Source organism: Equus asinus, chromosome 8 (genome assembly GCF_041296235.1).
Source record: "Equus asinus isolate D_3611 breed Donkey chromosome 8, EquAss-T2T_v2, whole genome shotgun sequence".
NCBI classification, from domain to species: domain Eukaryota; kingdom Metazoa; phylum Chordata; class Mammalia; order Perissodactyla; family Equidae; genus Equus; species Equus asinus.
Window position 1 is genome coordinate 11,966,321 of NC_091797.1, and position 144,179 is coordinate 12,110,499.

At 37.7% G+C, this 144,179-nt stretch overlaps 1 protein-coding gene across 3 annotated transcripts; it reads right to left on the bottom strand.

The window, feature by feature from the left end:
• Positions 1-20,770: 20,770 nt before the first annotated feature.
• FAM83B (family with sequence similarity 83 member B) lies at positions 20,771-98,603 on the bottom strand. 3 transcript variants are annotated; one of them, XM_070514700.1, is made up of 6 exons: positions 98,502-98,556; positions 98,103-98,176; positions 81,633-82,144; positions 30,683-30,847; positions 29,750-29,874; positions 20,771-23,254 (listed from the first exon to the last, which is right to left on the bottom strand). In XM_070514700.1, the coding sequence occupies exons 3-6, from the start codon at positions 82,074-82,076 to the stop codon at positions 20,953-20,955; spliced, it is 3,036 nt and encodes a 1,011-aa protein (XP_070370801.1). In that variant the 5' UTR covers positions 82,077-82,144; positions 98,103-98,176; positions 98,502-98,556; the 3' UTR covers positions 20,771-20,952. The 3 variants fall into 3 exon arrangements, with proteins under 3 accessions (XP_070370801.1, XP_014707244.2, XP_070370800.1); XM_014851758.3 differs by lacking the exon at positions 98,103-98,176 and having other exon boundaries at positions 98,502-98,603; XM_070514699.1 differs by lacking the exons at positions 98,103-98,176; positions 98,502-98,556 and adding an exon at positions 97,192-98,090.
• Positions 98,604-144,179: the final 45,576 nt, after the last annotated feature.

Sequence of the window (144,179 nt, forward strand, 5' to 3'; positions counted from 1 at the left end):
GGGCTTCACAGGTTCGGATCCTGGGCGTGGACATGGCACTGCTCATTAGGCCATGCTGAGGCGGCATCTCACATGCCACAACTAGAAGGACTCACAACTAAAATACACAACTATGTACTGGGGAGATTTGGGGAGAAAAAGCAGAAAAAAAAAAAAAGATTAGCAACGGTGTAAGCTCAGGTGCCAATCTTTAAAAAAAAAAAGAAAACTCTGGGTAAGAAGAAAGGACACATATATTAGAAAATTATAAAGGGTAAAGTAGCTTGCTAAAAATTAAAGATGGACTTCCTATTTCCATTTCTATTTGTGAGGAGCTTGGATGCTGCCACTACATCCTAACAACAAGTAAAAAGCTATACACATTGAAAAATCGATAACTCTCTTGAATCCATAAGAGAGGGGAAGACACTGGGAAAATCACTGCCCCAAAGTTTGCAGGAACACACAGGTGCGTACAGGAAATCACAGCTTACCCAAGCAGAGACTCATGAGCAGAAATTGCTGTGGGAACTGATGCCGATTAGGAAGACCTGAACTGAAACTGAAGAAGTGTGGGATTCTCAGTGTGAACTACTCTGAGAGTTAAAAACTCAAGGAGAACCCAGTCATGGGGGGCGCCCACAGTATTGGAAGATTTACCTGGGGGAGCTCAGCCAGATTCCCACAAGGAGAGTGGAAAGGAACCATTTTGAAACACTCTAGAGCACTCTGTTCTTCTTAACAAGGCCTGCCCTCAGGGGAAACTAGTTAACCAGAGCCCAACCTGCTGGGATGCTACAGAGCCTGAAAACCTTGGAGAAGGGAAATATCAAATCCAGCCCACTCTAGCCATCCTGTTCCACCTTAGAGGCGAGGAAAAATGGAGAACCACGAGTGAAGTTCATAGTCCAGAGGCATAGGCTCACTAAAAGACTGAGACCTATCATAGAACTAAGAACACTTTCTCTCCCCGACACCTCAACACACATTACTAAAGGCCTATTTACAGCAGTTCTTTCTACCCAGTCATCAGGTCCCCTATCAAACAAAATTAAAACCTATACCAAAAGGCAAAAAAATATATAGTTTGAAAAGATTGAGCAAGCATCATAACCAGACATGGCAGGGAAGTTGAAATTATCAGACTGAGCATTTAAAATAACTATGGCTAATATGCTAAGAGCTCTAATGGATAAAGTAAACAGCATGCAAGAATAAATGGGTGATATAAACAAGGAGATGGAAATCCTAAAAAAGAAACAAAAAGAAATGTTATAGATAAAAAACACTGTGACAGAAGTGAAGGATGCCTTTGATGGGCTTATTAGGATACTGGACACAGCTGAGGAAGGAATCTCTGAGCTAGAGGGTCTACCAATAAAATCTTAGAGAACTGAAAAGCAAGGAAAATAAAGAATGTAAAAAATAGAACAGAATATCCAAGGACTGTGGAACAACTACAAAATGTGCAACATAGCCATAATGGGAATACCCAAAAGATAAGAATGAGAGAAAGGAACAGAAGAAATATTTGAAACAATAATTACTGAAAATTCTCCCAAATTAATGTCAGAAACCAAACCATAGATCCAGGAAGCTCTTAAAAACTCCAAGCAGGATAAATGCCAATAAAACTACACTTCAGCATATCATTTTCAAATTAGAGAAAATGAAAGATAGAGAAAAATCCTGGGAAAAGACAGAAGGAAAAAAAATCCTTGTCTACGGAGAAACGAAGATAAGAATTATATCCAATTTCTCCTGAGAAACCATGCAAGCAAGAAGAGAGTGGAATGAAATATTTAAAATGGTGAGAGAAAAAAACCCATGGACCTAGAATTCTGTACCCTGTGAAATATCCTTTAAAAGTGAAGGAGAAATAAAGACTTTCTCAGACAAACAAAACTTGAAGGAATTTGTTGGCAGTAGGCCTGCCCCCGCCTTGCAAGAAATGTTAAAAGAAGTACTTTAGAGAGGAAGAAGATAATACAGGTTAGAAACTTGAATCTATGTAGAGAAAGGAAGAACATCAAAGAAGGAATAAGTTAAATATACAATAAAAACGTTTATTTTTCTCATTCTTAATTGGCCTAACAGATAACAGTTTGCTTAAAATAATAGGAACAATCTACTCAATTACATATGCATATATATGTTTATTTATAAGTGAAATGAGTGACAGCAATGATACAAAGAACAGGAGGCATTAGAATTACTTTGTTATTATAAGGTATCCACACTACACATGAAGCAGTGCAGTGTTATTTGAAAATGGACTTGGACTAGTTTTAAAAGTATTTTGCAAACTCTACAGCAACTAGGAGAAAAAGTAAAAAGAGAAGTATAACTGATGTGCTAAGAAATGAGGGAAAATGGAATCATGTAAAATGCTAAGTTAAAATGACAAAAGTGAGAAAAAGAGTGGAAGACAAAAATAGGAACAATGAATAAGGGCAACAAACAGAAAACAATTACAAATATGGTAGATATTAATCCAACTATATCAATAAGTACTTTTGAATGTAAATGCTCTAAATCCACCCATTAAATATAGAGATTATCAGAGTGGATCAAGAAACATGACCCAAATATCTGTTATCTACAAGAAATTCTCTTTTAATATAAATACACATATAGATTAGAAGTAAATGCATGGAGAAAAATATACCATGCTAACACTTATCAAAAGAAAGCAGGAGTAGCTATATTAATTTTAGGTAGAACAGACTTTAATGTACAAAAAGTTATCAGGGCGTTCCATAATGATAAACAGATCAGTTCTCCAAAAAGACAATAATTCTTAATATGTATGTGACTAATCATAGAGCATCAGACTACATGAGACAAAAACTGATATAACTTCAAGGAGAAATGAATGAATTCACTATCATAGTTGGAGACTTCAATACCCCATCTCAGAAAAAGACAGATCCAGCAGGCAGAAAATGGGTAAGGGCAAAGATGAACTCAACAACAGCATCATTCAACTCGATATTATTGACACCTGTAGACTACTTCATCCAACAACAGCAGAATACACATTTTTCTCAAGCTTACACGGAACATTCATCAAGAGAGACCACATTCTATGCCATAAAACAGACCTTAAACATTTTAAAAGAACAGAAATTATGCAATGTCTGCTCTCAGACCACAGTGGAACTAAACTAGACATCATTAACAGAAAGATAACTGGAAATTCCCCAATTTCTTCAAGATTAAACAACACGCTTCTGAATAAAACATAGATCAGAGAAGAAATCTCAAGAGAAATTTTAAAATATTTTGAACTGAATGAAAATGTACATATAACTTTTCAAAATTTGTGGGATGCAGCAAAAGCAGTGCTTAGAGGGAAATTTATAGCATTGAGTGCATATATTAGAAAAGAAGAAAGATCACAAAATCAATCTTTGAAGTTTCCACTTCAAGAAACTAGAAAAAGAAGAAGAAATTAAATCCAAAGTAAGCAGAAGACAAGAAATAATAAGAATTAGAGCAGAAATCAATGAAATTGAAAACAGTAAATCAATACAGAAAATTCACAAAACCGAAAGCTGGATCTTTGAAAAGATCAATAAAATTGATAAGCAAATTAAAACAACTAGATATCACTACACACCCGTTAGAATGGCTGAAATCCAGAGCACTGACAAGACCAAATGCACATGAAGCCGTAGGGCAACAGGAACTCTCATATTTTGCTGGTGAGAAGGCAAAATGGTACAGTCACTTTGGAAGACAGTTTGTCATTTTCTTAAAAAACTAAACATACTCCTTTCACACAATCCAGCCTTTACACTCCTTGGTATTTACCCAAAGGAATTAAAAACTTATGTCCATACAAGAACTTGCACATGAATATTTACAGCAGCTTTATTCATAATTGTCAAAACTTGAAGATGCCCTTTAGGAGGTGAATGGATAAATAAAGTGTGGTGTATCTAGACAGTGGGATATTCTTTAGTGCTAAAAAGAAATGAGCTACCAAGACATGAAAAGACATGGAGGAATCTTAAATGCATATTATTAAATGAAAGAAGCCAATCTGAAAATGCTACATGCTGTGTGATTCCAACTATACAGCCTCCTGGGTAAGGCAAAACTATGGAGGCTATGTAGAAAAATCAGTGGTTGCAGGGGTGAGGGTGAGTGAGTAGAGATGAACAGACAAAGCACACAGGCTATTTAGGACAGTGAATACTCAGCACGATATTATAGTGATTGATATATATCATCAAGATTTTGTGCAAACTCCTAGAGTGTACAATACCAAGGGTGAACCCTAAGGTAAACTATGGACTTTGGGTGAATCTGATGTGTCAACGTAGGTTCATCCTCGGTAATGTTGATAATGGGGGGAGAATAAGCATGTGTCAGGATGGGGGGTATATGAGAAATCTCTACATTTCTCTCAATTTTATTATAAACCTAAAGCTGAAGAATAAATTCTTTAAGTAAGAAAAATTAAAGCAAATAAGATACTCTTAAACTGTCTTTTTACTTTTAGCATCCTTGAGCCATTTTCTGGACAAACTTTGTTTCAAAATTAAGCTATTTACCGATAGCAGGCAAAGCATATGAATCTTCATCTACTTACATTTCCTCCCCTCTCTGAGTCCTCTTTGTATTTTGTCTGCATCCCTCTTGTTACACTTTTGGTTTTTTATTATTGCTGCTTATTTACTTGAGTCATTCTGCCTGGTTCCATATACTGTAAACTCTTTGAAGGCAGGTACTAAATCTTAAAAAGGTATTTTCATTTCCTGCTATAGGGGATAAATGAAAAATCATTGACTTAAATTGAATGAAACATTTATATTGGAAATGCACATTATACGGAAAGATGTGCACTTTTGTTTAACAGACACAGGGAAACTATTATGTGCCACACAGTTTCTTGTGTTAAACTAATGAAACCTCGTCCACTTTTAATGTCTGATTTGCTTTGATATTTTGCAAAGATAAAAATTAGATAAATATCAAGTGGAGAGGAAAATTTAATTTTTTAGGAGAAAGTAGACAAGGAGAAGTACTTAAGAAAAACTTCAGAGAGAAGTAAGAAGGTTAGGTCTGAGGGGCCGGCCTGGTGGCACAGCGGTTACATCTGCATGTTCGCTTTGGTGGCCAAGGGTTTGCCAGTTTGGATCCTGTGTGCGGACATGGCACTGCTTGACAAGCCGTGTTGTGGTAGGCATCCCACATATAAGGTGGAGGAAGATGGGCACGGATGTCAGCTCAGGGCCAGTCTTCCTCAGAAAAAAGAGGAGTGGCAGCAGTTAGTTTAGGGTTAATCTTCCCCAAGGAAAAAAAAAAAAGAAAGATTAGGCCTGAAAAGAACTTGCAATTCCCAAGGCAAGGAAGGTACAAGATATAATATTGGGAACATTGGAGAGCATGCCCAGTCTGAATAAATTTTTCAGCATCATCTTTCTTCCAGGAACGATCACAGAGTTCAAGCCTCTTCCTCTCTTTTTTCCCTGTCTTTAATACTTATTAAACATTTAGTATATGCAGGACACTGTTCTAGGAACCATAATATTTTGTATTCTAAGTGACTCAAATTAATTTTGCCGAAGTAGATAGATAAATATGATCCTTTATTCTAATTTATGATAATAAATCTGGTCTGAACAGACTTCATGATTAAGACACTAATGGGCATGCAGTGTGTTTTGAATCACAGTCATTTAATCCAATGAAAGATGAGTCAGTTCTAACACATAATATTTTTTCTTTTATAAGCTTTGAAAGCTAATTGTCTCTGCAAATTCTGATTCTACCACTTACTGGCTTCTTGTCCTTTGAGCCCATTAAGAAAGTTCTGTAAGCTTCAGTTTCTTCATTGGGTAAATGGGGATGATCGTAGAACTCAGCCAATGAAATTTCTGTAAGGATCAATTGAAATAATGCATTTAAAACACCCCGCATATTATAAGGACTCAATAAATGCTATTAATACTATTATAATTAGTGTTGATCTATTGTGCAGCTGTCCCTATTATGGATGTCTTGATCTCTGGGGCAGACACTTTTGAATGGATAATCAAGCTGATAAAGTTTGAACTTATTAACTGGACTTCAATAAGCTAATATTTGTCCACTCAGGATGCTTGATACAAAGGGAAGTCTCCCGGGCCCATGAGTCCTTGGTATACCTAACAAAGCACAGAATCACCAATCTTCATGATCTTTCCACTTTTATTTTAATTTTTTACGTGGCTCTACATAGTAAAATCTATTCAAGTGTATCTTATAATTCATTAGTTATTTAAATTTAATCCAAAGAGAATATGTAAACCAATGGTATGTTTTTAAAATCTAGTTCTAGTGTGTTGTCTTATAATGGTGTCAACACAATTATTCAATATCCCTTTGCTATGATTATATGACCTTGATTCAAGAAGTGAGGGGCAGGCTAGTTTAATTGGCTAAAATAGTTAATTCTACTATTGTTTTTGAAAACAAGATTTTTGTGAGGAGTACCTTGTTGATTTCTACCCGAATTCATTAAAATTATCATCGATGTTAGGAGTTTCTAAAAAAATTCAGAATTCACATTTGCTGTCCAGGCTATTTAATGCTACTTTTCTTTCTGTAAGATAGTTGATAAACAGGACTGCAGCCACAGAGCTCTGGAGCAACAGGAAAGGGAGCTCCTTTGTCACTGAATATAGCAAAACATTTAGGGAAAAAAAGAGATTCCATTCTCAAATGGCAAATTAAATTATACTTTTATGATCTATAAATTACATGGAGGATATAATTTCCAATCCAATTTCAAATATAATTTATTAAAAATAATATACATTAGCACAAATACAAATAACATTTGTCCCAATAAGGTAAACTAGTGTCGATACGATCCTTTTCCATTTCTGATATACACATCTCTTACAGGTGAGTGAACAAATCTACAAAGTTAGATTAGGTGGATAAATTAATTAACTTTGCACAAGCTGAAGAGGAAACCTTTTTAGTGGGAAACTATTCTAAGTTTGATGATGGAGGAAAGCATGATTTCTCTCTAATATAACGTCATTTATGAAATATTGGTCCTAGGAAGTGTATGTTTGTGTGTGAGTATGTGAAAGTTTTATAGGAGATGGTGAAGGAGGAAAGTTATTCATAAAGAAACAAGTTTTCATATTTTATTTTGGTACAATATATTATAGTTACCACTGTGATTTCAACAATAAATTCTGGTAGTGTAAACTTTCCTGAAATAATTAAGGCTTAAGAATTTTCTTAGAAGCACTAAGAAATATAACATTCAGTGGTTCTCAAATTATGATCCCTAGGTTAGCAGCATGAGCATCATCTGGGGACTTAGAAATGTAAATTTTTAGGTTCCACTCCAGACCTACTAGCTCAGAAAATCTAGGGGTAAGATCCAGAAATCTGTGTTTTCAGGAGCTCTCTAAGACATTTAGATGCATGCTAAAGTTTGAGGACCTCTGGTCTCAAGAAATTCCTCACAAAAAGGAGAAATTTGACATATGTGCCGAGAAATCTGGGAGCAAACACATGAAATCATTAATTTAAGAAGAATGTTTGTCATTGATGCCTTTCCCAGATACTTTCAGGTTCTGTCCAGTTATTTTACTCCTTTGACTAAATTAGAGAACAAGTTATGCAGTGCCATACCTGCTCCCCTTTCTCTCTTTAACAAGCTCAAGTTCAACCACATTTTGGTCTTCAAGATGGATCTCGATCACAGTCAGGATATTCAAGTAACTCCAGATTAAGAATTTAGTGTTCAGGGGCCAGCCCCATGGCCAAGTGGTTACATTTGCAAGCTCCACTTTAGCAGCCTGGGGTTCACTGGTTCAGATCCTGGGCCCAGACCTAGCACCATTCATCAAGCCATGCTGAGGTGGTGTCCCATATAGCAGAACTAGAAGAACCTACAGCCAGGATACACAACTATGTACTGGGGTCTTTGGGGAGAAAAAAAAAAAAGGAAGATTGGCAACAGATGTTAGCCCAGGTCCAATCTTCCTAAAAGAAAAAAAAAAAATTTGGTGTTCGTTGTCATGACACTCATTGCCAGTCTGGCTCACCATATTGGCTAGTTCTACTTTGTCTAGTTATCAAATCAAGTCCTTATTTCTAGAAAAAAAGAAAGCAGTCATGCTCCTCTCCTAATATTTCTACCTCACCACAGAGGCTAGAATGTCCACTCAAGCACGTGCTTCTGACGAGCCTCCTTATTGGCTACTTTGCAAGAGTGGATTGATGAGTAAGAAGATTAGTCAGAGACTAAATCGTTGAATAGGCTACTTTTCACCACCATGAAAAAATACTGGGTGTGCTTGTATGAGGATGAAACATGATGAGGCAGGAAAGGTGGGTGGAGTGGGATAGAGTGCTGTAGGAAGCATCCAACAGCCTCCCAGATCTAAGCTTTAGCTCTACTCCTTAGCCAAGTCCGGAATGTGGGGAGGAACAGCTGCCCGCATATCAAGTTCTTCCTTATCAGAAAACCCCAGAAGGCAAAAAGAGGGAAGCATACAATTCAAACACTAAAAACTCACTCCCCTAAATCATAATTTCTTAGATCTAATCACTGTATCCCTGTTTCGTTCTCTGAATCCAGATTTCTGCCTGGATACCTGCCAAAGATCTCCAATCTTGGAGGAACTTACTTGCTTTAATACAGCCAGAAGTTTACTTGAATGTATCCCGGAAACCTTGTCAGCAGCGGGTCTCTTTGGCCAGCATAACTCTCTATGCTAACCACTTTCAGATAAACTAGCATTTTACCTATTTCACTTACCAATCTTTGGGGGTTTCATCTTACTCCCTGTTGGTACTTCCAAATGTTGAATTCTGTTACCGACTATCTCTTGTTTTACTTCCAATTGTCTAAGTTCTCCCTTCCTCTCATCATTCCAGCTGGAGTAGCTACACTCTTACATGTCTCATTAGAAGGGATTTGAGTTCTAGCTCTGGGTCTTAGATCTTTTTTCACAATTCTGCTACAGTCACTTGGTCCATGTCTGGCCACATTTTAAAATATAATAACTTTACCTGGCAAATAATATCAGGACAGAAGAGATCCTCTGTGAAAATGCTTTGCCTCAGAGTTTGTGTTTCCATCAAGAAAGACCATCTGGACAAAGAGAAATTCAATAGATGACACACGTAGAGAGTTCAAAGCATCTTTGGTTGTTACATTTAGCCTAAGGCAGTTTTATGCTCACTACCATCTTGAGAAATCTTGGTATTATACACATTAATATCCTCATCATAATTGTAGAAGTATTTAAGAAACACAGCCAGCATCTTGGATTTAAATCTAGGAGTTTCCAAGGAAAGATCTGAGGAAAAGTCTCATTGACTATTTAAAACATACAATAAATAGCAAAGTAAACATATTTTCAGCAGGGGAGATGTTTATATTGTGGTTCTAGTGAAAAAAAAATAAGGCTAAAAACATCGCCATTTGCTCTTCTCTTCTCTCTCTCTTTATTTCTTTTCTCTTCTCTTTCCATCTCTCCCTGGACAGTCTTACCCAGTGAATTATCCACTTTAATTATTCACTTCAATGCAGATTACTTCCACATCTATCTCATTCTTCTCCCCGGAGCTCCAGATACACGCCATTAATGGCCACCTACAGCTGAGTGTCTCACAGGCATCTGAAACATAATTCAACTGTGAATTACTCATCATTGTTCCCCCTTCAGACAAACACCAACACCAAGCCTACTCTGCCTCCCATATGCCTTATCTCGGCTAAGAAGACTCTGCAGGCTTCCAAGCTAAAAACCTCAGAATTATCTGCAACTGATCCCTTTCCTTCAATAAAAATCATATATTTGCTTATCAGTTCTTTATTCTAATTTCAAAATATTTATCAATTTCGTTCCCTCTTATTCATCTCCCAATGCATTGCATTGGTTCATCATCCATTAAAAATTTCATGGATTACTGCATGCTTCCTAGTTGGACTCCACGTATCCAAGTTTCTTCCCAATCCATTTTCAGTATCACTTCCTGAAATGTTTTTCTACAAAAAAAATTTTTTAAAGGTTATTCCATACTTAAGAGCTTACTTCGAATATTTCTCATTGCTTCCAAGATAAAGTCTAAACTTTAGCTTGGCACATAGGATTCCTTATAATTTGGTTCTCAAACTTGTTTGACATTTACTGCTCTTTCTTTGTAGCCCAGTAAACACTAAGATGAAACCATGCAAACATCTTCATTGTTTGAGAAAAATAGCATACCTTTTATCCTTTTCTTTCTTTGAATACGCTTTTCCTCTGCCTAGAGTGTATCCTCTACTTTGTCTTACTGGCATCTCCACTGTGGCTTCTCACAGGGGATGTTAATTGCTTATTTGTGACTCTCTGCTCACAAATTGTGCTCCTGGAGGGAAGGGATTATGAATAATCATAGATATCTAGCAAATAACAGACATTTAATTTCAGTGAATGAATACGTAAGTGAATCCAAGGTAACACACATAGTAATTAGAATTAAGTATTTTAGTGGTGTTAGGATAAGGTTGATAAATCAGTGAGTAGTAAATTGCCCGAGAGATACACATTTGATGAAGGGCAAAAAATTTGAAGAGAGACGATTTTCTCTTCTCTTTTACTTGCAGAATGAAGGAAAAGTCTACATTTAAAGCAGCTCAGAGAATGTTACCTTACATCACTGTCAAAGACTAATTCAGAAATGATGTCATAAATTTCCCACATCTGATATTGAGTCAATCTGTCATGTGTAATGCCAGGGACATTTCTTCTTCTAAGTGAAATGTAGATGGTGACCATGAATGACACAAAGGAACACATTTTTGGATATTTGATGATTTTAAGGAATAACTGATAAAATCATAGTTACTTTAGAGAAGAAAGCTTAGATTTTAGTGATATGTAATGACAACACAGATGTGACATGAGATTGCTTCAAAATGATATGAAACAGTTGAATGTGGATGAGGCAGCTTTATCCATGAGTTGATAGATGTTTAGGACAGGTGATGGATAATGTGCATTCATGAAAACGTCTGTCTATTTTTGTATATGTTTGAAATTCTCTCAATAAATTAAAAAAAAATTCCCATCATGACCAACGCCTGTGACACGACAATTGTGAACAAAGTCATATCAAAACTTGTTCTTGTAATTTTGAGGCACTCTGATATTTCCCATTCTATTCTCTCCTTTTCTATATTATGTATAAAAACCCCATAATGATGAACCACTAAATTTATTTGTTTTTGCTAACGGGTAATGGCAAACGTTGTTTTATACAATGAAATAATTCTTCAAGCGTTAGTCTTCCTCTGCCCCATGCTCACTCTAAGAGTTATCTATTTTCCATCTTAAATATTAATTTCCTCCTAAGGCTCCCAGACTTTTAAACATCTCGTCTCCCTCATGTTACTCTAATTTTGCCACATGGATCTTGTCATGAAGTCTGCTGTAGAAAAAATTTCTAGGATTGGTCTAAATAGACGAAGATTAAGGCAGGCCATGGACAAGCTAAGGCACCCTAGGAAGGACAATACACATCATAAAATAGTTTCCTTGATCTATATATTTGAACAGAAACATTACTTTGAGTAAACCAATGGTGTTTCAGGTGATTAAATTCTATCTTTACTCAAACTTGACCTTAGTATAAAAAGAGAGTCGAGAACATACACTCTTCCTTGTGTTCCACTCTGTGTAAACCTCTGCACCCTCTCATTTTACTGGTCTTTCTAGCATTACGTTCTGATTGTTCTGTAGCTTTGCAACCACAAAAAACATCCAGTTTCATAGGCTCTCCAGGCATCCAAAGTCATTCCTTAGCTGATATTTGTGTAGCCTGTTTTTCTGATTTTTAAAAAAATTTGAATGTCACTCTGTGTTTTTAAATACTTTTCCATTTACCAAGGTTATTTTCAATCTTATTTTTTATGGCACAAGCTAGACCTCCTGGCATGGTGCCATCTACAAAAAATAAATACTTTTCATACTGCAGCATTCAGCTTAGTGATAAAGGTGAATACAATGCAGTCCCATCGAACTACCTTTTTTACTGTCACCTCCAATGTAGTGACACTTGATTTCAAGCCTCAAACCTATTTTAACTGACTGATAAATGTATTAAGTAAGGAACAACTGAGTATCACTAACTTCTTAATATTAACAAGCCATATAGACATCTAAAAAGTGACAAACATAACAGCTTTTTGGATGATTTAATATTCATCTATAGTACTATATTTAAGAACCAAACGGCTTGATAAAGATGAATATATAAACTTATACATTGTGTTATAGTCTCTAGTCTTCTCATAATTGTTCACATTTACATAATTTCCACAAATGTATCTTATAATCCTCGAGGCCTGTACTCCGTAAAGTGAAAGACAGTGTTTGATGTATGCTGGGTAATTTAATATTATATATATTGAATTAAAATCCCACCATCCCACCCCATCCTATCTCTTTAATTTATTAATCTGACATAGGGAGATACAAAGACAAATACTTTCCAGGCGTAGAAAAGAAAATAATTTGTTAAGTACTTGGAAAAATGGACCTATAAAGAGTTTTTGTTGTTGAGTGTTTTGTTTTGTTTTGTTTTGTTTTGTTTTTGGTGAGAAAGATTGGCCCTGAGCTGCCATCTGTGCCAATCTTCCTCTATTTTGTATGTGGGATGCTGCCACAGCATGGCTTTATGAGTGGTATGTAGGCCCACACCCAGGATCTGAATCTGCAAAAGCCGGGACACTGAAGTGGAGCATGCAAATTTAACCACTATGCCATCGGGCCAGCCCCAAGAGTTTTTGAGGACTATATATTTAGTAATATTATTAAAAAAAAAGAAAAAAACTTGCATGAATTTGAAAGGTCAATATAGAGCCTGATATAGAAAAGTTTGTAACTGATCTAAAGTCTTTAATTTAGCGTGTATAAGAATCAAGCCTGGTCACGACACTTTAAACACACATTTTGCCATTAACCAAACTGAGTGTGATGCTGTTGTGGTAGATGGTCTGTCAGAGTCCCAAACATTGTTAAGGATAAAGATAACTCAAAACTGACTTCCTAGGTTCATTAAACATTAAGAAATCTTACAATCTCTTAAACCATTGTATTTAGGATTCCAAGGAGTAAATGGGATTCTGTCATCTTGACTGTTGGAACAGTTAATCCATGTATGTCATAGGGAGGCTGCACTGGAACACGTCCTGTCAAGGCGCCACCAGGAGCAGTACCTGTGGCCTGCTGTTGGCTTGCTCCACTTCCAAATCAGTCTATTCTAGCCAATCTGTGACCTCTGGTTTGATATTTCTTGGAACTCACGCAAAAATATTTTAAGCTAGATGAGATGTAAACATATATTTTACCCTCATATACTTAAAGTTTTAATTCTCAGCATGTGGAAATCAACCTCTTGGTCAAACTTTGAGCTCACTAGAGAGAATTCCTAAGAATTTAAAAGTTGTTACTGCCTTTAGCCAAGTGAAAAACATAAAGTAATGCTGATGGGATGATAATCCTTCTGTGCTAATGGTTCCCTGGTGCCTTTCTTTCAAGGGGACCCCCTTACAAGATAGCTGTCTTCAATATTCACATACTCCTATGAAGTACAAAATACCATCACTTTCATTTAGTATGAAGTAAATCAAGCACAAAGAAGTCCAGTGTCAGAAAGTGGCTTGTCAGAAGATAGAAGTAACATCCACTTTCCATTTGCTCTCTGCTCTTCCTTCTACTTTTATCTAGTAACAGAATTTTCTTCTGTCTTTAAAAGAGCAATATCATATTCTGCTTGGGAAAGAAAAATAAGAAATCAAACTTCAAGGATTTTAGAGTCCCCATTTATGAAAACATTTAATTCTTAGATTTATGGTAGACCCTCATTAACTAGAATACTTATTTTAATTGAATGAATATCTGACTTATTTAGCCTTAGAAGTTAACCAAAATAAGATTTTGGTATTTTGAAAACAACCAAACAAGCAAGGGAAAATTCTTTGCATAAAACACAGTAATATTTGTGTAAGACACAAATACAAACAAGAGGACATTCTTTCTAAAAATGTAGTCTGTTAAATCTAATTGAATCTGCCTAATGATTGAAACACATTAAGACTATTAAAGATCTTTATTCCTGTAGCTAGGAGAAATAATTGGAGACAAAATGTGTTAATACCAGGATATGCTCTGAAAGTTGTTTTCTCAAATACATCCCTGATTAAAAGTTCCCATTTTTGTTTTATTTTGAGGGTTGCTGTTTTTTACCCCCATTTACCTCTTTCTAATGAAAGTGAAATAATGGAGACCATTCCATCAAATTCATTTGTGAGTTTTGTCATAAACGTTGTATTTTGCTGTAGACATGTTATGGATATAACCTGTATTTCCTAGTTTGGTAGGAGGAAGGGGACAGTAAATTCCCATCTAGAGCTGTTCTGGTGGAATTTCAGCACCCCCTAATTTCCTACCATAAATGTTCTTGGAGTCCCTAGAGGGATTTGCTCTCTTGGCATCTATTGCTTCCAGCCTGGGCCACTGTGGCAATACTGCCCATTACTGCCCACACCAAAAGTGGTAGATGGGCTTAATTGTTGCTCTTGCCCAACAAAGAGCCTGAAGTTGTTTATAAACCTTTCAACATTAGCAGAGGCTGCTGTTGAAATGGGAGGCCATGTGCTGATGGCCATGGTGAGGGTGCCCCCGGGGTAGCCCCTCCACCTGACTCTCTCCAGGCACCATCTGTGGAGATCTTAGAGGAGCCATCCTTCCATTGCTGTCTCACATATTCGACCTGTTGGTTGACATCTAAACGACTAATACACAGTCACCACTTCTTCCCTTGTGTACCAATTGCCTTTGAAGTGAATTTGAACAACTCTACTCCCTTTTCCTTTAGGATGAATTCTTCATCAGGGGTTTTCTTTCCTTTAAAAAAAAAATAACCTTAGAAGACCATCCCTGCTGGATCTCTAAAGATGCACAAATCGTAGGGTGAACGTGGCTAGATTTAAACTAGGACTCCTGCTGCATTAACCCATGCACACTTTTTAATACACACAGCTATTCAGATAGTTATAAAATGCACATTTTAATTTATGGCTATTAATGGAATATATATTTACTTAACTACAGTTAAGGAAATGACTGGATTCACAGATAGAATATTTATCAGGCATCTCTTATCTGTGCCCCTTGCTAGGCAGTAGGAGTAAATCAAGGCACAGGCTTGGACAAATAGCCTTCAAGTAGCATCTTTTTTTTTTTTTTTGGTGAGGAAGATTGGTGCTGAGCTAACATCTGTTGCCAACCTTCCTCTTTTTGCTGAAGGAAGATTGCCACTAACATCTGTGTCAATCTTTCTTCCTCTATTTTGTATGTGGGACACTGCCATAGCATGGCTTGATGAGCAGTGTGTAGGTCCACACCTAGAGTCCGAACCCTTGAACTCTGGGCTGCTGAAGCAGGGCGTGTGAACTCAATCACTAAGCCACTGGGCCAGCCCCAGCATACACATTTTTGCTGTTAGTTTGGACTATTCATAAAACACTCATGAAAACTTGCTGCAGCTTCTAATTATCCAGACATTCTTTCTTATATCAAAAGTCTATTATAACCTACATACTTGGAACAAAGTAGGTTCCCAGCATGAGTGTTAAATAAATAAATGAGCCAGATTGTTGAAACAGATTGTTATGGGAGAAATGTCCAATTTGACATGTTATCCTTTTCTTTGTTAACTTGAGTTTTCTCCTATATTTATCTTGCTTCTGTTTTTCATGCTTTCAGCTCAGGTCATTCAACCTCACATGATTCTCTTCCCCAGGCAGGAAACACACTAACTCTTTTTCATGCCCTTCCATCTCTATCCAGTCCAACGACCTCAGGATGGTCTTTGACTCCTTAAATCAGCTGAGCCTATCCATAAGTTTTCTTTAGGATGGCCACAAAAGTAAAACCTTATGTTTCCCTTACTACTCCATTGAACTAGGCTTTCAGTAAACATTGCCATTTATGGTAAATGGAAAAAAAATCAACAGTTTGTTTTTACTTACTTGCTTAAAATTATCCTTACCTACTTAAAAATCATCTTTGCCTGAAAAAGGACTCTATTTAATTCCCAATATACAGTATTTCAACTGCATCTTAATCTGTGATATAAGGGACATGTTTTTTCTAAGGAAAGTGCATTTTGAGTTTCAGATAACTTTCAGACTCTAGGTTATTTAATGTCCCTAACTGATCTAATGCAAATGCACCTTTAGAATATTTTACTCAGACTAAAAGTAATACAATAAAGTCAGCTACCAATTTTCTTAATGAAATAGATTCTCTATTTTTCAAAGTCGCAAGTTATTTAAAATAACTACTATATTCCAGTAGAAATGGAAACAAAGAGAATGTGTATATGATTTTGTTGTTTAAAGGAGGAGTATTGTCACTGGATATCAAATATGGATATATTATTGTATGAAATATAATTGCTAATCAAAATAAAATTGTTTAAGATATGATTTCAAAATCACAGAGAAATATTTCAAAATGTGTAAAAATCTAAATTCATGACATAGCAACTCAGTGAAAGCATGAGCTTAAATGGAGAAATCCAGGGAATGAAGATAAAACATAAAAACTTTACAATATATTGATGTTTGTAAAAAATTAATATTTATTTATTAAATCTAAAAACAAGTCAATTTGGAAGAATATTTCTTTGCTAACATTGTATATATATATAAAAAAAGACTCTTTGGCTTATAATTTCATCCTTTTTGTCTTAAATATTCTAGAACCGACCTGAATATTATGATAAACTTTTGTTTAAACAGCATCACACAGAGTTAACATGAAACAACAATTCTACTTTATATCCCTTAGCCATAGGCACATTAAGAATCAACAGATATTCATAAAGATCAAGATCAGTGAAACAATAGTTGAATAACAAGATAATCTTGAGTAAAGTTGAATGCAGCCAGAGTTCAACCTTCTTCCTTGCTTATCTAGATCACATTTGATGCCATCTGGATTAAACAGGATATTTCTTCCACAAGTGTAGACTGCCGACATATACCAATACCTCAATACACCACATCAGAGTTGTGGCTAATCCCTATCATGATAGAAGGATATCAGTGTGGTTAGCACACAGGCACTTGAACTATTCTGAAGCTATCTGTAAAGAACTACTTTGAATTCGTACCTAGTTTCTTGAGTTTCTGCCTACAAACTAATGTGTTACAAAGAGAGGAAAAGTTGCCCTACCAAACTTTAATATGAAAGCACATTTAAGTGACATTATCTTTCCACCAATATTAATATGGGGAGAAAAAGTAAGAAAGTACATCGCTTGAAATGATTACGTCCATGAAGTTTGGGTGGGTCTATTTAAAACTTAAAATCTGAGTAAACTACTTGAAGTATTATGTGCTTGCTCAGTCTTAATCCTGAGGAGTTTCCCAGCCACAGAAACTTTGGAAAATTACTACGTATAGATTCTGACATATAGATATTTCTGGATGAAAAAAATTGAAGGCCAATAATCAAAGAAAAAAGGCAGAGGGAAATTAATCTGCTGTGCGCATCTTTGTCATCCATCACAGGTGGATGAAAGAAAGCATCCTGCACCTCCCAATTCCATTAGGGAAGGACGGACTCAGGAACTATTTAAAAGCTATTTATGTTTCCAAAAATGATGGAAGTTGCTGTACAAAAAGGCAAAAGGCTTTTGCTTGTAATTAAACAAGATTCAAATTCTAGTCTCTATGTAATTTCAGCTTTAGAGTTACATTGCTCTGAATTTCAGGACTTTCCATTTCAGAGCTGCCTAATGACACTTAGCCCATCTGCCCCTTAGCTCTGAAAGACACTCCATCGAACGCTAAGAAAGAGTGGGTAACAGTAACGTCAATCTGGTTTGGTTAACTGTGGGTTCTGCCTTTGGTAAGTGGGTGAAGGACTATGGTCCAGTTACAGAGGTGAATTTTTCTAAGAGCAAAATGACAAATCTCTTTCACTCACTGGATCCCAATTCTAATGCTTTTTAATAATCTGATAGTAATCTATGAAGATCACACAATTTCCAGATGACTCTAAAAATTAACCCACTAACAATTAGAAAATTTTTTCTTATTGCAACTGAATTGCTTACCTAAGGAAATACACATCCCAAAAGTTAATTCAATTTTCTTGTACATATACTTGGCTACCTTTCCTAAGAAGAATGACTGTTCCCTCTCAGTTTTATTTTTATGCTATTACTTTATTAGGAGTGTGCAAAATGTCCAGTCTATCACACTTAGCTTTCAGAAACAACAAAATCCATGTTGTGGCACTTGGGAATATCCTGTTATAGTAGGAGTTTCAAAACCTACCTTTATGAATGATGTGAAACTGAGTATTATATTCTGGATTTGTGTTTATAAAATGCTATTGCTGTACAGTTACTGGTATATTTCTGCAATTTGTAAAGAGAGAGTAAAAGACAGCGACAACTACTTTCAAAGAAGGTTCCTCAAGCATAGTGGAGTAGACGCCAGCAAGGCATGGTGTGGTATAGTATTAAAAACACAGGCTTTTGTGTTCAAACCCCAGTTCTACCAGTTCAGAACTGTGTAACTCTTGGAAAGTCATGTAACTTCTCCAAGGCTTAGTTTTCTCATTTGCAAGATGGAGGGACTTACTTCACAGGGTTATTGTGAGTATTTAATGAGACAACGTATTTAACATTGAGCTCCAGCCCCTGCCTAGCTTCCTAACCTAATGAACTCCTTTCTCTAGCACAGAAGCAGGTTACAACTCACTTATGGTGCCATTCCCTTTCTTTCATTGTTACAGGTCAACTGGAAGGAGATCATAATGCCTGCCTAGCAATTAAAAGTGGCCTGCTGGGTTACATTCAGAAATTAATCTCGATTTAATTCCCTAATCTCACTTACTATGATGATTTTAAGCCCTGTGTGTCCTTGTTGTCTGGTGGAATTCAATTAAACCTTTCTCAGTTGATTGCTGTTGAGTCAGGAAAAATGAATGTTCTCTTATTTAATTCTTAACAGTTTGAATGAGGCAGGTACTGAACACACCTGGGAGGTAATGTGATGTGACAGAATATGACAGACACTTTAGTACCATTAATTATTAGTCATGTGACTTGGGGCATTACCTCTCTAGACTCAATTATCACCTCAATCATCATTGATAAATAATGAGGACAATGGTACCCACAAAACATCACTGGGGGGGCTTTAGGTTCTAGCTCGAGACCTGGTCTATAGTAAGTGCTCAATAAATGTGTGGTTTTCTTTTCCCTACTGTCGTGTTTTCTCCTGTCATGTTTCTTATCATGGTTTTTAAATACTATAGAAAATTATTTTAATAACATAGACATTTTAATGCCATCAGTTTAATTATTTAATGGCATAAATATTAATATTTGACGAATCTTGAACTTCTAAAACATACTGCCCCCTATAGCAATTTGGAAACTGTTCAATAATATATTTAAAGTGTTGTAGAAACACTTCACACTTCTCAAATGAAGCATTGTTTCTTGAAGTCTGTTCTTTGCGGATGAAGCAAAGCCAACTTAAAGTCTCTGTAAGGGATATGGAGCTTTAATTTCATTACTTTAAGAAAGGCAAGGGTATCTTATGATCTGAATACCATCATCAAATTAAGATATAGAAAGACTGTTTTTTTTGAGGAAGATTAGCTCTGAGCTAACTACTGCCAGTCCTCCTCTTTTTTGCTGAGGAAGCCTGGCCCTGAGCTAACATCCACGCCCATCTTCCTCTACTTTATAAGTGGGACGCCTACCACAGCATGGTGTGCCAAGTGGTGCCATGTCTGCACCCGGGATCCAGACAGGCAAACCCTGGGACGCCGAGAAGCAGAACGTGTGAACTTAACCACTGCGCCACCTGGTCGGTCCCTAGAAAGATTTTAAAACTTTCAACCAGGCCCCACGGTCGTGGAAGGACTAGGCCAAGTATGACTTCTCATTTTCATCGTGGTACCGTTATGCAAACACCACGCAGTCACACTGTATTTGGCACAATGTAAAAAAGAGCACAGACTTTTGCAAGCAAAACACCTAAGTATTGCCATCCTAATTGAAGATAAAAACTGATGCAGAAGTTTACACTTCTGAAACCTTTTTTATATTAGAAAAAGTAGAGAAAGAATTCAGGTTTTCCAAATTCCTGCTGGCTTGCAATAAATTTGAAGGAAGAAATGGTGATAAAAGTTCAGCAGCTGACGGGGGAATGGAGTCCAGGCTCCCTTGGTCCAGAGAGGAAAGAGGCACATCTTGGATGGTTTGCAAAGGGTTAGGAAAATAAATTCCTATGCTGTACTTGTACTACATGTGGCTGATACTTCGCAAACACCTGAGACAAAGCAGAAAATGTGCCGAGCTATAGTTTAAATGGTATGGTGGCTGCCAAAACGGCTGTATATGCCCCACAAGAAAATTAATAACACACAAGTTACCCAGTAGAATTTAAAGGTAATCAAAAATCAAAAAGGCTTTGTTCTATTTTCTCATAATTTGAAGCTCTGAAAACCCCAGAAAGACATATTATAAAGGGTCACTGAGAGTATTATGATGTTTTTTAAAAGGAAAGACTTTGAAATGAATGGTTAAAATTCATACACGATCTCTCCACTGAAATTTATACTTAAGATTTAAGAAGATCTTCAGTCTGAAGAAAACAATTTAATTACTTTTTTTTACCACTACCATTTAATAATCATGTGTCTATAGAGACATCCCATCTATGGTGTAATTAAGCACAACTAACTTTATCACACAGAACAATAACTTTACTGTACATTATACATTGGTAAACATACACGTTATACCCCAAATTCTGCCCCTATCGAAATCTATTGGCATGTTACAAAAACTGTCCCCAATGTCCTTTGACAATATTTATAGCCACATTCATTTTATATTTTAATATGTATTTGCAATTACAGTATTTCATTTATTCTTGTGTATGAAGTTTCCGAACTTCTGCATAAATCCTCGAAACTTGTTTTCATTTGGTTGGTATGAGTGATAAACGCCAGTGTTGTAATTAAGTATTGGGCTGGACCTGCCATAACTATTACCTATAGCTGTGGATTTTATTTCTGGGCGGTGTATACCGGCGTTGGGCATGTTGCTTGTTGGCTGAATAGAGCTTTCAATCTTACAGAATGGCTCAAAACGACTATAAACGCGCCGGTCCATTGAATGAGTTCTTAGAAGCTCGTTGGGCTTTAGCCTTGGAGAAGCAGCTGGTTTTCTCTCAGGAGCAACAACTGCATTCATCTCCTTCGAATCACGGTACTGGATCTGTTCGGTGTTAAATCTTGGGGCAGAGGCATCGCCCGCCCTTTCCAAGAACTTGCGCTCAGCTGGACCTGGAGAAGGTATGACTTTGTTACTTTCATCGGATGGGGAGTTTATGCCCTGAGATGAGCTAACTGTTACATCTTCCTTACTCTTGTGGATGCTGCCTGGAGAGTTTGATGAGGAAGAACGCTTTCTTCTAGGAGATGACTCAAGTTTGGATTCTGATTTTTTTGGTTTTTGATTCTCTTCAGCCTCAGAAACTAAGGTGTCAGAACTGCTACACATTCTGTAAAAGGCAGGCGCTTTATTTTTGGATAGATTTTCTTTCTTCTCTGGGGTAAGGCTAAGTAACGACCTTAACTTCTGAGAGCCCTTTTTCAAAAAACTTGGGGAGCCCTTAACTTCCTTCTTTGAAGTGAGTTCCTTGTTAGCTTCCTCCTTATTCACATCATGCAAAGCAGCAATGGAAATGGACTTGGAAGCAGTTCCGCTCGCAGCGTCTCTCTTGATAACCTCCCTCTCCTCTTCTGTGCCACGGGTCACACTGTGCATGCTTCTACAACTTTTCAGCAAATCCTCTTTGGGCTTTTCGGGTTGTCTCACTCGATTCCTGGTAAGTGTACTGTATACATACTGCTTACTATTTCCATGATCTAAATTGGCTTTTGAGTGGTCAAAGAATGGGAAACTTCGCCTTTTAAGCAGATTCTCATTTTGTTGATTCTTGAGATTTTCGGTCTGCTTATTTACACACAAGGTCGTATATAAATAGTTGTTTGACTCCATATGGCCATTTGCAGTTTGGTTTAGGACTGGTGAGTGGTCTTCAGGAAGCTGCAAGGTGTGCATTTTTGGTGCCTCTGAGGGCGAGGGGGCCTTGGGGATTGATTCCAGCAAGGGTTTGTCTGTCAAATGCTGTACACTTGCAGGGGTGTCTGGGACCTCTTTAGGTGTGTCGCTTCCCTGAGAACCAATGATAGTTGAATTTGAGGAGCCAGTTGTACAACTGTTAACTTCCTGCTGCTCAGGTAACGTGGGTTTAAACACAAAAGAGGAACGAAGCCGAGAGTGAGTATAAAGGGCATTGGCTTTCAAATTCTCGGAACCATCGTAGCCCTCAAACCGGTCACCTAGAGTCGATCCATTTGACTCAGGTGCAGCTTCTGAATGATCATTTAAGTAAGATTCAATTCTCCAGTTACGCAGGAATGACTTGGTGGTGTGTTCAAGGGTTGGCATTCGTTGTTGCAAAAAGCGGACATGATTATCTGTCCCGTTAAAAGACCTCCGCACATTTGAATTCCTTTCTGCAAGATTTGTTGTTTTCCTCTGGGCAAGCCGGTCAGCAAAGCTCTGGGCAGGTGGGTTATGGTGGTTTGCATAGTCCCCGCGGGATGAGGACGTCACGCTGAGACTATCTGAAGGCCTTTTCCAGCTACTGGGAGGGTGAATGTTTCGATTCAGAGCCCTGTTAAGCAGCAGGTAGGGTGCCGTTTCCGGCTGTTCCCCAGCATAACTATGCCGCTTCCAATTTTCATTCATCTGACTGGGTTGATACTGACGGATGGTATTGGGGCCGTTAAAGTTTGGAAGAAAATGAGGTTTGTACACATGATTTCTTACGTTATATTTGTCATGTTCATTTCGGGTATATATCCCTCTGTTTTTGAAGTAACTAGAATCTAGTTTATGGATTTTGTCTTGTCTACCGAAAAGGTTTCTTTGGCTGGAAATGGAGGCTAATGAAGAAACCGAACGCTGGTAAGTGCCATTCTCCCAGAGTGCTTTGCCATGCTTCACCCTTGCCGATTCTTCCTGAGCGAATGAACTGGGGACACAGGATCTGGCATAGAGAGTTCTAAATTCTTCATCAAAGGACTCAACAAGTTGTCCTGTGATTATCTGAACCATGCTGAGGTGAGCTTTTTCAAATGACCACATGTAGCTAAAAAAAAAAAAAAAAAAAAAAATCAAAATTGGAAAATTTTAATTTTGCTAGTAAAAGGTTAATGACAATATATAGCTTTACTAAGAAAAATGTCATTTAGTGTCCACAAAACAGTATTTTGTGTGTTTCCCTTGGCTACCATAATTTAGAACATCTTCAATGATTAAGTGCTTGCATACATATGTCTCCCCACTCCCATATTCCTATTTTAAATAACAAAGCAACTCAAGTCTTGGCTTTGAATCCACCCAAAATTTCTTAGACTACTTTCCAGAAGTCCAAAGAAAAGCCTGCTGTGCATTTTGCATCTCTGCCTACAAGACTTTATGGAATAAAAAATGATATTATATTTCATATATAACACCCTAGCAGGGTGCAGGCAGCCAGTATTGGACGAAAAGTTGAGAGACCTGGCTTCTGCTGAGCTATCTATCCATATGAGCTTGGGCCTCAGTTTCCTCATGTCTAAAACGAGGACATGGACAGCATAATCTCTACAATTCCTTAGAGTTCTAACATGTTATAAGGCAAGATAGGTCTGTGCTAATTCATGTATTTTATCTCTGTGGCTTACTCAGTCAGTGCAACTTAGGACGCCAGCAGTTATAAACAGAGACAGGATTTGTAGGCACAGCCTCAGTCACTAAAGGGCACACTTCACTACACTCAGTGTACGCAGTAAACTTAGTCCTCACAAACCATGCCGGTCAGAATGCCAATTAAGATCTTTAAATATAGAACACAATTTCTAGGAAATTAAAGTTTTTAACTATTTTATTGTATTTGTGGAACTTCTAATATCTTTCCTCGAGTTTCCAGGTGGCAGTTATCTTGAAATTTCGCATAAAATTTAAATCTGATTTTTAAAAATTTAGATAATGTAACATAAAGAATCACTGGGCTGAAAAAGGAATTGCTACTATGCTATGTTTCAAATAATGTAGATGATATAATGGAGGTCAACACACAAAAAAAGGAGACAGAGATTCTCCACAATGAAGGAGCTTACTGTTTATACAGGGGAGGCAATAACAAAGGCAAATGAAAATATTAAAAGAATATGCAGAGTAATAATTTAAAATACATAAAATATCATAAACGGCAGTGTACAACTTAAGAATCTTGCTGTCGTGAAATGGTTAATTTTATTTCCTATGCTTACTGAATGTTTGGTATGAGAAGAATATTTACTAGGTGCACTTTACGTACAAACGTGTGCGCCACCAGCTGAGTCAAAAGAAATAGTACAAAAGTGAATCATTAAAGGAATTTTCCATCCAACTGAAGATATAAATACAAAATTTGCTAGATACAGCGAGTAAAGGAATGGTTAGTCAGCTATCAAATATGAGAAAATCCTTGGAGACAGAGAAAGTTTAGCAGCATTTTGACAGAGAATAGATACCCAGAAGTCCAGACACGAAAGGTGTGGGAGGACAATTTGTGTGGAAGCAGAAACATGTGGGAAAAGGAAGGAAGCAATAATGGCCATGTTTTGGTTGAACACAGAAAACAAATTCTATTTAGCTGAAATAAAGAAGCTATATGAGAGATTGATAAACTAGTGGGGAAAATCTTGAAAGCAAAGCAGAGAGTTTGATTGTGTCAGATTTGTTTCCAAATTTGTGTAAATTATAATAAAAAGAGATGTTTGAGGAATTTTTTTCTAGTAGCTATTTGTAGTATAGACTTGAAAGATGAGGGACTGAATTTACTCTGATGAGTCAAGTAGTTGGAATAAGGTGATAAGAGCCCAAACAAGAGTAGAAATTGGAATAATGAGTAAAAATGTTGAGCCAGTAACAAGAAGAAAGAATCAGAATATCTTCACGTCATCAAGGATGTGCACAGGATATTAAATAAAAATCACCTCCAACTATTGAGCTTAGAAAACTGAGAAGATAATGGTATTGGTGAATACGTTGCAATTGGAAAGGGTTCCTTGCCTCAGTAAATCATAAAATAACATTGTAATATAATTTTAGGTAATAGGAAGACATTCAATTGGATTTATTCAATTTAGAGATGATTCTTCGGAAATACTGAACAGCCCGGATGGAAGAGCTATTTATACTGACATTTAGGGATCTTCCTGTAAAACTGCCAGGACCCCAGCCAACCACTCTGCTGTAAACCCAACTGTTGATACGCATTCCCCACACAACTTCCAATAAGCTTTAGAGTCCCTCATTCTTAAATATTAACACACAGTAAAAGACTGGCAGACGTTTGGAGAAAGTTTAGAAGACAGCTTATAAAGCTTAAAAGCTTAGAAGTAAAACAGAGACCACAACAAACAGGGAAAGGGCACGTGGAGGAAACAGAGAAAATGCACAAATAAGAATACGTATTAAAAACACACACACACAAACTGTAGTTAATATTGTCAAAGAAATAAAGAAAGAAAATAATGCACTTATAAAACATGAACAGGATGCTATGAAAATGGTGCAAGTAGCAGATGCTCAAAATACTTGATAGAAAAATTTAAAAAGAAAGTTATAATAGAAAGTTTGGAAGATATAATTGAGAAAATACCCCAGGCAGCAGAATGCCCCCTACACCTGGATGGAATGGGAGAAAAAAATCCAATGGGAGCAGAAATCTAGTTAATAATTCCAGAGAGAAAGACAATAGAGAAAGTTGCACAGGAGAAGAAAATATCAAAGAATAAATAAGAAATCTTCCCAGAATTGAAAGATATGAATATTTGGATTGCCCAGACCAACAAATGAAAAAAGGCCTAGATCTAGAAACATTTAATAAATTCGAGCATAGCAGGGAATAAAAGAGAAACCCTAGAAGCTTCCAGAAAGAAAAAAAAGTTACATGAAAAGAATAGGCATAACAATTGTTTGAGACTTCTCCACAGCAATTTTGATTGCAGGCAATGCCTTCCAAATTTATAGGAAAAATGATTCAGCTTAGAATTCTATCCTCAGTTAAACCATAAATCATCTAAAATTATGGATTTTTGGACTCAAAAAAATCCCATGCTGATGGAAAGTGTTCTTGAGCAAACTTGGGAGAAAATAATGATTTCAAACAAAAAATGAGAAAAAATATAGGATTAAAAGTGGGAAATTGTGTCTCAAAATACTCAGTACTATGGGAAATACCAGGACCCCAGCTGTGCTCCACATTAAAGACCTGCTAGTCCAGACTGGACATCACAGATCGTTGGTAGTAACAGAGCCTTTGGAAAAGTTACTCATGTGCTAAGAAAGCTGCAGAGTCAACAGGAAAAAAATTAGCAATAAATAAATAGAAAACAAAGACAATGAATAAAAACAAAACGAAATGGTAATAATTAACTTTGTACGAAAAAGGAAACATGTCATAACCCACTCCATGGCTCAAGAAAGATCCATTCTGACACAATTTCAGTAATGTAAACCCACACTTCTCATTTAACCAAAAAGTTGTGGTAACACTGTATTTGGTGAATGGGGACCAGGAGGGAAAGTGGATTTGGGTGGGTAGGAATTGTAACTCCTCTATTATCATAATATAAAGTCAAGAGAGCACACCTAAAAGTGATAAATTGAGAAATAGCAGTATAAACACCTCATTTAAGAGAATGGAATAAGTATTAAAAAAACCAGCTAAAGGAATTAAATAATTGCATCTGAAGGTCAGGAACCAAGAGTAGATAGAGATGGAGAACAAAAGTTATTGTTTTGCATTGCATCTCTCAATAATATTTGATTTTTAAGAATATGTGCATATATTTACTTGGATAAAAAATAAAATTAACTTACTACTCCCACACTGTCACACATTAGTCATGAAGTTGGCAATGTGGTTATAAATTCACATATTAAAAAGTGACTCAACAACTGTGAGCTCCTGGCTGGGGGTTAGAAAGTGAAGCTTATGCAGTGAAGGGTAGCAACAATACACTGGTTGTAACATGGATCTCTCTCTAAATGTGATGATCTTCAGTTCTGATCAAAGATGGTACCTTGGAGCCAACAACTTCAGTGAAACTTGGCTTTTGAAAGTAACCTTTATAGAGATGATAAGATTTCAAAAAATAAAAGCTTACAGAATCCTCTGTCAGTCAATTTGTGGACAATAGTAAATACCTTCCAGATTTCCATATGACAATTTCAAATGAGGGTATCCAATTCAAAATTGGATTTGTACACTCTGATATAAAGTATATAAGTGTTTTATTTCATCAATGTTAGTATCATGATATGGCAAAACACGTGTTGTGTTTTCCTGATACAACGGTCATCATGATGAATGATCTGTCACACAATATGTGACTATGTTGGCTACAGACACCAGGCCTCTTTAGAAATGCTGGGAATTTAGAATATGAAGACATTTTACGGCAAAGAATTTTGGATTAAAGAAAAAGGCATTTTCAATTTGCCTATGAGGAAAACAACGCAAAACTAGAATATGAGAGGCAAAGGCTGTTTTTAACCAAAAAGAAGTAAATTTTTTCAGCCAGGTTCTACGAAGACTAGTTCATAACTTTTCCATCAGATCCTGTCAGAATATTAACAATAGGAGAGGTCCATGATAATTAGTCAGAAAAAATAAAAGTGACACGAGCTGACACCCATTAATTTTTTAAAGTAGTATACTTAGAATTAACATGAAATAATAGAGAATGGAGTTGTTAGATAAGAGTTTTGATGAATTTTTATAATGTGTGGTCCTAGGCATTCCATATTCACTTCCACAAATAGTAACTTAAATTCTGCCTCTGGCTTACGATATAGACAAAAGGTAAAAAGTTTGTGTTGCTGTTGTGTGTTTTTCCCAGCATCAGTTCTAAAGTAACTCAGCTACAGTCATCTCAACTCATAGCATCTATTAATACTTAGTGGTAGCAAAACAAAATTGAGGTGAATTTGTTGTTGAAGATAATCTTAAAAGTCAAGTTAACCAATAAAAATAGAAAGCATTCATTATGATGAGACTAATAAACACAATTTATAAGCCAAGTGAATGCCCAATTTTAATTAAAATTGCAATTAAAAACCCTCTAAAACCAAGTGGGTCTGAACAAACACATACACATATAATGAGTCTTTAAAAGGACTCATCAATTTCAAGCACTGGTTGTAATTTCTGCTCTTAACAAGTTTCCCTTTAGAATTCCAAACAGCATTTCAAAAAAGGGTTCCTGAGCTTAAAGAGAAAGTTAGCAAATAATAACAGTTAAAACAGGCCGAAAATAATAGATACCATTAGAAGCCTTGGACCCATTATCTCATTTAATTATTATAACAACCCTATGAGGGAGGTTCTACTATTATCCTCATTTTACAGAGGAGCAAACTGAAGTACAACCAAGCTAAGCAACCTGCCCACATGCTGCCTCCTTCCTGTGGACTTTACATTCTTAAGAGAAGAGGGCAAGGTTTCCCCTCACACAGTCCTGCTTACATCCACAGCTCTCCTGGCTTCTTGCCTTGTCTTTAGCAACGAGTCTACTCTGGCCTGGTGACCTAGCAGTTCACATGCATTTGTTGCTGTTTTTATCTACCTGCTGATACCACCTCATTGTGTATCCCATTCAGGACTGGTGCTGGGATTTATAAGGGGGTTATAAGGGCAGCATCTGTACACTGGAGCCAGCCCTGGATGGCATCTGGCCCTTAGCTAGGGTTTTAGACAGGTCATTTAACCTTCTGGAACTTCAGTTTTATCACTTATAAAATGTAGATGAAAACAACTGCCTTGCAGATAAGCTGAAGGACTGGGGATGAAATATCTAAGAGCCAAGCTAGAACAGAGGAGATAATTCCACCAGCAGCAGCCTCAAAAGATGCCAGAGAGGAGAACCTTGTCTAGTGTCTACCATGGCCTTTTTTTTTTTTTTGGTGAGGAAGATGAACATTTGTTGCCAATCTCCCCCTTTTTGCTTGACGAAGGTTGTCTCTGAGCCAACATCTGTGCCTATCTCCCTCTATTTTGTATGTGGTACACTGTCACAGCATGGCTTGACAAGCAGTGTGTAGATCCACACCCAGGATCCGAATCCGTGAACACTGAGCCACCAGGCCACCAAAGCGGAGCGTGTGAAATTAACCACTAAGCCGCCAGGCCAGCCCTTACCATGGCATTTTTAACAGCCAGATTCTTAAATGCTTTTTGTTAGTACTATAGTGACCACGCGATAATTACAGGTTCTTAGTAACACTAAGATAAGAACAATCCATTTGACAGGTTCTTCAAGGTGATAAACAGCTTCTATTTTTATGAATAATTGTTATTAAGTCCATACTACTTACTGTTTTCATAAGGAGCAAAAATATTTTTAGTATAATGGAGCTGCAGGGAACCTGAGATAGTAGTCAACCCCCCCATTTTGGGGATGAAGAACCTGAAGCCCATGGAAATTATGTGACTTGACTTGTGTCTTAATGTTCTTCAGAGACACAGCCTCTAAACAGATCACACTGAAATTTGAAACTAATAAATTCTATAAATGATTGATAACACTGGAGGTAAACACAATCATCTTACCTGTAAGAACCGTACATAACTTTCTGACAATCAATTAACAAAAATTTCTGTTCCAATTTTCCATGAAATTTTGCTCCTGTTTTTGAAAGATAGTCTTGGCCTTTTACTGTCCGCACTCGAATATTCTAGAATTTTAAATATAAATATAAAATAAAAATTATGGCTAGAAAGGGGATATTTTGAAAAGTAAAATATATGACCATATAAAACTTTAATACCTAAAAAGCATACTTGAAATAATTTTTAAGAACACATAACAAAAAAAATAGTGAAAAGCAAATTTTGAAACGTCACCCAAAAAAGAAATACTCAAGGGAAATAGTCACTTACAATGTATTTTAACGTAAGTTAAATAGGAGATACTACTTCTCATTTACACAGAATGGTTTCGTAAATCACTTAGGGTCCTACTTCAAGAGATCCTCTTAGAGTATAGTGGCATGATGCCAAAATGACATACTTGGTCATCCACTCTCGTTGTAAAAAGTCAAATGTAACTGAAAACACTATGCCAAACATTTGTGATAGGCAACATCTGCTGAACGAAAGACTCATTCAAGTCAGTAGTTTTAAGGTTGTGCTTGCCAAACTGAAACATTACCTATCATGGGCAGCAAAGTTAACTTAGAAACATATGTGCCCACCATCAAGAAAAGCACAATAAAAACCATCATGAAGATGCGTGTTTTCAGTCACATTCTGGAAAGCATAAGGGGACCTTTCTGTGATCAGTCATTACGCCACCCTAAATATATATATTTTTTCTGTTTTACCTTTGGAGTAATACAGCTTAACATGCCTTAAATTCAACTGAGATAAAAAAGGTACATGGAAACTAAAAATTAGGATATACAACCACACACCGAAGCTTTTAAAAAAAATACAGTAAATACTTAAAAAAAAACACATGGAAAAACCACATGGAATTCTTACCCTGAGACGTTGAACTTGACAGCCCTGTTTCTCAGTCATACTTAGGAAATGATTAAAGTTGAATTCATCGAGCAGGATGTATACAGATATCCCTCGAGTTGATGCCTCCACTATTTCTTTGAAAATGTCCACATCTGTAAATATATCCATCACTAAAGCAATAACCTGTTAAAGATAAGAATATAAAACAACTTTAGATCCCCAATAGGGAAAGATCTAGAAATTGCTTGCTTTCAGTAAAAACTGGATAAAATAGGGGGCTGGCCCCATGGCCGAGTGGTTAAGTTCGCGTGCTCTGCTGCAGGCGGCCCAGTGTTTCGTTGGTTCGAATCCTGGGCGCGGACATGGCAGTGCTCATCAAACCACATGCCACAACTAGAAGGACCCACGACGAAGAATATACAACTATGTACCGGGGGGCTTTGAGGAGAAAAAGGCAAAAATAAAATCTTAAAAAAAAAAAAGAAATGGTATAAGAAGCTTGAAGACCAGAGAATTAAATACATGTGCCTAAAATTAGCTTAGCAGACAGAATAAGCAAAAGAACAAAAATGGACAAAAAAGGTGATATGATTAAGAAGGTACATGAAGAGAGAAAGAGCCTAAACAGGCCTCTAAAACCAAGAGAGTCCAAGTTAACCATTGGAAAGAGAACCATTATTGACTCTGAGAAGCAATGCAAGTGAGATAATGCTGAACCAAGGGGCAAACCATTCAAATGACCACCTACCATGTGCCAGACGAGAGCAAAATCTCTGCCCTTTGTGAAATTTACATTCTAGTGTGGGAAGAAACTAAAAGCGATAAATATAAGAAATCGATAAATCATGTGATAACCTACAGAATGATAAGTTTACTGCGTAAAAATAGGGCAGGGTAAGGGGGATCATGGATCACTGGAAATTGAGAAGGAGGGGTTTAGGGTTTTCAGGGTAGGTCTCTTTGAGACAGTGTCCTTTGAACAAAGACATAAAAGGAATTCGGGAAGTCATCAACACAGACATCTTGAGGAATTGCGTCTCAGGAGGAAGGAACCAGCGGTGCACAGGCTCTATGTGAGAAGCATGCCTGGCACATTCAAGAAACAGCAAGGGGGTAGTAGAAATGAAATGAGAAAGGGAAAGGGTAATCGTAATGCCTTGAAGGTCTTATAAAGCCTTCAGCACTTTTTCCTGAATAAGATTGTAAGCTATTAGAGGCTTTTAAGTTGAGGTAAAAATATGATCTGATTTATGTTGAAAAAGTATCATTCTGGAGACTTTGTTAAGAATAGACTTTAAGAGTAGCAGCCCGGGTGGAAACAGGGGGGCCAGTGAGAATTATTGGAGCAATTCAAGTGGGAGGTGACAGTGGCTAGGACCAGATGGTCGTGGTCCTAGTCACCATCAGTGATGAAGAGAAATGGTCAGATACCGGATATTTTTGAGCCACAAGGATTTCTGGATGGATTGAATGTGAGATATAAGAGAAAAGGGGAAAAAGAGGATGACAAATTTTTAGTCTCACCAAGCCGAAGGACCAAGTTGTCATCAACTGAGATAGGGAAGAATACAGCTACACTAAATTCTAGGTAGAAGATTAAAAAGGCAAGCTAAGTTTGAGGGGCCTAGATATCCAAGTGGAATGCTGAGTAGAGAAGTCTAGGCCAGAGATGTTGACCGACTGTCAGTGGTGTAAAGATGACAATTAAATCCAAGCCACCAAGGGATACTGAATAAATAGAAAAGAAGACCAATGACTGAGCCCTCAGACAAAAGGAGGTGCCAGCAGAGGAGAGTGAGGAAACGAAGAGAAGGTGGCATACTGGAAGCCAAGTTAAGACAATGTATCAAGAAGGAGGGTGTGCTCAAGAGTGTCAAATCCTACTGCTAGACCAAGTAACATACGGATTAAGAATTCACTGAATTTAGTAACATACAGGTTAATGATGACTTCCACAAGTGTAGTTTCAGTGGAGTGTAAGAACAAGTGCCTTATTGGAAGGGGTTTAAGCGGAATGGGAGGACAGGAACTGGAAATAGCAAGTATATGCAACTCTTTGAGTAATTTGCCTACAATAAGAAGCAGAGAAATGGAGAGGTAGCTGTGGGTAAAGCTGGACCAAGAGAAGTTGTATTTTTTGTTTTGTTTTAAGGTAAAAGAAATAACAGCATGTCTATATGCTAATAAAATGAAAATTAATGATGCCAAGTGATGGTGGGAGGTGGGGTGGGGAAGGAGAGAATTTCTGAAGCAACGTCTTCCCGTAGGCAATAAGAGATAGGATCTAGTACAAAGGTAAATTAGAGCACAGAGAATAAAGACTAGTAAAAGATTATCTATAATGTCAAGCCAGAAGGCCAAGGATAAGAGTTCAGATGCTGGTGAAAGTGTGGATGTGGCAGTGGTGCTAGGCAAGTTCTCTTCGGAATGCTTCACTTTTATCAGTGAACTGGGAAGCAAGGTCTTCAACTGAGAAGACACTGGATTATGGAAGATATGTTAGAGGTATGAGGGAAGGGGTATTAAGCAGTCATCTAGGATGGCAGGAAAAGGAACAGGCTACAGAAATACGGTATGACGGTAGGGAGCATTAAGGACTCACCAGTCATAAAATTAAAATGAATCAATGTGGTTGTGAGTTATTCTCCAACTTTGTTCATCTGCAGGGGTGTAGGCACGGGGCAGGCAGAGTTTGATTTAACCACGGATGCAGTTCTGGCTGCGAGACTATAATAAAGTGAGAGAAGGAAGTAGAATTGAGGGTGCACGTAATTTGGAGTGGCTAAAATGACTGACCACAGGGTTGAAACTAGAGAAAGAGAAGGAGGATGTCATGAATGTGAGAGGCAGTGAACTGGGAGTGGGGCTATGAACTTGAGGTCTTTCTGGGGTCAATGGACAGTTAGATATTAAGGAACTGTTAATTTTTTATGTTGATAGTAATTATTATAAAAAGATATGTCTTATCTTCTAAATATACATATTAATAAAGCTACAGATGAAATGACATGTTGCCTTGGATTTACTTTAGAGATAAAACAAAACTGTCAATGAAGTGATAATTGTTGAAGCTGGTTGATGGTACATGAGGGTTCTATATACTATTCTCCCTACTTTTGGAAACTTCCATAGCACAAAGTTAAAAAAAAAAAACATGAAATAAAGGAATATTGGATATTAGCAGGTAGCAGAGGAAGTAAGCCAGAAATATGGGTAGAAGTGGTATTCAGGTGGGGATACGTGTATTAGGGTAAACAGGATCTGCAGTTATAGGCTGTGATACTATCGAAGACATGACTGGAAATCAATGGCTGAGGTATATGCGGACAAGATCATGGAAGGAGAGAAGGTCAAGCAACGGGCCTTTAGAAGGATCTCTTACATCTGTATTGAAACTACCAGGAACTGAGACAGGAGTAGTGTTGAAAAGAGTGATGGAGACCAAGGGACAAAAATTGTCACGAAATGAGAGGGAATGGAATGACCTGGGAATAGACACATGGCAACAACAGCCAGGAAAACGAATGGCTACACTGCAAATATGTTAGACGATGAAGAAAGGCATGGATTATATATAAATACATAAACTCATTTTTATTTACTCTTAATAAGATGTTAAAACAAAACACTAGACTATGTTGACATTATACAAGTTGATGACATTCTTTAAACTACCTGTGAAACATATTTCCGATTTTCTCTAGAAGAACAATTTCAATCATTCTAGTGGCCTTGCAAGATCCTTTCCTTGTTTATAAAGGGTATGAGGTGCCAGAAGAAAAGAGAAGCCAGAGATAACAATCTCACCCATGTGTTGTGCCCATTCTTTATAAAATCAAGGACGTGAAAAAGCTTCAAATCACACCCGCAATTATTAATTAATGCATTTAGTATGAGTGGTGTGATGATGTATGGACATTGAGATAAAGAAAAGAAAATGTCCATATTATAAACTTATTGGACAAAAATACTTTTAAAAATGGATGTCTGGAGCAGTCTGGCACTAATTTTTTTTTTTAACTAGAAAGGAATTTTGAAAATAAAGAAATATTATTATACAACATAGTATTCTTTAAAAAATTAATCAGTATATCTAAAGAATTTATTGTGAACTTGCCAGGCAGTCTCATGTAACAAATTACTTGAGACTTTGGAAATGAACAAAAACACATTACCAGGATAAACAAAGGTTTTCGTTTGCAAAAAGTAATTGAAGTTACTCAGCCAGTGGATGGTTCTAGCACACCAAAGGTAGAACAGATGACAGTCTCTCTTGCACGACAGATAATACACTGGCTCAGGATCCAGGAGACTGGATTACACATCTTTGACAAGCTTAACTGATATCAACTGAGTCAGGCAGCCTATCGGGACTCCTGGTTCCCTGAACTCTCACTAGACATGTTGAAAAATTATATAAAATCCACAGAAAATTTCAGCTGTGCCAAGAAAGGCAAAATAAAATGTAGCCCTTTTTTCATGGTGGGTTACATTCCTGGGAAGGAAAAATAGTTAGAAATGTGGTAGGCCAAATCTGATCTAAAGGTATTACATTCCCAGTTAGCTAACTAAATCACACTGTGCTGTAGAAACGACCACAATGACCATATATAATGAAAGAAAAATCATATACCTGATTAGTGTAAGGCTTTTTAAAAGGTACATCAACTGATTTTATGTCAGTACAGAAAGCAGTTACATTAACTGGTATTCATTAAACTACCACGATGTTCTATACTACTTAAATTCTTCTCTGCTTTTTCATTAATTCCTGTTTTATTCTTGCTTTATAAATTGAAAAAGTAAACAAGTAAATGCATTCATCAGCAACATGAGACTTAGAAAATTTTTATGAAGGTGTTCCAGGTCATTTTTAAGATTTGAGTGAAACTTTGCATCTTTTAGTAGTTTCAGAGAACCCGACTCAGGATGTTGGTTTTCACTCATCCTTCTCACAGCAGTAAATTTTCCTGAAGTGACCCAGACACTGAAGGTCACACTGAATTAAAATATAGATACTGACAATGAATTTACGATAAGTTCATATTCATAACACAATTCAAGGTCATTCAGGATAGTATATAATCAGTTGTTATGTAACACACTGTAATAATAATTCAGAGAAAAAAATTGCTCTATATGTATATGGTTGTTAGCGGTGGATACATAGTACAATGAAAGAGACTAATGGAGCTTCACGCATAAATCTTAAATAATGAATAAAGATTACTTTTAACCATGCAAGCTGGAAGATTAGCATTACAAAGACATAGAAGCAAAGATTAGAATGAAGATGACAGTAATATTTTAATAAATGTTTACTGAATTAACCTAAAGTTGAACACAAAGACCATTATACTTATGAATATGGAATAAATTTAGTTAGGACTTATACAGATTATAAAGATTATAAAGGATCTTGAAAATCTGATGTTTGAATTTGATCTAGAGAGCAATATAAATCCTGAAAAAGAAAATATCTGGTCAAGATAGTGCCTTGGGAAAATGTGTGTGATAGCAATATTCATATTGAAAATATCTAAATTCTATTGTCATATTGACTGAAGATTATGAAACCCCCTTTATTATTTTTATTGTAATGTTCTTATTTATAAATGCACTGAAATACCAGAAAAAATAAAGTGAGGTAGAAACTAGTGATAAGAAAGATAAAAAGTATAGAACTGAAAATTGATGATAGATTTGACAGAAAATGTTGATTACAATGTTGAGCATGAATATTTGCATTTCCTTAGAAATATCCTTCACAATCTTCAGAATTTTAATTTTGAATCACATATTGTTTTTCCCATTGTAATCCATTAGGATAGAAAACATTAGCCATATGATTTTATATGACCTAGATACTTAATGAAATGTGAGTATGCCTTGGGTTAATGTTCTGTAGCCACAGAACGGTCATAACCCTCAAAATTGAAAAATTAGGTATTATAGCTTTTATGCTTCAAAATACTAAGCACCATTTGAAAGGATTCGGACTTCCTTGGCAATCGTGTGCATAGGTACAGGAGGATTTATTTTTTCCAAGAGAAGAAAAGCTATTCAAATTAAAAAAACAAAAGGATCAATGGAGCTCTACAATAATTGTCTTTATAATAAAATTTGACACAACTAGAAAACTTTAAGAATTGAGTAATAAAAATCAAGGGAAGTGATCACTTAGGGGATATGTATTTCTGAATCTGTAATGCCTGGCAAAAGCAATGTGCTAAATGGATATCAGAAAAAAGAGAGGCTGATATTAATGTGTTTTTATTATATCCTTCTGCAGCCTATGTAACAGAGCGCATTTTGTGTGAAATTTTATATGTAATATATTACAAGTGCACTATAATATTGTTTAGTAAATTACAGCTTTCCATTCTGAATACCTCAATTTTGGCCAGTATTTAAGTATCTTTACTAATAGTTCTATCAATATATCAACTGGTTTGGTCTGCCAGAAATTAAGTGATCTTGGAGAAGTCACTGAATGATTCTGAGTCTCAGTGACCTCTATTACACATTAAGTAAACCAGAGAAGATCTTGCATGTACCAAGTTCTAAAATTCTATGTTTCAATAACTATTCATTCACTCCTAATTATCCAACAACTGAATTCAAATGTATATTGTACTTAGCTTATAAAAATCACACCAAGCATGACTCTGGGAAAGTGAAAAAAATTTGAGTATTGTAATAAAAGTCACTAAGAGATGTAAAGGGGAATGTTTGGGTTCTGTTATGGCCACAATATAAATCTGTAGAACTAACAGGTATGTTTGACAACTCAGAGGAGAAATCGTACAAATTATTTCCCACATTTTTTGCATCGTATCCTATGATTGAAAGTGCCTATCCATCACTGTTATGGACTGAATGTTTGTGTCCTTCCAAAATTCATACGTTGAAACCCTAACACCCAACATGATGATGGTCTTTGGAGGCGGCGCCTTTGGGAGGTGATTAGGTCATGAGGGTGGAGCCTTCAGGAATAGGATTAGTGTCTCTATAAAAGAGACCCCAGAGATCACTCTTGCACCTTCAACCATGTCAGGACAGAATGAGAAGACAGCTTTCTACGAACCAGGAAGGGAGTCCCCACCAGACACTGAATCTGCCAGCATCTTGATCTTGGACGTCAGAACTGTGATAAATAAATGTTTGCTGTTTAAGCCACCCAGTTGATGGTTTTTCTGTTCCAGTAGCCCAAATGAACTAAGACAACCACAAAATGAACTACATTTTTATCTTTATCATAGTTAAGCATAGCCTTGTATCAGCTCTGTGCAAGTAGGCATCTCTGCTTTTTAAAATAGCTTGTATTCTAACGCTTCCAGGAATTAGGAGGAAAGAAAGACTGAAGAGCAGGTCTAAAAGAAACTGCAAAGAAGAGCCATGGTCCTTCGACTGATTTCACAAATCTATCCTCTTCCACGTTCTCATGTCCCCAGCAGTTCCCAAGAAAAAGACTTTTCCTGAAGCTTGGCCTGGCAAGGGTCCCAAGCACGGGCCCCAAAATTCAAGGTTTCAGAGGATCTAGACAGAGTAGTTAGTGCTGGAAAAACGAGCTCGGGAGCTCCCAGCCTCTGTGATCACAGAAGCGGTCCACTTTCCAGAACCTATGAAGGAACTCTGTGGAGAGTCACAGTGAGAGGAGGGAGAGACGGAAGGAGGGAGCGCCAGAGCCGATTCGTCTGTCCAACCAGCAAACGGTTACAGTATCCCTAACTTTGTGCAAAACCCAACTCTTGGTGTGTCAAACGGATGCTCTTTAAAATAAAGATCTGTGCTCTGTTATCACAGCACTAAAAATGCTAGTCTATTCTGCTGATACAGAAGAATCAGAGCCTCATTTTAGTCAAATTCTGGCAACATTTGTAAGAATAGAAGGAGAAAGTTAAAGTTATATATTTATTTAAAAGTGGTAATAGCCTTTACTAGAAAACTATGAAGCATTCATAATTTTTCAAAGGCAACATAGACGCTATAGTACACCAATACGTCAAGGCATACAGGTGTGCAGTACAGCCGTGAGGGTACACAGCAGCATTACTTCACTAGGAATGAATTAAAATACCAAAACCTAATATTTATGAGTGACTTTTTTTTACTTTACTTGCAACTTTTAGTATTAAAATTGTCAAACATACGGAAAAGTTGAAAGAATGATACAATGAATAGCCATGCTCACCACCAATATTTAAGAAGTGTTAAAATTTTATTTTTTTATCTTAATTTTATATAAATGTATTAAGAGATTTGGGGTCAAACTTCAGAATAAAAACTGAGGTAGATTTGATTATGGCTAGAATTTTCACCCAGGGTTTGAGAGAGGGCTTGGCCTGGATGCATGAGGCAACTTGTTAGAATAAAACATTTACTTCACACCCAAAGTCATTTCTTAAAAGTAATAAACATTTCTCCACTTAATTTCTTAATAGCTTGCTATTACCTTTCAATATTGCACAAAAATTGTATGTGCAATTGGTTATTTTCACTGATGATATTTAAAAACTTATTACAGAGAAAATGAGTTTATCATAGTAACTATTATTTTAAATCATTAATTTGAACTAAGCAAAACTACCGAAAATTCTGACCAAGAAGGTAAAAATATGGCAAAACGTAGGTTATTATATTTTAATTTTCTTTAGCTTTTTAATTTTCACTAAAAATGAGTATTAGCATGGCATTAAAATAAGAAATAATTTAAACCATTATTTTAAATTTGGGAGGAAGTCATTAGGAAAGAAATAACTAGGAGTAGAAAATTTTTAAGACACCATTTTAGAGTCTTGTGAAAAACTAAATTCTAAGCAAAACCTCTGTGCCAGACTGAAATATATCTGATCTTCCAGAACAAGTGTTTTTTCATGATTGGGTTAGTGAGATCTTTCCATAATTAACTCCTCATAATGAGTGTCATTATTCTGTTCCACCTAGTTCCCAAGGTAGGTATAACTGAAATATATCAGGCATTCAATAAATTTTTGTTGGGATCATCCGCTGGCCACATGGTACCTGCTCTCAATGAGCACAATTTTATGAGAAATTCATTCATGGGAGTATAAATCAATGTGACACTTGCTATAATAAAATTATGACCAAACACCGTAAGGGAATGATGGTTTCTAACTAAGAATTATATGTATCAGTACCTGGAGCCTGCAGTGAGCGAGGTATCCCCTTAGACCTTGTTCAGTAATGCACTGAGCCTGCCTTCTAAGAATTAAATGCCAGTGAATAGTGGATCACAGCACCAGCACACAGAGTCCCTTAGCAGAGAGAATGAGGTCTACACGATAGGACTAGAGGCAAATGAATGACCGTAACATGTACAAAAGTGGACCCTTCAACAGAAGAATATGGCCATTGCTTGGTAAGCTGTGGAAATAAAGTAGAGTCACAGAGACAAACACTGTCCGTGTTCATTTAAGTACTTTCCAGAGGGGCGAGTGGGTACCCCAAGGCATGAACTTGACCTTTCTGTAATATTGGCCAGGTATACTGCGTTTAGTAATGGCATCGGAGCCAGGTACATTTTAAACATCATATAATGAGTTCTTATTATTCTGATTTTTGTGGCCTTCAAGTATATGGGGTCTTTTATATACATACATACATATATATCGCTTCAGGGAGAGAATGAGCCAGCCGGATAACTCCAATTTGTCAGGACAGTGAGTGCTTACAATGGACACTGTAAAATGGCATTCAGTCTTCCAAACTTAGTCAATGTGAATGTACTTTAAAGAAATGGATCCGGCTTTTAATTCTTAAGTCTAAGGTCGAGAATAAAGACATTGGCAAATTGACTAAAGTAACTTTTTTCCTGAGGCTCTTGGGAGATCTTTACTCTGTAACATAATCATCCATGGGCCTGGGATAGCTACTACCTTATTTGAGTGTCTGGCATGAGGAAAAGAATGAAGGACACTGCAGGGAGAAAGAGAAGGAGGGAAGAAAGGAGCAAGAATCCGGGTGGGTTAGGAAAACTGTAGAACAGTGCAGGAAGTGGGGGAAGGGTTCGGGTACCAGGAGCTGAAGCATTAGGAAGACTCAGAGGCAAGGCCGCGCTACCGCAGGACAGCTAGTGACCCAGTGTTGCTGGGAGATGGAAATCTGTTCAGGAGGAGTTAGCCACAGGCTAGAAAGATTAGAATGATAAACTTGTAGGGGGGAGTCCTTGAATGCCAGACTAACTACAGATTCCATAGGCACAATGGGGAACCATTTAATGCTTTATAGCCAAAGAATTACGTGATTAAAACAATACTTAGGAAGATTAATACGTTAGTATATAGGGGATAAGTTAGAAATTGGAACAGCCACCAGCAGGTAGAGGAGTTAGGGGGTTTCAATCCTAACATAGCACAAATGTGTAAGATCCTAATGTGGATGGTGGGAGCAGGGATAAAAGGAAGAGATGGACATAAAGTTGTAAAGGATGATTTGAGAAGACTCAATGGCTGAGTGCTTGTGGATGACAACAGACAAGGGCTAGTCAGGAATCGTTAGGGGTTAGAGACCCAAATTACATGGAGAATTACTGTACCATTATAAGAAAACAAAATTCAAAAGCAGTATTTCATATATAAAGAAAGGCAAAACAATGCGATAACTGGCTAAAAAGTTGAGTTTTTTTGTTTTTTCCATCCACTTACTCATCCATCCATGGTTTTTTTTTAAATCATTGAAACTTGAGCATTTTAGGTTTACAGGAAAAGTTGGGTGGACACCAAAAAAGTAAAATGGGAAACAGGTGATTAGGTTATTGGCATAAGATCTCATTGTGTCAGAAAGAAATGGGATGAGCACAGGAGGAAGAGTTTGCCTTAGAATTGGGGTATACAAGTGTGCTCAGACTATGGGGAAGAAGAGAATGGGTGATCACCGAAAGAAATGTTTTGTGGGGTAAGTAGGGTATGGTGACAGGAGGAGACGGAAACAGATTAGGGACTGTCACCGATGCCCTTGGCATACACTTCATGGGTAGAGATAAACCTTTCCTCTCGGTGTATGGTCAGAGGGCTCAGACTGTGGGCTTGTATGGGAAAGACAAAGATTCAGAATAGCTGTTCTGAAGAACACGGTGTAACAGGAAGGTCCAAATGAGGTCAAAAACATGTAAACTTGAAGTTGACATTTTAGCAAGTTTTTAAGAAATTTTCCAGCAATGCTCAACAACTGTCAAAAGACATTTATGTTAGGGAAATTAGGGAAATTTCAATACTGACTGGACATTTAATAATATTAATGATTTTCTGGTTTAATAATTTACGTTTTTAAAAAGCCCTTATTTTTTAGAGAGTCATATTGAAACAATAATAAATGAAACGAAATGATCTGACATATAATTCAGCAGCAGTGGGGGATATGGAGGAAACAAAAATGATCATAAGTTCATACTGAAACAGGGTGGTAGGGACATGAGGATTCATTATATTACTCTCTCTTCTTTTAAGTATATTTGAAAACTTCCATAACAAGAGGATACGTAATCAAGAAACCAGCTAGACTTTCACTCGATCCATCTTACTCCTTCTTCTTTCTTTTTTTTCCTATTTTTATCTTTTTAACACATATACCATCCTTGCCAAATTTTCCCTTTATTTTTATACTCATTCTTCCCGAGTCACTTTTCAGTGTTTCCTCTTCTTCCAAAAATGTCTGCCCCTTCATATCTATTTGAATCTGGGATCTGCCATTTTCTAGCTGAGTGAACTAAGAGAAGAAGATTAACCTCTTTGAGCCTCAAATTTCTCATCTATAAAATCAAGTAAATAACTCCCACCCCATAGGATTACTGGGAAAACTGAGATGATGAACATCAACTTGTTAGTAAGTACCCTATGGCAAAGGATAACAAGCATTATAAGCACACGGCAAGGGATCATTAAATATTTGCTATTATTAATAAAAATGCTAGTGATAACATAGCTTGATGCAGAGGCATTTTCATTTTATTTAAGCAGAACTTTTTGGTCCCTAATTTAAAGAGAAGATGAGTGAAGTGTTTCACAATTTTCAAGCCATTATTTTCTTAATTTATAATGTTGGCCTTAACCGAATATTCCCCAATAATGAAAACAACAACTGCAACGAAAGAGAAGACATCTTTCTATTCCTGCTTTAAGAGGCTGAATTCTTAACTTGAGCAATAATTGCTTACTTTAATGTCAACTATAAACACTCAACCTGCCATAAAAAATTAAACATATTACATAGCAAAAGTACCAGGAGTCCTATTTATTCAATAGCAATTTCTATTTGAATAAGAAACTTAAATATGGGGCGGGCTCCATGGCCGAGTGGCTAAGTTCATGCGATCTGCTTGGTGGTCCAGGGTTTTGCTGATTTGATTTGGATGCTGGGCGTGGACCTAGCACTGCTATCAGGCCATGCTGAGGTGGCGTCCCACATAGCACAACCAGAGGCACCTACAACTAGAATGTACAACTATGTACTGGGGGGCTATGGGGAGAAGAAGAAGAAGAAAAAAAAAAAGAAGACTGGCAACAGATGTTAGCTCAGGTGCCGATCTTTAAAAAAAAGAAAGAAACTAACTTAAATATAAAGTTATGAAATACTGCAGTAGCATTTTCGTATTTAATGTTAACTTATTCATACGTCTTTACCTTATAGTTAAATTACAGGGTATATAGTCAAAATTTTCTCTTGGGTAATTTTCACCCTACTAGCTTCTGTGAATTGTGTATTATTTTTCATTGTGATGCCTGAAAGCTGAAAAGACAGCATACCTTCAGTGGGAGGGAGCAGTCATTCTAACAGCTATGAGATGTGGGAAATAATTTTGAGGGGACCATGAAGTTCAATTGAAAAACTTGAGCCACATTACTTAGAATATTTCCTGAATGATACTTCTCCCACACACTTCAGGTTTCTTAAGTATTTTGAACACCTAACGATAGTCAGTGTATACAGATAAACACTATACAGACACAAAACACCAAATATTTCCCAGTTGGGCTATAGTAATAAGGCAGATTTTGTATTTTATTAGCAGCTATTTTATTTTCAAGTCTTCAATAATATGATTGAACTCTCATTGTCAAAATCTTCATTTTTTCTGCTGGGAAAATATTATAAAGTATAATTTATTTGTTTTCCTAAAGTAGGTCTGTAAGAAGGAACTTGTCAGAATTCTAGATTGAAAGTCTGTTTCTGTTTATTACATATTTTATACCTGAAAATTGAGGTTTTATCAAAATTGAGATTGTCTTTATCAAAAGCTGAACTAACCACATATAATTCCAAGCATTTTCATTATATTAAACCAAGTTGTTTTATCTGTAAAGTTAAGGAGGCTCCATGTCCTTATGTGTCACCCTTGATTGATATTTTATATGTTATTTGAAAAATAAAATATGTTCCATATAAATATATGCTCAAGCAGCCAGTAAAGCTTTAAATATAGGCAAAATGGAAGTTAATAATTAAAAAAGAAGTAAAGAATGAGATGAGGACAAAAAGGAGGAGAAAACACAATGTACAAAAATTCACTTGACGTAATACACTCAATTTGGTTACTATACCAAATTCACAAAATGGTATTTTTTTTTTTAAAGATTTTATTTTTCCTTTTTCTCCCCAAAGCCCCCGGGTACATAGTTGTGTATTCTTCATTGTGGGTCCTTCTAGTTGTGGCATGTGGGACGCTGCCTCAGCGTGGTTCGATGAGCAGTGCCATGTCCGTGCCCAGGATTCGAACCAACGAAACACTGGGCCGTCTGCAGTGGAGCGCGCGAACTTAACCACTCGGCCACGGAGCCAGCCCCCACAAAATGGTATTTTAAAACTCATCTAAACTATTATTATTACTATTATTTAGTATTTCCAAAGGCCCAATAATTTCATTTTTTATATCTAAGGACACAAATAATATTAAAAAGGAACTTCCATTCTAAGAAAATTCAAGTTGGAGTTTCAAATTGGCAAGTGAAATATTTTTGAAACAATTTAAATATGCCTGTAATTTAGGTTTCTTGAAATTCCACCTCTGGAAACAGACCAAATGACAAAAGGAAAATCATATCAGATAGGCATTAAAACATTCACATATGGGCCAGCCCTGTGGCGTAGTGGTAAAGTTAGTGCACTCTGCTTCTGTGGCCTGGGGTTCCCAGTTTGGATCCTGGGCATGGACGTATGCACCGCTTATCAAGCCATGCTGTGACAGGTGTCTCATATATAAAATAGAGCAAGATGGGCACAGATGTTAGCTCAGGGCCAATCTTCCTCAGCAAAAAGAGGAGGATTGGTGGTGGAAGTTAGCTCAGGGCTAGTCTTCCTCAAAAAAAAAAAAAAAAAAATCAGATAACTATAGCAGAGGAAAAAATTACCCAAATCATTAAAATGTGAAGCAATTCCATGAGAAATCTAACATCAAGCTTTTATTACTGCACTGGTCAAATGCAGCAATAAGCCTGCTAACTGGTAAGGGGGCCACAGTGATTTGTCCTCTGAGAGGAATGCAGAAAAGCATTATGCAAAATACTCTTGTGAATTTAAATATCTGATAGGATGCAACATTTTTCAATGACAGTTAATTTTAAATTAAATTACAATTTATGAGCATCTAGAAAAGACTGCAAACCCTACTTTTTCAGATAGGCTAATTATCCAGTTAAAAGATAATCTCACTGGTTTTTTTAGACTTAATGTTAGATGGCCCTTTTTTACACTGAATTCAAACTTGCTAAGTAAAATTTAGGGGCATTTCTTTCAATTCTGCCATCTGGATCAAAAAATAAACAAGCAGTTAGCAAGACTTTTATGACGTGAAAAAATTTATGAAGTATTTTTCTATTATACACTGACACACACACAATTTGTCTGTCTTTTGTATTCTCTCTACATGCAAAGGAAAAATTACAAAAAAAAAACAGATTACAAAAAGAAAAATAGCAATAATTTCTAATTATACTAGGGACAACAGCATTCTCCTTTCATCTTGGTATATGCACATTTTTATAAAACTGAGATCATATTATTTACGGAACATTGTATGCTGTATATTTATCATTAGAGAATAAATACTCTCCTATTATACACACTGTCATACCATGACATGTTCAGAAAAGATAATTCCTCAAAGCAGTGAAGAATGTAGTCAGGATACAGAAAGACCACCTAGAAATCTGTGGCAAAAGGCCAGAAACCTAATTGCAAAGGGGATCATATCATTCAGAGTTCTGGCAGGAAAACAAACTTCCCTAAGAATTTTCAATGTTGAGAAAAAAGACTACTTATATTTACAAAAGTGTGGGCATGGTTAAGGGAACCCACAAGGGAGACAGGAGCCTGGCACTTAAGCAGGGAGTGAGGAGGGCAAAAATAAACACCCAGAAAATGAGCTTCTCTCCTTCTGGTGTTCACTCTCCTACTGGCGCCTCCCTCGGGGCAACCTCTCCACCCCGCCAGGAAGGCCGATGGCAAGGAGGCCCAGGCGACGCTGTCCATGGCACCAGCCTTTAAAAACCAAAAAAGAGCAGAGAAGGGTGGGAAACAGATCTGAAAGGGATTTGGGATAGAGGATAAAGTGCTCAGAGATGTAGAACAGAGGCCAGATTTCAGAGATATTTAGGAAGTAGGTAGCAAAAACAAAATGTGACAGTCAACTGGATGGTGGGGTACATGAGGAGAATGCACTTCGGGTAATTTCCAGATTTCTGGATTGGGTGACTGAGTGGTTGGTGTTGTCAACGACAGACATAAGCCAATGGGAGTTTGGAAAGATGAGTTTGGCTTTGGGTCTACTGAGTTTCAGCCATCTATGACACAGCTAGGTGGAAACCCTTATAGGTCGCTGATTATCAGGGTCTGGGATTTGGGAGTAAGTTTCTAGCCTCCAAAGTCACAGATTTCCATTCTATCTTTCAGATTAACTATTTTAAAATAATTTATAGAATCAAATATAAACTCTGTACAATGGCATTCAACGTCTATCACAATCCATAACTTCTCTTCTTAGTTTCATACCTCACTGCATATTTCATGCATCCAGCTCTGATGACCCCTTTCTTTCACCATCTTTCATATCATGCTTGTGTAGCTCCTTTTGTCTAAAATCTCCATCTTCTCTCTCTCTATGAAAATCCAAGCCACCTTTCAAAGCCTAGCTTACCGGCAGGCCTCTTTCACAAAGCCTTTGCCAATTCCCTGAGCCTAAATTAATTGCCTTAATTTATTAATTTATGCTCCATCTACAGTTTGTTTATACTTTTGGCATAGCATTTATTTCATTCAGCCTTATTGCTTACTCATTACTTTCAACGGAGTAATAAGCTACTAGAGGGTGGGCAGCACACCGCAGTCATTTTTGTATCCACATGGACTTACCAATATAACTCAATAAAATTTATCCAATTAATCATTGTGGTTTCTCCAAAGCATCAACTGTACTTATTTTCAAATATTAAACAAGAAAATATTTTTTAATGAATATTTACATTTCTTTTGAATTCCTCAAAATTCTTATGATTTTCTAAATAAAGCACTGTCTCAGAAATCTCTCACGGTACGTTCATTGAAAACCTACAGAGTTCTGAGAAGGAGGTGAGCTGGAGCACATGGACTATTGTTATTACTGTGTTTACTGGTCCTCTGTTTTTGGCAATATTTTATGTATGTACACTTGCATGAAATAGCTAGAAGATTCCTAAAGGTCATCTGCCTGCTACTCAAATGAAGTATGTCTTTAATTGTATTCTAAATGCCACAGGTAACAAATGTAGAAAACATGAGTCCTAGGAAGTTGGGAATAATAACACTTGAACTGTGGAAGGTGTTAATAAGAACCATATTTCTCAAAACAGCCCTATGAGTTGAGCTAAACAAGAAGTATTACACAGCAAAGCCATCAGCAATAAAAAGCTAAAGATCACAGAAACTAAGATATTTATTTAAGACCACATAGTAAGTGAGGAAGCTACGGCTGGAACTAATTTGCTTATAGTTCAGTACTCTGCTATTACACCATATGACCCAGTTCCCTTCCTAAATCAGGGGAAAATGTATACACCTGAGAGCCTTCCAGGACATGGTGGCCATCTCTTTTGGTAGAATCCAACTTGATCCAGATGTGTGGTTAACACTTCACTGATAATGACAGGCAAAGAATAGTGTGATGCAGAGTGCCATTCTTGAAATACAATTGTGCCCTATGTTTTGAATCTTGTCGCAAAGTTTGGACAATCTCCATGATATTGTCATTGGGTTAATCTAGTATTCAAGTCTTCTTTGTCTCTATAGTCTGTGTAGAGCCATATTGAAGCCATTCTGGGGGAGAGTCTTAGTCTGAGGCTCTATTCCAAATGCACCTAAACCTATCATGGATGATTACTAATATATGCATAAATGATATAAGACATGAAAATGATGATTAGCTTTTTTCTAAAAAATTACAGCTGAGGGGTTGGCCCAGTGCTGTAGTGGTTAAGTTTGCATGCTCTGCTTCAGTGGCTCAGGGTTTGTGGGTTTGGATCCTGGATGTGGACCTAGCACACTGCTCATCAAGCCATGCTGTGGGGGTGTCCCACATACAAAATAGAGGAAGACTGGCACAGATTTTAGCACAGTGACAATCTTCCTCAAGCAAAAAGAGGAAGATTGGCAACAGATGTTAGCTAAGGGCCAAAAAAAGAATAGTTGAAAAGCGGTTATTTGAAAAATCCATCTCATTAATTAAAAATTAAAAATCAAGTAATGAGAATAAACCATATGTTCATAACACTAAAATGCAGAGAATATTTAAATAAGACAAGTTTCAGAGTGTTTAAAGGAGTTGTTCTTCTTGGCAGTAGAGCTATAATTTAGGACTATTTCTCAAAATGGAAGAACCTTACCTATTAAGGAGTCAGAACATCAACAGTGTAAACAGAATGGTTCATGAAAGAAACTGCTTAGTTTCTAATAAAGAAATGAAGGAAAAAAGAAAGTGGTATGAGAGAATAAGGAATTTGGGGGTGAATAAACTTACTGAATATAACTTCTATTAGTAGAACATCTTTTACACAGCATCTTTGCCAGCACTTACTAGGCTTTTTTTTTTCCTCATGAAATCCCAAGAAGGCAGAGATCTTCATTTGGTCAACAAATGGGGTAGCAACAGCTGCCTTATATTTCACAAAGAACAAGTCCATTTACTTTATTCTTCCTCTAAATTCTGGTAAAGGACAGCCTTAAATAAGTAATGGTAATTTGTTTTATCCCTTGAGTGGATTTTCTTTCCTAATGGGTTCTTTATAAGATCTGTTTAACGCCATTCCTTTGATAAAAATCATATGGCCATTTACTCAAGCTAAATGTGTTATCATAACATTTATGGCATTAAGTCTCTTTTCAAGCCATTACAAAAAATACGTTAGTATTAGAAATTGAGATTCCTTCAAATCCTAATACATTCTCTGAAATCTGGTCGACACTACTGTGTTTAACTGGAATCTTGAAGAGAATAGAAGAAATTCATTCATTGAACAAAGGCATGAATTAGATCAATTCTGACCTCCAAGCTGCCCTCAAACTCTGAGATTCTATGCTTCTATCGAAAAAAACTTCATAAAACATTTCGTATTGGAACAATACCAAGAATTGTCTTCTACTTCCTTGGTCTCATGCCATTAGGGGGTTCCTCACATTACAAGCTAATGAGATGTTAGGTATAGAAGTTGAAAGTAAAGATCAAGATATAACAGCAAAGAGAACAGGAAACTAAAGAGATACAGCACTCAGCTTATGAGAATGGCTATGAACAACACTCAAAAATCTTAGCCATGCTGAAATATTTTACTTTTATATTTTAGCAACATTTAACAATGCTTTGGAGTTGTTTGGCTGTTTTCCATGGTAACATTTCCAAACAATTGAGATCAGTAAATAAAATTACACCATCTAAGAAAAATAACATGTTCTTAAGTACCATTTAATTGAATAAAACGATAGGAATCATCTTCTTTAGCTTAATTGAAAATATAAGATGACATCTAGATAAGGGCTTTTACAAACTAAAGAAATAACAAAAAAGGCTGGAATACGTTTCTGACATTTGTTTTTTTAAAGTTAACCAGCACTCAAGAAAAAGCACAGGCTGAAAATGGATGCATAGCAGTAGGCTTTCTCCATCTAACTGTAAAGAGATTTATATTTGACGGAACTGTTTACCCTAAACACACTACAACAGAATAAGAATGAAATGGGCACCTCATAAAACAGAATGAATATTAATATGATCAGGAAAGACTGTCTAGCCAAAAAGGTTCACAAATATATATTGGACAAAAGAGACTGCATAATACCTGATGTACCTGTGAACGGATATTTTACTACGTTATTATTAAGTCAGAATATTTTACCAGAACTGACAGATAATTCTTAGCAACATTATATCAAATCACCATATTTCTAAAATCACCTATTAATTGCGGGAATAGTCAATAAGTTGTCTTGCTTTGACTATATACTATACCAGATTGAGTTCTAATTCCAGAAAAAAATTGATTTTCGTCTTAATTTAAATTTAGATGATAAAAGCAGAAAAAATAGATAAGGAAGCACTAGCTCAATTCAGCCCATACATGTTACCTTTATGGGGTCATTGTCACAGGTTCTGGTACTTTTATCCACTCTTAATAGTATAAATGAGCTAGTTGATTTCTAAATTGAACCAGATATTCTGTAAGTTGTGGTCCTGTGAAAACGCCATTTAAATGGAATTTCGGTTCTCCATAGGGATATAACAGGATAGTCAGCTGAAAGAAAGTTTCAGATTCTTAATTTTGTCCTTTCAACACAATCATTCATACACTGAGAGCTTCACGCTGGAGCGAGGGAGGGAGCCCGCCTCCTGAGGAGTGGATGGCCGGCACCTGGTCAGTAGGAAGCAGCTATGACAGGCAGAGCTGGAGCCAAGGGTGATTTCACACTGCTCCACAGCCTTACATTCTCTCTGCAGCAAACAACTGCTCCCTGCTTCCTCTAAGTCCCTTTCTCCACCTCTCACTCGGACCCTGAGTGGACGCAGAGAGGACTTTACTCTGAGGAAGCAGCAAGACACCAGCAGGTGGTATGTAGCTATTGCTCATATTTGCCTACTTTATCCCTGTGCTCCCCCTGGCCTCTGGGAATCATATCCCGGCCCTGCCAGAATGTCCTTTCTTTTCCTTACAGGTAACTAACCTCCTCCCTTCACTCCTCCCCTCTGCTCTTTTCTTTTCTCCCTCTCCCGTTGTCTGTTTTCTCCTGTTTCTCTGTCCCTCAGGAAATATTTTTTCTTTGCTCTCCCGCTTGCTTCTCCACAGTCAGTTTTTGCCTCCCACCACCACTCTCCCAACTTTGCCTTGCGTGAGGTTCATGTAGCCAGAGCCAGACTCCAGTTCTCACTATTTCTTGGCCTCAGAGCTCTAGTGCTAATGTCATCTACTGACTCGGTCTCTGAATCTCCTAGTCTAATGTTTTAACAGCCAGAATCTCTTCGGCCCACCCATGCAACAAACACGAACAACTGGAACGGGCAGAGGTGGGGTCATAGCCATCTGTTTATTTATTTATTTTTTTAAAGATTTTATTTTTTTCCTTTTTCTCCCCAAAGCCCCCCGCCGTTACATAGTTGTATATTCTTCGTTGTGGGTCCACCTAGTTGTGGCATGTGGGATGCTGCCTCAGCGTGGTTTGATGAGCAGTGCCATGTCCGCACCCAGGATTCGAACCAACGAAACACTGGGCCGCCTGCAGCGGAGAGCGCAAACTTAACCACTCGGCCACGGGGCCAGCCCCTGTTTATTTTTTATTAAAAGAAAATATGTATTAAGCTCTCATTCTCTGCCAGACACTGTGAGAGGCTGGAGGAGGGGCGCAGGGGACCATGGAGCAATGTTTATCTTAAATTATCTTAGAAAGAAGAGGGGAGGCAATTATCTAGGTTAGAACAACACTTAATCTTTGGACAAGTACTTCTAGAGAGATGGTAAAAATCTGTAAATTCACTCAACAGGGGATGTTAGGACTTTTGGAAGACGATGCAACTCTCTGCTTTTCAAAATTTCGTTGGCTCAGGGGGACTTGTCAACTGCCTGCTGTCAGCATATTCACTGATCATCACTCGTTGACACCATTAAATGTCTGAGAAGACCAACTACTTTGTAGAGAATATGAAAGGAGAGAGAGAGTTTTTCACTCACAATTTTTTAAAACCATTGACTCATTACTTAACAATTGACCACTGAACCGAATAATAATATGCAAAGACTTTATTTGTGATTAGTCATAGGAGCCTTAAAATAAGAAGCAAATATCTTTGCCCAATGGGGTGGGACAATAACAATCTAGGGTGCAGAGGGCAGTTTTCAGCCTAACAAAGAACGCTTCCCCTGCTCGCGCTGGAGAAGGGTTGACGCTAATTTCTTAGCAGGAAAGAGCTGGAGGTGATGTTAGAACCTACCCCACATACGCGTGATCTATCAGCAGAGAGAGCAATGATTCCACTATCTGCTGGGAAAATGAAATGTGAATATATAGAAAACTTCAGAGAAAAGAGGCATTGAAAAGTGCAATATTATGCTAGAATAAAATAGTATACTACTGGCATATAAAAAATAGACCAGTAGAAAGGAATGGAGAAAAAAATAATGAAGAATGAGTAAAAATCCATATCCAAGGTGCTTTCTGATAAAGATGTTTTTAGGACAGATATCTTAAGAACAGTGTTTTACATTAATGGAGTTAGGAAATAAGAAAATAAAGACTAATACACCAATAGAAAAATGATTCAAACCAATACATGTGGCCAATAAATATATGAGAAGATGTACAAGACCTCAGTAACAGACACGACTGCAAATTAAACTGTGTTTTACCTTATCATAGTGTCAAAAAATCGAGATGATTGACAACACCCAACGTTGGCAGGTGGTGAGAGAAAACAAGCACTCATATGAAATCTCAGCGGTAGTGTGCACTGAGACAATTTTCCTACACGACAATCTGGTAATGTTCTTTTTAGTTAACAGGTGACCAAACCACACCCTTTTACCACACCAGACCAATTCTCTGGACTTATCCTAAGGAGAAACATGACTCAAATGTGGAGATGTAGTTCAACACTGCACTCTCTGTCATTACATAGATTTTATATATAATTACATTTGTAAGCAACATAAATGTCCAATAACTAATAGGGCATTACAGTTATGGTACATTCATCTAATGGAAAAAAGTAGTTAAAATAAGTCAGGTTTAAAGAAGCATGTAGGATATAAACCCATTTGTTGAAAAATAGAGAAATACAGACAGAAAAAATCTACAACTATAATCACCTCAATTATTCCAGGTTATTTTTATGCTCTTCTAGCTACCTCTTGTGTTGTATTAATATTATTATAGGTATGACTAGTTCTATGTTTTTGATTATCAATATGTATTTGTTTTAAATATCTATGAAATTAAACTAGATAAATTTCACCTTACATATTGGGAGTTGAGTCATTCCAAACAAATCATTTTGTTTGATCCTAAAAGCTGAAGTTAGAGCCACTCAAGATTCTTGGGCATAGAGAGAGCAAGTACAGAAACCAGCACTCCTTGAAAACTTCTGTCTTATTGAGATTTATTTCTACCCAAGTGAGCTGGAGGTTATATATATGTAAGATTAGGGACATCACCAATAGAGTGCTAGAAATAATATGAAGAGAACAATCTGATTCATACAAAATAAGAGAAGTTTGTCTGGAATTCTACAGTACTTTTGTCTTAGGACAAATACAAAAGTATTGGAAATTCTCAAAAACCAGAAAACCATAATGATTAAGAAGGGCTTGTGCAGCTTCCTCAGTCACCAAGACAAACTGATTAGAATTCTCAGAAAGACTATGATCACAATAGAGTTGAAGACTGAAATCATGAGAAACCCAGACAATTTCTACTAACGTATCCCCAGAAAAGAAGCAATTCCATATAGTAGATATTGGACTTGCAAAATTTCTATCTCTGGAAGTTGGTAGAGCCAAAACAATGGAAACATGATCCAGAATTACTAAAAGTGAATTCATGATTTAAAGATTCATAAATGCCTCTGAAATAGAACGTGGAGGCATTTGGGGACGGAGTCTTCCATTCTTGGAGTGAACATCACGGAACACAATTTTGCTGCTATCTCACAACATGCAGTTCAATGTCAAGGTCAGAAGAAAGAGATACAGGAAACAATGTTCGACCCAATAAGGCAATCCCTTTGCTATGACTTAGACGAAACAAGAAACTGTGCTGAAAACATTCCGGCAAATGGTGGAAAGCTCATATATTATGATGAAAATAAAGTCAGTCTTATCCTCCCTAAATAAGAAAAGACCAGGGATGGGAAGACAGCTGACCTCTCAAGACCTGGAGAGGAGGCAGGAGAGGAACTCCTGGAAGGAAATACAGTCTGTGACATCAGCTCCTTGCCATACCAATGACACACCTGTCACTAAACAACATCAATATGTCAGAATTAAAGTATTTAATTACCTTAAATTACCTCTTTATAAATGTGGTTAATGAAAATGATCTGAATGCAAAATACTGACTTCTTTCAAAGTCACTTCAGGGTAGAACTTAGTGCCTGGACAGCGTAACTTCAGCAATCAACTGTGGTTTCTTTTCTCTGTTTAAATATTAAAGGAATGGATAAGTGAAGCAATGCTAGTTTTATGAGAACTTACATAAGTTACTTCATTTACTTTCTACATCATGGCAATGCGGTGGCACCACAACATTTTTGAAAGCTTCTTTCAGGAAGTATGTAATGTGGTAGATATTCTCTCACGTGACAGGAAGTTGCTTCACATAATGGGTTCGGGGGTGAAGACTATCACCTCTTTGCCTCATTATAAGAAGCTTTTGCCACATTTGTTTCAAGAGGATAACAATACACAATTTTTTACAAGGATGAGCAACATTGTAAACCTTATAGGATTTTACTGACTGAGATTCTATACTGGGCTAGGTGTTTCCAAAATTCCCCAGTCCTGAAGGGTTTCCAGCCCAGGAAAACACAGTAAATGTTTGAAGAGGAAGGCAACAGAACTCAAGGTTAATAACCTAAAAAAGCAGGATCAATAGAAATTGTATTCTGAGACGAGCCATTTTTAACCTTCAGCTTTTTTATTTTTAGAGTATTCAAGAATCCTGGTTTGGCTAGATATATAAACAGATTCCCAGTTCTTTCCACATGTGTCAACAACAGATTTTGTTGCTAGCAACTCAGGAAAGTTGACTACTGTCAAACAAGTGTCATGTTCCATTGAAAAAATTTAAATTTTGACCTATGATAGCCTTTTAATGTGTGAATACACAATTAGAGTTGTTTTGCATGTTGAATACACCAGTGCCTGGTATTACTTAGCGGTTACACGTGGGGATATAGTTCTTGTGGTCCTGCACTCACATGTGCCAGCCACTCCTACCAAGAAGAATAGGGTGGTCTCTATGCTTATCAGTTTTGGTATCTCTCACTTTCTTATTAAAGAAACTTATGTGAGGGGGCCAGCCTGGTGGCGCAGTGGTTAAGTTTGTATGCTCCGCTTCTGTGGCCCAGGGTTTGCCAGTTCAGATCCCAGGTGAGGACCTATGTATCACTTATCAAGCCATGCTGTGGCAGGCGTCCCCCATATAAAATAGAGGACGATGGGCACGGGTGTTAGCTGAGGGCCAATCTTCCTCAGTAAAAATAAATAAATAAATAAAAAAGAGGAGGACTGGCAGTGGATGTTAGCTCAGAGCTAATCTTCCTCAAAAAAAAGAAAAAGAAACTTATTTGAGGCATGCCACCATTTAGAGTCAATTCAGCCTTCATAAGTCAAGTGTTTTATTTGCTATGTATATAAATGCTTCATTTTGAGTATGTAAAAATATAAAAGGCATTTTATTTTTGGTGTTTTTGAAACCTGAAACATAAATTGTATCAACTGCTGACTTCTTTCTTGACTAGTAGTCGTCTTTTTCCTGCCTCCATAGTCTTCAAAAATACCACACTCCCATCAAGTAAAAGCTTTCTTCACACATGATGATTCCTACTGGGGCCAAGGAGAACAAGCAGTTTGAAAAGGTCCCCCTGAGATTCTGACGTGCTGCCATGGGGTGGGAGGAGGCTGGGAGTGCCTTACTCTCTTCCCGTCACTCTGCTCCGCCGAAAGGCAATAATCTAATGACAGGTAAGTTCTTTGTTCCTGCTTTCAAGTTGTGCCTTGTATTTACAGGAAAATACTAAAAGCTGCAATGCCCCAGCACTAAGCTGAAGTATGCTATAATAATTATTACATTAATAACTTCATGTCCATGATTATATTTTGCACATTGAATGTTGTGCATTTTCATAAAATCTTAGTCGCTTTTGAATGTGGTGATGCATTTTGTAATCATCTATAAACTACAGATCACGGGATAAATTATTTTAACCTGTTTCATATATCAGGTTTTATTTTTGTTTGTTTTCATCTGAATCATTTCATTTCCTTGTGATTAAAAAGTATGCTCTGGGTCATTTGGCCTCTGGGGCTCACCTTGTGTCCAGTCCTCAAACTCTGGGAATGAGCACTAGAAGAGCATTCAGTTTGGCAACTTATACCAACTTTTGAACAGAACAGACAGAACCAAGTAAAGAGAGCAATGGAATTATCAGGTATGCCAAAAGATAAAACGTGCACTTTCAATCAGGCATAGAGTTCCTGCATCTACTACCAAATCTTAAATTCTCAGTGCAGAATTTTCCTTGTTTGTGATTTTCAAAATGCTTAAAAGAGAAATGTTTGGAAAAACCTTGAACCTCTTCTCCCATTCACACAAATGCTGTATGTAATATCTGTTTAAAAATAATAATAAAGCCTTCCTAATTTCCAATTTATCAATTTTTACTGCTAATTTTGGATTTCATGACAAAATCGAATCCATCTTTTCTGTTTCTCATTTTTATTTAAGAACTATGCTGGTGCCGGGGCCTAGAGCAGGCTGCCCCAAAGTATCCCACAATGGCATATTGATTACTTTGAATTAAAGTCACTTGAGAAGCAAAGAAGGCATTCTTATCCTTCTGTTTCTGTTCACCCCTGAAAGCAGGAAATAAATCTCCCCTGCGGAAGGCGTTCTCCTTGCATCCTTATCTCCAGAGCTGGGGAATTCAGGGCCCAGAGGCCTGTATAAACAAACCTTGCAATTCACTACTTCAAGCCTAAACTCTGTTTAAATTTCTCACTAATTACGTACCTCACATCTAAGTTTCTTTGTCCCGTCATTCCTCACAAATGTATTATTTCTTTGTGCAAAAGGTATATATACTGTCTGCTTTGTTAACTCTCCGAGCATCATTTGCGTGATTCTCCCGTGCATATGTAATTAAATTGTGTTTTCCTCCTGTTAATCTGCTCTTGCATCCATTTTATTATTAATCCAGCCATAAGAACACAAGAACGGTAGAAAGGAGATTTTCCCCCATCCCAACAGTGGGCATTTACCATACGCAAGGAATCATTACAATATAGAAGACAAAGTTCCATTCTCAGGGACTTCAAAGTCTAGTTGGAGAAACAGAGGCATAAACAAAGACCGGAATCGCAGCAGGATTAAGTGCTACAAGGATGCGCACGGGAGCGACGAAGGTAATACTGAACTAACTTGGGAAGTTCAGGAAACACTTAGCAGAGAAAACACATTAGTTAAAACTCGACCGTTAAAAAGACATCAACAGGAAGGAACACCACCAGAGAACAGAGAGATACGTTAACAGGTTCCCCACACAGTCCGGGCAAGAGACCATGCCAGGCTGAAGCAGAGCAGACAGAACCAATTTGGTATATGTTGGTGACAGAATCAACAGGTCTCAAGAAAAATTTGTTTGGGGGTAGGAGAAGTCATGCAGAAGACGAAGGAGCTAAAAAGAATCGATTTCTAGGTTACCATTTGGAATGTGTGGTAAGATGGTAATACCATTATTCTAGTCAGAAAATACAAAGACAACATCCAATTTGGAAGTGGAGCAGAGATTAAACAGTTAAACTTGGGAAATACTAAGTTTGGGGTATACAAGACACTCAGATGGGGATGTCCAGAAGACAGTTGACTGTGAACTGGTGATAAGCAGCACTTCATTCTTTCTTGTCTTTGTCCCAATTCTCAACAAGTAACAAATGACCTACAGACACCAGCCTTCTCCGCATCTGAGACCCCGCAAAGTGCAGAGGGCACCCACACCTGCTTCACACCTGACCAGACCTCGTGATGAGTCTCCCAAGGAATCTTGTTACTCCTGCATTGCTGTGGGGCTGGCAGAGAATTCTTTCCTGAGCTAGGGACAGGTTGGTAGGAGAAGAGCATCAGAGAGTGGCAAATAGGCAGGTTAGAGTATGCCAGAAGCTTCCTGTTCCTCTCAGACATTAACTCCCAAGGGATATATAGAGAAAGCAACATTGGATCATCAGAACCCTGTTTAAGCAAAAAATGTTGGCTAAACATCCAAAGGGGGAGGAAGAAAATAACATTAGCCACTCTAAGAAAGGCCAACCTGAGCAGAGGAAGGAGGGAAGAAATGTTTTAGTTCTATACAACCAAGGTGCCTAAGCGATGTCATGATGTTTGGAATGTCCGATGATGCTAGGTAAAAAGTGTATAATAATTCAGATATTTTCCTTATTCATGTCTTCTCTTTGGCCTAAATAATTGATTGTTTTTCTTGATTTTGCTGTAATTATAACACCGAAATTCCTTAAATTTTAAGGTGGCTAATTAGGAAAATACTACAGGCACTATTCCTATTTTATATACGTCTCACTTCTGTCTGCTTGCCAAAAGCACTGCTGGCTGTGAACTGGCATGTGAGCTGCTTAATTCTTCCTCTGTTAGATATCTTAGTGTTACTTACATGTCTTTTCACTGTCACATTATCCTACTAGTTCAGAAAAAGAGACAGTGACTAAGAAGTTCCAGAATATAAATCTACCAAACAAAAGCTTAAGTACTTTGACCTGAATTTGACAGCTAACTTAACACTTAGGTTTTTGTTTCCTTTTGTCTTTTTACAGACGTCTGTAGAATTTTTCAGACAGAAATTGTTATAAGGTTTTCTGTCAAAAGTTCTGAGAAAATTTTCTTAGCTTTCTATCCCTATATTCTATTCGTAGAGAAGTCAATAATATGTAAGTAAATGTCAGAAATTTCAGCCTCATTTCAGGGCTTTCTTATTTGTAACACTTAAATTACTCAGAGGACATAACAATGCAATCAAGGCTTTCATTATCAGCAAGAAGATGTAAATATTATTTTAGATTAATCATGGTACCCATAGCTGTTTCCTGACTATCCAGATGTTGTTTGTTTCCATTAGGTCACGTGGTGGGTTACCGCCACACCACTGTAGCAGCAGGATTAGCTGGTAAAGCCATCCCAGGTCTACTGGAAGGCAGTACTAGTGTAAAGGGTCTCAGAGACAGAACATGTGAAGACATGTAGCAGCGAGGGACAGGAAAATAATAACAAAGGCAATAACAACAACAACAAAAAAGACTCAAGTGAAGGAAGTACAGAAAGAAGTTACAGCTAAATACTAACAGTCAGGGTGGTGTCAAAATGTATTTTCAGGGGCCGGCCCGGTGGCGCAGTGGTTAAGTGCGCACAGTCCGCTTCGGCGGCTGGGGGTTCGCCAGTTTGGATCCCGGGTGCAGACATGGCACCACTTGGCTAAAGCCATGCCGTGGTAGGTGTCCCACATATAAGGTAGAGGAAGATGGGCACGGGTGTTAGCTCAGGGCCAGTATTCCTCAGCAAAAACAGGAGGATTGGCAGCAGTTAGCTCAGGGCTAATCTTCCTCAAAAAAAAAAAAAATGTATTTTCATACTATTTTGCAATCCGCTTGTTTCCACGTGACCTCTAAGAATCTAGACTTGACTATAATATTAAATTATGCTTAATTGTTAACAAATATAACTGATTTTATTAAAGAAGTTCCTCCCAAGGATTTTAGCCAACATGCATAAACTCAAGCCAGGTAAGTTTTCCTGAGAGTTGTAGAAATGTGACTTTAAGTACCAAAATGTGTTGTTTTTATTCTATCAATTTTAAATGGAAAACATTCTTTAACATAGAATAATCTTTCCTGACTTCTCAAGCATAGTACACTGAATATAGTTGAAATCTGGTATTATTTAAACGTACTCTAAGACAACGACAATTTCAAAGGCTATTGACAGTGGCAATCACTACATTCTAGGGTCTTCACTGTTATGCTTATGGTATCCTTTGCATGTGTCCTACTGTTTTCCTCTTACTTTTAGGATGTCAAGCTAACACTTCCCTTTTTTGTCCATGTGGTTCCTTGTATTCTAATTTAATACTTGTAATCTGATCTGGGTTTGGAAAGAAGATGGGGAGTTTATTAGAAGTGTGTGTAATATAAGAGTAAAAGCATTCTGGGGGAGGACCAGGAGGCCTGCTCCACCAAAAAAGCTGTAATTTTTTTGTCCTATCTATTTTGGCTGTTCTAGCACTGACTTCTTTATTTCTTGGTTCTCTGCATCATCCTAGAAGGATGCTATAATCAGGGAGCCAAATCTGGAAAGGTAGTATGTTAGGTGTATACTTTTGGTTTAAGCAATTAACAAAATATTTTAACTAAGAATTTTTTTAATCTATGCCATGTTATTGGTTATTGGTTTCAGAACCCATTTTCCCTAATTTAGTTGATGCTTCTCAATAGAAACAACGATTAAACACAACACATACAAAGTAAAAACTAGGAATGTGAACTTCACATGCGTACTCTCAGAATACATGATGCCTTGATATGTGAGTGTGTGATGAAACTCTGATGCAACAACTGTGTTTGAACACCGACTGCTTGTGAACGTAAAAGCCAGAAATGGTCACAGCTACCTGAGGACAGAAAAGGCACACATACTATGAAAAGAAATGTACAAGTCTCAAGGAAGTGCAAGGTTAAAACGATAACGACCAAAGCGACTTGACCTGGTATTGAACCTGTCCCTTTACCTTTCCAAGAACATACCTGCTCCAGTCAAACTAAAACTTGTCTTCAGGCTCAACAGTGATCATTTCTTCAAAGTCTCTTTGTCATGCTCATTTGTACTGTTTCATATTTTGGGTGTTATTATAGGTGCTGTCTGCCCATATCCCTTCTGAGTTACAGAGGCCACAATAATAAAACATTTGTAAATGCCCTGGCAACAAGTCAGAGACCTAGGTTCCAGTATTGGATCTACCACGTATCATCTACTAACCTTGCTCAAATTACTTAACTTCTTGAAATCTCAGTTTCTTCATCTGAAAAATGGGAAAATAAAATACCCTCCAGTGTTTTCAAGGATCAAATGAAATACTCTTTTCAGCATGTAACATTACACCTAGCATGCAGGAAAAGCTAAGTGTACAGCTGAGATTCAGAGTCAGGCAGCCCGGACCCAGGGTCCATGCTCACAACAACTAACCTAAGTGTCACACACATTTGTACATTCTGACATTCCTTTCTGAAAGGAACAACATCAGATTTGTCTCTGCTTATTTCTGATACTTTTCTGGCCAAACAAAGCCATTCTCCATTGAAATTCTAAATTCCAAGGGCCTGTTACCCTTTCCAATATGTCATCTACTGAAAACTTAAGGAACGGGTTTTCTACTCTATTCCAACAAAAACAAAAACGTTAATTTAAACACCAGATGGCTGAGGACAAACCCCTGTAGAGTTTTGTTTCTTAGGTTCCCTAAGATGACACACACTCTTAATTAAAATCTCTTCAAGAATGTTCTCTCAAATAGAAGACAAGTGCATGAACTAGATTGCATTTGTACATGTTTTTTGGCATATGTGTGTTTTTTATTGGCAGACACCACACACATATGTTAAGTTACAGAAAGTAGATTGTATTTCCTCACTTTACCTATGAGACTGTCATCCTAAACAAAATCAAGAGATTCATCAGAATGCAAAGTGACTACAGGAACCATCTGACCACTATTCTATCCAGAAAAAAAAATCCTTCTAGGACCTAGAGTTTGCAAATTCTTGGCAGATCCACTGCTTCCTGAATTTAGATATGGAACACTTGGGAGGGCCATTTAAATCAAGGGACACCACAGTCACAGAAGGCCATTGGCTATATATGCTACTGCATTTGTGTGATTAATGGACAAAGGACACACTGTTAAATACAAGCCTAGAAAGAACTCTTCTCCCTTACCCTTAAATTAACCCTCTACGGACAAATATAAATGTCCAAAAGGAAAAGAACAGCTTCCTTCATGGAATAATTAAAGGGTACTCTTCTCTGACCACCATAAAACATAGTGATTCGGGTTAAAATAAGGTGACAAGAAACTAATTATGCTTTAGCACTTATAACACTTAAAGTGATTAGAATGTCAAGTCATTTCCAAAATGGAGAGAGAAGCAGGATGACTACAGTAATAAATATTGAGGCCTCGCACGTCTATGCATGTGCACTACAAAGTACTCTGTAGAGATTCCTTTTATATTTCTCTGCAAATAAATATTATTGAAGGAGAATCTTTGGTGCTAAAAATTAGAAGCTTTTCATTCAAAAGAATCACTTCCCATTTACATCATTTGTTCGGGTATTTGAGCTTAGATTTAATTTAGAAATTGACTCTGTATGTAACTTGATTTAGTAGAATCATAATATTTTAATTGGTTCATGGATGTTGGCATATATCATAATTGGAAACATTAAACTCAAGATGCCAAGAATGTCTTTTAAGAATCACCATGTGATGGTAAAGGCTCATATCTAGAACTCTCTCAAGACGTAAAGTGTTAAGTTACTGAACTGTTACCAGAAACTTGGTTCATATTTTAAGCTCTGATGTATTTACATGGTTTATTGAACAATTTAGATGTGTAAAAATTTGCCATAATACACCAAATTACAAAACGCATTAACAAATTACTACAATACCAATAGACTGTGCCAAGGAATATGTTAGTGGTCTAAATCAAGAGAATTTTCAGGAGTAATCTCATCTCACTAGCAGAGATCAGGCTGCCTGTATTAGTTATCTACTGCTGTATAGCAAACTACCCCGAAAATTTAGCGACTTAAAACAACAAACACTTATTATCGCACAGTTTATGTGGGTAAAGAATTTGAGAGTGGCTTAGCTGGTGGGTCTGACTCAGAGTCAAGGTCGCTGTCACCTGAAGGCGGCTGGGAAGGAGTATCTGCTTCCAAGATGGTTCACTCACATGTCTGTTGGGAGGAGGTCTCAGTTCCTCACCCTGTGGGCCTCTATATAAACTGCTGAGTGACCTCATGACCCAGCAGCTGGCTTCCCCCAGAGCAAGTAATGAAAAGAGAGCAAAGGGAAGCAAAACATCTTTTATAACCTGGTCACACCATCACTTCCGTCATGTTCTATGCATCAGAAGGGAGTCACTAAGTCCAGTCCATGCTCAGTGGCAAGGGATTTCAGCTCCACCTTTTGGAGGGAGAACTAACTGATGAAGAGTCGTAGATATATTTTAAAATTAGCACATGTAACATTAAAATCTGGTGCACAAAAATACATACTATATTAGTGGGTAGAGATGGAGAAGAGTATTTCTGGAAGAGGGAAGAGCAAAAGCAAAGATTTAAAGGTAGAAAATAGCAGCATGTCACACCTAGAAAGGCAGATGCTGGATGAGGTCAGTGCTTCTGCAGCACTTGTAGATGGCAAAGGTGCAAAGGTTCGTAATCATAAAAGGATGATATGGTCTGTCATCATTCCGGCAAGTGGCTGGAGGAATACTGAAGAAAGCAGAATTGTTACGCAGCAAGATGAGTTAAAGGGACTGTTGCAATTAACCATGAAAAGTAGGGAGCAGCACATGAGCGGTAGCAATGGAGAGAATTAGGAGGAAGTATGCATGGCAGAAATCCAAAACTCAGTGTCTGGTAACAAAACTGGAGACATGAGAGAGGGATGAATCACATGTGATTCCAAGGCATCGAAACCTTGGTGACTAAGAAAGTGATGATGCCTTTCACAGAGAGAGGAAACAGGAGAAAAAGTTGAGCGAGCTTCATAAACTTTTAGCTACTACTTTGGACATATTACATTTGAAAGTCCAGTGGGCCATATGGGTAAAGATGTTGGACTGTCAGCTAGAATTAAAGGCCAGCATTCAGAAGACGGGCCACGTGAGAGTTGTAAATAGCAGTAGTGGCTGAAGACGTGGGCATGGAAAGCAGTACTAAGGAAGAAAATGCAGAGAAAGGAAAGATCCAAGGATAAACATCTTTTTTTCTCCCCGAAGCCCTAGTACGTAGTTGTATACCCTAGTTGTAGGTCATTCTAGTTCTTCTTGTGGGACGCCGCCTCAGCCTGGCCTGATGAGAGGTGCCAGGATCTGAACCGATGAAACCCTGGGCCAGTGAATCGGAGCATGTGAACTTAACCACTCAGCCCCGGGGCTGATCCCTAAAAATCTTTTGAAAGATTCATTTTCAGGAGATGGAAAGAGAGTTACGAAAGGACATTAAGAAACAATAGTGAGAAGTACAGGAAAAGAATGAAGAGAAAGAAATATCATAGAAAGCAACGGTAAGAGAATTAAAAGTGAACACTACTTCAGAGAAGCGGGAAACTGGAGGTCATTAAAAGGTCGCTGGCATGTCCTGACCACGTGGACAACAGTGGCCTAGGAGGCCCCAGGTTAGAAGAGGAATGGAGGAAAAATCCAGACTGCAGGGTTGGGAGGAAAGAGAAATAAGGAAGTAGAGACACTTGATGGAAACTATTTCTTAAAGGAAGCATAATGGCTAAAAAGGAAGAAGTAAAGAACTGTAGCAAGAGACGACAGCCGGATGGAGGCAAGAAACTCACTCAGAGGGGCGTCCTATAGGAAAGCAGAAAAGAAATAACCATAAATGCAACTTAAAGGTATAAACATCAAAGTGATAGAATTGTAGAGACGAGTCAGGATCACAGATATTTTTTTTTCTTGGAAGAAAACAGATCAGAAGAGAGGGTAGCCGAAATTAGACTTTTGAGGTAGAAAAGCGGGGAGGTTTAAAGAATTCATCTGGGCAGTCCTCAGTCAGAAAGGATGCATCAGGGATTTATGAGTGAAGCAGCCCTTTGCATTTGAGGAGAACAAAGATGTTCAATTCAGTTTTAAATGTTAAGTCGCATTATAAACCTGTGTAATTTGTAAAATTGTTCTTATCACTGTTTCTTCTCATTAATAGGATTACATGAGATGAATATATTGTTACACAGGTTATAACAATCTCCTGATGTTTCTTTAGCAGTAACCAGGAAAAAAAAAAATTGTGGACTTTCTCTACTTCTGGGGTTGAGGGGAGAATTTCACACTTGTAATGGAGGAGTATATTCTTTGGGTCACATTTCCTGAAGTGTTATTTTTAAATAGTTCTTTGGGCTCTCAGTTTCTTTGATGTCACCCTTAAAAATAAAACAGTGTGGACATACACTTGAATGTGAAACTAAGCTCTGGGAAATCTGTGACTTTGAGCCCCAGGGATTTTGCTACTGTGAAACTATGTAAATAAATCCTAAAAACTGTTGATTCAACTGGAATCAGTCTGCTTTTACAAAAATATAAGAAAGCAGCTGACATGACAATCTTTTTTTTTTTTAAATTGGCACGGATGCTAACATCTGTTGCCAATCTTCTTCTTCTTCTTCTTCTTCTTCTCCCCAAAGCCCCCCAGTACATAGTTGTATATTCTAGTTGCAGGTCCTGCTGGTTGTGCTATGTGGGACGCCACCTCAACATGGCTTGATGAGTGGTGCCATGTCTCCGCCCAGGATCCAAACCAGCGAAACCCTGGGCCACTGAAGTGGAACATGAGAACTTAACTGTGCAGCCACGGGGCTGGGCCCAACAATCTTTTATTTTAGGAAGGAGCTGCATGGTTTTCCAAATTGGATTGTTAACTGAAATAAACAATTTGAAATGTAACTTAGAAAGAGAAAAAGGTTGATGTACTTGGCTCTATTAATACATTTATTGTTTGAATGTGGCAAATTTTTTTGAAAAAAGATGAAATGAACACATGCTCAAAAAATTAGCATTCCACTTTCCCAAATATATGTATTCTCTAGAATATAACTGTGAAGAATATAAGGCTGTAACATTCTTATATTTGGTTTCTTATGGGGCTGTTCATTTTCATCTTCATGTTTTGAATAGAGTATGGCATTATAAACTTTTGTTTAAAATATTAAACAGAAATAGTTAAAATATAAAAGTTATATATATAAATGAAGTTTACATGTAAACTTTACTACTATATTATAAATGGCTGTATATGATATTTATAATGCCATTTCAAAAAAGACACATACAGAGTTAATTTTTTAAGGCTTTAAACCTAGAGGCACTTAATCCCTATTAAATTTCGCATAGAGTTAAACATTTGTAAGTGTGTTTCAAGGACCTGAGGAATTTACAAGTCTGTACATATATCCTCATTATACATGAACACCTACCCTCACATAGACAGGATATCAGAACATAAGCATACACTCACATGTATACTATTTGTAAGTGGTATTTTAAACACAAGAGTTTATCATTTGTAACTTAGACAAAACTTCATGGGGATAATGGTTGAAATAATGAGTTTCACGAGGTGCAGTACACGGAGAAATGTTGGAAAAGTAATGCATCAGAAGGAAAAGTAAAATACAGGATGGTTTCTATCCATAAAAATGTTGAAAATGCTCAAAATAACAGTAAAATAAAAATAGCCTTTAACTGACTCACTGAAGGAGCAATATCTATGTTTCAGTACTAGACATACATTTAAAGAAAATTTTTCCAAACATTAAAATAGTCATAGCTTATAATTTCCTTGTATTGTAAACTCCTTTAATACATATCTAACATATGTATAATTTTTGGCTTAAATTCACATGAAGATTTTCTGATATTTAATCATACTAATTCATTCAAAATAAAATGAAAGGGACTCCTCTAACACAAGACAATGATAGCTTGTATTAGATCAACTCTCCTACGGGAAAGAATGGTGAGGGCTGGAAAACAAAAATAAAGGCAGCCAGGATTTGTGGGGCCAAGATCACAAGGAGACAATGGAGAAACAATGAGGTAAGCCAAATTTTTCCTGCCACTTTTTTACCTAGCATTTTTTACAGCTGCCAGTTGACAGAGCAAGGCACTGAGCCCAACAGTAAGCTGGGCTGAAGAGTTTGCAGCAATCTCAGAGGGATGAAGAAAATAAAAACTGGAGTCCTGTACCACCAAGGCAAAAGGGACTTGAAAGCCCCTAATCACAGAGAAAAGGCAATCACAATAAAGGGAACTCAAGATTCTATGCAGTTATTGCTCTTAAAACATTTGCCAAATCCTAAATTGCTCACTGAGTAAAAGGACAAGAAACCAAACAGAAGGAAGTTGTTAAGAGGGTAAAAAGCTTAAGAAAGCTTTTGGTAATCACATTGGGAAGATAAAAATTGGAGTTCAGATTCTTCCAAGAAAAAGAGGCTCCTGTAAACACCTCCAGTGCTTAAAGGAAACCCCAGAAGAGCAACCTGAGGGATTAGTGAAAACTGGAGATCGATCACTGTTCTGAAAGACTCATCTCAGCCTCATGTATCTCAACCCCCGGGTGGAATAAGGTGACCCACCCTTACTTCAACTGTCAACACAAAGAAATCTAACCCTCTCTAAAGGAGATTACCTCTGCAGCTTTTCACACTAAATATCCAGATTCAATCAAAAAATCCCAAGCATGTGAGGGGACAGAATCGAATGATCAATCACCAAGAGAGAAAAAACAGACAACAGAAACAGACCTACAGGTGATCCAGATACGGGTGTTATCAGAAATAGACTTTAAAATAACTGTTATTGAGGCATTTAAGAATTATGACTGAAAAATACCAATACTAAAATTAAGAACTCAACTGAAGAAAGGATTAGTGACTTAAAGATAGCCACGTAAAAAATATCCAGAATGAAGTAGAGAGAGAGAAGATCACGGAAAATACAAAAATGAATATGAAATATAAATGGGATGTGTTTAAATAAACAAAGATGTATATCACACCTGTAATTAGAATTCTTAGGAGAAGAGGAGAAATAGAACAAGGCAGAAGCAACATTTGAAGAGATGGTAGCTGAGATATTTCCAAAACAGCAGAAAGACAGATATGAGACACAAATTCAAGAAGCTCCACTATGTCAAGGAAAAGAACACTGAAAAATAAGTACTCACCTAGTCACATCATATTAAAGCTACTGAAATGACAGATGAAAAAAAAGGCTTAAAAAGCAGACGTAGAAAAAATGATATATTATCTTTAAATAAGCAACAACACAAGTCAGCTGACTTTACAATTGAAACAACAGAGTTTGCTTAAAAAAAAATCCTATAGCAAGTACTGTTCACATTTCATGCCATATTCAACAGTGTAATGGAAGATCTAACAAGGAAGGAAGGAATCAAAAGGGAGAGCTTTTGATTAGTAAGGTAATCAAAAAATACAAAAGTTATATGGATTGAAAAAGACAAAATAAAACTAGCATTATTTATAGAAAATTCCAAATAATCTACATATAAACTACTGGAATTAATAAGTGAATTTACCAAGTTATTTGAGACAAGGCCAAAATGTAAAAAGTAGATTGTATTTCTATATACTAGCAAAGAAGAAATAAAAAACTCAGTACAAAAAATTTTTAAAATATCATTTACAAGATCAAAAATAATAAGTATCAGGGGCCAGCCCAGTGGTGTAGTGGTTGAGTTCAATGTGCTCCACTTTGGTGGCCCAGGTTCGTGGGTTCAGATCATGGGCATGAACCCACACCACTCATTGGCCACACGGTGGTGGTGAACCACGTATAAATTAGAGAAGACTGGCACGCATGTTAGCTCAGGGCTAACCTTCCTCAGCAAAAAACAAACAAAAAAAAATCAGAAATAAATCAAACACATAACATGTAAGACCTACATACAGAAAACTACAAAATCTCACTAGGAAAAACTAATCATAAGTAAATAAATAGAGGAATATGCTTTGTCCATGGATCAGAAGATTTACTAATTATAAAGTTTACTTCTGTTCAAGCTGTTCTATAGATGCAATATGATCCCAATCAAAATCTCAGATTTGTTTTTTTTTTTGGAAACTGAGATTATTCTAAAATTCTTAAAGAAAAACAAAGGATTTAGAATAACCAAGGCAATACTGAAGAAGAACAAACCAGGGGACTTACACTAGTAAACAGAGAGGCTTACTCTAAAGCTATAATAACTAAAACACCGTGGTCCTGGAACAGGAGAAAAAACAGATCAATGGAACAAAATGTAGCCTAGGAATATATTAACATATAAGTGGTCCCTTCAGTTGTGACAACAGTGGCACTGCAGTACATCTTCAAAGGGATGACATTTCAATAAAAGGTGCTGGGTCAACCAGGTATTCATACGAAAACTAAAATGGACCCTGACCTCATATCATACACATAAATCAATACCAGAAGGATTTGTAAACCCGAATACGAAAGATAAAATAAAACTTCTAAAAGCTAATAAAAGAGAACACCTTCTTGATCTTATGGTAGGCAAATATTTTCCAAGAAACCCCAAAATAGTTAACCTTAAAATAAAAGATAAAAAAACTGGGCCACATTAAAATTAAGGACTTCTGTTTACCAAAAAAAATACCAATATTAGGGTGAAAAAAGCCACAGAAGGTATTTGCAATACATGTATCTGACAAAGAATTCACATACTGCATAGAAAATTCTTACAAATCAATTTAAAAAAAAAGCCTAGTTTAAAAAAAAGAGGGCTGGGCCCATGGCCTAGTTGTTAAGTTTGGTGTGGTCCACTTTGGCAGCCCAGGCTCAGTTTCTGGGTGCGGACCTACACCACTCGTTAGTGGCCATGCTGTGGTGGCGACCCACATACAAAATAGGGGAAGATTGGCACAGATGTTAACTCAGGAAGACTGGCAACAGATGTTAGCTCAGGGTGAATCTTCCTCAGGAAAAAAAAAAAGAGAGAGAGAAAATAAAAAAGAATGAGTAAAGAATCCTGGGCCCTAAGACAGAATGAAGAATATATCTCATCTAAAATTAAAGGACAAATATAAAGGTGACAATATCACAGGGGGCAACTGATCAAAGTCTGGCAAGGGATTTGATCAGAGCTCAAGCAAATAAAACTTAAGGTGGATTTTAAAAGATGAATGGGAGGCAAAGACTATGGGAAAGGATGCTCCAAGTAGGGGAATAATCATGTACAAAATTAGGAAGGAATAAGCTACCATGGAAAGCCCAGAGAATACAACTCAGTAGATGGGAGAATAAGGAGACTGGAGGGAGGTGGGAAGAGATAAAGCCCAGAGGTGGGGAGGCACCAAGAGCCTCCTTTCAACGTGAAGAGCCTCATACACACCATGTTATTGAGTTGGACTCTACCCGGTCAATAATCAAGAATCTAATGTAACAGCACCTGCACAAACACATTGTGAGAATTCAGGTGGTCTGCAGGGTACCAGAATGGAATGGTCTGCCAGAGGCAACAGTGACGGTTAAGGGCTCTGTCTGGGCCCACGGCTGGGCTCAAGTAGCAGTGCTGCAATTTCTTCCTCCTAAATCTTAGTATAAATTATTTAACGGCCGTTCTTCACCTCTGAAAGGAGGCAACAGAAGGACCCATCTTAGAGCTGCTGTGAATAAAAATGTAATTCAAATAAAGAGCTTAGAATACTGCCTGCCACATACCACTCGATAAGTGCTAGATATTATTAAAGTCATTAATAAATTAAGTTCTTCGCAGTAGAGAAGCAATCCTATATAAAAGAATCTTGGAACGGAAATCGAGATGCCTGAATACTACCTGTCCTGACAGTTACTGAGCAGTTGGGTGACTTTGGACTCTTGGACTTTCTCAATTTCCAGCTGCTCACTTGTAAAAAGACTATATGGTCACAAATCTAGATCGTTTTTTATTTTTTTTCAGTAACTGCTCGAGAATTTCAGCAGGCTTGAATGTGACCACTATGACTTACTGATTTTTTTTCATGATTATAGATTTTCCAGGAGCACATATTGGATTGATATTTAGCCAAATGGCAATGTTTTTGCCGTTCATGTTTATTTACTTGTTTAAAATATTTGTTTGAATTCTTGGAGGGAAAAATCAAAATGTGATTATTAATAAGAAATTAATACAGCCCAAAGGAAAGTCTTAGTTTGTGAAAGAAAATGTACAGTTACTGATTTTTCTGCTTTTAAAGCTTTGAGAGTCAACTAATCATTGAGTGGCTCATGATTACGCAAACACAGTTATGAGGCTTTCTTCTTTTCTAAAGGAATCTTAGCACGAGACTCTCATCATATCAGCACTGGGGTACCAAGGGGTGGGAGGAGCGGCAGGGCTGGGTGCAGGCAGCAGAGTCTGCCCTTACGAGGAGGAGCATTTTATCACTGATACTATTTACAATTCCCAACACGCAGTGTAATAAAAAGCAGACTGCTTTTTAGTCAATCTTATTATTGTTTTTAAATTCCCTAGAGACAAGGAACTTCCTTATTACCTGCACCCAGGGCAGGCAGTTCCCACTGCCCCGCTGTTTTGTTATGCCATTGCTTATCAGTACAGGAAATCAATTATTTTATTATGGGAAAAGTCTTAAGTGAAAAAAGCAGGAGGCAAATTTTTATACCTAATCCCAAGCAAGATCTCAAGTATATTACATAAAAATATTCTATTTCAGAGATCTACAAAAGGTATTAAAATGCATAGACGTGTGCACATGTAATTCTCTATCCATCTATCTATCTTACAGGGAAGAAAATTTATAAATTTTATTTTCTTAATCTTTTCCTGTATTTTTTTTCATATTTTCTATAAGGAATAGATGTACTCTGATAAGAAAAAATAAACCTTTATTATATATATGTCTTGAACTAGTAAGCTGTGTTGGTCAATAAATATTTTCAAGGTATGTTATCTATATTGAAATTTTTCTACTTTGAAACTTCAGAAAGTGTCTCTATAATACTCTGATACCTAAAGAGTAAAAAGGTGGGGAAAAAAAATCCAGACCCTCCCTAATACAAAGGTCACTCACAAGATGTTCAAACACCCATAGCATTTTATCTATATATCTCTATGAATCTTTTAGCACAGCCCCCAGATATTAGACATCAAAGCATGAAGTGTTTCTTTTTCCACTTGTATGATCTAAGAGAATACCTTGCACATAGTAGGGATTCAAAAGTATATATAGAATGAAACTATGTGTATAGAGTTGAAAGTTTTTGTACAGAAATAAACCTTATTGAATTAAAATTAGATAATTAAAACATTTTAAAAACAGCTTTAAGACCCAAAAAATCATCTTCCTTAAGATATAGAATTAAGTAGTTACATTTTTCTATTCTGGCAGGAAATTGAAGGTTTATTCTCACTTCAAGAAGACATCCGTTTGATATTGAATTTTAGTCGGCTCCAGGCTATTGTTAGCCTTTGGGTGAGCATTATCCCAACCTATGCTACAAGTGTTTTATATTTTCCTCTATGTTTTAAGTAACAACAAAATGTTAATATGTCCAAGATCAGGTTTGACGGCATCACTGACTTACTTAAAAACATTCCATCACTTCCCACTATCCATATTCACAAAGCTGGACTGAAGGACCTCCACAATTTGATCTCTGTCTACCTCTCTCACCAAACCCTGCCTTCCTTTTTTGCACCCCTACGCCCCCTACATTCCCTGTTGTCTGAAAACGCCAAGCTCTCCACCATCCATCTTAGAGTCCTCAAAATAGGTTCACTCACACAACCTACAAAAAAAGCAACCTCTCAAGTGACATCTTCCCAGTTCCTTATTGTCTCTTTCATTCACCTGACTCAGCAAATGGGAGTTGCTTAATAATTGCCTTTGGGAGGTTCTACTTCTCAGCAGGTTATACAATCTCCTGTTTTATTTGGTCCTGGGTCAGCCTCTAGTCATTCTTCTTATCTCACTCTGTATGTACCCAATTCTTTGTATCTGAATCTTATCCAAGTTACTTCCAATGCCACCCCTCACCTACGCCCGCAGGATCAGGACTGCTCTCCAAGCAGTCACTCTGGGTTCAGATTCTACAGTGAATCCCAATCTCTACTTAGACACGTCTGTAGGTCTTGGTGGCCGTGCTGTGGACAACCATCCCAGGGCTGTGGTGAAAATAACTTAAAGGCCTCTGTAACTTTGTCTCTGTGCCTGTTTCCTGATCCCAAGTGTCTGATTCTGATGCCAGCTTCCAATGACAATACCATCATTCCAATTGCTTAGGTCAAAAACTTTGGAGTAACCTTATATTACTCAACTTATTTCACACCCTACATTTTACTGTCTTCAAAATATATCCAAAATCGAACCATCACTCCTACCATCTTGACCGAGTAAGACACCATCATCTCACACTTGAATTATTTCAACAGCCTCTGATATGCTTATTCTTAAGCCCCTATGGTCAATTTTCAATACTGCAGCCAGAGGTATCCTTTTAAAATACAGCATATTGGAAATTGACCATTTCTCTCTTTTGCTCAAAATTCTCCAGTGGCTCCCCATTTTACACAGAGCATAGGCCAAGGTCCTTATAATGGCCCATGAGGACCTTCACAGTGTGGCCTCAATGTTACCTCTCTATTCCCTAATGTTAACTCACCTATTCATCTCCCCTTTGCTTTCTTGGGTCCAGAAACTGGCATTCTTCCGTTCCTCTAACAAACAAGAAGCCATGTTCCTGCTCTAAAGCTTACCCCATATCTAGTCTGCTCTGCCCACAAATAGATGCATGGCTCATTTCCTGTTTCCTCAAATCTTGACTCCAGTGTCACTTTCTTGATGAGGCCTATTCTCCACCACTCTCAATCCTCCTTACCCAGCCTATTTTGTCTTTCTCCATAGCACTCCTCAATTATTATGCTTTTTATCTATCGCTCCCCATTTGTATATAAGCTACATTCAAGGCTGGGTTTCTTTGGCACTTTATTCTCTTATGTAGCCCCAGAATTCAGAATAATACCTGACATACAGTAGGCATTAAGTAAATATGTGCTGAATAAATAAATGAATGAATAGCCTGCCATACTTTTCACCTGTAAGGCTGGCCAAAGACTGACTGATCCCCCTCATAGTTGAACCCAGCAGAGGCCAAAGGAAAACTTCATTGTCTGACTGCCCTTTTCTCATTTCTTCGAATTTCCTCTATATCTGAACTCGGAGAGCCCATTTCTTTACAGTACCTCCTAATTTAGTCTGCATTCTGGGTCCTACACCTCAACTACTTATCATAACCTTCTGTTCATTCTAGGTATGTAACTTCTGACTTCTAACAGCAACCCCATAATGGCCTTCTACCTTGCCCATTTAGAAACCAGTGCTTCCACAGCTCTACCAACTGGTCTCAATGCTAGATCTTCCTGACCAGGCCTTCTAACACCTTCATTCAGGAATATACAGTCACTACTAATTTTCAGTTATGATCATTTTGGATCATTGCCACTGACTAGAGTCATATCTATCACAAGAAAGCAGACTATTCATCAGTAAAATATGGATGATAAAAGTGCATATTTCATAGGGTGACTGTGAAGGTCAATTTAAGGTAATGCATGTAAGATGCTTAACACAGTGAATGAGACATAAGTGCTCAATAAATATTACCTGTTACCATTTCTAGATTACATAACATTAATCCATTGCTCAAAATCAGCTGCCAGTTCCAGTCCTGAGGATAAAAGCCAATCAATTTTTTCAACATAATTTGAAGACTGACTAGTTAAAAGACATGAATAATTGATATAAAAGTATACACCACATGATGAATCTGTGGCAACTATAGATGAGCAGGCAGAATCCTTTAAATAGAAAATATCAGTCTGGTGGTTCAGCCCTCATCATCTGAAAAAGGCTCTCACGGCAAACCTTCATTCCATTTTATGTCTCATTAGGAGGAGAGAGAAGTAAAGGAAAGTTATATCTTCTTAGTCTCATGAAAGTTAACTATTAATAAGATGCCTCAAAGCGTACCTGAGATCCTAAGCTGATCGTCTCATTCAGCTGCAGGCTACATTTTATTTATAACATTTTAAACAAGAATGCCTAGAGTCAACTTCTCTTCTCTTCTTCCAGGTTCCTTTCACTCACTATCGAATCACCGCTTGCCCACTTCTCCTCCGCAGTGTTATTTTTCTGTCTGGGCCCTAAAGGTATCTGAGTTTGTAAGACTGCTAAATTCTATCCCTATGGAATTTAGGTGTTATGTAGATGTTAGGAAAACTCAGTATTTTATGATCATAGTGTTTTATGATGACAATTAGCTTTGCCATTGCAAAAAACTACTAAAGGTGTGTTGTCAGAAAAATATTGTACATGTCAATAAGTAACTAAACAAGTCTTTGGTTTTTATACTAATCTTGTGAGAGGAAGGAAAATGAGTAAACAAAAATAATCATAAAAAATAAGCAGTCCACTTCAGAGATCCCAGAATACACAGAACTAAATTTTGCCCCATAGTCAATAACAGTCCCTCAAAGTTCAAAAGAAAGATGGTACACACCACATGCAGTCCCTACAGGAGTTCTCCGAGTTTATTCTGGAAAAAAAGAATTAAGGAGCCCCAAGGGTAATAAGTGAGTAGAGAAAATGGTCTTAAAAAAGTGCTGTCCCTTGATCAGATAAATCATATGCACTTTGAAAGAACTCAAATTTTAAATTGTTTCTTTCTAAATATTAATAGAAGTACAGGTTAATATTATTGAGGCAGAGTTTCTGATAAATTTACTGTCTCCTACAAGCAATTCTGATTTTTCTCTTTAAAGCTAACCTCTTTCCCAAGTTGCCAATTTTCAAATAAAAATCTGTTAAAAACAAAAATCATGGGTGATCTTAGATTTTACCTGACAACACCCTGCCAGGTAAAGCATCTCAAACTCACAAATTACAGATGGCTTTACTGTACAAACATGTTAGAGATCGCATATAACGACTTTATTTTTTCAGATTTTTTGCTCCAACAAAGCATAAAATAGGACCTCTATCAGGAAAGCAGAGTTTTTTAAGCTAAGAAGACTAATTATGGTAGGCTTTAAATAATATTCCTTATCACTTTTTGAATTATATCAGAAATATTCAGTAAGTAATAATAGTTCATAAACTCAAGAGTTATTTAAACCAATTTTTGACACGAAATGGCAGGTCTATAATAAATATGAACTTTAAAAATTTATAAAACCTTGTTGTTCTTTTTCATAAATATGGAACCCTTGTATAATGTGTTTATTTAAAAATCTAATAAAATTATCACCTTTAAAATTCCGATGAATATGGAATGATTACTTTTTTCTCTCCGTCTGTGGAACATGTCCCTCTTTAGCTTTTCACCAGAGGTCTGTACCTTTTCAGACCCTCAGATCTTTAGATAAGTAAGATCTGAAGTAAGTATGGTTGAGAAGTTTTTCTTCAACACTTAACAGCTTCCTAAGAAAGAGGATACCTTTTTGCATATCCTGAATATAAAATACATATATCTAAGCTGTCTTCACAGGAGGGCTTATTTTCAAATATATGTACTTATGTTGAATCAATATTTTCCTGTTGTGAACCTTCTAAGCAATAACATTGGGAAAATGCTGTGTTGCTCTTCAACTAATGCAGTGTACATAATCATTATGATACTTCAGAAATGTGTTTAAGTCTTTTTGGGAATAGTCATTTCATAAACAGCTAATTATCCTAGCGGGCATTCCTAGTAAGATACTGTCTTGTTAGATAATGAACTTGGTCAGACGTAGTTCTTAAAGAACAAAGGCCAAATCACAGTGATGCAAAAATATAGACTGCTGAATTTTTTGACAAAATAAAGGTCTGGAATAACACAGTAAGAGGAGGAGGGGAAGGAGGAAGCAAAGGAGGAGGAGGAGGAAGAGTCGTCTCCACACCACACATAGGGTATGAAATGTGTGGTAGGCGCCATGTTAGATATGTCAGCTATTTCACTCCATTCTCACAAGGACCCTATGGCGTATCAGCATCTCCAAGTTACAGATGAGAAAAATAAGGCTCAGAAAGGTTGTAGTATAACATCTAATACAAACAGCTATCTGAGCTGGGATTCAACCCAGCCCTAACTGACTCCAAGATTCAGAACCATCCTACCATACCATGAAGCCTCTTCAAAAAAGAACATTATTTAAATTGGGGCAATTAAAACAAAAAAAGAGGCTCCAGCTTTTTACCCATAAAAGTTATCAAGTCAATCAAGGAAGCCCAAAACTGCAGCTTGCAATAAGGTTAAAGAGTCCCTACATGGTGTCTTCTTTCCTCTCTCCTCTCCCTTAAGTAACTATGTTAAAAATGATATTCTCAATATCATCAGGGTTATTGGGAGAGGTGGAGGAAGGGAGTGGGTGAATGAACTACGAAGAATGTGGGAATGTGTTATCTCTCTGCATAGCCCCAGGAGTTTGGCACAGGAAGAGTATTCCCATGCAGTCACAGCAACAGTTAGGTTGGCGAATTCAGTGCAATTTTATGAAGATCTCTCTCTCTCTGACACACACATACACACATAAATATATATATTAACAAATAATGCATTTTATTTAAAGAAGAGGTGCTCAAATTAACATCACAAAAAAGTAATGTCATTAAATCTGACTAAACAAAAGATACTTTCAGGAAGAAATTAATTTTGAGTCAAATTCCAAGAACGCAAGTATTCACAATGAGAGTTGGAATAGGGAGGGGTCAGAGAGGAAATTCTTACTAAAAATCGGGAACGTTAGGAGACAGATGATCCTAGCCTAATAAAGGCACAGATAAATACATAAATATCACTTAGCTGAGCAGGATATGCTGGCAAAGTAATGCAGATGGAAGTGACACACTATGACACAATAAAAATTATTCATATAATGGACTAATTCAAGGAGTATAACACTGAAATAATCTTGAGTTGGTAAGCACTATTAAAGATCTGGATAGGAACATTAGATTTAAAAAACACTAAAAGACTTTGCTTCATATCCTTCACTAAATAAAGATATGTGGGGAGGCGCAATGATTTATTCAGTCATCGCTAGTTAGTGGCAGAGGCCTGGTGATGAAGCCTCTCATCGAGTACTACCTTAATAATACCAGTTAAACCCCAACAAAAGCCCCCATCATCTGTTCACATTTCCAGTTGCAGCCATGGGGCTAACTGGTAGTTAATGTCTCTCTGTGTTACTAATAACTCCCTAGGCCATAACAGACACACCCAGGAACAATGACTCAGGGAGGAATCGAGACCTGAACTCAGGAGATGCAGTACAGATCACCCGGGGAACTGCTCTGCCCTAATTCTCACTAGACTTTTGCTTATGTGTCTGCTTGATGCCGTATTTCACAAGAGTAAGATTCACATCTCACAGAAGCTAGACTAGAATTAGGAAGCTGAGATGCAAATACCATTCTGGTTAAACATTTGCATATTCAAAACTACCAGAAATTATAACTTTATGGATGTCTATCACCGAGTGGCTAGAAGAAAAAATACTTTAATGAAAGATGACTTTTTTAAATAATTAGAGAGGATACTTTCCTAAGAGGTGTTACAGTAATTAGGAATACATGCATACATCATCTTGAGAACACCTCTTGAGAGACAAATAATTACCTGGGAAAAGTCTTGCTAGATGCTATCAGACCTTATAAAGTTGACCCAAATGTAATTATGTCAATCACACAGTGAAAAATAGAAAGGGGTTGGAAAAAGAGCCAGTAAATAAAAATATGACTCTTCTAGGGCACAAGTCAGATGTTACCTGTAAATGGACTTTCCCAAAGGAAAACTCCTAAATAACAAAATAAGCAAACATATAAAAGAAAAGAAAAAAAGAAATCCTCTAAACAACTTCTAAGTGACAACTGGTAAAAATAAAATGAATAAATAAAAACAAATCTACGGATTTTTGAATACTATAAAGACTATATTCTGCTTATCAAAGCAGAATGGTTCGAGATTGTATTACTTAAGATAGAAGCAAACGCATATAAATTAGTGAAATTCAAAAACAAAATATTTCCAGTAAAGACAGATAAGATATAGTATCATTTTTATTTACTTTCTCAAGGGACGGGAAAGTTAACTTGGTAGTTATGATCAGACTTCAAATGTCTGGACTTCTAAGAAAATTGCTTTTGGGTTCTTTTCATTATTTTAGGATTTTTCCATAATATGACCTTTATTTTTGTAAGTATCTTATCTCAAGTGCAAACAGAATAGGGAAATGGATTTAAATTCTGCTCTGAGATGGCCTCCTGGGTTCTGCTCTGCTGGTTCTTAGTCCTGCTTCTTTGGCCTCACATCTCCAGAGTTTTGGAATCATAATTCTGATTACTGAAAGAATCTCCCTGAGAAATCTGGAGGCAAGAAACTTTATTCTATCCCTTAAAATATACATCATTCAAACACTTCATGAAAAAAAGATCAACCTCTTTATAATGCCACGATGATTCATTGAGAGTTACCAATAAAGAAAATCTGTCTTCTGAAAATGGTTCCAAAACAGAAAGTTTACCCTGATAACTAATAGGCCTCCATTGCTTCTGAAGGATTATACGAATCTGATTTATCTGCTGAGTCAATGATAGTCAGGAAAACCATGCTTACTGTCTAAAAAGCAAAGTGTTCTGAGAAGCTTTTATTTCCTAATAATATTTGCTCTTCGTATTTTAAAATTTTTCACAGGCCCATGTCTGGTTATGGGCTAAATAGTCTAAAATTTTGTAAAAATTAGGTTAATAACTTTTTCTTTTCTGGAGTACTGGATCCTTCAAAAATCTTTAAATAAACATAGTGACATAAGAAGAAATTTCCAAAACACTTGAGAAATACATATTCCATCCACATACAGCCCATTTGACCTCAATATTTACTGTATATGGGTAGAAACTAATGCATTCTCCAATGCTTTTGGGGGGAAAAAACCACTAAGCTATGTGTCATGACTTACATTCAATCGCAATATTCTCAATTTACAAAGTTCAACTAATTCTCTTTCCTTGAATTCAGCTTGGATATGTATATACAGATTGAATAAAGGCAAAAGTCTCTTTCTTATTTTATGCCACGTTGAAGAGAAGCACAACATTACATCATGGTTTTACAGTATGGACTTCAAGTTCCTCAGCTTGCTAATGCCAGTGGGAATTCCCAGCAGACAACGACCAGGCAGAGGATATTGCTTTTAGAAGCTCAGGAAATAAATGGCTGCTACATTAGAAAGAAAAACACATCAGATCGTCATGACTAATGTTCAGTTTCCAGTTGAGTGCTGGCCCAAGAACTAATGATATCTCCTGAATTTCATTTCACATCACAGAAAAGCAATGCTCCAGAGGAAACGAGCTGTGTGTCGGGTGATGAATTCATAACTACTAAGTTTACCATAATAATAACATTAATCTTCACTGATGTAGTTTTCAATTTTGAGATAACATTTGTGATTCAAAAACATATTGTCTCCCAAACAGAAATTAGCAAATGTTAGTACTTGATATTTGTTATTTTACCTTTACAAGGACTCATCTATCTGCTTGACTTTTGTTCTGCTGTTTTACAGAATATAATTGCATAATGTGTTCAGAAAGCATCGGATAGTACAGTTTTAAAAATACTCATGGTTCAATTTGGGAAATTGAACTGACAGTTCAATTCATTCCATAAAGTCTGCATACCTACCGTGTACCTGACTCTATAGCTGATTTTTAACAACTGGAATAGATTCGTACTTTCTTTAATATAATCCTGCTAAAGGAGTTAAGAGCTAAAAACTCAGGTTATTTGAGCTCAAAAGGCTTGGGGGGAAAAAATCACCTTATTTTTGCAAAAGCCTACATTTGACATTAGCCTCAGAACACTGCGTCTTCCTGACAGGACGGCGAAGCTTTTAGTTGCCTATCTCGCAAACTACCATGTTGCTATGGATTTCAAGGGCCTTATATTTCTGTACTTCATAAAAGTATGCTTTTCAAGCATTTCTGTGTCTTGTTGACATGGAAGAAATCAACATCCTCAGGTCCCTTTTAGACGTAAATTTCTATATTGCATAATATCAGTAACTAAGAAATAGATACTTTTAGTCAAAAATCATAACTTTTTGTCTACACATTTTAAAACCTTAGGTTGAGCTCAACCAAGAGCTTAGGAAATTGGGTTGTAGTCTCCACAGAGCCCCTCCTGCTGCTGAGCGCACAGAAAACTCTCAATACCTTTCATTTGATTGATTAAAAGAAAATTTCTACAGTTACAGCTCAGCTCCAAAATAGGATTTCTGAGATTTACAAGCCAATATAAATATTTAATAAAGAGCAGTGAGGCCCTAAAATGTTAAGCACCTCAGGACCTTACTTGAGAATTTTACACTGTTATGCCTAATTTTATACTGTTCCCACAAAACTCAGGAAATAAATAAATCTATGGTTTATTTAGTAGCATAAACTATATGCAGAGCAAGAACTGGGGCTCAGTCCTGCTGAGAATAAAGAAAAATTCACCAGATTTACCTGCAACATATTTCTTTTCAGAGACCAAGGGAAGCTGAAATGCTATGGATTTATGAATATGTCAAATCATTATCTTCGCAGTCCACACGCCTTACCTTAGGGGGCAGAAGTTCTCATGGGTGTATGTACATTATGAAGAGAAGGAAATCTCCACTTTCAGCAGGGACCTAACACCACTCTCTCAGATACATGTGATCCATGGGAAGCACAACTTTCCTATGCATCCATATGTATATTTCCTAAAAATCATAGGTGTGATCCACACACATAAAGATTCTCTTAAAATACATATCTGTTATACTACTTTGGTGCTTTTTCATATGTTTCAAATATTTCATTTAGAAATAGAAATATTACCTTTCTTGCTTCTTTTATCATCTTCCGAATAGTTTCCTTGATTGTAAGTAGGTGTGCTCTTGGTGGATGAAAGAGGAGTTCTATATGGGTCCCCCCTAAGAGTCCGGGCATCACATACGGCCAGCCTAAGTCAAGATTTGGAGCTTCTACATCAGATTCAATGGGCCAGTAAGTCCCTGAAGATGAGGTGTCATCACAGGAATTATCAGTACCCTGTGCCGTACTTTGTGCAACTTTCTGGACATTTTTCAAAATATAATTAATTTCTTCCTCAGCTAGAAAGTCTGAGACTCGTTCCTTGGCAAGAAATTCATGATATGCTTCTAACCCATGTTCAATCAGTGTATCAATAGCCACTCGATACCATTCCTTGTAGTGAGGTTCAATGTAATTGTCTGATTTACACTCATCGTTCAGTGAGGACAGCACCGATGAGGTCTCCATGCTCGCAAGAGTTTGACAACAGTGCTTTCAAATGTCCATTTGTGCAGCGACGAGAGGTATCTGGATGTCTGAAAAGAAGGAAATTAAGATCAGATTTCTATAATAAATGTTCTATGATATCTGTCAACTATTATTTTTACATTTACTCATTTCTACTACCAGTAGCTCAATATGACATGCATTTCATACCCAAAATGGTATTCATTGCACCGTAACTAACATATCTATCACAGATAAGCTAAACAGATTTACTTTTACAGACTGCTAGTTGATTTTCCTCTTCTAAGTTACCTCTGCTTTCAGTTTCTCACCTCAGGAAATACACCTTCCTTCTCTGATCTCCAGAAGTTCATCCATCTTAACTGTAGTCTGCGACTATACGTGGCAGTATCAGTTTCTATAAGCCTTTTTGATGTCTGGTCAGCCATTAATACAAGTCTTTTCTGAGCACTTGTCATGCATATTACTCATGAAATACAAAAAGCACAAAACACTTGCCTTCCAGGAATTTATTAATTAGTTGAAGAGACAAAATGTATACACAAAACCATTTGTTATCACTTTGAACAAAGCCATATATTTCTAAGGGCCAAAATGAGTACTGCCTACAGTCAATGCTTTCAGAATGAAAGCAAGTAGATCTCAGTATGGAATACACGAGTTATAGATAGCCCTGTGCAGGAGGTGGGCTCCAGCTGAAGCTGGGGCAGCAAGTTAGAATATGACCAGGCAGCAAGAAGGAATATTTTCATTCCACACCAGAATGAAAAACATAAGCAAAAGCACAGAGCAGGTATCAGCTTGACATTCAAGAGTTAGCAAAAAAACACTTGGCCTGTCGGGAAGCAAGCTCCTTTTACTAGGAGAGAAGATAAAGTTGAATAGACATGATGGAGCCAAGTGTGACCAGACAAAGGAGATTTTTGAGATTCAGCAAAACCTGTGTATAAAACAATTAGTCAGGCAGCATCAGGGGAATGGAGGAGAGATGAGTAGCTAGAAGAGTCATTCAGCATTCAAATACCCAGTGAAGAGTGACAAGAATATTCAAGAGAGGGTTCAAAGCAAGAAGTGAGATTTGATGGCTTGACAACATATAGGCGATGAAGAAATTTAAGACATCAAAGATACTTCAGATCTCTCCTAAGAGTCAAAATTTGCCTATCCAAGTTCACACTCCATCCCTCACAAAGCCCACAAAATGCTATTCATTGAATCATGCACTGTTGGAGATACGGGACTGGATTTTATCTCAACTAAATCAGGGACTTTCAGTCTTTTGAAGTCATGATCTCCATTGTCTGAATTCAAACAAAGTACAACTCCAGGATGCGCAAGAGCACAAAAGGGCTAATCTGACCAAAAATGTCTTTGTCAGTGGCCCTGCCCTAATTTTGAATTTTCCACTTAACTCAGCCTTTTTGGTCTCAAGCCGACCAAAATTCAAATTCGACTTGGGAGGGTAATCCAGGAAGTTATTACCATTTATTAACTCCTTAGCACAAAAGGTATAAGAGTCACAAATCACACAGAGAAGTCATGAAGGAATGGACACTATGGCCATGAATTTTGCTGTGGGGGATGGGGTCAGAAAAGATCCAGAAGATGGCAAGGCAGAGCTGAGGAACAAAGAAAATAAAGGGTGGTTGGCTTTACTATTTCAGTGGAAACAATCCTGTCCCCATCCCCAGGCTCAGAACTTTTACAAAGAAAGGCTAACAGTATAGAAAGCCTAAAGATTGACTCTGATATAAGAATAAAAACAGAAGATGTTCTTTTCGGTCTTCTGGAGATCCCTCAGCTTGAGTCACAACTTGATCCAAGCCTAGGCAACTAGAACTGTCCCTGGATCCTAGGGGTGACCCAGGCTCGGCGATGCAGTGTCCGAGTTGGGAAAACAGTCTTCCTGCCCCACATGGTATTATGGTGGAGCTCTGCAGAAACATGTCCTTCCTCCTTCATGGGCAGAAGGAGGAACACCAAGCCTGTCTGCTAGCGTGAGATCTCTGGTATGGAGAAATAAAAATGTTTCTTTTATTACCTAATTGAAATTAGCTTAATTTATCAACATGCACTGGGGATGCAATGCTGAAGCTTTCGTAAATTTCTCAAGCATTGTGTAAGGCGCCATCTTTTTCCTAATGATATTTTATTCAAGTTCAGTGGTTCTCGACAGGGGAGGTTTGCCCCTCCCCCGGAACAATGTCTGGAGACATTTTAATTGTAAGGATTTGTGGGGATGTATGCTACTGGTATGTAGCGTGTAGAGGCCAGGGATGCTGCTAAACATCCTTCAATGCACGGGAGAGCCACCCACATTAAGGAATTATCTGGCCCAAAATGTCAACAGTGCCAAGGGTTGAGAAATCTTCATTAAGTTGTTCACTTCATATGCATGATATCATACTACTAATTAATGACTTCTTAAGTGTTCATTAAAGTTCTCTTTTGCACATAATACTCATTTTTAACAAAGAATACGGTTTTCATTTGCTTGATAGAATTAATTCATTTGATTAAAGCAGAGTTCCCTAAGGTTTAGTGAGGTGTGGTTTTCATTTGATAATTCCAGTCCATGAAGGAACAGGCATCCAGTGATTACATGAACATCACATCAATTGTGTGTAATTGTTACAAATGGTAGGTACTGCTGATTGCTCATAAAAATCCCAACTTTTCTAAGCATTTGTTTCTTAATTTTTAAAATTTAACTTTTGAATTCCTATAGCATGATGTTAAACTCCTATTACCTATTTCAAAGTTAAAATGCATAAAGTGCTTTAAAAAACTGTATTTGTTTCTGAGCTTTATCTATGAAAATATATATTCTGCAACTGTAAAAAATTCATTCTTGAACTATGTGTAAACTGAGAAATCATAGAGATCAAAGGGACTATAAAAACAAAATAAAATCAGAAAGAGAGATGAAAAGTTAATTATGAAGTAAAAAACAACTGAAAATGAGAAAAAAGTGAAACACTATAGGCCTAATCCAATAGCAATCCCAGATACAGGTACAACGCAGAAATACACCTCACAGAAAAATACAACAGCCATGAGCACTGAAGTTGAGAAATCATGTACAAGAGTTAAGAAATAAATACACTTGACATTGTCTTGTTGGAGAGGCTATATTCTAACCACTGTCTAGAGATATTCACTTTTCACAAGAGCTGTTTACAAGAGATACTTGTGAAGGAAGCATCTACAAACAAATTTTAATGGGGAACAGCAAGGAAATGGTGCTTGCATCAATGGCTACTGCAATAACATAGCAGCTGGATTTAGTTAGAGACTTACAACAGTGTCTCAAGAGTTCAACCTCTGAACATTTGAAGGGCTTTATTTGAGGACAGGATTAAGTGGTGTGCCTTTAAACATATAAATGAGCACCATTTAATTAATAACCATTAAAAACTCCTAGAAAGTATATTCTTTTAACACATGATAGAGTTAACAAGTAGAGAAAAATAAAACCTCGCTATGATGTAAAAGCTGACCAGACCGCTAGGCTCATCTGCCAGGTAAATGACTCACTCCAGAAAAAGAGCCTTATAAAACAAGTGACTCAAATCCATGCCTCAAAACCATTACAAACTGCCTTTCATGTTGCATCTTTAGGGTCATTTGTGGAAAATATAAATGCCAAATGTTAAATCTGTAAATACAAAGGATATAAAATAAGATATAAAAAAATAGATTTCAATTCACTAGCCACTCTGGAAAACAGTTTAGTAATTTCATTCGTAAAACTAAATGGGCAACTAACACACGATGCGGTGACCGCACTCTCAAGATAGATCCCAGAGAAATAAAAACTGATTTCAAGAGTTTCTCCTAGTTTATGTGATACTATAAAATAAGTCCTCTGACATAACTTCCAAATTAAGCAAATTTCATTACAGAATATTTTACAGTCTTTCAAATACTGAGAAAAACAAATCAGTCTTTTTTTGAGGGGGAAGTTACTGACTCCACGATGTGCATTGAAATGTCTACCTACCTACGATGAAAAATTTCATACAGGATTGTTTTAGAACATCTGTCTTATCAAATCATAATCCACGGTCCACAAGAGTTAAAGATCATATATCTCTTTTTTCTTCAAATTTTTAGGGGCCAAGATTGTGTTTGACTTTGAATTTGATTGCCAGAAATTTAAGATGGCAATTAAAACATTTAAGAAGCTACTATTAAATTAAAAATTCACTATAATACTCAAGCTGTCAAGTACAATTTGATATCTAACTTTGGCATCCAAATTTATTAAAAGATTCTAAGCTGGCTTCACACTGACATTTATAACAAAATGGCCCAATAGCACAGATTACAGACTTGCACAGAGATGATTTTCTGCGGGCCAAGGAACGTATGAACACACAGCATACTCAGTCACAGCGTGCCGGGCACAAACAGCCCATATGTGGATCACCAATGAAATCACCCATCTTATCAAATTTAGGAAAAGCACAAACCGAAACAGCTCCAATTCATTTTAAAAATCCCAGATGACAACTCCATTTGCTCAATATCTAATCATTTCTTAGGTTCCTTAATTTCTTTTAATTGGGGGATGGGCTAACTCTCCTACCAAAATAATTCCAGGGTTTGTTCGTCTCGGCTGTTATTCAACGTATTTGCCATCCTCAGTCTAAACCACAGTTCAGATACGAGAATATAAAGGCCCCCAATTTATGTTAATGATATGAAAATAATCATTCGCTGTCATTTGGAAGTATTTATTGAGTAATTCCTGTAGAGAAATTTGTAGGATAAACAATGAACCCTTTACTAAGAAAGCATATACTCAATAGTCTAATTATGGAGGATTACTCTATGCACGGCTTAAAATGCAAGTGAAATTAAAGCAAATTACTCTTTTATGAACACCTAAACTACTTCTAAATTGGATTCTATCATGATATTAGCATTCCAGAAGCTCCAGTGAATGGGAAAAGGTCATCCTGATGGGTTTGTATTTTGTGCTGTGCCAAAGTGTGCCATCTTGTCCTGGTCCTGGTTAACATGTGTAACAATTATTTGGATGAATACATAGAAAAACATTGACACGGTTTGAAGAATTGAACAAGAGCACATACATTAGATACTGGAATCAATATTCCAAATGATCTTACAGTGGGGAAATAATAAATCGACATCAACAAGATTAAACATAATACATTTAAAGGTTTGAATTTACATTAAAAATTAACTGTACAGTACAGGATTGAGCAGGGCTCGAGGCAGATTATGTCATGAAGAATAGTTGAAAAATTTTAATGTTTAGTCCACAGAGAAAGCTAAGAGAGACACAGAAGAGTAGTAGTCAATTATATGATGTGGGGAGAAGAATTATTTTAAGGGGTAAATGACAAACCACAGGTTGGCTCAGTGACACAGCGGTAAGACAGCCCAGGATTTGAATTCTGCTCTGGCACATGTTAGTGGTAAAACCTCAGTCACGTTATTTCAGGGCTCTAAGCCTTACAATTCTCACCAGGAAAATGGGTAAATTTATAATATTGACTGCAAAGGGCTTCTATGAGAACTAAATGAGATAAAAGCCTCAATTCTATATCAGCCATAAAAACTGCTAAAGATCGTTAGGTGGCAACATAGGAAGGATTTTATTTACTAATGAGGCTCTACTTTTCTCTTACTTTCTTCCTACTACCCTCTTTCTGGATGTAATCAAACAGAAGACATATTTTTGGACAGAGTCCTAGAATGTGTAATAAATCGGGTTCTGGGGGCACCCTTTGCTTCAAAATTCTATGAACATATATATTTTTCCACCTGAAAAGGTCTACCATACCGACAAATTCGCTAACTTTGCTTGGAAGTAGGGACGTGGTTAGAAGAGTGTTGCTTACTGTAGGGTGACAAGAAACTGCCTACTATCCTCCTATTCCCAGACTCTCCTGAGTCAGCCTTCACAGCTCAGCTTCATCTTGTGGAAGTTAAATAAGTAACATTATATACACTCATTTTCAAACGAAAAGACAAGAAAGTCAAAAGCTGCCTGTAGTACTTTTAATAACATGTAAAAATGCTTATGTTATGATGTTATACGAGTAACAAGTAGGCTAGGAAACCACATAAGAGCGAAATTACAATTAAACACAACTCACCCAAAAACAAACGGAAAAACACAGATGCAAAAAAGTAGAGTGGTTGTCTTGAGTGGTGGTTCTGTCGGGGATTTTTTAAAGCTTCTGACACTTTTCTGTATTTACCAAATGCTTTTCAATGAATATGTATTCTTTGCAGTGGAGAAAAAGAAATTTTTGAAAAGAAGTAACCCAATAGTTATTTTTTACTTTAAAATATCCTCCTCTTTTTTCATTCATGTACTAAGTTGACTGTAATTGGTGATTCAAAACCCTGCAGACAAAATAGTGTAATAATTCCTACAGAGCAACACACGAACAAGTACAAAACATCTAGAAACTAAAGCTCTGTGGGCACAGGGACCATAAAGGAAAGAAAAGATAAAAATAACTGGATGTACTTAATGAGGTCTCAGTACGTAGCTCACTGATACATGGCGTCATCCCTAACTCTCAGGGGCGAGGACTAGAGCCACTGAAGTAGCTCCCCCAGCTGTCCCAACCCGTGTCATTACTTCTCACGAATTACTGAAACGTATCATCTACCTTCTTCACTAGATTACAAACTTTGAGATGGCGGAGATTATGTCTGTTTAGCACAATTCTTAAGGCTCAGTACATAATTGTTAAATAACATGCTAATAATATGCTGCCTCAATAACTCAATATAACAGAATGAGAGTTGATTAAAGGATGATAGGCCAAAAAAGGCTGAAGAATAAGCTTCTAAAAAATGATAATATCCATGCAGAACTCTTTATGATTGAAGTATGTCTTTGTTTATGTCAAATGGAGGTTAGTTTTTTGATAGTATATCACCCATTTGTAAAGGGCTTTTAAAAAGAATAATTAGAAACCGATTGAGGACGTAAAAGATAAATCCATAGATGTCTATCAAAAAACATAAATGCTAAGTTCAAATGTGCACTTCACCAGAAGAAGAGAGATATTATCAAGTGCTGTTTGGGGATTCCCTTAAAAATTGCTATTTTGAAATGTTAAATTACGTTAAAGTCATTCTGCATATAGTTTCTGTGCATTTAAATTAATCTTAATGAAATGACGTTCTAAGTCTTGTATTTTTCAACATAAGCAGTGATGCAAATTAACTGTAAAGCACGACTCATTTCTCCTGGTTTTTGGTATCAGTTCTGTTACTCTATCAGCTTACTTCAGCAGGAAGAAAGGATTCATTGGGTGTTTAAAGGGATTATGATTATAGATGTTTGGTCTATCATTAAGGTGAAATTGGTGTAAACTATATATTCCAGAGCAGCCCTAAGAAGTTTAAAAGTCTATATTTTACAACTTGATAAAACAAAGTAGTGTAAGGCTTAAGTTTATCCAATCATTCAGATATGAATCCAGATTCTTCTGGTTTCAAGAAGTCTCTCTTTCTCCCTATTCCAAAGGCAGGTAAAACTTACAACTGGATCAGGATCTACTTTTCTCTTGTGAATGCTAGATGTTAGGGGAAACGATTTTAAATAGTGACTATTGTTAGTGCCAGTGGTATCCGAAAATCACTATTGAGACGTCTTCAAAGCTGGGTTCTAGGGAAGAAGGCTAAGAATTTCCCAGAAATGCCATCAAAGCTACTTATTTTCCTGTTGTCAGGGCTTGGGCTTGGGAGCTTTCCTCCTCTCTATCTTCATTCCTCTCTGTCGATACTCTCCCCAGGATGATCTCATCCAGCCTTACAGAAGGAAATCTGTATATCCAGAGATGACTCACACATCTCCAGACCTGACCGCTCCCCCAGCCTCCAGACTCATATATTCAATGGGTTTCTGGATACTTACTCTGAACATCTAACACATTTTGTTTTTTACATTTAACATGCTGAGTTAATTCCCATCTTGGGACCTTTGCTCTAGTTGTGTCATCCGCCTAGAACGCTCCTTCTTTTCATTCCTATCTTACTTCTATCTCACCTCCTTAGAGAGGTCCTCCAGGCTACCCATTTTAAAGAGAACCCACCTTCTCTGCCATGCTTAGTTCTATCAGTCAGCTTTATTTAAATTACAGCCCTTCTCATTATGTAAAATAATTAAAGTATTTATTTACTTGCCACTGCCTATATCCTCCTCACTAGAATGGAAGGTCCTCAAAGGTCACCAGCTGGTGTAGTCTAATTATCAGGACTCTGTCATATTGGTTATTCCATATCCTGAGCACCAGTGCTGTCTTGGATAAGGCCTATTGACTTATATTACAAGTATGTTGGAACCTTCCCTCACTGTGTAATCATAAGGGAGAAATAACTGGGGACTGATCGATCGATCAATCGATCGATCTACATACCCATCCCCTCACTCATCTTGCCTCTCCTTCTCCCCACTTCACGACACCTCTCCACAATTCCTTGGATACCACAGGAAGTAGTGTTCAGGATCTTTCAATTTCAGTTTCAGAACCTTAGCATAATTTATAACAAAGACATGATATATCTAGACAAGAACACCATAGGCAACAAGGGGATCATGGAGTGAAATGCGGAACATGTGTCATACGCACTCTTGTCCCACCTTTTGAGTCCATTTAAAACAACAAAGAGTCAACCTTGGTAGACGTTGACATTTATAAAGGGACAGGTGCTGAAGGAAAATTGAATAAATCTGTGCTCCAATATGAACTATTAAAGTCGCTTTCCAAATACATCTAACAAAGTGTGCTTCATCTAGGAAAAGGTGAAAGTTTGAAAACAAAATGTCTTAAGAAAATGCGTTTTGCTTAGGTATGCTGGGAACAGCTATCAAAAGTCAAAGTGTTGGGGCTGGCCCACTGGCCCAGCAGTTAAGTTTGCACACTCTGCATCGGAGGCCTGGGGTTTGCCAGTTCAGATCCTGGGCACGGACCTATGCACCACATGTCAAGCCATGCTGTGGCAGGCATCCCACATAGAAAGTAGAGGAAGATGGGCATGGATGTTAGCTCAGGGCCAGTCTTCCTCAGCAAAAAGAGGAGGGTTGGTGGTGGATGTTAGCTCAGGGCTAATCTTCCTCAAAAAAATAAAAGTCAAAGTGTTATATATATTTAGCAGCAAAAAAGCAATCCTGGACTATTAAAAACTTGAGGTTTAAAGACGGTAACAATGTTGTGGAAATTGTACAAATGGATGTAAATTTATTTAGTTAAAATGTCAAAAAATATTAACTGTTAATAATATATCTAACCTAGAAAGATTTTAGTTTCAATTTGTAAAGAGATCCACATAAATAATCAGAGCATCTAAAATAATACCAAGGTTTAGCAATTCTTTATTAGTCTTTTCCCTAAGGATTCACTTTGAATCAAGCCTGCTCAGGAAATAATGTGCTTTTCTTTTATTTTCGCCCAGAAATTCCAAAAGAATTCTGACTAGAAAACTAGCTCAGAGTAATTTAAACCTTTTATTTTTTTCTAAATAAGCTTCCTCATTGTCTTCTCTAACTTGATTACAGAATACTTGCACACACGGAAGTTATCCAGTAAGGTATAAAGAAATACATTTTTACAATATGTAAAATGCGGCTGGATTTGTATAGATAGGTCTTGTGGGTTACGTATAAGCGGTTACCTGGTGCCCTGAGATCTGGCTTCATAGCCGTGCTGAATTCCTCTGACCCTGGATCTAACCTGGAGACTGTAATGACCGAGACAAAGCTGATGTTTACAAAACTCCAGGCACAGTTGCCCAAAGCAGACCTGAACCAGCAAATGCACCTGCTAGCTCCATCGTTTCGCTTTCATTTGACCTTAAGGCCCTTGACAGTGTAACAGCGAAGGAGGAGGAGATAGCACAGCCACACGATGGTATCATGGCTATCCCTGGGAACTTTCTGCTATGCACAATTTACTGTGTGTGTACCTGTGTACAGGTTTGTAAATCTTGTTCTTTTAACTCCTGTGCTGCTCAGAGTTCTAACTGATTTCAAAGGCAGGGCTCTTCTCTTAGTCTCAACTTACCTTTTCCATGAAAGATGTGGCTAGCATTTAGCAATTCCTACAACAACACACACTCTTTTCTTTTTCTTTTTTTTAGGAAGATCAGCTAACATCCACCATGAACCCTCCTCCTTTTTGCTGCGGAAGACTGGCCCTGAGCAAACATCTGTGCCTATCTTCCTCTATTTTCTATGTGGGACGCCAGCCACAGCATGGCTTGACAAGCGGTGTGTAGGTCCACACCCAGGATCCGAACTGGCAAACCCTGGGCTACTGAAGCAGAACGTGCAAATTTAACTGCTGTGCCACCAAGCTGGCCCCACAACATACATTCTTCAGTGGAAAGACCTTAGCACTCTTCCCAGGGTGTTATCACTGATTACATTATCTGAAACTATTCTCTCTTTGTTTCAGTTTTAACCATCCTCTATACAAATCTAGAAAATTACTCGCATTCACAATACATAAAATAAACTGAATTATTTGGGGTCTCCCCCCAATAATGGTATCACTACACTGTGACATTAAAATCAAAGATAATAATTATTCTTTAACTCAAATAATTAATGATTTTATCAAGTCATTTATTCTCTGTGTGTGATACATGCACACACCTGCTTAAGATACTCAAGGGCTCCTGTCTCAACTTTCTAGGGAATCATAACAGCATCCGATGGCCCTGGGGAGATTTTACGCTCTTTTCCTTTAAAGCTTCTTGTTCTAACTCTTCTACATACAAGACTTAACCTGCTAAATGGGAGTAAATCTACTCCATAAACAAAATACAGAATTTAAAATATTTTGAAGACCCTATATTAATAAGAGGGCTCTGAATCAAAGCTTTGACTATGTGCCAGAGGTGACCGATTTCTCAGAGAATATCTTTAGACATGAATGTACAAGAACTGGCCTAGTATTGCCCAAATAAATGCTTTTGCAATAAAGCACTTCTGTATTACTTTCAATGTATATGGACTGATGCTTTTTGTCTGACATTAATAGCCATAGAAATTACAGATATATGTTGTAATTTTAATTTTCTTTAATATCATTTTCCTACTGAGATTTTTTTTTAAAGATTGGCATCTGACCTAATATCTATAGCCAGTATTCTTTTTTTTTCTTCTTCTTCTCTCCAAAGCCCCCCAGTACATAGCTGTACATTCTACTTGTAGGTCCTTCTGGTTGTGCTATGTGGGACGCCACCTCAGCATGGTTTGACGAGCAGTGCCATGTCCGTGCCTAGGATCCAAACTGGGGAAACTCCAGGCCACTGAAGCAGGGCACTCAAACTTAACCACTTGGCCACAGGGCCAGCACCCTACTGAGTTATTTAAAGGTTTGATTATATGCATAAGTGGTCCCCTAGTTAGTTCTTTTGACCTTTGAACTTTTCCACATTGGACACTGACCCTCAAAGTAGCTTTTCTGTGATAAATCTAGTCTTTAATAATTAACAATTAACAAATATCTCAACTAACCACACAGGGAGGCTATCAGCATCTCACTATGCAGTTTCAAAACATCATTACGCTTCTGTGTTGTTTGCACTCTTATCTGAATATTTTATTGCAAATTGAACTTATTTTATAAGTTTTAGGAAAATGAAAAAATGACAGTCTTTATGTTAGGGATAAAATGTGTATAACTGAATATAATCAAGGAAAAGATGGAAATCTCTGGATGTGCCAAAACAGGCAAATCTTTAGCTTTAATCAGAGAATCACTGTACATGTGTGCCATTGTGAGGGAAAAGAAGAAATCTTTTAAAAATTGTATAAAATTCTAGAAATGTACTGTTGAATACTGTATTTAACATTCAAAGTGTAACTGGCAATTTTATTTACAATATATTTTAGCTATTAGAGACTATAATCCCCCTTGTGATATATATTTGTTGTTTGATTTTTCATATAATTTCACTTTTATATATTTTTTTAGAAACATACAATGTACCGAAGTAGAGAACTGTACTGATAGAGATGACAGATAGAAATAAAGAAAGATAAATAGATAAATAAATAAATAAGTAAAGAGATGGAGAAATAGACAAATAAATAGAGGTAGGAAATGGAAGAGAAGGAAAAAGAAAAGATGAAAGATGAGGTAGGAAAAGAAGACAAGAGAAAGGATGAGAAGAGATGAGTAAAGAAGGGTAAGGAAGCAGAGGAAAAGAAAGAAAGGGAAGAGAAGAGTAGCACAGGGGAGGAAAAGGAAGACAAGGAACAAGAAGGGACAAAGAGAGGCCAGAAAAGATAAGATTGGACGAAAGAATAAAGGGACAATACAAGACAAGAAAGGAAAGGAAGGGTTGAGATGAAAAAACGAGTCATTGGGGAACACTGTCAGTCTCATCAATAGTTCCTTACTCTAAAAACAACTGAGCTTTGTTTCGCCCTTCTCTAACAAATAATTCAGAAGTTACATTTATTTGAGAAAAAGACAATTGTTTTAAAACAGCAGGAAACAGCTGTTGAATGAGTCAGATGAGACTAAGTATTTGGAGCAACATGCCGTTAAGAATTAAAGCCATCATTGCTTGTGCATGTATATAAATTGCTTGTGCATGTGTATAAATGACAGCCCAGACAAACAGCTCATGTTGGGTATTTGATGCTATTAGAGCCATTGAGGAGGAAGATGCCACTGTTTAGTGCTTTGAAAACTGTCTTTTCTTCCCCAAGTGAGTAATGCTTATAGAATCAGAGAAGCGACCTCATGACAAATAGAGAACTAAAACCCTTTGAAATGAAAATTTAACAACAGAAGTGGAAATAATGAGCTTCCCAGTGATACTTTGGGGACACCTTATGGTACCCTCAGTAAGAAGTGATCATAGAGAATTTCAGAGCAGAATGGGACGCGCTAGTGATCATGTAGTCCAAACCCTTCACAATGCCAGTGAAAAACCTGAGAGGCCAACAGAACTTAAGAACCTTGTCCAAAAACACAACTAACTCAGGTCTTCTACTGTTCAATTTCACAAATGATTAAGGAACATATACAATATCTGCTGGGAGCTTCAGTATATGAAAGAAATACTAAGTAAATGGACCCGATCCACTAATTTCTGTTTGTACTTAAAATGATTATTAGATACATGACTGTGAGCTTCCTAAGATCCAGGAACAGTATCTTGTAACCTTCATATCCCCAGAGTAGAACACACCACTCAGTGCACAACAGTCTCTCTCTTTCTCCCTCTCTCACTCTCTCTCTCTCTATTTTTAATGAATGGATGGAGTACAAGAGCATAAAGTAATAGCCTTTAGATACCATGACTGCATACTTTTGTACAAACTCTTTAAAATGGGTCTCTTACAGTAACTTGGGGATTGCACCTGACCCTATGCCAGTACTCACGAAGCTGACCATTACTACCTTACCTTCCCCAGGGATGGTGCAGTCTACAAATTACATATAGCTCAAAAGACAAACCGTATGTGCCTTTAGGGAACATCTGGCCTCACTCCTAAGGACTGTGTGAAAATACAAACTGGGTAGTAATTAGATGTCCCCAGAGGAAAGGGTTCCTCATATCATTCACGATCATGTGATTCAAGCACTTCCCAACAGAGATGTGCCCAATGGGTGAATATCTTTTCTATCTGGATCATCTCTCTAACACAGGCTCATCTTCCTCACAGCGTCATAACTGCTGAAAACATCTTTTGCCTCCCTCATCTCCCACCCCTACTTCCTGTATATGCCAACCTCTTGACCTCTTAACAAACCCTCCCCCCCAATCCTGGAGCTAACTTGCTCCCATCACACTCCACCTCCACCTATACCATTTCTACTGGAGCCTGCCATTTCCCCAGCTCCTGTGTCAGCAGCCCACAGTACTCAGACGCCAACAATGGTTAGTGATTGTTGGTGCCAATCACCCTGGAACTCTACCCCACCCTTGTGGGCTGGGAGAGAGACCTTGAAACAGTGCCAATGCCCACTGACCCACCTCAGTAGGAAGGAAGCTCCACTTGGAGGCTCCAGCACGTTTTCTCAGAGAAATGTTGGTAGATTTAATTCTTGATGGAGCTTAGGTGTTATGTGTATAACATTTAATCCACGGTATCCTTAAAATCCATAACCATCACTTAGAATTCTTTTTCCATGGGGGGGGGGGGGGCCATGAAGATAAGGGGGAAATGTATTCTGATTGTCAAACGACAACTTCACCAACAAAGTTCTAAAATACATCCCACTTCCAGATCAGAAATAATTAAATGAACAAAAGTACATTTCAAAATTAACAGTAACATTGTGCTTAAGAGACTCTCTGAATGGTGAAACATCCTGAACACTCATATTTTGCAAGTTCCAGAGGGAGAGACATGCAAACTTACCTAACTAGCTAAACAAGGACAACTTGTAACTTTATAAATAATTAGTTAATTAAATTAAGCTAAGCGGGCCTTTTCAAAAGGTCTCTAACCAGATTTATGCTACAGAAGAGGCCTGCTTTACTGGGATCATAGTTTCACCATAAGCCTCTGCAGACTTCAAGTACAACGCGCCATCTTGGAAACTCACTATGGTACAATGTAATTGAATGGGAAACAGGCGAGTGACTCGCCGCAGGGTGAGTTAAGCCACAGTCAGTAAAACACTCAATGCACAAACCTCCCCCATAAACTGTAAGGGGATATGGTAGCAGGAGGGGATATAACAGAGAGAATAATAAAATTAATTAACCCATCCCAAAAGACTTTAGTTAGTTATCGTTAAAGTAATAATCTCTGGAGAGTAATCAGAAAAGACATCACTGAGTCAGCACCAGAGGTGTGGTTCGTCTCCATCTACGCAATCCCTTTCAGCAACTGTTCAACTGCTGATGCTTCCCACAATAAATTCTGAGCATCTGCGGTCTAGAATGTGCCAGCTTTAAAGGCAGGATCCACCCAGCCCCTCAGGCAGGCTCTGCAGGGTGCAGCCAGCACCCTGAATATGTGTGTGCACCACGTGAGCCCTAACCCCAAAATCAAGGGGGTGGAATCTGGAACTGGGAGGTGTGGGGCTTTGTACCATCCTGGGAACTGTAGAAAGAGGAGGAGAAAACAAACAAAACAAAGACTCACCCCACCCCCACTGCATCCTGTTTCACACCATCCTCATTCTTCAGTTATTTTGAAAAACCAAGAAGACCAGCTTTCTCTTCTAAGTCCTTTCATCACCGTCCCCTTTCTGGCTCCTTGTTAGGACTGATTCAGCCACAGTCATGGATTTCCCTGGGGCTCCTGCATTTGTTGGGGATGAGAAAGGGAAAGAGGGGAGGTGCCTGCCAGTAACTGGCAAAATGTCTACAAGTGGGAATCTGGAAACGAGCTGTTGGACATCATAGTCTAGCCTTGACCGCTTGCCACCAGCATGTCTTTTTCTTAGTGTTCCAGCCTCTTTAGTTCTTGTCTCCACTCCTGGGTGGGCGATCCTATATCCTATAACCTCGTCACTCCAGGCACAGTCAGCATGCTATCCTGTGTTCCCATAACCTCCCTGTCTCCTCCCTATAAAGCACTATTGTCTCTTTACATACCCACGACTCTAGCAACTAACCCTTGCAGATTCTCTGTCTGCCTCCTCACCCACCTTATACAGGCAATAACTCTCCCAACGTGTCGCAAAGGATAGGCCTAAAGTCGCCAAGTCCCTTTCAGGAGCAGTCTCCTCTAGTCGCACTCTCATTTTAAGGCCACCACAACTTAGAGCAATGGTTCTCAAATCTGTATGTTCCAGAATCACCTTGCGAGCTAATGGAGGACACAGACCCAGGCTCAGGACGACCCAAGTTTGAAAGGCACAGGTCTTGACTAATCTAAAATCAGAAGCGGACTCAGATACAAATAAGAAAATAGATTTTGTCAAGAAAAACTTTTTCTTCCTTTTTGAGTTCTGCTGCTCCCTCGAGAGCTAAAGTACACCCACGCCCCCTCTGTAGCCTAAGCGCCTTACTTTTTTCCTCCCGTGAACCCCCACGCCCCTCCACTTCCACCTTTTACTTCCTCCCACGAGGCTCTTTCCAGAACCTCTCTACCGGCTTCCTCTCCGGGGGTCCTCCGCGGACTCCTGCAAGAAAGAGGAAACAAATCCGACGTCCACGGTGGGCGGCTCCTGTCCCTGGCGGAACCCGAGCCCATCCCGCCCGAGACTTAACTTTTCAAACTTCCCAACTCACTCCTTCCTACACGATAATAAAAGAAAAGTAGGCAAGACAGAGGAAACGGCACAGTGCGCCCTGGTGAACTGCCGAGCCCGCGCGGGCTTCCAGGGAGGTCCCTTTCCCTCCGCTGTGCCCTGCCGGCCCCAGGTGGGTGCAGCCCCCGGGCCCTGCCGCAACCCCCTCCCCGCGCCCTCCAGGCTCCCGCCCGCCGAGGCCGGGAGCCCCACTTACGGCCAGGAGCGCCCCCGAGCAGCGCGCCGCCGCTCCCGCCGCCGAAGGTTTGCCTCCCAGGAAGCGGCGAGGGCGGGGAGGGGCGGAGAGGCGAGGGGGAGTTACCTGCGAGCGTCAGGTTGGCGGAGGGAAGCTTATTCCGGCCCCAGACCGCGCCTGTCCGGGACCGGGTGCAGAGCTGACTGAGGGCGGGTGTGGGGACGAGTTGCAACAAGTCCGAAGTCTTGTCACTCCAAAGCCCGCGCAGCCAGAGAGCGCCTCGGAACCTGTCTGAACTCAAAAACCCAGCCCTCCACCAGCAAAGTATAAAAACCTTTCTTTTCTGTCCGCCCTCGAGGCTGCCCGACAATTACAAGTCCCGACATCTCGGCCGGGGCGAGCAGAGACCCGGGAGGACGGCGCGCTTACCTGGGAAGAGGGTGAACCTGGGAGGAGCGGGGTGTGCTCTCATCCCCCGTCCTTCCTGGGCTCCGGAATGCACGGAGGGGAGGCAGAGGGGCCGCAGGGTGGGCGTGAGGGTTGTTCCACCCTCCAGAGAGTGAGGCTGATGGAGTAGAGTATTCCAATCAGCAGCCAGCGATGCAGACCTCTACCCAACCGCCTGAGTTTCCAGGCCTGGAAGACACCGGGAGGTGGAAAGGTGGAAGAAAAAGTGTTTATGCAATTACGTTTTTATATGAAAGAAGAATTTTACAAATCATCAAAGATTTGATACCGATTTTGGACTGATCTGGTTACTGGATGGGATGAAAAGACCCTGTTTGAAATAGGGATGCCTGCGTGAAAAGCAGGTCACTCCAAGTGGGAGGCTGTGGAGTAATGTTATGAAGATATAGACATTATAATGTGGTTTTAACGTAAAATAATTACAGCAATTAATAATTTCCTTGTATTCATGAGTGTTTATAGTAACTGTATAATCATATGTAGTCTTCAAGATAGAGCCATTTGCTGCATTGTTAAAAATGCAGCCTATGGGCCAGCCCCGTGCCCGAGTGGTTAAGTGCGCGCGCTCGGGTTTGGGGCCCAGGGTTTCGCTGGTTCGGAGCCTGGGCGCAGACATGGCACCGGTCGTCAGGCCATGCTGAGGCGGCATCCCACATGCCACAAGGAGGACCCACAACTAAAATATACAACTATGTCCAGGGGTGGGGAGGGTCGGGGAGAAAAAGTAGGAAAAAAAAAGAAGATTGACAACAGTTGTTAGCTCAGGTGCCAATCTTTAAAAAAACGAAAAATGCAGCTTAGTACAGGAAGAATGAAACTTAGGGTAATAGGCATATTTTAAGCTTCTGGCGTGATATGTAAATTATCATAAAATGGAGTTGACCTTAATAATTATTTTTATGGCCACTTTGCCCTGAATAAGACTTGGGGAAAATGCTAAACTGTCGGGATTTAAGTCCAGAGCAATGGGTAGATTAGACAGGAAAATGAAATTTATGCATTCTCAGTGTTGAAATGGTGTAAAGGCCAAGGGCAGGATGTAAGACCAAGTTCCAGGACGGCACGGAGGTCAGCTTCCACATTGTGCTGTCTGTGATTTGCAGTTCCTTTTCTTCCACAGCATCTAGAGAATTGTCTTATTTTACATATTTAACTTTTTCCCTCTGCTCCTACTAATTTCCGTATCTCACCTTTTAATATTTTTGCAACTCTGGTCTTCATTTTTGACATGCAGCGTCTGACTCACTCAATTCATGTTTTCTGTGTGATACTTCATTAGCTGGTATCCTTTTACAGTGTTCAAAAATAATTCTGGATGTTTCTTAAAGGAGCAATATTTATGAGCATTTTGAGATTGCATTCGTAAATATACACTTAATTTAAAAAACAGCAAGAACATTTAGACTAAACAAATTAAAATGGGCCCATGGGGGTCTAATTTGTGTTTATACATAAATCAAGTGAAATCACAAAGAAGGATATCTACTAGAGTGTTTATCATGAAAAGCAAATAAAAGAGAGGAAAATGTAAGTGGATAGGGAGAATCCATTAAAGGCTCTGTGCTAAGGGCTTTCCATCCTTAGTGGGATGGGAGAATAGATAAAATTGACCCGACCCCTTCAGGACCCTATGAGCCAGGTGGGGAGAAAAGATACATGCAAAGGAAAGGGAGCTAATAGAATGAGCCAGTGTGAGGAACTTTAAGTGGAAAGGCCCCATGTGCTTTAAGAGGCAAGAGGAAGGAATGATTAACTGTTTAGATCACTGGGGAATGGTGATGGAACTGCGTAGAACTGTTGGAGTTCGAATCCGGTCCTAACTGATGAGCAGACTTCGTAGGAGACTGAATTAGACTTAGGGCTACAAGCTGAAAGAGCAGAGTGAAGGCTAGCTGGGAGAAAATAAAAGCAAGTTCTGGGACCATACAAATCAATTGTCATGTCTATGTTGGAAGGAAAGTTTGGAAATAAAGTTTAGAGTGATTTTCTCACCCACAGAATGACGTCAGTATTATTTTCTATCTAGGATTGTTATAAGAATGATGAATTAGAAATAATATAAGTAAAACCCTTATCATAGCATCTGGTATATGGTGAGACCACAGTAAGTGGGCACTGTTCTACTGGGGGTCAGATTGTGAAGAGCCCTGACTACAAGCTGCAAAATATGGACTTGTGTCTACTGATGGTGATATAATGACTAACCTACGAGTTGGTGCTGGCAACCACAAAGGGACCCAGAAAGACTGCCTGAGACCGCCTGCAGCATTGAGAGGACCCAGCGCCGTGGTACCAACAAGGACCCTTTGAATCCATCTGGCTCCCCAGAAGTCCAGCTGCAGCAGGGTGAGTCTTCCCTAGGTCTTGGATCTCTAAGGTCCTTGAGTTTATCCGATAATTGTTCCTGTGTTTATCTGGTTGGAATAGGTTATCCTCTGTGTTCACAGAGAATTCCAAACCTGGTGCTCAGGTTCCTTTGGCCTTTGAGCCAGGAAAAGGAGGAGAATAGCTGTTGGCTGTAGTTGGAGTTTTCCCCTATTTGCCTCCTTGACTGGTTCAACTAGCTAAAAGTCAAACTGTTCATGAATAAGGGCCAGCCTTGGCTGACTCTGAAGAATACCCTTGAATGAGAGTTAGTTTCAGTTAACTCTGAAGAGAAGGAACATTTTGCTCCCTCCGACTGGCATTGCCAGCGACCTGGGTGACCCGGGGACAAGTGGAGATGTCTGAGATCAATTCTTGAGATGTGCTGCAGTCCCACAGAGAACTCCAAAGCACATAAGGAAGAAATTTCTCTCCTCTAGGGCTGTGCAATTAGGGTGCACCAGCCTTCCGAGCCACCAGGATTGTTTTAGACAATCCATAGCAGAAACTGAGACACAGGAGACGGCGAAAGCAACTCGTTGGTGACACTCTAAAGAGCTACACCTATAAGCAGCAAACTTTGATCCACCACACAGAACCACTAGACTGACTTGCTGAACCAGAATGAGAAACAAAACACTAAAACCAGGAAACTGTGGGACATCCCACAGCCAGCTGCCTGCTAGTACTCTGGCAGATTTTATGTTTAATACTTAGGGAGCACATACTTGCAAGGGGCTCCCCAAATGGGAGGATGTTACTAAAGGAGTTCTCACTTTAAAATGACCCAAATAGGGCAGTTTCAACTTGCCCAAACTAAGGTATTTGTGAATGCAATTAGAGACAGCCAGCTACAAAAGTAAACAATCAGAATAGGATGCATATTTCAATTAGTATCGGGAAGCATCCAAGAGATAAAATGTTGGAATCATTTCCTGGAAAGAGATTAACAGAACTCTATCTGAGACTGTATCTGAACTGAAGAAAACTGTTGAAGCTAGCACAGTGCTCAAGTGGGCAAATCCTTCGACAGCTCTTCCATTATACCTGTTGCTTTTGGAGCTGCCAGATCCATTTCGTTGCCTCCTCCTCCCTCACCAGTACCTTCACCAAAGGCACAAGGGAAAAATCCAGACCTTTATGCCATTGTTGTCCCTTTAAAGAGAAAACTCCTGTTAAGGTAGGAGGTGGAGCTGTACTGATACCTCCCTTTACTCCTTGGACCAAATCAGAGCTCAGAGCCATAGCCAAGGACTTTCCAGATCCGCTTACAGATCTAGAGGGTTTTGGTAAGGAATCTGAATTAACGATTGGAGTTTAGGTACCAGGATTCTCAGATCTTTACCAGTTAATTCACATGATTGTCTCAGAAAGAAACGCTAACGAGTGGATAGAAAGGGCAGGGTGGGCAAACCCAATGGACAATATGAGGCATCAAGGAGTTGAAGATAAAGAAAGATGTTTAGAAACAGCATAAGAGCTTTTGAGAGCCATTCCAAGAATATTTCCTAAGAGAGCTAATGTACTAAAATACAGCAATGCAAACGAAGGACCGATGAGCCTATCCCAGATTTTTATGAGACATTTGACAAAAATCTTTAAACAGTATTCAAGGATGGCTCTTGAAACCTTTGAGAACCATCAAAATGATCTGTTACTTAATCCAGCCTTTTTGAAGACTATTGATGAAGAACTAGCAACTCACACCAAACAACATGAGTTAGGCTGCTCTGCTTTATACACTAACGTTTTAGTAACAACGGCTGACCAACTTTCTAAAGCTATTAAAAACAAAGAAAAGAAGACTTCAGAGAAAATAAGGAATTGTAACCAAACAAGAGCTCATCCCGTGGAAGACCAACAGGTCCATAAGAAACAAAGGAATCAGGTCTTTGCTTTTACTGCAAAAAGCTTGGGCATCAGGAAAAGGACTATAGAAAGAGAAAGAGAGACCTCGGACAAGGTCAGGATAAACGCCCAGAACATAAAGACAAACAATAGGGGTGCTCTGAGGATTCTGAGGGAATCTTCTCAGTTCTCCTGTCAAATACCTTAGGATACATAGTGATACAAATAGAGGAATCACAGTAACAGCCTTAATAGATGCCGGAACCACTTTATCCATTCTAAACCCTGCCCAATTTAAGGATTCTCCCCCTTAGAGTAACATAACATTTCAGATAGTAGAGGTTTCAAACTTTCCAGTCACCGTATTCAAATCTGTTCCAATTGATTTTCAAATTGGAGAAATTGAAGAAAAACACTCCTTTCTCTTAGTCAACAGTGCTCCGCTGCATCTGATGGGACGGGATCTCCTAGAGAAATATGGAGCTTATGTTTCTTTTACTCCAAAGGGAGAAATGTATTTAAATTTGGGATTAACCTCTTTAGATAGGACAATTCAACATAAAATAATGATTTTAACTCAAGTAGCCCTTCAGGATAAAGAGGAGATTCTTAAACAAATTCCTCAAGAGCTTGGGGCTTCTACTCCTACAGATATAGGAGGGGTTCATTCAGCAGAGCCTATTAAGATTTCATTAGACCCAGGCAAACTTTGCCAAATATTCAACAGTAACCATTGAAGACAGAAGCCATAGAGGGCTTGAAGCCTCTGATATAGTCCTACTTAGAGAAAGGACCCATAATACCTAGTGCCAGCCCCTGCAGTTCACTTGTGTTTCTGGTAAGGAAGGCACATGGAAAGGCATGGAGATTTGTAAACATCTAAGAGCAATAAATGATGCAAGTATACTATGCCACCTGTGGTTCCAAATCCACACACCTTACTGTCTTTCGTCGCATTGAACAGCAGGTAATTTTAGATAATTGATTTGTGCAGTGCTTTCTTTAGCATACTGATCCGTCCTCAGGATCAATACTTGTTTGCTTTTACATGGGAAGGACGACAGTATACATGGACAGTAATGTCACAGGGATACACAGAAAGCCCAATTTATTTTTCACAAATTTTAAAAATTGACCTAGACAACCTTGAGTTCCCCCAATGGTCAACTCTGGTCCAGTACGTGGATGATTTGCTTCCCTGCTCAGGATCTTTAGCAGACGGACAGCAGGACACAATATATCTGCTTCAACAGTTAGCACATAAAGGACATAAAGTGTTCAAAGAGGAATTGCAATGTAGTCAACCAACAGTGAAATATCTAGGACATGTGATATCAGCACAAGGACTTTTAATTAATCCAAATAGAGTCAAGGTAATTCTGGCTTTTCAGATGCCCAAAACCAAAAACCAGCTTAGAGGATTGTTAGGGTTAACGGGATTTTGCTGGAATCAGATTCCACAATTTTCAACTTTAGCCCAACTTCTGTATGAACTATTAAAACAAGAACAACCAGAACCCTTAAATTGGGATTGAGAATACTCAAATGAAATGAAAAATTTAAAGGAAGCCTTATCACAAGCACCTGCATTGACGCATCCAAGCTATGACCTGCCCCTTTTCCTTTTTTTTCCGTGAACATAAAGGTACAGCTTCAGGAGTCCTAACTCAAAAACACAGGGACCGTTACAGGCCCCTAGGTTACTATAGCCAACAAATAGATCCAGTGGCAAAAGGATTACCCTCTATCTTACTTAGACTATCACAGCAACTGCATTGCTATGTAAAGCTACGGAAAAAATAGTGGTGGATAAATCTCTGTCTATGCTCCTCATTCAGATGAAGCTTTGTTAAATTCTCATCATACTCAACACTATCTGCTAGTCGATTAACTTCTTACGAAATTGTTTTGTTTCCCCCTAATATAACTTTGCTTAGATGTAACAGGTTGAATCCAACCATCTTGCTTTGAGATAATGCCAAAACAACAAAATTTGATCATGACTGCATAAAATTACCTGATCAGCTCTTGACCCCTAGGGATGATTTACATGAAAGTCCTATAACTAATGCTGACTTTATATCATTCACAGATGGCTCATCCTTGGGAGGACCCACTGGGAAATATGAAGCCAGATATGCTATGGTTTCTCCAGTCTCTGTTCTTGAGAGGTCTCCCTTGCCTGATGCTCACTCAGCACAACAAGCTGAACTTGTTGCACTTACTAAAACCTGTCATTTGGCTGAAAGAAAAACTGCAAATATTTTTACTGATCGTAGATATGCATTGGAATACTCCATGATTTTGGGTTGCTCTGGAAACAAAGGGGTTTATTAATCTCTACTGGACAACATATTAAAAATGTAAACAAGTGGCTGCTTTATTGGAAGCCATCTTACTCCCTAAGGAATTGGCAGTAATAGAAGTGCAAGGCCACTCCAAGGTGATCTCTTAATAGGCTAAAGGAAACAAGTTAGCAGATCAAGCAGCTAAGGAAGCAGCCTCACAAATGGTTGATTCCACAAACTTCTATATGTTCCTTGTCCCTCTCTAACTTGACTGAGGCTTTATTTGATTTTCAGAAGACTGCCACAGACAAAGAACAACAAATGTGGATTCAAAAAGGGGAGGGGAGTTTTTGATTCTCACAGGAGCCTATGGATTGGACCTAAGTGATGTCCGATATTTCCTTTAAAAGCTCAACTTCCATTTCTACCATTATATTCATGATTTGACTCACTGGGCCCCAGAGAAAATGATCTCTTGAGGGAAAACAGTACTTTTGGAAAACTTCTTTCATTATAACACAGAAAATATATTCCAAATGTTTATTCTGTACTCAGCATAGTTCAAAGGGAGTTTTCCCTTTGCTAGCACGACCATTTGAATTTTGGCAGATGGATTTTATCCAAATGCCTCCCTCTCAAGGACATCAGTATATGCTTGTTATGATTTGCATGTTGTGTCATTGGGTTGAAGAATTTCCATATAGAAGGGCCACAGCTCAGTTGGTAGGTAAATTACTATAGGAATGTATCATTCCAGGATGGGAAGTTCCAGTGCAACTACATAGTGACCAAGGGATTCATTTCACCAGACAAATTATGAAGGAAATTTGTAAAATCTAGACTATATTATAGCATTTTCACTGCAGTTATCACCCCCAATCAGCAGGCCTAGTGGAACCAACAAACGGCATAATTAAGACCCAATTGGTTGAACTCACAGATGCAATTCCTCTGCCATGACCTAAAGCCTTTCCGCTGTATTGCTGAACCTAAGAGCAACACCTTTTGGCAACACATCCGTCATTTCCGTTTATTATTACTGGTAGGACTATGCATCTTGATGAAGGATTGTATGAGCCTTCTTTACTAAAAGGTGACATACTTCACTGTTGTAAAATCTTGACAAAACTGTTAAAAGAACATTCGACATTGGTTGTTGATGCATGTGACACAAACTTACCCATGGAAGAAGACATACAGGCTCATAACTTACAACCTGGTGACTATGTTTACGGGAAACATCATCATCTGAAAAACTCTTTATGGCCTAAATGGAAAGGACCTTATTGGGTCCTTCTGACTAATTCCTGTGTAGCCTAATTACAGGGAATTGACTCTTGGATCCATATTTCTCACTTAAAAAAGGGCACCAACTACAGAGTGGTCATCAGAGCATATCTTGAACTTAAGACTAACACTACAGCAATGAGACTAGGATGAGAAGCAACCAACAGCCGATGCAACCAGCTCTTCTAAGAGTCTGGACCAGGCCAGTAATTAAGGGACGATACATATTGTTTTTGCTTATTACTGAATTCACCTGCTCTTGTTACATTTGTCTTTCCAAGCTGCCCCAATTCTTAGATATTGACTATTTGTTTTGGGAAAAGGCCACAACTTTAAATCCTGCAAGGAGTAACCCAAATCATCAATTTAACTCCTTAAGTCAAGTATTTATGTATAACTCTAAAACCCAGAATTTAGGATCTATCTTACATAAACCTGTCCTAAGTCTTCCTATTAATTCTGACTTCTCAGGATACACTTACCAGATAGGGCATGCCCTGGGAAAAATCTCCAGGGAGATTCTGCCAGGTGACATTTTTGGAAGAGAAGTTACAACTAACAGAAGAGACCCATATCAGCATTGCCATGTGGCTATAGGGGTAGATGATGAACATTTAAAGCTGATACCTGGTTATGATAGTGAATATTTGATCAAACCCTGTACCTCTTGTCACAGTGCAATGTGCCCCCACTCCCCCAACCTTGTTTTTGTGGGGTCCTATGGTAAAAAAGGATGGTTGAATCCTGTTGGAGTGAAATGGTGAACTACCATAGATAGTCATCCTCTCAAAATTCATGAGGGCCAGTTATGGGAGGCCCTCTGGTTGACACAAACTACTCTATATTTGGAGCTTATGACTACCCATTTAAATTTAGTCTGGAGAACTCACCATTTCTGGGCAAGCAGTCTATATCCAAATTGTAGCCAAATGACTATCCCCCAATGGAATCAACACATTTGGTGGCTAAACCGCATTGGCGTAAGAGGGCAAAAAGGAGTATTTTAGGTGGAATAGGTGCTGGGTTAGGCATACTTGGCCAGGCAAAAGCGGCATTTATTGAATACCACCATGGCCAAGAAAAAGGATACTTAACTGAATCAGGAAAACTTAGGGGAGTATTCCTCCAAGGGGAAAGGAAAGGCTGGGAAGCTACATGGAAAACTGATGAGACCTTAAGCCAATGGATTGACGAAACTCAAAAAAATCATGAAAAGGAATGCTAAGTCTCAGTTATAGGAGAGAGCTTGTGGCTCTGTGCAGCAAAGTCTCATGACTATGCAACTCCAGATGGAATCAGAAGAGGCTATGAAACAATAGCCCATCATATTAGCTGCAGAAACCCAAGAAACTCACTTATGGAACACTTATGGGCCTCCAAACCTATGGGAAATAATTGACAGAAATTGAAACTTACGCCATTGTTCCCTGACTCCTTAGTGCCTAAGCTATGGCCTAATAATAAACGCAAGGTGGTGCAACTTTTGGGATAGGAACTATCCGTGAAAACTAATGGCTATGTCCTACAGGACTCAGTGGGCCCTTCTTACCCAAAATGGATTAAATCATGATGGGAACCTATCTTGGTTTTAGGTGGTGAACAACAAAAAGGGATACGGTTATGCTCATAGGAACAACGGAATTCGGAAATAACTCTTACTTGGCCTATGATAAAAACTCCTGTCCAAAACAACATATGTACATGGGGGTTGTTTTTTCTGGGAAGGAATAAGAAATCATACTGTTCAATTATCAGACCATTATTGTGACCAGCTGAATAAACAGCTCAGGAGTTTGGTGTAACACAGAAATTATAGGAAAGATTCACCTTTCAGGGGTCAATAAGACTTATAACACAGATGAAGAAGATTATGTTTATTGGGAACTTGAGCTGACACCTCCCAAAGAAGTTAAAATCATGGAAGATGAGTGGCCTGGGGAGAAATTAGATTTGGCTTCTCAAGAAGTGCAAGATGTACTCAGCAGACTGAGGAAACTTATAAAGTGCAACTAACTGTAGATAAAGGAGGGAAAAGAATTATTCAACTAGTTCAAAAATATACTGATGTCTGTTTGGGATTCATTGGATGGTTTTCTTGCCTTTTTCACTCATCTACTCACTTTGATATTGTAAAAACTGTATTCACAATTAATTATCATGTTATTCTGATGTGCTAGGTATCGAAGGAGGCAAGGACGGGACAAGTCCTGGATCCTGTTAGCTAGGAAGGTGGAAGTGATCCAGGATTCATGTTCAATAAATGACTTATAACATAGGCAGGGATATGAGAGGTACACCGCCATGTCAGAGGAAAATTAAGGGGGCATCTCATCAGTCATGAATGCAACCGTGGGTTGATGATGACCAAAAGAGGAGATTGTGAACAATAATTGGGACCCCTCTCCCTGGTCTAGCAGGCAAAACTAGCAAATAAGCTGCACAGGCTTAGAGTCAATGCAAAATCTATGCTGTACTGTGAAGCAGCCTGTGCCAGAATGACTTCGCAACCCTTCACCTCGTGACCGAAGACACCAGCTGGAAAAGATCTACAGCAAGAAGAGATAGAGGGTACCTGGCTTTCACATCTCTAGCTGTGTTTTTGAGGTTGAAGGAATGATTAGCGACCCTGGCATTTGCCTCTCTCCACACAAAGATAGCATCAACATTCTAGGATTTGTTCGATATATAACCCAGAAGTTCTTGTTAATTTTACATTTAATGCATAATCTAAAGAAAACCCAGATGTACCTTGTCACAGAGGAACAGATATCTCTTTGATATTCAATGTGTAAGCCCCTTTCTGCATGGACACCACTTTGTAAAAAAAACACGTAAGCCACAGTCAGATCTGTAGACTTCAGAGCAGTTCCTTCAGAGCGCTCCGTTGAACTGTTTCCTGGGCTCGAGTTCCTCACACCTGAGTATCAAATAAACTCTTCACTTAACTTTTATCAAGAGTCTTTATTTCATTCAACAGTGCCCTTCAGTGGAAATTCTAGGGAGTCAAGAAGAGCAGTTAGCCAGCTGTGATATAAAAAGGGTGACAAGGGAGGGAGTAGTGAAATGGAAATGAGACCAATTTGAGAGCCAATGAGACTGAAAATCAATATGATTTGGGGTCAGATTGGATGTGGAAGTTAAAGGGAAAGAAAGAACTGGAATTTCGAGCACCAGAAGTTATCAGTGGAGGGAAAGAAAGAAAGAAAATAGCCACGTATGTGAAAAGTAGGAAGAGGCAGGAACAGGGTTACATGAAATGTTATTTTTAAGATATTGGAGCCCTCTTTATATCTATAGGCACTGAGAGAAAGATTGTGGAAAGGAACTAGCAGAGGATAGAAAGAACAGTGGGTAGGGAACAAAGTCCAGGTGATATGGGAAGGAGATAGAAACCTCAGTCTTTCCACCTGAAAACTGTGCCTAATAAATTTTCAACTCTATGATTTTTTAAATAGGTTATGTTGAAAACAGGAACTAAAACTAGAATTTTACAATTAATACTTAAAAAGTAACTAACAAGATGACAGAGAAGATTGCACTCGTGATAAGAGGCTCCGAAGACAATATTTATTGATAAAACAGCAAGTCAGTCTTCACTGCCTCTTTACCTCACTTACAAAATTTAGTCTGAAGTCCAAGAACAAAATAGAGGAAATGTTACAGTATTTTCAATAGACCTTGTTTTACCTCCCCTATTCAGTTCAAGTACACAAGGGGATTTGAAAGCAGTATCAGGTCTTTTTTCTGGCTCTCAAAGTACTTCTAATTTAATTGAGAAGAAAAAATATATGTGAAATAGAATAAGACAGAGAGTAATATACATATGCACAAAGATACAGATAAAAATATGAGATACAGAAATCATAAAGTAACTAACGTTTATTGGAAAAGAAGGAAATTATATTCTTAGTGACATTCTTTTTCTAATTGTTTCTTTTGCTTTTAATGAACATGTGTTCCTTCAAAAATTCTTAGAAACAGGATAAGAAGCTATTTCAGTTGGTCACGAGGTCTCAGTCATTATTTGTAGACAAAAAGAGCACTCAGCCTCTAGTCCCTTCAAGAGCTTTAAAATATACACTTCAAGGCAGTGGTTTCCAGGCAAATAAAGCCATCAATACAGAAAGAATGTCAAATCTAACAGTAAAAAATTAATGTGTTTATCAAAAACATTTTTTCCAAGTACTTTTGGAGAAGTTAAGAAGGAAAATTCCCATTAGTGTTGGCAAAACCTACTGCTGGATGAGTCATCACATTAGTTTAATAGCCTCATGGCATTTCGTGTAAGACTACTGTGAAAATTATTGAAATGAACTTGATAATCATTTTACATATCTGCCACATTTAAATTGTTACTTAAAGTATTCTGAAGATGTCATTAATTCAACACATATTTATTGAGAATTTTGTGTAAGAAAGTCATTGTGCCAGGCACTGGTAGGGGCAGAGGATCAAAAGGGTAATAAAGCATAGATATAACTAGAAATCATCTGTGTTTATCTGAATCCTTGACTTGTGTGTGTGTTTGTGTGTTCACGTGTGTATAAAAATGGAACATCTTAAATATAATATAAAGTCCTAAAAAATGGTATAAGTATCTATGAAAAACAGTGTGGAAACAAATCTAATTAAATACAGATAGGTAGATATGTAGATGAATAATTGTTTTTCTGTATTTTTTTCGTCACTAACCTCCTTTAGAAGGATGGGAAACATTATTATCCTTTGTGCTTCCTCCATTCTTCAAAATTATGGTATAGTACTATGTAATTATTTTTCTAAAATCTATAAGTATTTGTAAAAGTTTAGATAATTGTAACAAATTATTTTAGGGAATTAGGTAAGTAGAAATAAAATACAAAATAGCAGAAAATCCTGGACTGTATTTCTAAATAGCTAAACTCATTAGCTCCTATCCTCTCCTGAATGCATTTCCTCTTCTCTTTCTTTTGGGCAGATCAGATACATGAAAACATTAGGTTGCTTACATTTTTCATAACAAACGTAAAAATCCTTTAAAAATCTTGCCAGTTTTTACTGGTAAAATGAATAATCACATAATTAGGTAGAGGGACAGAACATGAAGCCATGCTTCTAGAAAATATTTGATGTAAATTACTGATAATTCAATTTTTAAAATATTCATTAGTCTTTTGTTATCAGGATTTGCTAAGACATACAAAAACTGTCTAATTTAAATATCTTTTAAAATCATCTGACTTCGGAAAAGTCATCAGCTATTTATCATTGTTATGGATGAATATGAATAGCCATCTTCAGAGGTATTTTATCACGGCCATATGTAACAGTCATTATCACCAACATTATTAACACAAGCACAGACATCCATTGCTGTCCTGTATTGTATGAATGATGCAGAAATCCATCAGTAGTGATCAGTCTAGGTGTCCTCAGAGTCACTCATTACCTCGACTGTGTTTCACAGAGGTCAGCTGAGGTCTGGAATATAACTTGTACTTTTGTAATTGAGAGAGAGAGCGGCAGCAACAGTAAACTGCCTTTTCTGGAAGGTCTAATTTGGGGATGTCTGCAATTCTGTGTCACGGTCTCCTAGACATACCATGTTTGTATGCACCTCCCACCTTTGCCCACCTCTGCTCAGTGGATCTCCAGCCTGTGATGCCTCCCTTGCTCCTTTCTGGCTCTCTGCAGAGTGGCCATTGCTCAAGACCCAGCTCTATTCCTACATCGTCTAATTCTGGCTTTGACTGGGGTGGCCTCCTTAAAATGCATAAGCCTTAATCCCTTTACTGCTTCCCTGCCAAAAATATGCGACCTTATAACATCCCTTTTATTGTTCTTCTGGGCTGTTATTGAAGTCTTCTGGGGTAATTTAACCTTCCCAGGGTTTTGTCTTCCATTCATATCAGTGGTTCTCAGTGGAAGGGATGCCAACCCAGAGGGGACATTTGGGAAATGCTACAATGACTGAGGGCTCTACTGGCATTTGGTGGGCAAGGACCTGGAATGACACATGTCTTGTAATGTGTCCTGCAAGATGGAAAATTACCAAATGTCTTGTGCAAATAACAGCTGTCCTGCCAGACGTAATGAGGGTGAAAAATCCATTAATAATTACCTAAGACTAAAACTTCTATCCATTTTACATACAAACACAAGAATTTATGGCACAGTTTTAGCATGCATTGAATTCCAGGAATCCAATTGCAATGTATTTTGCTTAATTTAGACATTTGCTAAGAATTATTCTTTATTTGGAAATCACAGCAGTAAAAGAACTACATCGGAGTTACCAATAAAACTCATCAGTCTCCCTCAGCCTCTGTAGGTCAAGTAGCTGACACGACTTCATGTTTTCTGGAATAATTGTGTGTGAATATTTATATACTAAAACAAATTTTTTTTTATAAATTGCTTGTACTTATATTACAATTAGGGCATGACATTACTTTTAAAAATATATGTATAGGTTTTTTAATCAATAAATTTCATTTTGTTTCACTATAATAAGGGGACATTAATCTTATTAACTTTATTTATTCAAACACATGGAGGGACATTGAGTCTCAAAGTTGAGAACTATAGAACCAGATTATACCCTTTCATGAGAGAAGCAGGATTGAAAGGAGGAGTAAGTAAAGTCGAAAACCAGGATTTATTGAGTAATTTCTTTGTACCAGGCATAGTGTCTTAGATTCTAATATATACACAATACTCTGCAGGACCAGCCCTGTGATGGTATGCGACAGCTAAGTGATGAAGGGACAACTAGCTCAAAGGTGTAAAACATTTACTGAGTGATAACAACGAAGTCCTTAACGTGGCCTCTCCTCGCATGGTCTGGCCTATCTGCTTCTCCACCTCCCCTGGCATCTCCTCTTTCCCTCCTCCTCCCGCACACCCTGCCCTCATTTTCTGAGCTGTAGTCCCATCAACCTGCTTTCAGTTCATCTGTTTTACTAGGCTCTCTTCTTCCTCAGGGCATTTGCAAATGCTGTTCCTTCTACCTGGAAAGCTCACTATCTTCACCCTGCCTCCCTTCTTTTCCCTTGAGGAAACCACTCTCTAGAATTATTCCCATGTTGTGTGTGTGTGTGTCTCTGTGTGTTTTAATACGTGTTCCTTTTCTCACTCAATGTTACTTCATGGAAATCTCTTTGTGTCAAGAGGCAAAGTTCTAATTGATTCTTTTAGTGGGTGTATAATATGCCTCTGTGAGGATATGCTATATTATATATGCGGCATTTCCCTATTTATTAAAATTTTATATCCATATTATATTTTTCTACTATTCACAATGTTGCAATAACACAACATCCTTGTGCATTTAAGAAAAAACTCTACTATGAGCTCCTCCTTCAAACACAACCCTCCCTTCCATAGGAAAGCCTTCCTGGCTTCTCAGACCAAGTCAGTTCTAGGTTTATAAACTTTGATGTGCTTTTTCTTCCTGAAAACTATCACGATCGTAATTTTAGGTTTATTTATGGAGAGTCTCAACTCCTCCAGTTCTCAAAGAATTCCCACTAGTTCCCGGAGAACGAGCATCCATCCATTTCTGTCCACCACTGTACTCCTCCTTCATAGGAGGGCCTCAATAAACATATGAAGAATGAATGAGAGAATGATTGAAGTGAATGAGTTTGTAAAGTAGTATAACCGAGAGCGCCCTCTCGTTAACTCTTCCAAACAATGCTTGCATACTCTCCCTTTTGTCTCTTGCCTCCTGTAGCTGACATTTCCTCGTTTCCTTTGGAGAAATGAGAGCTGATAGAGTGTTGAAAAGGATAAACGGAGAAGACTGTGAGCTTCCAAGATCTGACTTCTACCTGCCTCAGCATCAAACTTCCAGTATTAAAATGTATCTCTCAATCACTGCTCTAATGATTAGAGTGAAATCATTCATATTTAAACACAAACAGACACACATTTGAACAGTGCCCTTTTCTGCCTTCACCACCTCCCATATTCCAACCAAAAGTATATTTCCTCAGTGGGGATTAAACAGGAGTTTATTTTAAATACTTTAAATTTCATTTAAGTGGATATTCCCTAAGGCTCCAATTCTTCTTCCAAACATAGGAAAAATAAAATCATCCATCATTATGATTATTAGTTGGAAAAAAGGAATTAAGAGAGAACGTCTAACAAAGGGAAAAATTTACAAAAACATATGGGATACTACTGCTGTAGATGGTCAGAGTACATTGCTATTTTTTATTATACAAAGAACATAGTTTTTTTTAATTAAAAAACTCTATTATGAAAAGCAATTGGCACATTACAGCACCTGGAATGAGACATGGTGAGAAGAAAGCAGAAATCCAGGTGGGATAGAGATTGAAATCCAATACCATTACCTAAGTTTACTGAGCCCAAGTTTTAGAGCCAGTTGACTTTCATTCAAATCCTGGATTTGTCATGACCCCTTAGCACGGCATCTTAAATTCCTGTCTCCATCTCCATATCCCTAAATCTTGCATAATTATAATAATACTGACCAACCTCAAAGACATGTTGGGTAACTTAGAAAACCTGCAATTATCATACAAAAGTCCGATATTACTATGGTTATCATTACTGCAGACCTTCCACACCTATTTCAAACATCAAAGACAAGACAAGCTCTAAGATGAATTAGAACAGAAACACAGTCTTATTCTGTACGTAGCAGAATTCCATTCTAATGGTTCACCTTGGATGTTCACTTTCTAAAGAGATCAGGTGATGTTTTAAAGAACCTCCCCTCCCCCAATTAAGTTTTCACACACTAGCACAACCTATGGACCAGGGGAAGGCATTTATCTTAAATTAAGCCAATTAGATTTTCTCTTGGAATTTAGAGACAACTTCAAGATATGTCTGGATGTATAAAATAGTCTGTGGAGTAGCCATATTTAATCATGTAGACAGAAAACCAAAGAAAACTGGTCTGCAAAGAGGATGAGAACACAGAGACACAGGGCTAAGGAGAGACAAAAGATGAAACTGAGTCTTCATTGCTTTCAGCTTCCTAGGTCCCCATTCTGTTGTGAGTTTGAATACGATCCTGTCCTTGAGTTCTAGGAGGTACGCATCCATCCTTATACAATATTTCCCATTCCTACATTTGTAAATGTAATCTGGTTTTCATTACTTGAGATCTAAAGAATTCTGACTAATGACCTATTTTAGTATAAGGTGAAGGGCTGAGAATAACAGACCCTCAGAGGACATGGAACTGGTGAAGTCAGGAAAGGGTCAGGTCCAGGGAGGGTTTTCCCACCCCAGAGGGAGAAATTGATAGTCCATACCATGCCACAATGAAGGATTTGATTAAACTTGAGACTTAGGCTGAGTGCTTACCAATGATGAAATATTTATGAAAATAGCAAATAACAGCATATGTGGGAATGTGTTGTTCGCATCTTGAAATTTTTAGTTTTAGCCCAGGATATGCTCCAGTCCTGCCTTCAGCTGCAAGCATAGAAAGAAAACCTAGGTCACTGATTTAAAATATTTGAGGTCTAGACAAAAAAATATTAATCATGAATCAAATGAATTGCAGATTTACCAGGTACCATGAATAAGATTGATGCATTGATTAAAAAACTACAGAATCCAAATATTGGGTGTATATATATTAAACTTGACCACCCTCTTACCCACTCCTGATGTCTTTAAAACTGTCCTCTAACATTTCATTCCCAAGAGTAATGGTCTCTGAATTCAATGTAAAGCTCATTCCATCACTACATTGTCAGGAGGAAGGAGCAGGTAAGAATGGTGATGGCAGGAAAGGCTCCTCCCTCATGCCGCTGTTACCCATCCATGGTCCATGGCTGAGGTCAATCAGCAGAGGGGGATGCTGAGCACTGGAGAGAACTCATAATTACAGGCAGGGAGCTTTCATGGTAAAATAGGGTTTGGAGAGTGTCCTGACAGGCAGTGTCTTGCAGAAAAGTTTTATTTAGCAAATTGAGTCCTCCAAAATGAAGTCGAAAGACAGCATATGAGGTTTCAGGGCAGTGTGAAACTCTGAGGAACAGTGACTCATGATAACAGTGTGGAGCGTGTTACCCACTTGGGTCACCCTCAGATCTAAATTCAAACACCAGGAGGAAGTGGTGTTTGCATACCTATGTTCACATGCATACTCACACACCCACACACAGAGGCATCTTCCTCATGCTCCTCTTGGGGGTGGACTCGAGTGGCACTGCCCAAGGAAAAGATTACAATTTATTTCATTAAAGATTCATGCTGTGTTTCTCCCACCATTGTTTATCAGACATGTCGGCCATAGGTTAACTTTATAATTTCCGGTCACAGTATCTAAGGTGGTGAGCATCCGCACCTGGACAGACTGACAATGAACTGGAGAAGGAATGGGTTTCACTTACAAACAATTAACTCATTAAAATCTCCCTCAGTTGTTTTTGTCCAACCAACACCCCTTTTTTTTCAAAACCATATTTTCTCTGTTCCTTTTGGATCTAATGGGGCTGAGAACCACAGTGCCTCCTCACACTACCCACAGCCACAGTGGTCAGCATATGACCTAGCCTTCTGCATTTTACTGGGAAAAAATTAAAATGAGCCAGCTTGCTCAAATCACCCAAATAGGACAAATCAGAGGTTGTCTTTGGAATCGAAATCCCAATAACAATTTTTTTTTAATTTTTTATAATTATAAAATATCTTGGCCATCCTAAAATGTCTAAGGACTAATGTCACAAGGATCCGTGTAACTAACACAGCTAAAATTCCTATGTACTCCACCACAGCTCATTTTCCTGTGATCTCACAAACGACGCTCCCCAATTTGGTGCTTATCATTTCCACATCTGTCGATACTTTTTTCTTCACTTATGTATGCATCCCTAAATAATATATAGAATTGTTTTGTAAGGTTTAAGCCATATAAATATATCATAATGCAGTCAGAGAAGTTAGAAACTGTCCTTCTGCTGAGATTGTGAAGCTGGAGTGAGGGAGCCTGGAGTATTGGCCTCCATCTTTCCTAACTCCGTGGAGGAATGCTGAGGTAGGAGGAAATTAGGCCACTTTGTGAAGGAAAATAAACCATAAATTGTCAGGAGGGGAGAAGAAATTTTACTAAGTTGATTGAGTCCTGGATAAAGCCAAGTATGAAGCCATAAACCCAGTTCCCGTTTTAAACATAATCTGATTTGAGTTGCATTTTGTCCCTCGCAACCCAAAGAGTCCTTATATATAAACTGATATCTTAAAAAGGAATACTGCAGGAAACAAAACCCGACATTGGAAATTGTCTAGGTCCAGATGTCATTATGAGCAGTGATGATCCCTGTCTCTGGATGGGAAGTTGGAAGTATTTGTTATGTCTCTGATGTGTTTTAGAATTCAGACGGCCTGCCTTCCTCAGGTGGGACATTTGGGGACCAAGTAAATAGAAGAGAATGTTAGTAAATGTTGGTCATTTTCAGCAGCCTCCAGTAAGATCTTGCAAGAATGGAACAAGCTTAGCTTCTCAACGCCAGTTCCCTGCAAACAAAAAGGGAACAACATTTAGCTTTGTTAACAAAGCACAACATGGGAGTCTGAGATGGCTGAGAATCACAAAATCAGTCCCTAGTGAATTATAAAACAACAACAAAAAAAAAGAGCAAGCAAAGGCAAGGAGGTGAGAAAATAAGGGAGACAATAAGATTGCTACCCAGGAGTGGCTGAAGTCATAGACTTAATCTTCCAAACATCTCCTAGTATTTGTACCCAGACTGACAGAGGTAATACTCTCTCTAGGTGTAGACAGTGGAAAGCGTTATCTCCTGGGATGCAGCAGGACAGGGAAGAGACAGGCTCACCTTACCGCCGTCAGCTGAGGGCTCAGTGGAAGCCTTTAACAGTGGCTTTGAGAGATCAGCAGGGTACTAAGGGCAACTATTGGGAGTGGGTTTAAGATTCAGTGCCCTTGATGTAAGATTTCTACTGTTATTATTATCTTGTACAGATTTCAGAAATAAATTAACAAGTAGAAAATTTGGGATTTTAGAAAATTGAATTGTCAGAGAAACCTCAAACCTGGAAAACAGGGATTTATTATTGCTCAACTATTAATTCAATGCTCAGGTCATTATAACCATATATACAGAAAGTGGGTGGACCAAGCAATTACAGTCCTACAGATGGAATCCTTCCATATGCTCCTTTCAGACATGCCCACTGAGGAAAATGGACTCTGGCAATCCTCCTACCAGTCAGAGCAAAGGGAGGCAGATGTGAGACCTAGAATTTACTCCATGGCCAAAGAGGGGTTCCTTACTATCTCTTCCTGCGGAATGTGATTTATGCTAAGGTTCAGTGACAGCTATTTGTTATTCTTCTCCTCCTTTTCACAAATAGTAGGCTTGCTGCAGTTCTCTTTCCCTCCCCACCCCCCAATGTGGATTGGAAGTGCTAGGGTGGTTAAACACATCATGGAGACCCACTTCTATACCTGATCCAGAGGGAATACACATCAGCAGATATATCATCTGGAGATAATATTGATTTCTTGCCTTTTGGAGGAGGACTGAGTAGAGATTTGGTGACATCTGTAATTATTATAGCATGTTAGGTTAAGATATGGAATAGTTGGTCATAATGTGGATGATGGGCAGCCATGGTTGGAATACAGCTATGGGTGGGAAAATATCTTATCACTATATCTACCTCTGTGGAGCCATTATTTCCCCCACTCACGTGGTTCCAGTGGGGCTGTCAATCGTAGAGTGTGCCCATACCCTCACCTATATGCGCAGCCTCAGAAGTAAACATACGACACAGTCTTGGTTGTAGATAGAACTCCATTTTTCTTAAATAGAACAGTTGGTCCTGGGTGAGCCTATGACCAAAACAAGATCAATCACAAGAGTCCTCCACTGGATTATATATTTAGATAACGGAAAGGAAACTGGGAAAGTACACGGTGAATCCAATTGTGGCTCATCGTCCCCAGACACACGGAGAAAGTCCTTCTGAAGTGGGCTATATTGAGGTTATGTACAGAGGGAGGCAGTGAAGGTAGAGATACACATATTGGAAAATTGTTTGAACTCTGGAATCTGTTTGAGCCTGAATCTAGAAGTACCTTTGGACTTCCCAATTAAATAAATCTCCCTTTTAGTATTAAGTTAGAGTTGTTTCTGTCCTAAAAATTCCTGATATATGCTCTATGGCATGCCTCTGGTTGAAGCAATGGCTATTACCTCAGGTTTCCTCCAGTTATGGGCTAGTTAAGTGCATTTGTTCTTATGCATAAATTAGTTGAATCGTAGATAAAATATCTTTCGGTATATAAAAAGAAAGGCATACACGTGCTAAGAAATCAGGAGTAGGACATACACGTGCTAAGAAATCAGGAGTAGGACATAGCATGTCTTGTTTTCAGTACTAACAATGACCCTCCTTCTTCTGGAAACTGTCCCAAGCATCATGAGGGTGAGACGGCATGTTTAAACTGTGTCAGCTCCTGGATCTCAACAAGGTCAGGAGGAGATTACTGAACCAAGTTGGACTGATCACATTTTCTCTGCCAATTAGAAATGGTCTTGAGAGTCAGCTAGGTAGTCATGGCATGTGACTGGAACCACAACGTTAAACTCGAGGGTTGTGACAATGTCATTTCATCAGAAGATGAAAAGCAGAGAAAGTCATTATGCAGAGACAGAAAACCTGATGCAGATGTGCAGAGATAAACAAGAGAGATGGGAAGAGAATTCCAATGGCTCTCCTGGGCCTAACCCCATTGTCTGCTGAGGCTCAATGCCATTCCAGTCCTTATGTCACTTGTCTCCACAAATTCAATTAAGCCTCATTGTGTACTTGCCCTATTGCTAGTTGGGTTCTGTTCACTTGCAACTGTATGTTTCAAAATAAAACAGCTGTGTAGCTGTAATAATAATTTTGATGACAATGGTAATAATAATGTTAGCTAACATTTACTGAGCATTTTTCATAGCTTTACATATATCATTTAATCTTCACTATAACATCATGAGAGAGATGTTGTTATATTCTCAATTTAAATATGAAGAAATGAATGTTAACATATATTGTTACATGTTTAGTTGAAAAATTATTCAAGCAATTTGTTACTATAATTAAAGAATCAATAAATATTGAGTTCCTTTAAATAAACTGATATTACATTAAACTTCCAACAGAAAAAGTGAGGAATAATCCCAAGAAAAGAGCAAGTTCTCTTTTTGGCATTGGTTATTCACTAGCACGGTATGACAATTATTAAGAGGTAAATACCATTAGGTGACATGATGAGTCATTTTGGCAGATACTATGATTTGACCCAAAAAATCCCAAAAAACAAAAAATGATATCCCACTGATACTGAGACTATTTTAAATTCTCATATAAATCTTGTGAATATGTTCAGAGGGATAACACTGAATGTGCTCTGTCTTCAGTACCCAGTTCTGTTTTCCCCTAGTGGTTTTTTCTAGCTAGAGTCCTGGCTTTAAATTTTAAACAAATGCTTACATGACTCAGACAATTTGATGTAACATGAAAGAACAACTTTGCCCCTAGCTGAACAGAACTCACATGGCCGCCTAAATTAAAAGTCTGCAAAAAAATTAACCATGGGAAATCTTACCTATGATATGACCTACCATAATATAATTCAATATAAAAGACAGGGTTTGAATCTAATATATTATTGTATATTCTACCACACTTTGTACACTTTTATATGATACTCGTTTTTTTGAGAAGATCAATGTAAGGTGGATCCAATTTTGAACTGCATCCAAGGATGACTTGTATATGATTTAGAAAGCTTTCATTTCAACACGTCACCACTATCATAATTTCTTCTTGTTAATGTTCCACAGATTGCTGGAATGCATTTTCACTGCACTATCACTTGTGTTCATGTCTGTCTCCCCTGTTAGACTGATTTCCTTAATATCAGTGACCTGTGACATCCTTATTCACATTTCTTTCTTTGGTGCCTAGTACATTGTGAGTACTTGATAAAAATGGGTAAAATAAATCAATATTATATCAAACATAGGATTATCTCAAGGCTCCAGTGCAGTCACATAGCTAAGACAGCCCTATTTAAAGAGTACCTGAGTAGTTTGGCCGCTTATTCTCTCTTCGTTGCTATCATCTACGGATTTCTTAGTCTCTCTAATTCCTTCAAGATTCTAGCACTCGGTTGGCTCTCTAAATCTTGGTGAGTGCACTATCCACATAGACCATCTTTCCAATATACTCTGGTTACTAGATTTTTTCTCTCTTCTCCAATAACCTTAGCCTCCAACCTACCTCAAGTAACCACTCCCATGGTCATATCCTGGACTTGGCCCTTACCAATAATGACACCTTCTCCATAATATTAATTTCAAATGTCACACTCTCTGACCACCACCTCCATTCTTCTCAGTTTGCTCCCACTAGATCTCTGATGTCAAAAACCTCATCTCCAGCAGACCTTCGGTTCATCGACTCTAACATCTTTTCTCTCCTGTAGGCCCCCCTCATTGTTCACTTCTCTCCTTCCTGACTTAGATTCCACGGTTCTTCGTTACAATCATTCCCTTACATCTACTCTCCGTGCCTTGACCCTCTTTCCCTCCATTGTATTCTCAGCTCAGTGCCCAGTCCTGGGTGAATATAACCCTCTACCTATGCTGCATCTACTCTCAAGGAGAGACTATAGCTGGAGAAAAACTCACCGCCATGCTAACTGGTCACAGTTTATATTTATGATTAGTAACTCCCAGCAGGCCCCGGGACAGCCCCCCTACTATACTTCTTTTGTTCAATTCACTCATCCCGCTGTTCTCCGGACTACGTCCCATCTTCTCCTCTGCCCCCAAACCTCTAACATCTCCTTCACCCTCCCACTCTCAGCTAGTGACTTTGCCTCTTATTTTACTGAGAGAACTGAAAAATTAGAAGAAAATGTCCTGACATTCCAGGAACCAAATATAAAAAGCTAAAAATAAAGTCTTGTTCTAAGCTTTAGATGAACCATCCTCACTCCTGCAAAAGGCCAATCCGTCCGTATATCCACTAGATTCCATCCCCCGTCACCCACTCAAAGACAGGATGTGGCTTCCCCTCTTCTGCTTTATCCTTTTCACGGATTCTCTCTACTGAATCTTTTCCATGATCATATTAACACGTTACAGTGTTCTTCATCTAAAAGAAAACAAAAAAAATTTTGAAATTGCTTCTTGATTTCTCTGTTCTCTTTACAACAAAGGTTTTAAAAAGAGTTGTCAGACCAGGAGTCTCTAATGCCTATCTTCATTTATTCTTGAATCTATTCCCATGAAGCCTTTCTTCCACACTCCCACTCAATAAAAAGAGCTCTTGACAAAATCGCCCATGTCATTCACATTGCCAAAGCCAATGGGCAGTTCCTGGTTTGAATTTAACTGGACCCATCAGCAGCATTTATCACAGTTGATCACTCTTCTTCTTGAAAGACAACCCTGTACCCCATGCCCTTTAGCCTCCAAGACCCCTCACCTCACTGGCTGGTCCAAGTTTTCTTTGCTGTCTCATCTTCATCTTTTGAATTTATAAACACTGGTGCTCCTCAGCTTGTCCTTTGACCTCTGCTTAATCTATACTTATTCCCTAGGTGATCTCTGCTGAGTCCATAATTTTATCTCCAGCCAAGTCCTCTTCCTTGAATTGCAGAATCATTTATCGGATGCCCCTGCCGTATTTCGATTTGGAAATACAATAGCATCTAAAACTAACATATCCAAAATAAACCCTTGATTAGGCCTGTCCTTCAAAAAGAAAACAAAACAATTTTGCCCTACTTGCAGTCTTTCCCAACCAGTAAACAGCAATTCTATTCCTTTTTGTTTCAGCTAAAAATATGGATGCATGCTTGACTTCTCCCTTTATAACACAATCTGAATTCAATCCACCAACTAACCCAAGTGAATTGTTCTTTAAAATTCATCCTGAATCTTACCACTTATTATGATTCTACTGCCTCTTAATCCGGGTCATTTTCTTAGCTGGACTGTTGCAGAAGCCTCCAAACCTGTCCACCTGCTTCCCTTTGCTCCTATGTTCGATAACATAGATTCCACTATCTTTAATAGGAATACACAAGCAGTGGCGTGAACAAGACAGACATTTCCAGGGTTCCACAGTCATCAGAGGCTGAAGTCCTTCTATCTCACTGTTTCACCATACTAAGAGAATCGCCTCATAATGAAAGGTATTTGCACTAGCCCAGGCACCTCTCCGCGTTCTGAGGAGCAAGGAGAAGAAAGCACAAAGAACTGATTGCTCCCATTCTTCAAGGAGTCTTCACATAAAATTTCGACTTACGTATTATTAGCCAGGTCTTTGTCACCTGGCTGTGCCTCACTACAGGAGAAGTAGGAAAGCATGAGAATCAATGTGTCAAGCTCATAGACAGGGTTCTGTTACAAGAGAAGAAGAGGAAAGGAAATAGTGGCAGGTATCTAGAAGTTTCTGCCACACTTTCCTACAGTCAGTTCTTCAACACCTGCAGTTGTTTTCAGCAAGAACAACCATCCAGACACCTAGTCACTGTGTGACTGGAAAGAGACTATGACCTTAATTATTGGAGGAGCCTCTTAGCTGGTCTGCCTACCTTTGCCCCACATGTCTATCCTCACAGAGCAGCCAGAGTAAAATTTAAAAAATAAGTCTGATCGTATCATTCTTCATCATAAAGCCTTCTAATGGCAACTCATTCTACTCAGAGAAACATCCCATGTCTTCCTACACAACTTTTCCTCCGCCTACTTCTCTGAGTTCATCCCATTCCCTCCCCCACACTCACTATTCTACACACACACTGTTGTCCTTGCTGTTACTCATACATTTCACACGTGGTCCCTCCACAGTGCCTTTGCACTCACAATTCCTTCTGGTGGAATACCCTTCCCCCAAATAATCATATGGCTTACTGGATGTGACCTCATTAGTGCAGTCTTCCCCACCACTCTACACGAGAGAAACACCCCAGTCACCTGCTGGCCCCTTTCCCTCCTCTTTACCTTTCTTTATGCATACAACTTTACATTTTTTTCTTTTGTGGTTTTTGTGGTCTCTTCCTATTATCATGTAGTCTTTTTAAGGGCAGGGGCTTCATCACCTTTGTTCATTATCTATCCAGAAATGCCAAGAATAGCATTTGGCATCAGAAGGCATTCGATCTATGGTGAGGGGGAAAATTAAGTTAATTAATGGGAGCTAGGAAAAAGTGAATACCTATCATAGGAAAGAATTATTTTTGCTGAGGAAGATTCGCCCTGAAGGAACATCTGTTGCCAATCTTCCTCTATTTTGCATGTAGGTTGCCACCACAGCATGGCTGCTGACAAGTTGTATAGGTCCACACCCAGGAAGTGAATGCGGGCTGCTGAAGCAGAGCGTGTCAACCTTACCATTAGGCCCCCCCAGCCGGCCCCAGGAAAGAATTTTTGAGTTCGTTAATTTTACTTTCTGTATAGAAATTTACTAAGAATATTAATTATACATTTGATAATGGCTCCATAGACAAGATTGGAAGTGCTACTACAGGAATGTTTTTTATCATTCTGATCTCCTGTTATGAAGCATGGCAACTAAATACATACATCCCATATAAAATGTTCATGATGGGGCTGACCCCATGGCTGGTTACCAGGGGCTGGAGGGAGGGGAAGTTACTGTTTAGTGAATACAGAGCTTCAATTTGGCATATTAAAAAAGTTCTGGAAATGGTTAGCAGCAATGGTTGCACAACAATGTGAATGCACTTAATGCTATTGAATTGTGTACTTAAAAATGGTTAAAATGGTAAAACTTATGTTATGCATATTTTACCACAATTTTAAAAAATAATTATCCCATTATATCATTAAGTATTTTCTCAGTTTTATTTTGTAGATTTCAGTGCTGGATCCCTTGGTCCATTGTAGAAAGCAGGCCAGTTTTAAATAAGAAAAGTTTATAAGAATACATTTATTTATACAGTTTTATACTAGCATTTTTAGCATTAAAACAAAATTTATTTTTTATATGCTCAAAAAATCCCCATTATGGCACAAATGTTCCCTCAGGGCCAAATCTTCCTCAGCACAAAGAGGAGGATTGGCAACCGATGTTAGCTCAGGGCTAATCTTCCTCACCAAAATGAACAAAAAAACCCATTATGGAGACTTTTCTGAAATGTATATTTAAATAGAAGATAAGGGGGCCAGACCCATGGTGAGTGGTTAAGTTCGCCTGCTCCGCTTCAGCGTCCCAGGGTTTTGCCAGTTTGGATACTGGGTGCGGACCTAGCACCACTCGTTGAGCCATGCTGAGGTGGCATCTCACATAGCACAACCAGAGGGACCTACAACTAGAATATGCAACTATGTACTGGGGGGCTTTGGGGAGAAGAAGAAGAAGAAAAAAAAAAGATTGGCAACAGATGTTAGCTCAGGTGCCAATCTTTAAAAAAGAAAAATAAATAGATAGAAGATAAAATCTGCATTTAAAACTACTAAAATTTTAGTTTTACTAGTGGTTTTAAAAGCAGATGTTACCTCAAGAGGGGAAAAGGAGGGACTGTCATTCAGGCTCACTTTTTGCTAGGTATTACCAAAATTCAAACTGGAGAATCACACTAAAAGATAAGTCAGGGTAGATTTTTTTGTTTCCATAAAGTTTCTCCCTGTAGAAAATGTCAGTTTATTAACAGATCTGGTATTATGTTCTTTATTAGTGGTAGATTATGTCCAGCTAAAATGAATTATTTCAAGACCCTAAGAAAGTGTAAGGGTGACCTTTAATCCCTGATTTTTTCAAATACAGACGTCTACTAAAAAAACTGTATTTCTTCAAAGACTGCAACTTCAACTATAATGAGGATTGTTTTTACCTCCAGGAATTCAACCAATATTATTATATAAAACCCAAAGTTTTTATTTTATTTTGTCTTCCTGCTCCAGGGAGTGATACTATATTTTCAGGGATTACTCCTAAATACACATCTACCAACAATACTATGCACCGACGTGGCTAATACAAAGTGATCTAGTGCAAGAGGGGAAAAAGGTAAATTCAGACAGCTGGCTGGGGCCGGGTTATGTAAGGACTTTCAGCTTTTTTCCTATGTGACATAGGGAGATACCAGAGGGGTTTTAGCAAAGGAGTAATTTATATTAAAACAATGGTTTGACTGCAGTGTTTGGAAGGTTCTGTAGAAGAGTAGGGGCAGAAGCAGCTGGACCAGTTAGGCAGCTGTGTCAATGGTCTTAACAAGGCACGGCAGTTATGTGATCGAGGCGGTGACAGTGGAGGTGTTGAGAAACGGTTGGATTTGGAACAGGCTGTGAAGTTAGAGTCAGTGGGATTTGCTGATAGACCTGTTGTCAGATGTTAGAGACAGAGAGGAGTCGAGGATGACACCAAGGCGTGGAAATTAGGAAATCTGTGTTTGGACGAAGTGGAAGATTAGATAGATACAGAGGAGCCAAATAAAAAGAATCCTCAGCGCCAGATGGAGCAGTTTGGACTTGCTCCTGTAAGCATTACAAAGTCACTTAGGTTCTCGAGTAGGAGAATAACATGATGTAAGAGGAGCCATGGAGCACCTGGCAGCATTGTCTAGCTGGGCTGGAAGAAGGATGACAAGGCAGACTAAGGAAACAGGACTCTACTAGTTTCTGTGTGGGGGTGGAAGGACTTGTTCCTCCTCTTTCCTCCTTTGGTAATGGAGGCCCTCACACCCAGTGGTTCCTTGTCCCTATCACATATGCCCTTCAGTTCCTTGGAGAATCCGTCAGAGTGAGAACACATTAGAATTACTGTGGTGGGTCCCACAGCCCCCCAAGGCACAAATGGAGTTTATTGCCTCTCCTAAAACTTTCCAGGCGGCGCGGTGAGCAGGTGGGTGGAAACGCTCCGCCCAGGCTATCTGATTTTGAATCCTGGTTCCACTACTTGTGTTTGCCCAACCTTGAGCAAATTATGTAACTTCCCCATGTCTCAGTTTTCTCATCTGTGAAATGAAATTAAAATAGTACTTAACTCATAGGGTCAAGGTGAAAACAAAGTGAGTTTAGAATTTTAAAGCCTTTGGAATGCTGCCTATGTCATGGTACATTGTTCAATGAATCTGAGCTGATTTTTCTCCCTAAACTTTCAAATAAAAAAAATTAATGTAGACCGATCCTTAAGATATGTTCTCATAGTCATCTTGGGATGGATTGACAGGGCTCATAGTAGGCAACAGGGAGAATATCATTTCAAAAGAAGCATAATGGAATTTGATATCTGGATAAAGGCAATAAAAGCATAAATGCTAACACTGAGTGACTAGGAGAATAGTGGTGTGCTTAGCAAACAATGAGGAAGTTTGGAAAGAACCTATATTTTTAAAAGGGGAAGTTGACAAAATTCCTTTGGAAACGTATTTATTTCAATCACTATTTTTGGATAACCATATGATATAAATTATATTTACAGTTAAAATGATTCTATAATTGCTCAAAGTTTCTCTCTAGCTTTTATACAGAGATTTATTCATTAGAAAAAAAGAAAGAGAAGAAGAATAAACTGTGTGATCACTTTCAAATGTAAGTTTATAAGAAAGGAACAGATCACAATTATTATTAAGCTGTGTTTTGTGTTTCGAAATGCCTGGAATCCTTTCTCCTGGATTGAGCTTCTATCCTTATTAGCATGCAGATGCACAAATTCAATATATTGTGCTGACTGGCTGATACTGTTACTGGTCATATATAATGACATGACTTAATTTATTGTATGCCTTTTCAAGGATTCTCATCCAGGAATATTTTTATCTTCATTAATGATAAGAATAAATATTTAAGATACAATAGCTTTGATTTTTGGAAAAAGAAAGTTGTCTAAGTAATTAAGATATTTAGGCAAGCTAAAAACAAGTTAGATCTTTTGAGATTAATAAGGTTATTTATGGTCACATTTTCCTTTTTCTAATGCTCATTTGAAGGTCTCTATTTCTTAACATCTGTAGTAGACAGAATAATGGTCCTCCAAAGATGTCCACATTCTAATCCACAGAACATGAGGTTATGTGACCGTACACGGTCAAGAAGTATTAAGGCAGCAGAGGGAATCAACTTTGCTGAATATCTGGCCTTAAGATGGGGAGGTGAGCCTAGATTACTGACGGGCTAGCAGTGTAATCACAGGGTTATTATAAGGGTAAGAGGGAGACAAAGGGGAGCACCAGAGGGAAGGCAACATGCAAAAGACTAGGTCAGCCATTGCTGGATTTGAAGATGGAAGTGGACCACGAGCCAAGAACTGGGCAGCCTCTAGAAGCTGGAAAAGGCAAGAAAACAGATTGTCCCCTGGAGCCTCCAGGGGGAACACAGTCCTGCTGACACCTTGATTTTAGGCCAGTGAGACCTATTTTGAGCTCCTGAGCTCCAGAACTGTAAGACAATAAATTTGTGTTGTTTTGAGCCACGAAGTGTGTGGCAATTTGTTACAGTAGCCCTAGGAAATGAATATAACATCTAAAAGAGATGTTGGAAAACGTGTACAGAATAAAGCTTGAGAAGGAGTTTTGGACTCTCAGCAAGTTAAGGAGATGAAAAGGATGAAGAACAAATGTTTTAATTCAGCATTTATAAAATTCATAATATCTTTCACCCAAGGAGTTGAAGTTAGATGTTACACTCACTGCTCAAATTAGCACCTACAGCATTTTCATTTTAACTCAATTCAGCATTTCATTAATTCTCAGATCACTGTTTCTTTCTATCTCTAGAACTTTCACAGATTTTGGCACAACTGTGAGAGAAGTGAATATCAAATAGAAGAACTTTAGAAGAAAAGAATGTTTTCTAATGTTCTTGTTTATTACATTAGAATGGCATTCGTTTTAAAACTTTCCAGACCAGTCAGAAAAGTGCTCAAAACAAATAGCCACAGAATTTCTTTGATTCTGTCCAGATTTATACCAGTAAGGTTTAAAATCATTAGGCTATATTTCAAGCACTGTCCCTAATTTACATTATTACTTTCAACACATCACTTAACATCACCATTTCTTAGGTTCTACATTCACAAAGATGTAAAGACACTTAATGTAACAAGTGAAGTGACTGTTAATTAGATTGTGTCTGTAAAATATTCTGTATATCTAACGACATCTTTCATCTGAGTATCCCAAAGCACAGTGTATAAATGTTAGTATTATTGTCCTAATTTTACAAGGGGAAAAAAGGCAGAAAGGATTAACTAGATTTGAAAAAGCCATAGGATTACCCACTGGTGGGAGTAGACTCTCAGGGCTGTGTTTGCTGTGCTCCTGTCTATCCGCTTGCCAGTATTTAGTCTCTATCTTATACCACTAGTCACTACCATTAAATCAATAATATTAAAAGCCCTAAAACTCATAAAAATACTTGAGAAAGCCTAGCCTAAATTTTATGTGATGTGGAAAGTCTTAATCTGTGTAACATTCCCAGGATTATTGCTCTCAGACCTAAGCATATCATAAAGAGAATGGAGATTTTAATATTTGTGTCATTAGTCACATTAGCTTCATTAAAATTGTGGAGGGCTCTCAGAGTAGACAATGCATGGATTATGTAGAACAATTGAAACTCCTTTGAAATACTCTGGTAATTAATTTAAGAGACTTCTGGCTATTGCATAAAAGCTACTCCTGGGCCAAATTGCCAATGAAGTCAGTAGTGTCTTATCTCAGACAGACATGTGGTGCAAACACTTAGCAGCAAAGAGACCAATGATCAATGGCCCAAATATATATATATGTATGTAATATTTTTTAAGTGAGGAAAATCTTTTGCAGTATCTTTGGTGGGAGTAAAGGGGAAAATATAAATACATTACACCACCAGATCTAATAAGTGAGAGAATCTAATAAAATTTTCTAGACTAATAAAACTTGGCAAAAAAAAATTAAAACATTTGCACAGTGAGGCACATAGATTTTTCTATTCATTCATTGTATTGCCAATCAGGTCAAAATATGTCCATATAGGGAAGTTATAAGTTAGTTCATTGTCATAAGAATATTTTTGATACAATCTGACCTTAAATAATATATTTCTAACATGTACAACAAAAACCAAGGGACCCTAATCCAATGAATTTCATAAAATCAATAGGTGTAAAATCCATTGCCAAACCGAATTGCCAAAATTTCATAACTGAGTTATCTATATTTCTATTCAACATATATACCAGTCACTAGGACTCATGTTTTAAAATAAAAGTTTAACCCACTTATTATTGGGCAAAATAATTAAAAGAAATATTCAGAATTATTGTTGATGTGGCAATATTTTTACTGTTGTTGGTGCCGTCAAGGTGTTTCTGACTCCTAGTGACCTTGTGTACAGCAGAACAGAGCCCTGCACAGTCTTTTTGTGCCATCCTCTCACCTCCCATCGCTGTACCAGACAATCTGCATTACTAGTCATAGGGTTTTCATGGGTACTTTTTTCAGAAGTGGGTGACCACATCCTTCTTCCTAGTCTGTCTAGGTCTGGAAGCTCCCTTGAAATCTGTCCACCATTGGTGACCCTGCTGGTATTTGAAATACTAGTGACATAGTTTTCAGCGTCACAGCAACATGAAGCCATCATAATATGACAACAGGCAGAATGGTGGTGTGGTTCCCTGACGAGGAAATGAATCCTGGGTCATGGCACTGAGAGCACCAAATCTTAATCACTAGATCCCCAGAGCTGGATATATTTAGTGTAATAGGTATCATTTCCTCCACCATATCATGGTCAGGGTACAAAGTGGGGTCAATTTTATTTCTTTTTCTTGCCTAATTATTCTGGCTAGGACTGCTAGTACTATGTTGAATAGAAGTGGTGAGAATGGGAATCGTTGTCTTGTTCCTGATCTTAGAGGAAAAGCATTCAGTGTTTCACCTTTGAGTATGATGTTACCTGTGGACTTTTCATATATAGCCTTTATTATGGTAGGGTAATTCTCTGTTCTTAGTTTGTCGAAAGTTTTTACCATGAAAGGATGTTGACCTTTGTCAAATGCTTTTTCTGCATCTATTGAGATCATGTGGTTTTTGTCCTTCATTCTGTTAATGCAGTGTGTCACATTAATTGATTTTTGTAGGTTGAACCATCTTTGTGTATGGGGGATAAATCCCATTTGATCATAGTGTATGATCCTTTTTAATGTGCCATTGAATTCAGTTTGCTAGAGGAATTAGGCAAGAAAAATAAATAAAAGGGATCCAAATCAGAAAAGAAGAAGTGAAATTATCTCTGTTTGAAAATGACGTCATCTTATATGTTGAAAACCCCAAAGACTCCATAAAGAAAAAAATTAGAATAAATGAATTCAGTAAAGCTGCAGGGTACAAAATCAACATACAAAAATAAATTGTTTCTCTATACACTAAAAGGAACTGTCTAAAAAATAAATTGAGAAAATAATCCTGTCTACAGTAGCATCAGATAGAATAAAATATTTAGGAATAAATTTAACCAAGGAGGCACTAAAAACTGTAAAACACTGATATGTGAAATTAAAGAAAACACAAATAAATGAAAAGACATCTCGTATTTATGGATTAGAAAACTTAATATTGTTAAAGTATCCATATTACCTAAAGAAATTTACAAATTCAAATTCAGTGCAATCCCTATCGAAATCCTAATGGTATTTTTCACAGAAATAGAAGAAACAATCCTAAACTTTACATGGAACCACGAGGCACCCCAGATAGCCAAAACAATCCTGAGAAAGAACAACAAAACTGGAGGCTTCACAGCTCCTCATTTCAAAATATATTACAAAGCTAAAGTAATTAAAGCAGTGTGGTACTGATATAAAGATAGACGCATGGAATAGAATAGAGAGTCCAGAAATAAAGCCATACTACACAGTCAACTAATCTTTGACAAACGTGACAAGAATACACAGTGGAGAAAGGATAGCCTCTTCAAAAAATGATGCTGGGAAAACAGAATTGCCACATGCAAAAAAATTAAATTGGACCCTTATCTTATACAATACACAAAAATCAACTCAGAATGGATTAAAGGCTTAAACATAATATCTGAGACTGTATAACTCCTAAGAGAAAATGTATGAGAAAAGCTTCATGACATTGGTCTTGGCAATTATTTATTGGATAGAACACTAAAAGCACAGGAAGCAAAAGCAAAAGAGACGAGTGGGACTACATCGAACTACAAAGCTTCCACACAGCAGAGTGAATTAACAGAGTGAAAAGACAATCTACGGAATGGGAGAAAATATTTGTAAACCATGGATCTGGCATATATGGTATATTATCTGGTATATTAACCATATAAGGGGTTAATATCCAAAATACATAAAGAACTCATTCAACTCAATAGCAAAAAAAAAAAAAGAAAAAAAGATTAAAAAGTGGGCAAAATACCTGAATAGACATTTCTATAAAGACACACAAATGGCCAGCAAGTATTTGAAAAAGATGCTCAACATCCCTAATCAGCAGAGAAATACAAATCAAAACCACAATGAGATACCACCTTACATTTTTTAGTATGGCTATTATCAAAAATGTGAAAGATAATGGTTGTTGGTGAGGATGTGGAAAAATTGGAATACTTGTACACTCTTGGGAATGTAAAATGGTGCAGCTGCTATGAAAAACAGTATAAAGGGTCCTCAAAAATTTAAAAATATAATCCAGTAAACCCACTTCTGGGTATTTATCCAAAAGAATTGAAATCGAGATTTTGAAAAAATATTTGCACTCCCATATTCATTGCAGCACTATTCACAATAGCTAAGATGTGGAAACAATCTAATATCCATCGACAGATGAATAGATAAAGAAAATGCAGTTTATGTGTACAATGGAACATTGTTTAGCCTTAAAAAGGAAGAGAATTCTGCCATATGTGACAATATGGATGGACCTTGAGAACATTGTCCTGATTGAAATTAGCCAGTCACGGAAGGACAAATACTGCATGGTACCACTTTTATGAGCTATATAAAGCCGTCAAACACATAGAAGCAGTAAGTAGAATAGTGGTTACCAGGGGCCGAGTGGAGGGGAAAATGGAGAGTTGTTATCTAATGGATATAACGTTTCAGTTATGTAAGATAATTAAGTTTTAGAGATCTTTTATGCCTGTCAAAAATAAATAAAAATATTTTTTAAAAAACAATAAGTCATCTCATCAGAAAACATCAATCTTAACTAGACAATTTCAAAGATTGGGGACAAATATGTAAATGAGGCTCAAAATATAAAACCTGCAATGAAGCATTATTTTTTAACTAAAAAAAATCACTTTTGCAGAAACATATAATGATACAAATTTCCTCTCACCACTATCAATAATGAATATTGTAAGTATTATACTTGACAATCGGATGGATAAAAAATGCTGTTTCACTTTCAATCATATTTTATTACAACCTGATAACACTAAAAAAAGCAAAAAAAGTTCTAGAGATCTGCTGTATGACATTATATCTACAGTTAATAATACTATATTGTGCACCTAAAAATTTGTTAAAAGGGTAGATCTCATGTTAAGTGCCCTTACAGTAATAATAATTAATAATAATAATAATAACAATAATCCAACTGGCATCACACCTTTTTAGATTGCCCAAATCAAGTTAAATGTAGCTGGAGCTACCTTTATTGACATTTTTCCAGGAGCTCCTTCTCCATCCCTGAGTTTGTACAAACAGCCATGCAGTCCCATGTGCTTATTTGATTCAGAAAAGAGGTCCACAGTTTCCATAGCAACCTCAGTTTCTAGCGGATACAGAATATCTTGGTAGGCTCCGGTCTATTGTCTCTGTTCAACGCTGAAGTTGCATCCAATGTGGGATCTTTCCCAGCTTCCTGCCCAAATCAACAGAATCCGTCCAGTTGGATAGCTCCACTTGTGACTCTTATCCCTAAGGTCCAAGTTCCATCGTTGGGGACGGACCCCTTGCTTGGGCTCCCAGGCCATGCTGCTTACTTCTTCCCCCACCCCCCGACAAGTGCTCACAGGTACCCAAGAAGCTGTGCTTTTTTTTTGAGATCTTGATTCCTAAGAAAGAGACTGCAAATAAGCTTTCTCAGGTCCCTGTATCCTTCACAGAACTTTCTGTCCTGTTGGTGGGTGTCCCTTCTTATGCCATTCCCCACATACACACCTCAATTCTGAATACAAAGCTGCCATAACTTTCTCCCTCTGGATACTTCAAGATCTAAAGGTCATAAAGAGGTGCTACCAGAGTTTCGATCCCCACTGCAACTTTTTCTCAGTCCTGAAATACAAAAAGAGTATTCTCTTTTCCCCTGACATCTTCATATGAAAAAGGACAATCTTCATATGTCCACACTCTTGAGAAGGCCACACTCTTGAGAAGGCAGAGGAGAAAAACTCTTTTCTTCTTAAGAGCCAACAGCACTGCAAAGTAAAAGCAAGCTAAATTTTCAGTGGGTTATTACATGAACTTCCTATGTTAAATTCTCAATAAATCACTGTGGTCTAATAGTCTTACAAAGTATCTGTGGCTTCCGGGTCTTGTATAATGGCACACTTGTTTTCAGGTATCACTTCTGCCAGGAAGTGAATCAGCCAGTCAAAGGAGGATTAAACTTTCTTTCCACACTGCATCCCCCTTATCCTACATTGTAGTATGCAACTCAGGTGTCCTCTTCTCAGAGATGCAAAGAGTTTATAAGAGTCAAGATTCAGGTCATCAGAGTGTGTAAATCAGGTAAACAGCATCTCTCATGGATCTGTCTCAATGATACTATTTTTGTAAAAGTTTCATATATTTTGTGTATGATCTGTCAACATGTTTTGTGAATATTTGGTAAATATTTTTCTACACAAGGTGTCTTTTTTTAATTGTACTTTACCAAGGCATTTGGTAAATATTTCTTGAGCACTTTCTATGTGAAAACTCGGGCTAAGAAGATGCATTTCTGAACAAGGCATAACCTCTATTCTGCAGTCTAATGGGAAATGAGTAATGAAAAATGATGCTGATTATTAAAATAAAAAGTATATGAGAAATTCCATATAAGAGATACAAATAAAAGTAAATACTTCGTAGTTCAGAGGAGGTTCTGTCAGGATCTCCAAGAAGGCTTCAAAGAGAAAGTGGCATTGAGATGAGCCTTGAAGCATGGGTATCATATTTTAAAATATAATTTTATGAATTCATTCTATGTTAAACCTGTTTATTCCACATAAATTAGAAAAAATAAGTCTAAAATAGAAGGAAATAAAACCACTTATAAACCTATCAGTCAAAATTAATTTTGTGATTGTGGAGGATCAAATTATTGGTCACAATTTTTTATCTCCTCTACAGACCCACAACCTCTGCCAAGTGACTTGCATTTCTTCCCACTAAAGATTGTATATACCCCACTGTGTCTTGATTGTAGGCTTAGCCATGTGCGTTGCTTTAGCCAATGGGGTATTAACAGATGTAACACAAGCAGTGGCTTGAAATATCTCCACCCTCTTATATTTCTCCCATTGCCATGAAAATAAAATAAGCTAGACCACTGGACCAAAGAGAATAAGAACTCATAGAGAAGGCCTGGACCCAATCAGTAACTTTGGGCAAGTCCGACAGAGCCCAGCCTAGATTAGCCAATCCCCAGATAATCAATAGACACATGACTCGGAATAAATCATCATTTTAAAAAATGCCACTTTAAAAAAGCCACCGAGTTTTAGGGTGGTTTTTTGTGATAATTTTATCAATAGTTAACACAGTGTTTTCTATGCTTTCAGATCATACTGTAAATGCTATTTTGTAATCTGATTTTATTACTCCATATATTGTAATTATCTTTTCATTCTATCATTTTAATGTCTTAATAATTTTTTAACCAGTTCCACCAAGTAGAAAATTGTATTTGTTAGATGTATGTTTGACTGCAAATGAGAGAAAACCAAAACTAAGAGTGGATTAAACAAGACAGAAGTTTCTTTCTTACATGCATAAAAGAAGTTCTGGGCTGGTACGATGCCACATGCTGTAGAGTCCCAGTCTCTACCTTTATCTCAAGCTTCTGAAGGATGGAGTCCATTGAGCGGAGAGGAAGAACATTTCCCACAAGTTGCGAAAACTGTTCTTACTCATATCCAAAGGGGAGAACTCAGTCACGTGGCCATGCCCAGCTGTAAGTGAATCTGGGAAAAGCAGCCTTTATTTCAGGTGACTGAGACCCAGCTAAAAATTACGGGTTCCTTTAGCAAGTGAGAAGTGGAGAACAAATAGTGGGCTACAATTGATATTCTCTGTGATTGACACTCATGTTGTTTTCAGTCTTTTAATATAATAAATAACACTGTGATTGAATTTATAGTTTTTGACAGGAATAAAAAGGATATTAGATGGAGAATGGAGTGCATGTAGGAAAACTTAGGGACTTGTTTAAAAACAAGTAATATAATTTTGTAATCTTGCAAAAGTTGTATAGAAGAGATGGAAATAAAACTTGTTTTTCACAAGTATATTTAATCTTGTGTGTTCAGAAAGAGAACAAAATCGTTGGTTCCAAGATCAAGGATACTAGACTCATTCTCAGATGGCTGTCTAATAAGTATATGAAGAATTTGTGTGTACTAAGTGGACTGCTTAACCCAACAAGTAAAGCCGTCCTCGAGAGTTTAACTCCTTCTAGGCTTTTATCAGAAGGTAAAATTTTTTTCCTTTTCCTATTAAAAAAGAAAATCTTTCTTAGAATAAATAGTTAAAAATTTGTATGAAATATATTCTGTTTTTATATATAATTTACCTTATTCTTAGAACAATAGAAATAATAACTTAGATTTGTAGAGCTCTCTATAGTCACAAAACATTTTTACATAGATGATCTTGTACCATGTAATGTATCTGCAAAATGAGCAGAGATATTATCATTTATAGATGAAGAAACAAAATCTCAAGAAATGTTAAACACCTTGCCAAAGATCACACAGCTAATTAGAGTAAAATGGGCTAGAATCTAGGCTAGAATCTAGGACCACTGACTCAATTATATCATTTTACATTACTCCTCTAGCCACAAGCCATAAATGCCTAATTCGAATGTAACTGCTTTTAATATGATGTATTTAATAAGAAATAAATAGCATACCCTGAATTAGAAATTATTAATAATTTAATATTATTTCCCCAAATCATATTAATATCTTAGCAGTAGTAAACTATTCAGTCTACCATTACCGTATTTGTTATTTGGTACTACATTAAAAAGCTAGATAATCAATATCTCATATACTTATGTCCATCAGTGGAAAAAAACTCTTAGGTGACCAAGCAGCCAGCTGGAGTCCAGAAAGCTGTGCTGAACCATCCTTTATCTCAAGTTCAAAACCCTCGCTGTGATCTGTGGAGAATCCACCTTCTTGAATGGGAATCAGGAGTGACTGTTCTGTACCATTCAACTCATTCGCTAGCAGCATTTGTTAGCACAGTTTGAGTAGTGGTGTCTTTGACTGTTCCTGTCCGGATCTTCTGGGAAGCCTTTTTGTAGTGGCACTTTCTCTCTTCCCATCTAAATGATCTTGTTTGCTTCAGTGCACATGTCATCCTCTGGGCCCCGTTCAGACCTTTCGCTAAGATTGTCAGCTATCCAGTTCCTTTAAATTTTCCCCCACGGATGTGGAAAGGTCTTTGAATATATCTGATGAATGCCAGACACAGTTGAAAGCAACTATTAAGGAGAAGCATCAGGATCATCAGGTTTTTTAATCTCAGAGAGAGTGAAAGCTTCTCACACAATTTCTTTATCCTAAGTAGTCAATCTATCTTTCTGGATTTTATTCGAATTATAAAAGTCTGTCACTTACCCTAAATTATGAGTATGGCCCTTATCCTAGTTGCGTAGGAGAGGAATCAAAACCAAAAAACATATTACCACAGAATAATGAAAGAAATGAAACATTACATAAAAATTGGAAATATTTTACCTTCATTAATATTACCTTTAAGAATATTATAAATATAGCTGGTCAGAAATTTTCACTTAGAAAAAGATTATCAACACTTTCTGATTACACTGCTTTCACAGGGAAGTATCCTGACTTCTAAACTGGACATGTTTTACAAACTTAGTTCCTATTTCTAGAGCTATGCTTCTCAAAGGTAATCTGAAATTCACTTGGAGAATGCCTATAAGCCTAGTGGTCTGTGCTTGTTGAAATACAGATTCCTAGCTTCACCACCAGGTCGAATGAATCAGAAGGCTAAAGAATCTGAATTTTTTATGAAGTCCCATTTGTTGTGTGTACTTCCATTAGAGAATCTCTTCTGAAAAAAGAGATGCTTCTAGCACATGTAAATATAATAAATATTAACAGGTAAAGGTTTTATTATTATTCATATGAATTAATGATATAACATCTAGATTCTTTCAACATATACCAAGGAGCACAACTGCTGGATCACATGGTAAAATTATGTTTAGTCTTATAAGAAACCACCAAATTGCCTCCCAAAGTGATGGTACCATTTTGTATTCCCACCAGCAAGGGGTGAGAGTTCCTGGTGCTCCACATTCTTGCTAGTATTTTAGCATCATCAGTGTTCCAGATTTTGGCCATTCTAATAGGTGTGTAGTGGTATTTCGTTGTTGTTTTAATTTGCATTTCCGTGGTGACATATGATGTGGAGCATCATATACTTATTTACCATCTGTATATCTTCTTTGGTGAGGTTTCTATTAAAGTCTTTTGCCCATTTTTTAATTGGGTTATTTGTTTTCTTATTGTTGAGTTTTAAGAGTTCTTTATATTTTGAGTAACAGTCTGTTTTCAGATGTGTCTTTTGCAAATATTTTCTCCCAGTCTATGGCTTGTCTTCTAATTCTCTTGATAATGTATTTTGCAGAGAAGAAGTTTTTAAACTTAATGAAGTTCAGCTTATCAATTATTTCTTTCATGGATTGTGTCTGGGGTTGTATCCAAAAAGCCATCATCATATGGAAGGTTATTTGGATTTTTCTATGGCTTTTATAGTCTCATGCTTTATATTTAGGTCATGATCTATTTTGAGTTAATTTTTGTGAAGAGTGTAAGCTGTATATCTAGATTCATTTTTTTGCATGTGGATGTCCAGTTGTTCCAGCATCATTTGTTGAAGTGACTATCATTGCTCCACTGTATTGCTTTTGCTTCTTTGTCAAAGATCAGTTGACTATATTTATGGGGGTCTATTTTGGGATTCTGTATTCTATGCCATTGACCTATTTTTCTACCCTTTTGCCAGCACCACCTTGTCTTGATTACTATAGCTTTATAGTAATTCTTGAAGTCAGGTAGGATCAGTCCTCCAACTTTGTTCTTCTTTTTAAATATTATGTTTGTTATTCTGGGTCTTTTGCCGCTCCATATAAACTTTAGAATCAGTTTTTCAACGTCTATGAAATAACTTGCTGGGATTTTGATTGGGGTTGCATTGAATCTCTAGATCAAGTTGGGAAGAACTGACATCTTGACCATATTGGGTCTTCCTATTCACGATCAGGGAATAGTTCTCCATTTATTTAGCTCATTTTCGTTTTTATTTATCAGATTTTGCAGTTTTCCTCATATATATCTTGTATACCTTTTTATAGATTTATATCTAAAGATTTCATTTTGGGGGTGCTAATATAAATGGTATTGTGTTTTTAATTTCAAATTTCACTTGTTAACTGTTAGTATGTTGGAGAGATTTATGCTTACAGTTGAAGGGTTGCAACCATTTTCCTCTCTGGTACTAAGATTCCTTAGTAATAAAATTAACAAAAAATGTATATTGATATCTGTGGCAGAAATCTGCCTGACGAATGAAAATTCTTACTCAGTAAATGTCTGTCATAAATAAGCCAATATGTGTAACTTAATGATATCGGGCTGGGATAGACAGTCAAACAAAAGGAACCTCCATTTAAAAGGTATTAATTTCTACCAACCTTGTTGGGATAAGGGAATAAATCATTTGACCTAAATGGCTATTTATATTTTATAAAACAAATGAATGAGCCAACACTTTTAGTTTTAGGTAATTCTAAATTATCAACAATAATATTGTTGTAATTTTGAATGCCTTTCTTTTAGTTGCTTAATATATTTGATATCCTTATTGACTTTACCATCTTGATGAAATCAACAATAAATGTTTGTTTTGAGTGAGTAATCACATAAAGGTATAATTTTTATGAATTTACAATACTATTCAGATGCCTAGGTTTCACGTTAGTACCCTCCATTGTACAATATTATTTAACTTGATTTTCTTATTCTTTGGAACTCTGCTTCTTGTGAATACCTTTATAAAGTTCATCTGAGAGCCTGTCCTAAGTACTTCTCTTAAACTGTAGATTAATGAATCAACAACAGTTTTGTATAGCTGCTTACATGAGTCATATACTTAAATTATTAAATATTCATGAAATATTAAAGTTAGTAAGAAATTTAATGTTACCAACTACGTGTAAATCTTCCAGGAAGTCTTTTCATTTATTCATGATTTAATTTGTTAATCACTACCTGTTTTCTCCAAAGACAGGCTGCTTACAAAATTATGTACAAAATGATGAGATAAAATAAAATTTCCTTAAAAAATGAGGATATTGGAAAGAAGATACAATGAGCATAAGAGATAACATAAAATCAGGAATAAAGTTGCCCAAATGGTTATATATACAAACATATATATATCTACTTCTGTAAGAAATGCATTACGCAATTTTATTTAGGTTTCTAAGAAGCCAATGCAAAGAGAAAGGTGGCATCAGGTATCTTATTTATGATGTCTAAAAGAAACAAGCATACTAGTGAGGTGTAAATGTACATAGAGATAGACCTAAGATAATTTTCTCTTATGGATTCCCTTAAGACATTCTATAAAGGAAGGAACAATATTTTCAACAACTTTAAAAGAGCTACTGTATCAAATTTACTAGGGTCTTTGCTCATAAGTTATCTCAATAAGGGACAATATTCTAAGGAAAATGTATTAAGCATATTTTACAAAGAGTCAAATGATGTGATCTTGGAATTAAGGTTGGTAAATTTAGTAAATAATAATATGGAATTGCCAGTTAAATATGAATATCAGATAAACAACAAATAAGTTTTAGTACAAGTATGTCCCAAATATTACATGAGATGTACCTATACCAAAAAACAAAATTTCATGGTTTATCTGAAGTTCAAATTTAACTGGCCTTGCTGGATTTTATCGAGCTACCCTGCTTGACATAAACTTCTCAATTGGCCAGGTTTAATCTGGAGAAATATGTCAGAGTGTTGAAGGAATGAGCAGTGGACTGATGGCTTTCAGAACATCCTTATTAAACATTGACTGCTTTCCACAGAGTTTCTGGTAAACATTAGTCATGGTATGTTGTCTGTGCAATCACGCAGGGGCCCATAATTGTTTAACACTTTGCTGTCCTCATCTTGAAATTTTAATTATTCTCGAACGAAAGGTTCAACACATTCATTTTGCACTGGAACTCATGTGTTATGTAGCCACTCTTCTATCTAGTGGCAGTGAATTCAGCATCAGGTTCTGGATTGCGGCTCTTTAAATGCTGGTTAAGGAAAGTACCAAATGCTTCCAGAGGTAAAGCACCTGTCAGAAGAAGCGAGATCCCCAGAGGAAAGTTGCAAAGCTTAAGAAGGACTGATGGCTGACAGAGGGCCTGACAGAGTTACCCCAGGGCTGAAAGTAAGAACAAAGAAAATTTGATATCCATGTCAAAATGAAAAATGAAGAAATTTGGAGGAAGGGATTGAGAGCAAAATAGAAATCACGTCTAAATTGCACAGAAGTATTCTTACTTTGAAAAATGTACTTCTAACAATCTCTAAACTAGAAGAACTACTTTCCAACTTGGTCTTTTACTTTCTAACAGTCTTCATTATTTTTTAACTTCTCTGACTCTTGCTCTACTGTTATTTCTCTATTGTTAACTAATTCATTTTCTTCCTCCTGCTGCTTGAAGTGAGCATTTCCTAGTGCCCATATACTAGCCATCTGCTGTTTTCTCCATATGCACTCTCTGCCTCAGAGAATTCATTTCCACTGTCTTACCCAGTCTCACTCGAGTGTAAGCTTCAAAAGGACAGCACCATTCAGCCATAGTTTTTCCATTATATCTTAGTAACTTGCACCATACCTTTGCATATGGAATGCAACGAACAAAATTGTTGAATGAATAACTGAATGAACTTTAACTTTTCTCTCTGAGCATAAATCCTGAGTCTAGATTTCTGGCCCTGGCCTCTCTCAAAGCTTCAGAAATGGATTTCCAAACACTTATCAGATATATTCAAATGAGTACTCAACCATTGCTTCAAGCTTAAAATATCCTCAATGAACTTCTGTGATTCCATCAGCGATTTTATAGTTCCCTGAAGAAAACATGAGTTTTCTTTGCTTTCTCTCTCCTCTTTGCTGCTCAAAGGAGCTAACAGACAATCTAGGGAGATAATCATGAATAAAAATAACTAAAATACAATGTGATAAATACAGCTCTTGGGCTATGTTCAAAATATTATAGAAACAGAGTCAAGAAAACAATTAATTAGGAGGAATTCAGGGAAAATTCCAGAGGAAATGGTGGTTGAGCAAGATCTTGGAGATAAGTATGATTTCACCTGGCAGAGATAGGAGGAAAGTTAACTCCTGGAGATTGATGTTAATGACTGACTATCACGTAGGTAGGACATTTGAAATGTTCCCGGAATCTTGAGGAATCGATTGTAACCAGAACACAAGGATATACGCACATGTTGGGGGTAGGGTTCGGAACACAGGAGGGACTGAAGATGAGGCTGGAAAACCTTTTCAAATTTTCATTTATTTTAATATCAATACTAATTTAAAATAGCTTTTTTTTTCTGATTATAAAAGCAACGCACATTCATTGTAGAAGTCTTCATTATCTGGCAGCTAGACTCACAGCAGCCCCTTCCTTGTCTCACTTTCTTCTAAATTGCATTACCCTCAATTCATTCTGCTTCCCATCCTGTGCTTGACCATAAGCTAACAGTGATTCTTCGTGGCACTCTCCTGGTTAATGTCACAGGTACGGTGGACGCTGGGACCATCTAGACCCTACCTCAGCTGATGGAGTGATTCACAAGCCTGCTCCTTAATAAAAACATCAGTGCCCTTAGGCTTTACCACCAAAGGTTCTGATGAATTGATCTGAGGTGGGGTTCTTGGGTCCCTGTAGCTTTAAAAGCCCTCAGTGATGCTAACGTGCATAGAGAATAAAATCACTGAGTTCGTTGATAGCTCCTTCTTGCCTCACAAACAATTGCTCATCCACATTTGGCTTGAGTACTTCTATCTTCATGAAGTAGGCTAAGCTATTTTCAGCCAATTCTATAAAATATTTCTTATAAATAAAGCTAAAATCAGCCTTTATGTATCTTTTACCCACAGAACTACTTCTACCCTGTGACACTTCAAAGGATAAGTTTACCCT

Coding starts and splice junctions, on each gene's coding strand:
- FAM83B (XM_014851758.3), bottom strand. CDS start 82,076: ATGGAGACCTCATCGGTGCTGTCCTCACTGAACGATGAGTGTAAATCA. Junction 30,848..81,632: donor TGATAAAAGAAGCAAGAAAG/GTAATATTTCTA, acceptor TATCTTTAACAG/GTTATTGCTTTAGTGATGGA. Junction 29,875..30,682: donor GTCAAGTTCAACGTCTCAGG/GTAAGAATTCCA, acceptor TTAAAATTCTAG/AATATTCGAGTGCGGACAGT.